Raw genomic sequence first — 127,141 nt, 5'->3', positions numbered from 1 at the left:
ACCCTAACCCTAACCCTAACCCTAACCCTAACCCTAACCCTAACCTAACCTAACCTAACCCTAACCCTAACCCTAACCTAACCTAACCCTAACCCTAACCCTAACCTAACTCTCTAATCCTCTTCTAACCCCAATACACACCTCCACTCCCAATTTCGCTTCTAATCATTCATTCAATCAATTCCTCACCCTCCTTCTCCTCCTCCTCCACCTCCTGCCACACATCTACTACTCCTCCATTATACTGCCTACTTCGATTTCTATCTCTATACTCACTATATTCACCCTACATCGTATTCTCTCTATATTAATTTTCGTCTAATACTGCTACGATCCTCTGCCCACCTCCTTATCCTCACTCTCTTAATCAATGCACCTTCCTCCTGCTTTCTTTACTTTTGCACACTCTCCTACTCTTCACCATTACGCTCTACCTCTGCTTCTCTATCGCTGTTACTTACCTATTGCTCAACTTACTTCGCTGCTGTGATACCCAACTTCCTTCTGCTGACGCTTACTCCTCTAACAATTCTCCCCTACACTATGCTATTCTTGCTGATTATCTTCTTACATTACGCTGCTGGTTATTTTCCTCTCATTCATACTGCCGCACAATGCCTTAATGCGGGGTTATCCACTCAACTGATACGCTTTACTCCTTGTACAAAAACTGGGTTGAGCTTTGTCCTCACATGACTACTTGCTACTAACTGGTTTGTTTCACCAGTTGACTTCACAAGCGATACCAACGATACTCATTTAGCCTGCTTTATAGTCTTGGTTGACTTGGTTTCTTTCAGTTGACACTGACTACTAAACCGGTTAAGTGGATTTCGGCTGGAGAGTGGGTACTCAGTGACAGTCAGATCCGGATGTAGTTATGAACTTGACTTGGCTTTCGCTTAGTGGAGTCTGCTGAACACTTGAATAATAGTTGATTGTGAGTTAATCTAGTTTAAACTTGGTTGAGAGCGCATTTCTACTACTGAATTCATGTCCGAGATTTTGCAGCTGAGTACCCAGGATTGCATTTATGTACGTATGTTGCCTGACCTGTGTTGTTCAGCAATAGAGCTTCACCTCTGCGCTACTTCACACCTGTTGCTGGTTCTTCTTTCACTGGACTCTGACGTCCGAAGGTGTGGAGTTAGTTTACAATGATACTTGGTCTGAAATTCAGTTCATAATTAGAGTTCTCTATAGCTATAACTCCTTGGTCTGCCAAGTATAACCGATACTGAAATGCAGTTAGAACACAATCTAAGACTGAATCCATGTTACTTACCAGTTTGAGACAGTCAAGTAGGATGTTTAATTATCTGTGACGTTTGAACTGGTTGAGTTGGTCTGCAAGTAATTCGTGTTACCTACATTGAGATAGGACAACTCTGACTTTCAATGCAGTTGAGTTGGCTTAGAGTGAACTGCAAGTTCTTGTTGCTCTGCTTGATTCACTGAATGTTGGTGTAGAAAAATGAATATCAGCGCTGGGCTTGTTGATTTATCTGATGCACTGGAGATGATCAAGGTTATCAAGGAGGATAGTCTGCCGATATTAAGGTTTGCAAGGCCTAACTGAGTTGAAATTTGAGAACATTTATCTTATGATTATATAAAGTTGAGCTAGGTGCTGGGCTCAGGTTCACTTTAGGTGAAAACTGGGTTTTGCAATGTTAAATCTGAAAAGTTGGTTATTGTATCCAGATACACTGGTTTGAAATTTACTAGTTTGGGCTTGAGTTCAGTTGAGTTGATATTGTTCTGCAAAGAGGCATATCGGCACTTGACTTGTTGGTCTACTCCAACTCTTGAAGATGATAAGGTCAGTTACAAGAGGAGATGCTGCTGATATTAAGGTCTGCTAGGCAATAACGGCGTGAAACCTGAGAACATTCTTCTAATCATGAAACGAGCTTGATATTCTGTCAGAGTAGGTATCAATATTGCGCTCAGCGATTCAATATTGGATGACATTAATGCTAATATTCTCCTGGTCAAGGTCAATGTCGGCTACAATGATATCAGTTCCGATTTGGCAGGGACACGTCCATATTCGATGATACAGCCCTTACTATCACTAACTAGTCCAGTGTTGCCATCATGATGCAGCCTTATTCAACCCAATCCCTTCCTAATAAGGAAATTTGTATGGTGATGCAGCCATTTGCACCAGTGATGCGATTGAATGTGGAGCCATATTTGAGATTTACAAAACTATGAAGCAATATAGGACACCTGAGAACATTCTTCTAATGATTTAGTTAACGGCTACAGATGATCAAATTGATGAAAAATTTGGCTGGAGTACTGCATTGCGCACCCTAGTCTTACGCATATTGATAAAGGAGAGGGAAAGAACTTTCCGAATCCACTGGCAGAACAGATTATATACAATCTAGAGCGGATGACGTATATAGGCAGAGATGATGGTAAAGCCTTTGTGAACGCTTTGCCGGTATAGAAGTTTAGCCCTATAGGTATCATGACTAGTATTTGGCGCTACTTGACTTGGAAGCATACTTCGACTTGCGAGATTGGGTGTTGGATTGCTGGAAGCTAAAGGGATAATCCTTGGTTTGAAACCCCCAATCTTTGGTTTGAAGAACAGATGGAGCGGTGTAACCTCGGAGAACATGCCGATATTGAGGTCTGCAAGGCAATAACGGCTTGAAACCTGAGAACATTCTTCTCACAGGTAGACTAGCTGCCGATATTGGGCTGACCAGTTCAATACCGGATGACATTAATGCCGATATTCTCCGGTCAAGGCGAATATTAGCTATAGTGGTTTCAGTTCAGATTTGGCTGGGACGCGTCCATATTTGATGATGCAGCCCTTACCATCACTGATCTAGTGTTGCCATCATGATGCAGCCCTATTCGACCCAGTCCCTTCTTAATAAGGAAATTTGCACTGTGATGCAGCCCTTTGCATCAGTGATGCGATCAAATGTGGAGCCATATTTGAGATTTAGAAAACTAGGCGCCGGCCAGAGACGTGATGGCGGGTCGGAATAGTACTAGGCGGTGCGTGGTCAAATATTGTCCTTGTTTTCTGCTGACACCGTTGCAGTCATCTGCGTTCAGTGTCAAGACGCTCCCGATGGGTGTCTATGGGCATTGAACGCATTCGACGAAGTACCTCTCTCGGCGGCTTGCCATTCGTGCAGGTCCCTCAAGGTCAAATGCGAGCGGCAGCCTGTCGACGAACCCGCACCAAAAGCAAGCTCGCAAACGAGCCCCGAGACCTGCCGCACCACCTGCCTCGAAGCCTGCCTCGAGAGCTGCGTCAAAGAGCTGCGTCAAGACCTCCGGCCAAGGCCCCCAAGGCTCCCAAGGCTCCCAAGGCTCCCAAGGCTCCCAAGGCACCATCGAAAGCTCAGTCGAAAGCTGCTTCGAAAGCTGCTCCAACCCAAGCCGCCAGGCCCACAACCCCGCAACAATCGCCGCTCGTCCCCCGGCAGCGACACGCTTGTGACGGAGCAGCAGATGGAGGAGCGCCTCAAGACCTACACTCACTGGATAAACAAGCGTTTCCGCGAGCGCAACGTGCACGATACCGATTTCTTTGCGTCACTCATGCACCATGTAGCATCTTCGAAAAATGCGCTTGGCCGCTTGGCGGAGAAGAATGCGAAGGGCTTACGGACTGGGCTGGAGGCGTTGGAGAAGGACATTTTCAAGCACCAACAATGGTTGATCGAAGAGGGAAAAGAACTCGAGCGTACGTGACGATATTTGGAATCTTATCCGGAGGCTAACTCGCTCGTAGTGGACGATCCCGATGCGACGCTGACCGTCGAGCGCCCCGATGTCGGCAGCTCTGGGTTGACCCGCAAAAGCAAGCGAGCCCTTTACCACAAGAAGGAGGGAGGATCGGAAGGAGAAGAGACTGAGCCGGACACCTCGAGACCGAGAGAGAAAAAGCGCCCAAGAAAGTAGTATAATAATTTGTACAATAAGCGCCCGGCAAGTGCCGCGTAAGCGCCAAAGAATTCCGCAGCCTGTATGCACAGCATTTTCGCTTTTGTTCCTCCCCTCCATGTCGCAATACATGTCTAGTGCTGCTGCTGCTGCGTACGGAAAACAACAATGGCCTCATCATCCTCAGCGAGTGTTAGTCAAGGTAGGTGGGGTCAGGGCTTCTCTCTGTCCAGTTGAGCGGTGTGGGGTATAGCTCGAAGGCGTCGTCAATGGCGAGGCGTATACGGGAGGGCCAGGCGAGCTCCGCTGGGATGCCTCGTTCTCGGTGGCGTTTAGATGGTTCGCTCGCAAAGTCGACGAAGATATTCGCTTTCTCCGGTAAGCGAGCCGCCATGCTGTTGCTGTGGATTCATCGATCGTTAACCAGATTTATCTACAATGGGCGCGTGTTGGGCGAATATGACACGCCAGAGACTGCTGGGTTCGGACGCCACGGTGAGCCTGCCATGTCCTCGCGGCGGAGAACACTGACCAGTACTAGGCACGATTGAGGTCATTCTTGCAGATATGGTCGAGCTACGGGTACGTATAACTGCCACTGGCAGTCACCGTGGTGCTCACGGGATGTGTAGATAGCGGGCCCCATTCCCGGAGACGAGCTCATTGTTCTCAAGGTTGGCCGCAAAAAGACGTTTGGGGAAATTCGCAACCTGTATACACTCCAGCTGGAAGACCAATGGAGCCTGGAGCCCTTCATGTATGTCGTCTGAGCCCTGGGACTGCCCTGAATTGACCAAATATAGCTTTTATCTGGATAATATCCGCATCCAGGACCACGAGTCCCCAAAGTCGCTGCGCTTGCCGCCTACTCCCGGTCAGTGACCATCGGTTTATGCCTACCTGACTGACAACGCCCTCAGTGGTTATCAAAGTTATGCTCTGAGTGTTGTTTTTGTCGCTAGAAATGTTTCGAATAAAATTTGTTGCCTGACGCGTGATTACTGTGACATCATCATCGGTGGGCCGCCGGGTCCCGTAAGCGCCCTCAAGCGCCCGTTAATGTCGGCATCCACAGCATGCCACGCGGCCTGTCCCTTGTTCTTGACCACCATGAATGTGTTCCACCGCGCACCCGCAGTATCATTGCAGGTATCTAAAAGTATATTGCAAGCCATCCGCTGATGACGCAGTTCCGCAACTCGGATAGCTCCGCCGATATGGAGCTGGTGGCTCTAACAAACGAAAGGCTGGAAAAGGTGCTGTTGTCGTACGCTAGAGAGCAGCTGGAGGAAGACATCCGATATCTTTGGTGTGTGCTTGTGCTAGCATCCAGCAGTAACTGAGCGCCCCTGCAGCTTTGCCGTCGGCAACCAGCCTTTGACGATTCATGACACCCCCCAAGAGCTCGGTCTACAGAGCGGAGGTGAGTCGCGTGTCTGGCAATGGACTGTGGCTGAATCCAGCCAGATATTGTTCGTGTAGTTTGTGTGGCCAAAACCCAAATCTATGTGGGTGTCGTTGCTGCACGCTTCTACCTTCCTCACGCTACAGGTTATGTCGGGCGACACGGGCAAAAGAGTCATCCATCTGGGTGCCACCAGGAAGTTACGGTTTCGGCATATCAAGAACATCCTGGCCCAGATAAAACGCAGGAACCCAGACGAGATCCGGTGAGCAACCTGCCAGACGTCAACTCGGCATGACCGTCTCTTCTAGCCTTTACCACAACAACATTCAAATCGGCGACCAAGAGACCAGTCGAACGCTCCGGCTACCCCCGGAGGTCGAGATCCAAATGTTTGACCAGGAGGAGGAGGCTTTTTTCCCGGAATCATCTACATAGACTGTATTTTTTGTATTCAACTCGTAAGCGCCGGTAAGACCGTAAGCGCCTGTTATCGCCGTCATCAACACGTGTCGTTCACTCATTGCTCTTGACTCTCATGTCGCTGCCCCGACGGTGGAACGAGCTGCCAAGCGTTTGCTTGAAGGTATGTTGGCAGCCTATCGGTGTCCATCCACGATGTTGATTACATAGTTCCGCAACCCAATCGACAACAGTGAATCTACGCTGGTGGCGATTGAAGCAAAAAGACACTGGCCGAGGAGCTGCGTCGGTATGCAAGAAAACCTCTCAAGGAGGATATCCGATACCTCTCGTGCGTGTTTACTGGGGTCGGTGAACGTTGACCGAGCCCGCAGCAGCTTTTCTGCCCGTGGTGTGCCGCTAACGGAGAATCATACGCCAAAAGAGCTTGGCCTGAAGGATAAAGGTGCGTAGTGTGCCCAACTATTGGCTCTAGCTGACTGGCCTAGACGTTGTCAACGTCTTCATCCAGGCTACAACCATACTGCATGTACGTGTCCTGCCTACGCCGAGGCACCTTGTAATGTCCGGCATAGCTTTTCTGGACCGAGACCGATATCCTTATTACGAAGATAGAAATCATGCGTGATGCCGGGTTTTTGCCAGTCAGAAAGGCCGTTGCGAAGGACCTCGAGATAGAGTGGCACGACATTGAGTGAGTTTTAACCTTCCCCGGGCTGCCGCTGGTAACCACCCATGCTGTAGGCTTTACTATGACAACACCCTAATCGAAGACGAGGAGACTAGCCGAAAGCTTGGTCTGCCCCCAGTAGCGACGATACGAGTGTTCCCCGTGTAGCTAGACGCATAATTTTTTTTTAGCTTGTACGTCACGCCTGTCAAGCTGAGTCAGCCGATCACCCTTCGTTTCTCCGCCCATGGAGGGTAGCCCGGCGTTGAGCGCTGACGAGTCTGCCGGGCGCAGACGACGCGCAAAACGTCTCAACAAGCAGTGTTCTGCCTGAAGACCTCATGGAACTCGACGCTGATCCCCCCAAACGGCGCAAACTCATCGTGTACGAGGTGCGTGGCTGACCACTGCCCATTACATGCCTCTTAACCTTTCCTCTCTAGTTCAAACGGGGAGAGTGCTACCCAAAGTGGGACTGTGAAATGTCACATCCTTACAACGGAAGCTTCCGGTCCGCTCTCAAACGGTATGCCAAAGGAATCGACGAGGACCCCAAGCAGCTGCAGTACGTCTTGTCCCCAATGCCGTGGAGCCCTGGCTGATGTGTGTAGCCTCTGGTTCTGTGGACGGCCAGTAAAGCGAACCGACACCCCGGCCAGTCTTAATATGCACGATGGCGGTACGTTACTCGCTTTTGGCTCGGACGCGCTAAAAGCTAGCCAGACATTATCTGGGTGACAGCTGAGCCGACTCTCCAAATCTCTGCAAGTTTGCCCTCGGTATCGACTGTGCTTTGGCTTATTTCCTGCAGATGGTGGACGACAAAGGGAAAGCTCTCGGGCTTTGGATGGTTATGCCCTCGGCTCGCCTGCGTGTCCTCAAACGAGCTTTGGCTCGAAAAAAGCGCATTCATCCTCGGGACATCTCGTGCGTGCTACGCTTGCTGATATACCACTTTGTTCACCAGTCATTCAGGTTTCGTTGTGAAGATGAAGTGGTCGATGATGCCGTGACATTGGCTGAGCTTTGCTTTCCGGTAGAAGGTGTGTCCGTCGTCTCGCTAATTACGCTGTGGCTCATGACGGGGATAGTACGATTGACTGTGATACTTTCCTCCTAACTGTGCTCTTGTTGCTGCTGTGCCCTGCCTATAATTTTGTAGAATCCCGCTGTGTAATCGCAATGTGTAGCCAAATGCCAATCAAACCAGTCGAAACAAAAAAAAAGAAGCCGTGTATTTTATCTCACCAAAGTCTTAACCGGGATTGAACTGGCTGCAAGACTCGTGTACCGAGAGCTCAATAGATTGCTGCCTTACGGTGTACATGATATATCTATGCCATGCCGTCGTTGACAGGTAAAAGAGGTCATGCCGAATCTCCCAAGACAACTGCCCGGCATGCCGAAATTGCTTGCCGAGTTGGGGCCAGAGCGGGTGGCAATTGGCGGCAGGAGAAGCCGACACTGGGTGGCGGCGGCCGAGAGGGCACGCTTGGCGGTCCGGTGCTGCTGCGGTGTGTGGGGGGTCCAAACGTGAGCCCAATTCCCCAGTTTGGAGGGGAACGGACCAGAACTGGCGGTGGGAGAAGCCGGGAGGGTGGAGAAGGGGGAGACCGGAGAAGCCGTGCCGGAGAACAACGCCGGGCTCAATCGGGCTGTAAACACGTCAGTGGCTGACGTCACCTTACTCGAATCCAGCGCCTGCTTGCCGAGGCCGACGCGTAACATGTCGTCACGCGTCGGCCGACGGCGCTGGGCGGGAGGGGCGGGTGGCAGTGGGCGGGAAGGCGCGAATGTCGGGGCGGTGATGCGGCGGCGTGTAGGGATGCTATAAACGAGCTCAGTTCCCCAGTTTGGCGGGGAACGGGCTGGAACTGGTCGCGGGGGGGGGCCGGGAGGTGGAGGAAGGGGGAAACGAGGGAAGGCGCGATGAGGAGCGCCAACGCGCCCGATCGGGTCGAGCGCGCGTCAGCGGGGTGACGTCACCCTGCCCGAATGACGCGCCCGTGTCCCAAGCCTGACGCGTAACGCCGCGTCACAGGGGCGGCTGGCGCGCTGAGCGGGAGGGCGGGTGGCAGCGGGCGGGAGGGGCGCGCTTGGCGGTACGGGAAGGCAGCGGCGTGTAGGGATGTCATAGGTGAGCTCAAATCCCCAACTTCAAGGGGAACGGGCGGGAATTGGCGGCGGGAGAAGGCGGGAGGTGGGGGAGAGGTGAGACCGGGGAAGCTGCGCCGGAGAAGAACGCCGCGCTCGATCGCGCGGCGAACGCGTCACCAGGTGACGTCACAGTGCTCGAGTCCTGTGCCAGCTTCCCGAGGCCGACGCGTAACGCTGCGTCACACGTCGGCCGACGCGATGGGCGGGAGGGCGGGGCACGAGGAGCGGCAACGCGGGCGGAGTTGGGGCGCCGGAGCTGGCGGGGATGTGGAGGGGGGATAAACGAGCTCGGCTGCCGAAGATGGAGCCGAACGGGCCGGGATTGGCCGTGAACGATCGAGGCCGGGCTGGAGGGGGGCAAGCTGGGGCGGGCGGGGCGCCGGGAGCCAACGGCTGCTCCGTTCGGGCTGATTTTTTTAGGCATTGCGTAGGCACCCTAGACGTGCCGAACGCTGCGTTTTGGCGCGAAACGGCGGGCTGGTTGGGGCGGGGTAAACGGAGGATGGCGGGGGAAGTAAGGCGCGACGGGCGGGAACGCGGGCGGTCGTTGCCCGCGGTTTTCGCGTGGTTGGGAACGTAAGGGAGGGCGAGTACGTTGCCAAGGTTTGGTGGGATTCGGTGTAGAAACGAGCGCGGGGTGGGCAAGACAAAATTCTGCCTTTTTTGGGAATTGGGGGCGGGCGACGAGCGGGAACGGAGGCGGCGGCGGGCTCGGTGATGCACGCGATTTGGGGGCAGGATGTGTCCCTCGCGCTGCTCCGAAGATGGGGCGGAACGGCGAAGAATTGGGCCCGGGAGGTCCCGGACAAGTTTGGGTGAGTTGGCACCCACTTGCCGGATTTGGGCACTCACCTTCCTTTTCCGGCCCTCCTCCCGCCCTCTACACTTCCCCCATACCCCTCCCCTGCCCTCTGAGCCTCGCTCCCCGTCCCTGTACGCGCGCGCGGTCGTCGGTGGTGGTGGTGAAGAAGAGAGAAGGCGGCGTGAGAAGCCGGAGTCGAGGCCGGGCTAGACCGGCGCCAGAAATGTTCGCGGGGGGAGCACCTGCCCGCGGGAGATGTGGCTGCGCAGCCGGTGATCTCGGGCACCACTTGGCGTACATCGCGGTGCGGGGGGAGCTCCTGCCCGCAGAAGATTCGGCGCAGGGGGAGGCCGCAGGACTTGGACGGGGCCGGGGCTCGGTGATCTCGGGCACCACTTGCAGAAGAAGTGGCTGCGCAGCCGGCACCACCTGGCGTGCATCGCGGTGCGGGGGGAGCTCCTGCCCGCGGGAGATGTGGCTGCGCAGCCGGTGATCTCGGGCACCACTTGCAGAAGAAGTGGCTGCGCAGCCGGCACCACCTGGCGTGCATCGCGGTGCGGGGGGAGCTCCTGCCCGCGAACATGTGAATATATTGCATATGATATATAAATAATCGATCACTTCCGCTTCGGCGATCGGTGCCTGCGCGCAGACAATTGTCCGGTGACAGGTGCTCTGCCCGCAGACAATTGTCTGGTGGTGGAGCCCGGCCAGAGACGTGATGGCGGGGCGGAATAGTACTAGGAGCCATATTTGAGATTTAGAAAACTAGGTTAACGTTAATGGTGGAGCCAATTCAAGCCTTGACTGATTAAAATTATCGGTTTGGTGTAATCTCACCCACGTCATGTGGGGATGACATCAGTATTGTCAAAAATAAAATTGGTTGGAAGTAGAGGAGAAAGACCCCTGCTGGAGTTGATGCACGCCACGAGGTCATTAGTGGGATACTAGAATCGACTCCCCAGTTGCCATTTCTGCACTTGCTCTACACCGAATTCATCACCGAAATATTATTCTGTTGTGGTACAGAAAAAGCGAGGTAACAAACATGCATCACCTTGCTAGGTTTGAACCTGGTTGATCCACACATCTTGAGACGATGCTTGCATCACTGGTAGGGCTTGACTACTCACCTATATCATGTCGGTATTGTCAAAAATAAAATTATGTTGCCTTGCCTGACAATGTATACAATGATATACTTGGACGAAGACTGACCTTGTTCATGTAAAATATTTTGATCCCGGTCATGCTAATGGAGAGCACCTTGCTGGGTTCGAACCCAGTTAACCCATACATCTTGCCTTACAACCACTGCACCAATGGGGCCATTTCAAGGCTTAGTGGTATGCATGTTGCGGGTGAGATGACGTCATCTTCGCTTGTCAAAAGATCTATGCGACAATTGTCGCTTGTGCGTATAGTAGTTATATCAGCATTGTATAATAGGAATGTTCGCTGCTGTCATCGCCGCCTCCACCTTCTGCTGAATCTCCACATCCGTCCCACATATCATTCCATCAAAGAACTCCGTGTGATTTCGACCGCAGCCGCGGCATCGTACGCGTCGGAGCCACGCGCCATGGACGTGGTCGAACGCGTCATGCTCGACACGTTCTTCCCACCCCGTCAGTAGATAGAAGAAAAAAGAAAAAGACGTACCGAGATGGATACGTTTCGCGGCCCAGTAGACAAATAATAACTTGTAGTCGACACCGACGCAGGTTTGACAATGTTGTTTGAAGCGTCGTTCGGCGTCGACGGAGTGCCCGATCTTAATCGCGCGCGGCTGGCCAGGCGCGGTCCCCGGGACCTCGATGACGTAGATGTTCCCGCTGCCCTCTCGCTTGTCGGGGCGGCGGTTGATGCGGAGAGGGTCGGCGCGTGGCATGATGCGCAGGAGGGCGGTGGTAGATAAGGGAGCGAGGGGTGGTTGGTGAGCGGGAGACCGGCGGCGAGATACGGTTTCGTTGCCGTTGACGTTTGTGACCAGCGACTGGTGGCTCGACTGGCTGCAACTGCCCGGCTTGTGCTCGTTTGGCCTCTGAACATGCACAGAACCTTTCCCGAGACCCACAAACGAAGCCGAGAGCGGGCCGAATGCTGCAGCCATCGTCGGCAACGGCCCGACGCATTCGCTTTGATAGGAGCACAACGCTAGTACTGTGGTAAAAAAGCTACCATGCTCGCGCTCAAATATATCCCGGCCGAGTTTGATCTGACTGCTAGCTGTATGTTCACGCATACAATAAAAAGTCCGTCGTTGACCTACACACACCTTCATCAGGTTCGAACCAATGAATGCTGCAATTTAGTTCAACAAGCACTATAGCGTTTGATTGAAGCCGTAGTACTACATTAATATGACATAGGTATCCTACTAACTTCTCTGAACCATCATCAGGAAGCGGGGTTTACGGGAGGCAACGAGCGGGAGGCTTGGGGCTGAGCGAGAACTCGGGTTCCAACTGCGCGCTCCGACCCTCACGTTGGCCGACATGACTGGTGGGAGGGCAGGCCCCGAGAGGTGGGAACGATAAGCGGCGGGGGTGGCGCGAGGGGGCCAGACTGTGGTGGAGGATCGCCCGAGCTCGCTTGCCCAGCTTGGTGTGGAACGGGCTGGGTTTGGGCTCGGGAGAGGGCGGGAGGGGGAGGGCATGGCCAAACAGAGGCGGGAGCGGGTGGGGCTGAGCTGCGAGCGCGGCGGGCCGATAACGTGGGCGCGTGTAGCCCCACCTTGTCCGAATCTCCCCGCACGACCGCAAGTCGAACGAGTAAGAACTCGCTCGGCATCGGCCCACGCGACTGGCGCGAGGGCGGGCGGCGGTGGGCGGGAGGGGCCCGAGTGGCGGACCGGTGCTGCGGCGGGGCGTGGGGATCATGTCGGCGAGCCCAGATTCCCGTTCTGGCGGGGAACGGGCCGGAAATGGTCACGGCAGGGGCCGGGAGGTGGGGGAAGGGGAAAATGGGGGATGGTGCGCCGAGGAGCGCCAACGTGCCCGATCGGGTCGAGCGCGCGTCAGCAGGTGACGTCACCCTGCCCAGGTCCCGCGCCCGCGTCCCGAGCCCGACGCGTAACACCCCGTCACACGTCGGCCGACGCGCTGGGCGGGAGGGGCGGGTGGCAGTGGGCGGGAGGGCGCGATGGGCGGCGCGGTCGTGCGGCGGGGTGTGGGGACACGCTAGGCGAGCCCGAATTCCCAGTTTGAAGGGAAACGGGCGGGAATTGGGGGCGGGAGGGACTGGGAGGCGGGGGAAGGGTGAGACCGGGGAAGTTGCGCCGGAGAACGACGCCGCGCTCGATCGAGGTGTAAACGCGTCACCAGCTGACGTCACCAGGCCCAAATCCAGCGCCCGCTTCCCGAGGCCGACGCGTAACGCCCCGTCACACATCGGCTGATGCGCTGGGCGGGAGGGCGCGGCACGAGGGGCGGGAACGCGGCGGAGTTGGGACGCCGGAGCTGGCGGGAATGTGGAGGGGGGCTAGGCAAGCTCGCTTGTCGAATCTGGGGCCGAGCGGGCCAGAATTGGCCGAGAACGACCGAGGCCTGGCCGGGAGGTAGGTGGAAGTGGCGGGCGGGGCGCCGGGGAGCCAACGGGCTGCCCCGTTCGGGCTGAGATTTTCAGGGGCTGGGCGGGTACCCCAGGCGTGCCGAACGCTGAGTTTTGGCGCGAAACGGCGAGCTGGCTGGGGCGGGGTAAACGAGGGAGGGCGGGGAGTAGCAAGGCGCGGGCGGGCGGGAACGCGGCGGTCGTTGCCCGCGGTTTTCACGTCGTTGGGAACGTAGGGGGAGGCGAGAATGTTGGTAGAGTTTGGTGGGATTTGGTGTAGAAACAAGCGCGGGGTGCGCAAGACAAAATATTGCCTTTTGAGGGAATTGGGGCGGGCGAGGCGCGAGAACGGCGGCAGCGGCGGGCTCGGTGATGCACGCGAATTGGGGGCGGGATGTGTCCCTTGCGCTGCTCCGAATATGGGGCGGAACGGTGAAGAATTGGGGCCTGGAGGTCCCGGACAAGTTTGGGTGAGTTGGCACCCACTCCCCGGATTTGGCCACTCACCTGCCTTTTTCCGGCACCCCAGCCCGCCCTCTACCTTCTCCTCCCGCCTTCCCGACATCCTCCCCTCGCTATCCCGCCCTTCTACGCGCCGCTACGCGCTCGTCGTCGCCCGTGGTGGTGGTTGAGAAGCAAGAAGGGTGGCGTGAGAAGCCGGAGTGGAGGCCGGGCTAGACCGGCGCCAGAAATGTTCGCGGGGGGAGCACCTGCCCGCGGGAGATGTGGCTGCGCAGCCGGTGATCTCGGGCACCACTTGCAGAAGAAGTGGCTGCGCAGCCGGCACCACCTGGCGTGCATCGCGGTGCGGGGGGAGCTCCTGCCCGCGGGAGATGTGAATATATTGCATATGATATATAAATAATCGATCACTTCCGCTTCGGCGATCGGCGCCTGCGCGCAGACAATTGTCCGGTGACAGGTGCTCTGCCCGCAGACAATTGTCTGGTGGTGGAGCCCGGCCAGAGACGTGATGGCGGGGCGGAATAGTACTAGAATCCTACTGCAAACCGACTATCCCGCGCGTTACATGCGACAAGAGTGCAAGACAAACTCCGCCGCCCATCATTGCCTCTATTTTTGACTATATCACTGTGTCCTTCCCAAGCATGATGCGCGCGCTAGAAGCTGTGAAGAAGCCGCGCGCTGGAATGCTGTGGTTACCATGGGGCTAGGCTTGTCTCTTCCTCCCACCACAGTGACTCACCACCATGTCTGTCGGAGCCATCGACCCCGCCCATGGAGCGCAGCTCGCCTCCGTGTCCCCTGCACTGGCATCCGACCAGCCCGGTGTCGCAGGAGCCAACGGCCCTCCAACCGGAGGACAGTCCATGAACGGCTCGGACGTCAACAGAGCAGCACGGTACTTCATCTTCACGACATGGACTACAGTAAGTTTTCACTCACCATTGACACCGACCTACAACGACACGCATGGCTGCAGGAAAGCCTCCACGCGAGCCGTCTCACCGGCAAATGGCGCTTCCCGGCCGCTGACGGCCCCGAGCCCGCCGTCCCGGACGGAATGCTGCAAGCCGCGGACGCTCTCCGCGCTGCCCGGCTGCGGAACAGGCTGGCGCGGGCGCTCGACGTCGGGACCGAAGTATTTGCGCTATTCCTCGACCGAAATTCGCGACAGCTCCATGGGTGTGCCCGGTACGCTGCCTTCCCTCTCCCGATGCACCATAAATTCTGACGCAACTCGTGCAGGATCACAGGTGTGCATCCGCGGTCCTCTCTGGCTAGCGGGGCCGTGGCAGAGCCATGCAGCCACGCCTCGGGATTGCGCAGCACCATTCAGGCAGCGACGCGGCGGATAGAAGGCGCATCCGCCGCCGGCCCTTCTCACGCTCCGGAGCTATACTGTTCTCTGGATTCCGAGCAAAAGCCAAAGATGGTACGGTACGTACCCACGAGCATCCTCGCTTTATCCAACGACTTGACTATACGCAGAAAGCTGATGGAATTCGACTCCGAGACGCCAACGGTGCCCGGGCCGCGCTCCACAAGCCCCACGGACCGCGTCGAAGAGCCCGTATGGTCACGAATAACCATGATTCTGGACCTGCAGTGGATCACCACCCACGGGCAACGACTGCCCCTGCGCGAAGTCGCCTCCCTCCACGACCTCTGGCCCGGGGACCCCGAGCTGCCACTGCGCAAGGCGTACGACGGGCAGCAGCTCCCGCCCGCTGTCGGCGCAGCGTTTCTCGATGCATGGGCTCGCCATCACCCTGCTCCGAAGATAGACGAGGCTGGCGACCAGTCTGTCCAGGTACAACGGTTTCCGAATGCGGCCGCTGGCCCCAATCCCAGCCCATGGGTCCTCCGGGCCTCGAACCTCCCGGGCGACACAACGCTGGCTGAGATGCACAGTTCTTTCATGCCGCAGCCCGGGCCGGCGGCGCTCTCAATGACCCTCCTGCCCATGTCTCCGCATTCTGCACTGGTCTACTACAACTCCGAAGCCGAGATGCACGCAGCCCTCGCGCAGCATAATCGTGCTCAGCCTCGTTTGCGCCCAGAAGACCCTTCCCCGCAGTCGCTGACCGATCCAGAGGGGAATATTCGTTAGAAATGGTTCTTGTGGGGCCGCCTACGAGTAGCTTTCGATACAGCAGATGTCATGTCGGCAACCCCTTCCCGCTTTGCTCAAGTACTTGCGCTACAATCTTTCTTTACAGTAGCAAAGATCTCAGAAAATGCAAGCAATGCTATTGACAATATGAAATGAAATGAGATATGAGATGAGATGAGTGGGATAAAGAACAAGAACAAACAGCCCGGCTATACATATGTACGGAGGCGGATAAGAACCAAGAAGGAAGAAACATGAGTGGTATCGACATTGATATACGCAGAAAGAAACGGAAAAGATGTGGTACTTGCAAATATGTAGCGAAAGAAAAGAAACAAAGTCACAGAAAGAAAGAGAAGAAGGAAATACCGAGGAACGAGGGACACCGCTCAATCCTCCGTCAACACGCCCCTCACGCCCCCGCTCTGCGTCCTCCCCCCGTCCCTCGCGCGGCGCTGGCCATGGTGCTGCTGCTGCGGGACCTTCACCTTCGGCGCGACGACGGTCACGTTCCGATCGCGCTCCCGCTCATGCGCAACAACAACGTCCTCGCCCGAGCCAGGGAACGGGTAATGCACGCTCGGGACCGGCACGGGCACCGCCTTCTTCCCCTTGCTGCTCTTCAGCCGGCGCGCGCTGCTTGATGCGCTTTTATGTTTGCTGTCGGTCGCGGTAGACGCAGTAGACGCGGACGACTTGGATTTCGTGCTTGGCGGCGGCGCCCCGGAAGAGGCCGTTGACGACGGGGGTGAAGAAACCGGGTCCACCCAATCATCCTCGATATCATCCTCCCGGTCGTCCACAATCTCGCTCGCCGCGTCAACAAAGTCGTCCCCATCCGCATCCCCATCTGCATCTTCGTCTTCATCATCCTCCTCTTCCCGCGCCACGAACCCGCCGCCCTTGCCCGTCCCCGCCCGGCGCAAATCAAAACCAGCCCCAGGCAGCGGCGTCATCGGCCCGACCGGCCCCTCCGAGTCCTCTGTATCGCCCTGACTCGCGCTGCTCCCCGTGCCCGTGCCTGTTGTTGAGCGCGAGTGCGTAGTCGACGCAGAATCCGAGTGGAAATGCTGCTTGCCAAATGCGGGCGCCGGCCGGCTCCAACTCGACACGTCCCCGTCGTCGGCCTCGTCGTTATCGTTCTCAAGGTCGTTATCATTATCGCCCTCGACATCGAGCTCCGCAACCGGCTCCTCCTCTGGATCGGATATCCCTTCGAGCTCGTCGTCGTCATCGGCGCCCCAACTTGGCGGCTCGTCTTGGATCGCGAAGATCGTGCGTGGTAACTGAGAAAGTGTTAGCGACCGCAGCATGAGTAAAGAACGAGAGGAATGAAAAGAAAGAGCAAGGAGAGCGACGGAGAAGCAGAAATGTGGGCGAAAAAGAAGAGATAAGGCATGATAATGAATAGCCAAACGAGAAGGACAGGTAAATGTGGACGGGTAGCTCGTAAGGCGAGAGAAGAGGAGCAGCCGGAGGAAAGAAAATAAAGCGGATGAGATGCGAGAGGATCAAACGAAAAGACTCACCTCCCCAACCCGCCTCCTCAAATCCGCCCACTCCCGCTCATCCCGCACCACGAACCCAATCAGCATACTCGGGTCCAGCCCCGCGAGCGGCATCTTCCTCACGCGCTCGCAATGGTACGTGCGCATGTCCGCGAGCGCATACGCGCGCGCCCAGTGCGCCTCCTCCGCCGGCGACATCGCACCTGGCCCGTTCCCATATCCAGCCCCGGCCCCGGCGGTGCCCGGCCCGGCCGCAGGAGACGCCGGCGGGCGGGGCGACCGGCGCGCGCGGGGGTTGAACACGAGCTCGTCCTCCGTCATCGGGCGGAACGGGTCCGGGCTCATGCTCCCCGCGCGATGCACCAGCTCGGGGCTCATGCTCCCGCCCCGATTGCCCCGCTCCGGACTCATACTCCCGCCCCGGCCGTAGCCGTAGCCCGGGCCCGCCCCCGAGGTAGAAGACGTGAACTCATCGTCGACATAAGCGCGGAGCGGCACAGTCGGGCGCGTATGGTGGGGGTCGAGGTAGAACAGCCCATCGCCTTGGACGCCGACGAAGTAATACGACGAGGACGGCCGCCCGCCGGCGATGCCGACCGATTGCGGGAACGTGAATAGAGCCTTGTAATATTCTAAGTCTCAAGATATCAAGCAAAACGAAGGAAAAAACACACCTTTATCGTCTCATGATAGACCGGATTCACCCCATCCAGCCCAAGCCTGAGCCCAAGCAGAACCAACACCGGCCGGTCCCACTTCCCCTTCCCACTGCCTCCCCTCGACGAGCCCGACGCAGAAGACCTTAACACCGGCCCGCCCGCCGGCGGGGCACGCGCAGCCGCGAGCACATCGCTCGCGTAAATCGTGCCGTCCTGGCCGACAGCGACCCCGAGCCCGCAGCCAGGGAACGCGTCCACCAGAGTCCTCAGCGCGACGCCGGCGGCGCTCGGCCCGAACCACATCCCCACATCTTTCCCCGCCTTCTTCCCCGCGAGCGCCATCCGGTGAACGCTGAACGGCGCCATTGGCGAATCGGCGAACCAACTCAGCAGCCGCGCGTGGGCGGCGTGGGCAGCAGGTGAATTCGGGGGGAAGGGAGTAGGTGGGCATGGAAGAAGTGGAGGCGCTGAAGAAAAACGAACATTTATCAGTATCTTGAAAAACAAGAAAGAATGTAAAAGACACACCTCCAACTCGCCCAATCGCAGTAGCCAACAAGCTCTGTGTCGTCCTTAACATACACCCCCATCCCGTATCCGACGACCACCCCTTTGAGCTCCCCAGCGAGATCGGCAGCGCCCACCAGCGCTTCTTCCCCGAACTACTTGCGGTACTCGACGCAGTTGAATGCGACGAGGCAGACGGCGGCCCGTGTCCATGACCATGATGGTGCCCATGGGCAGAAGACGAAGGTGAAGACGAAGCATATGAAGAGGCCGATGCATCGCTCTGTGTCGGCGAATGCATCGGCGGCGCGCGGACCCCAGGCGGCAAGTGATGATGCGCTGGATTAGGAGGAGCACAGAATGGCGCTCCCAGCACCTCCACGCCCGCAAGGTCCCGAATCGGCTCCGGAAAGCCCGCCCGATATGTACACCACACTTGCGCATAAAACGCAGCGTGAAACGCCGCCGGCCACGGCCCGGGGTCCGGCAGGCCGAGCTCGTCGTTAGTGGTGCTGTTGCTCACAGTCGACTGCGAGGCCGATAAGTTTGGCGATTGAGAAGAATGGTGGTGTTGCGAAAGCGCAAAACGCGCCTCGTCTTCTCTGCTCCAGCCCTCCATCCGCACGCCCATCAGCCAAATCTCCGCAGTACTTCTGTCCGGGTTAGCGTCCCCGTCGAGCAAGTACCGCACCGCCTTGTCAAGCAGCCCGCCGCCTCCTCCAACGCCTGTGCCGGTCTTCGCGCTCGCCTGGCCCTCGTTTTTGCGCGGCTTTTTTGCTGAAGAGGAAAGTGTGCGAGAAGTCGATGTCGCAAGCGACGCCGCCGCCCCGATTGTGCCCGTTAACGACAAGTCGGACGTGCTGCCCGCCAAATGGGAGAACCATCCACTAAGCCTCGTTGTAAGACCGCCATCGCCGCTTGCAGATAAGCGCGAGGGGCTGCGGACGATATGCATCGTGGCGGGGCTGTGTGGATGGGAGGAATGGGAGTGTGAAGAGTGTGAAGACGACGAGCCGGGAGGGGTGGAGGCGCTGAATTGCCTGTCTGCCCTGGTTCGGGCGCGGGCCGTGGCATAGGCGCTGGGCGGGCTGCTCGCCATGCCGGGGTCGTATTGAGGTGAATCCATCTCGTCCTCCTCCATCGCCAGCAGCTCTGCGGCGCTCGGGTCTCCTCTTTCCGCCTCTCTTATCCGCTCCCTCTCGCGCTCCTTGTCCTTGTCCCGGCCCATCCCGAGGAACTTGCGTCTGGCGCCGGTCGACGATGACGTGGATGCCGATGACGACGGGCGTGGCGGGTCTATAGAGAGACTGCGCGAGCGATCGCGCTGGGCGGGGGACTGGAGGAAGCGCGGTAGCTTGGATGCGCTGGTAGGTGACATTGGCGAGGTCGGTGGGGAGGAAGGAGATGGGGTCGTAGCGGATACGGGGGTAGAGGTGGATGTGGATGTGGTCGTCGTGGTCGTCGTAGAAATGGGATTCGTCATCGTCGTCTTTGCTGGCCTCGCCTGCTTCACCGTCGTCCCTCCCGCTCCTCCAGCCTGGGCCCGCTTCCCCACCGTCCGTCCATTATCCTTCTCCATCCTCTTCTTTCCCTCTCTCTCGTCGCGGTCCTCGCCCGCCCTCGTGTTTCTAGCCGGCCTTGGCCTTGGAGACGGTGCCGTCGACAGAGACAGCGACGTCGCAATCTGATCGATGTCAGCGAGCCAGCTCCACACGCGCGCAAAGAGGGGGCCCAGCATGGCATGCGCGCACGCATGCTGGGCCGGGGACAGGTTAAGCAACACGGGCACGCACCGCAGGGGGGCCTAATCCGTTCCGGCCGCGGGGCTGGGGTGGGTGGTGGGCTGACGGAAGAGGGTCGTCACGCGTGTCACACTGACGCCACCCACGTTCCTCGCCGCATATGGGCGTCGCCGACGCGATCGCGCGCGGCTCGGCGGGGCTGCGTTCATCCCCGGGCCCTGGGGCGGTTTCACGATCGCCACGAAGCGCGCGATTGGCGTAGGCAGGTGGCAGGAAGCGTGGCGGAAACGTGTAGCAAATGCCCCCGCTGTTGGGTTACCGCCGGCAGTTGGGGCCTGCAGGCGTCTCAGCCAGGCTCCCGGGCTTCTGAATGCCTCGCAAGATCGACATTAACCGCTATTGTTGCCTGTTTCGGACAGTTTTGGGCCCGGACCGGCCTTGTGGCTTACTCGTGCTTGGTGTCTCGCGCTATTGAGTGCAGCCACTCGGCGTTCTATACAGCCTATCGCGCTTAACTGCATGAATGAACCCCTTGATGTAAACTACAACGAATGAATCCATATCGCGCTGCGAAGTATTACTTACTATAGCAAGTGCTGCAAGTCTGCTAAGTAACTCGTTGGCAGGCCGCAGAACCAGTCGCTGATCCTAATGAATGCGGAATACACCTCATCGAGCTGTTGCGGCTCCGAAGCCCTTGCAGCTTCACCTCGTATCGCTCCGAGACGACGCGCTCATGATCTCGGGCCTGTAATTTCTTTCACGCGGCGTCACGGTCCGTGTCACATCTCGGCAACCTTCTCTTCTTGACTCCCATGTCGCCACTCTTTACTTCTCGCCACTACCCGCTCCGACTGTCGACGCCCTTCACGACCACAGAAGCGTATCTCTTGCCCTCGAGCTCCACAACGCGTTACTCGTGAAGACTCGGCGGCTTTGTTGAAACTTTCCACTTACTATCGTTCCACTACAGTTGGTTCCCCTCTGAAATGGGTCGGCACGCGCCAGGGACGCGATCAGGGAGGGCCGCTGATGATAATATTTGAAGAGAACTTGGTCTTCTCGGGCCCAGATGTGCGCTTTTCCTCTCTTTTCATTCGTGGCGTTAATAGTTATGTTGATTGAAGTTCTTCGAAGACCTTGCCGCCTGTCGTTCGCGAGTCCCTACTATGAAGGAAATGAACCAGAATTCGCGGCCAGAGGAAGCTTTCCAAACAATAGTGGATAATGTGGGTCGCGTTGGCCTTGGTTTGGGCTGCTTCTCATATCGCGGGCCATACTTCAAGTTAGCAATTCGGTTTGGACTCGCTCTAGCGAGCGGAGATATGAACGCGATATTGTAGGCCTCTGCCCGGGTCTTCGCTCTAGGCGCTTTCAAGTGGAGCGTGGGCGCCATAATGAATACTTAGCTTCGATGGTGCGCAAATACTGCCCCGTCTCTATCTCTTGCCATCTACTAACAACGGCCAACCAGGCTTTTTCTCCGCTCCTCTCTCGCCGTCTCTTTTGAATATCCGCATGGTCCTATCGCCATCTCATTCGGATCTAACGCAACATCTCTCCGCCAACACGACCCTTCCGCGCCATCCCTCGACTCACTTCAATTTCGCATTCCCGGCCCAACACCCTCGCTTGTCCCCTTACAGCCACTCGCCTTTCGGCTTCGAAGCTCCGCGGCCTCACCTGCCGCGCCGTCCCTCTCGTCTACGCCGCGTCGAGCTGTCAGCGACCCATCTCGAGAAAAGGATGTCGCAACTTGGGAAAGTTATCGTCCCTGGCTTACTAGTAACGAAGAGTGCCTGTGTCTCCCCTGGCATCCTTGCTTTCGCTCAGATCTCGGCGGCCATTATGTCGTTGTCTTGATCGTCATTCGTACGCCACTATGATTGAAGACTCGGACGGGTCCGGAGGCAAGCTTCATCGTCTTTTCTTTCCAATTCTTCTCTTTTCGCTCTCTTATTTCGGTTATCCTTTTCATATACATCAACCTACGACTTTCCCGTTTGACGACAAATACATCTGCTATGATTTTCGCGACTAGTACTATAAATTCCCTTTACTTCGATGCCATCCACGTTTATCTCTTATAACTCATCTCGCTCGTCGTTTCTACATCTTTGACGGTACCATCCCTTGTCTTCTCGCCACACCCTTTCATTACAACTCCAGATTGCGTTCTCTTTATTACCGTTGTTTATATTTTCTCTGTGGCGCTATCGGCTCAAGAAGGCTAACAATGATGCAGGCGACGATTGCGGATGAGCCGCCCAGCGGGGCTGCCGACGACGACAAATATTTGGAAGGGACGTTTCGGGCCAGCGTCTCCGCTCGTGACGAAAGCGACGCGACCCAGGCAGGTATTTTGGCCTTTGGTTCTGAAATACCATGGTATAGCGCGCAACTCATTCTGGGCAACACTCACCCGCTGGCAAGTGAATACCACGGCGCAAGATATCAGCCCCCCCCCGGGAGATTTGACTTTCACATGGGCGACGTTGTCAAAGAACATCGCTTCATGGTGCCCGAACTTATCTTTTCTCTGTACTGCCTGCTAACGAGCTAGACGACTCACCGTCTTTCGCAGGGATTGTTGCGCTTCCGGTCTCAGGTTTGGGTGCCGTTGAGGCCGTTCCCTTTTCCGGTCGCGGCCTACTGCCCCGGCCCGATCTAAGTAAGCACAATGTTTCTCTAATTAATAACTACACTCTCTTACCTTGAATGCAGTCATGACTACTCGGTGAGCGCTGCTCGTCAATCGTACTAACCTGCTCCTGAGATGTTTTAGTAACGCGCGCAAACATGGAGGACACGGACCTCACGGCCATGGTCGTGTCGGCACGCACAGCAGGCCAGCGATGGTTTCGCTCGTTGCCTGTTCGTCGCGCGCATGTAGGTGTCGTGTTAACGAGTCCTTCGACTTGCCATCCGCGCTGGTGTTCTGCGTGGGGCCGTTGAGGCTGCTCATCCAGGATGCCTTGAAAGACTGCAAAAGGTAAGGACCATATCTTTCTTGATCATAGCCACGTTATCTTACCTTGCTTCAAGTTGTGCTTGCCTTCTTTCTGCCACCGCCAACGCGCTCGTTTCCCGAGCTAGTCGTCGACGCTCCGCCCAATGAGCAAGCGTGGGTGCAGTTATATTCATTGCAAGGCCATGGTTTGAGCCACTGACTGTCGTTCAGTGTCTTCCGGCCCAACGTTTGGACTGCCGTTGAGGCCGCTGTCTCTAGGCTCTCAATCTCGTTCAAGAGCTGCCTTGAATGCAATCTTGACTACCTGGTAAGCGTTGTGTTTCGATGCTCAAGGCTGGGCTTACTTCTTCTTCAGCAAACGCGTGCAAACGCAGAGGACACGGAGCTGCCGACCACGGTCGTGTCGGCGAGCACGCTGGCAGCAGGATCAGCGATGGTCTTGCTCGTCGCTTGTCGCTTGTGTGTTTCTCCTTGTTCATAGTACCTTTGCTTACTGACTGTATTCTAGGCCAAGTGTCGAATACCATCCACGATGTGGTAAGTCCAGCGCAGTTTTTTTCGCAGATGCATGCTGACTTGTTTGCAGGCACTTGACAGAGCGCGTCCTGTTGCGCTCCCCGTAACTTGCGTCCATTTCGGGAATGTTGCGCGCAACGAGGAGGTACGCTATCAGCGCTGTTGAAATCTCAATACTCATGGTTGTTTACGAAGGTCTTCAGCTGTCGACGCAGAGGTCAGAGATCGGAGGAAGACGAGGGCAGAATGTAGGTAAAAGCTTCGAGTCGTCAACAATGTTCTTGTCCTCGAGGTCTTTCAGGCGAGTACTCTTTCTCATCATTGTCCGAGTGTCTTCTTTTTTTGCCCATTCGTCCTCCCAACTTGATACTCCCTTCGCCTCAGGCTGCGCCGTCCCATTTTCATCGTTACTCTTCATCGGCACTCTTTCCGTTTGTATTCACGCCCTTCTTGACTTCAGCGACGCTCTTCTCATCTGTTTTACCCACGCCATTTTCCTCGTTTTCGGAATTCTCTTAGAATTCATACTCCATTCCTTGCTTACGGCTTATCTCATTCTTCGGCTTTCTGCTTCAATGTAATACTCCTACATAGATTTACGTACTTGACGACAACTCCGACACGTTTTACTTCCTTTACTTCCTCTATTGCCTTCCATCCTATTACCTCTCCTGAGTCCTGGCCCTTGATGTTAAAGACTAATGATTTATATAGTAATCAAGAGGTTCGCAATCCACCATGGTGACAACGACGAGAAGAATTAGGCGGTAGCTCTGCAACATGATCGTCTCCATTTAGGCGAAGCGTCTGTGTTTCTCAGGACTGCGATGAAATGATCTCGGAGTCGCTTCAAGCTTGTGTGTTTCTTGTCTTTTCACACCGGGCACAATGGCAACGGCGGTTGACAGATGGGAGTACATGCGGCGGACCCAACGGCGGTTTGCAAGGCAGTGGAACAGGCAGTCCCAACCTCTTTGTACTTTCTTTGTGTACTTTGCCTTTGAAACATCGTACCTCATGAAAGAGAAAAAAACATTGTTGAATTTCACACAAGCTGTCATCTTTGACTAATTATGTTGTATTGGACTGTCATTAATTTCAGTGCCGATTCCCAATGGTCGCTCAACGTTGCGCTCAACGGCAGTGCACCGGCCCGACATGATCTGTGCCCCGGGAAAGACACCGGACAGAAATCGTGCGACCTCAATAGAGTCATTGAGGACCTAGTTTCGGACGTGGAGCTCGGCCAGCTGGAGGGCCCACTTAGTTTGCCCTGAGTCCGTTGAGATGATGCTCACATCAACCGAGGGAACAGTTTTGGGCAGTGCTCTCCCTGCATTACGAAGTCGGAGGCCCGCGAGGGTGGTAACGGTGAGCGGTGTTGGCCGCTAGCCGTCTCCGTCGAGCTCGTCGCTGTCGGGGATGAGGTCCGCAAGGACAAGCTCTTCTTGCTGGGCAAAGGCATGCGCAACTTGAATGTCAGTCATCCGCGCGTCATTAAACACAGCAGGTTGGCGCCAAATGGCCGCGGGGGATGTCGGAAATCATGGGGACAAAGGCAGGCCAATAATGGCCGTTTGCGCAGGAATAGGAGCGTCTGGGGGGCCGCGGCAGCGGGGGTGCCGGGGAAAGAGCATCCACAACGTAATTCCCAAAGTTATTGTTTTCCATTCTGGCGATCCACTGTTTGCGTCACGCAGGACCAGTGGCTCGCGATCGACCCCGCAAACCCGGCGACGGGCCGTCTGTGGTGCGTGAGCCCTACTGGGCCAGCCCCGCTCTCCTGCGCGCGAGTACCGCCTGGTGCGTCTGCACGTCGAAACCACGTGCCCGGAGCTGATAATAGAGCGACGGCGCGCGCACGACGCCGCAGAGCATCGGGCAGCCTCTGTGCGCCGGGACTACAGCGGTTCTCGGCCCGGGGCCTGCGGCGTGCAACTACCTCTGTCGGCCGAAGAGCGAGGGCGGCGCCCGCTGCCCGAGGTCACGCTCCTCCACGGCGGGCTGCTCACGTGTGCCTACGGGACGCCGCACACGCCCAGCGGCGGGTCGTGCATCTACTGGGTGCGTAGCCGGTCTTCTCTTTTCCCGGCTGATATGTGTTCCGGTAGACAACGACGGGTATGGTGACGAGCGGACCCAGCGGTGTACGTCGCGAACTGCCCGGCGACGGCGATGCCCATGGCATGTGCCGCAGCGAACCGCCAGAGGTACAAGTCGGAGAGCAACTTCACGGCGCTGCTGCGCAAAAGGGGGGAGGCAGTGAAACAGCGGGATGCCGCTGAGTTCAAGCACACCGTGGACACAACGTGGACATGATACCATAGTAATGAATTAATGATACCGGAGTTATAACCGGCAGAGGCATAAGCCCCTCCGCTGCAAGTTACTTCACCCTCTCAACCATGCGCCGCCACGCTCGTCACTGGTCCTCCGTACGGTTGGTGACGGCGGCAGAGCCAGAAGTAATTCGCGAGATGTCCGTGGGCACATGTGTTGCTGACCGCAGACGGTATCGCTCGCTTCTGTGTGAATGGAGGGTGGGACGGGACATCGACTGCACATAGAGGACACTTGATTCGAATGTAGAGCGTCGTTCGTCGTCAAAGTGTGGTGGAGCAAGGCGGAGGCGTGGAGGGGATGTCTGTGCCCAACGATAGTAGGCCGCAGGGGAGACAGCGCCCACTGAACCGGTGCTCCTTGATCCCCGCCACTACCCTTTGAGAGGTTGGAATAAAACGGCACAAGGCACAACAACGTCTAATGCGCGTTGCTCTTGTGGTGCTCTAGCAAGGATAAGCGGGGGGAAGCAGGAAATAGCAGCACATGCACTGAGATTGACTGTGGAACAGTGATAAAGCGATGGGTGGAGAAAGAGAGACAGAGTAGGTCAGCATCGCAGTCGTTGAGGAGGGACTATCGCACTCACGTTGGTAGTCCAGTGTATAGGCTGGTATGCCGATGAGCACCGGCTTCGGCGCTGGCATTCTTCCCACTGAACTAGTGCCCCTTGACTCCCGCTACTGCCGGCGCCAGCGCGCGGCCTGTCAAGAGCTTGGAGTAGAACGACACGAGGGGACCGAGCGGGCCAGCGGAGGCGCCCGACGGTGACGTGTCAGTCAACAGAGCGGAGGGGGTGGGTACAATGAATGTGGGGGTGGTGATTTTGGGCGGGACTAGCCCCACCGAGGGAGCGCCGGACGAGGGAGGCATGCATGGGCGGTGCGGTGATGACCGAAGGAGGAAAGTGATGGAAGAAACACGTGGTGATGGATTTTTTTTTTCCTTCGCACGTCATCCTTTCGATTCCGCGTTTCTGGTAGTACTCATAGCGTAACATGAGTCAGCTCTTCAGAGCGGATTAGCAGCATTGTGTCAATACAGTCCACAAATAGTGTTGAGACTAAAAATTCAAATGTCATTCTTTCAGCTTTTTCCAGACAAAGAGATACACAAAGAAAACTTGGCTGCTGTTGGAACCGCCGTTGGGTCCGCCATACGGTCTGTCACACAGGCTGTCATTTGGACTGCCATCTACAGGCCGCCGTTGACATTGTGCCCGGTGTCACTGTCGTCGTCATGCTCACCGGTACCCTGCAGATTGTCAAGTTGCTGCCGTTCTGCTTCCTCGTACAGACGTCGACGAGGACCGAGATTATTCGCGGGAGGTTGGTCCCATTTTGATTAGCCCGGGCCTGAGTTTGTCGCATCTAACATGTGCGGCCCAGATCCATCGGTCTGGCCTTCATCCATGGTCGACGAGCGGACGCACGGATACTAGTACGACGCTATAGGTGTGCTGCTCCGGAGGGTCTTCGTTCCTTCAATTCCCGAGGAGGGCAATCGTTCCAACGGCGAAGGACTTCGATTGTGTACGCAATCGTCCATGCCGCCTTGTTTCTACCTGCTGACGCCCTCCAGTCTTGTATCGTTATTCTATCGTCCATCGATTATCATCCCTCTTTGCACTGTCATCCGTTCTATCGCTTTTATTCCTCGTTCTACTGCTTCTCTTTCTCTGGGTTATGCTGTATGCAGGGATATTCATACATTCGCAATATCGATACCGCAGCTAATTATAACCTCGGGCTAACAGCATCTCTACTGCCGTTAGGGTTGCGATTGCAGGAGGCCACGATAATTCGTAGATTAGAGCCTGTCTCGCTTCAGATGACGGAAGCGGACACTTCCCTGTACCAGGTTATGTGCGCTCAGAGAAAAATAAACTCTCCAAGCATGTGGCTTCGACCGCGCGCGAATTGAGCTGTGTGGCGAAAAAAGCTAGCGCTGCCGTTGAAAGAGGATAATCATACTATCATAGTGGTTGGTGTCGACTGAAGTTTGCGCGGCAGCTTGAGAGGGGCCTTCAAAGTGTGGAGATGGCTCCGAGGGAGTGAATGGGAAGCGGGACAGCGTTGGATCGGCAGAAGCTGAAGAACGCGAAGGAAGGGGGAAAGACGACATATTCATTCATAGTGGCATGGACATGAAGGACGTAAAGCACGACATCTGAATCTGAGTCAGTACGGGCAGTCCGAAATGTTGGTAAGGTTCTCACCATACTTAACTCAGCAGCCCAAACCAGAAAGATCTCCACTTCCTTCTCGGCCTCTCCTCGAAACGAAAAACGCGGAACCGCAAAGGGAAGGCAATATCCTCGAACTCTGTGAAGCGGAAAGAGGTTCAGTCAGCGAGATGGCCCACCAACGCATCGGAAGGGGACGCTATACCACCGTATGGCCATTGGCCAACGCAGGCGCAAACCTTCCTCCACCTTCGCTTCAAACAACGCAAATAGGATGACTTCGTTGAGCGTGTAGTCGAGCGTATCAAGCGGAAGGAGAGAACGAATGGGATTTGAAGGCCGTGGAGCTATTACGGCTGTGAACACAGTTATCGTCAACGCAAGGGACAAGTGTAGACTGGACAACGCACCTTGTTGGGCTGTCGCGCTCTCGTCACCTCTGCGTATGTGCCCCTTCATCCTGCGTTAGCTGCAAGTCACCGAGGGCCTTCTGTAGTTCAACGGGGAGGACAGCTGCTGCACGGCTGACGGAAGCTTGCAAAAGAGGTCAGCACCATACGAATAGGCAAGCAAGGTGGCTTACCTATTAGCTCTCCTTCGCTAGCGCTTCCTGCCAACGCAGACCATGCCTCCTCCATAGAGCCTGGTCCGGCCTCCACGTCGTGATGCTCGTTAAGGACGGCGGGATGGTGGGGGTCGACGTGGCAGGTGGGAACGACATGTGGCTCGTCCCAAAGCCGATGAAAGAGCACATATGATATGAATGGGAGCGGTTGACAAGGCCAGGGAGGGAGCAGTAGGAAATGAAGAGCATGTGGAAGGTCGTGATGAGCGGAAGAGGCAAGAACGGCGATGCGTGACGATCATCGTGGGCATTGACAAAAACTCTATTCATTCTCTCATGGACAACGTATCCAACTACGGCCACCTTCAGACTCTCTCGTCTCTTCGCAGCACTGGGCAACTGCCAAGCTCTCCGAACGCCGCCACCATACATCTCCTCCGGAAAGAGGCAGAACATCTCGAGAAAGCCATCGACGAGCTCGAAGACCAGCTTGCGCGCTTCCAAGACCGTCTCGCCATGATCCAACACGCGCTGTCTACCACCGTCTACCCCGTCCATACCCTCCCCGCCGAAATCCTCCTCCAGATATTTGCGGCTGCGGTGTCTTCTTCAGTAGGGCACGAAATCACCCGCACGCAATTGCTGATAACCGGCGTTTGCCAGCGCTGGCGTCAGCTGGCGATCGCCAATCCACACTTGTGGACGAAGGCATGTTGCTTTCTCCAGGCCCCGGATGTGCCCGATCCGCTCTTCGAGCACTTTCTGGAGCGGACCCAAGGGCAGCCCATCAGCATCCAGCTGTCGGTCTCGGATAGATTCAACGCCGGAGATGAGTTCCGTGAGTTGGTATTTTCTTCCGCCAGCCAATGGGTCGGCGCACACCTTTCTCAAGGTGCCGCGGCATCCTCCAGGAGCAGTGCCTCATTGACACTCGATCTCTTGGCCTACCATAACAGAGGTCGGACTAGCCTGTTCGCTATGGGGACAGCGAACACAGGGCCACTTAACTTGCCAAATCTAGAAACGCTGACTTTCGAGGTGTGGACTGCAGACTCATTTTTCTTGCCCCGATTGCCCTTGTTCAGGGATGCACCTCGTCTCCGAGAGCTCGCTATCTGTTCCCCAAGCCATCTTGCGCTTTTCTCTTTCCCGGCGCATCAGTTGCGGAAACTCACGATTATGGGCGGCCGCAGAAAACCACGGAGCAGCGAGGTTTTTGCGATCTTGCGTCACCTGGTCGTGGTGGAGGACCTCGCGCTTCCTTCGCTTGATGACGACATGGGCCTCGATCGTATCTACCCAGTGAGTACTGCTGATCGCGAGAACAGGATAACGATTACCCGCCTGTCGACCCTTACACTTGTCGACTACAGCAGCCTCCTCTTGCCCCGTGTCTTCCTGCCATCTCTCACAACCCTCCACCTCACAGAGCCCCACACCGCGCTCAAGAACCACATCATCCAAGTCAAGGATGCGATTCCTACCATCGTCTCCTTGTGTCTCCAATGCAGCAGCATCGACTCCTTCTGCGACATCCTTGCCTCGCCGTTCCCGCTTCGGCAGCTGACAGTGAGTGCATTGGACATGGACCCACCTGCCGCTCGGCGGTGTTTCACCGCCTTGGGCGATCCTGGAAACATCCCGGACCTGAAAACGCTCACGCTCCGTATTCTGTCCGCGCCGAGCTCCACTACATCCCTCCGTCCTTTCATCGAGGGTATTGCCATGCGTGCCAACAACGCGCGCGCTGCTGGAGTTGCAGACATCGGACTCACGCAGTTCGTCGTCGACTTCCCACCGCCGGTGTTGTCCTCTCAAGATGTGCGCGACTTGAAGTTGCTCCAGCGGACGACGAACGTGCAGGTCGTGATGCCGAATGGATATCTGGCGCGGAAGGCCTGGTATAAACCGGACTCGGACTCGGAGTTGGCAGGGCCTGGTACCGTTGTCTATGAGCATACAGTGTGACGAATCCGGAGGAGCTCGCTGATGGATAAGTAGCCGAATACTTATGGTGTACTTATTGCATCGATGTAGAATAAGGAGGAGCATTGATTCTTAAAGTGCACGACTAGTTGTTAAAACTTAAACAAGATAATCGATTAAATTCACAAATTGAGAGTCAATGACCGCCAACAACTTGAATTATGAAGCAACTACAGCATCAGTCGAGAACAACAACTTAAAGCAGGTAAAATGAAGAGAAAAGACCGCTGTATGACTCCGCACGATTCGCCGTTGTTGGTATTCTCGCCCAGAGGCAAGTGGCCATTTACATCATCTGCGGCTAAAAAAGGAAATCACTTCTTCTTCTTGTCCGTCATGTCGCAAGCTGGTCTGCCACCCGCTTTTCCCTCTAGGACTTCTCTTAAGCCGGCAAACGACACCCAGCTACACCATAGGGCTCAAGATGAAGGGAGAACGTCAATGACGTGGCGCATGGGCGGATCGGGAAGTGGGGAGGTGGACTGCATAGTTGAGCGGGGCAGAAGGACGTAGCGCAGCACGATGCGCTGGGGCTCGGGAGGCTTTCAACGGCTGGCCAGACCCTTTAGACGGTGCGCTTCTGACTGGCTAGCTTTGCTTGATACTGACTTCATGTCGTCGTTTTTTCAGACACCACCACGCACCCGTCGTCGTTATATCTCCAGAAACTGCGCCTATCTACGTCTTCCCAACACCCACGGCATGCAGAGGACGTACGGGTACACTCTGGGACCGCGCCATGTCGAAACGTCGTCACTTTGGCTGGGAGAACCACAAAGCAGCAGCTACGCGTACAAAGAAAGCGGTCGGTAGACCATCCGAATGGATCTTCGACTTAGGAAAACCTCGAAAAGAGATTTGGGGCGTCAACGGTGCGTTTTCTCCCCAGTATTTCCGTCGCCATGCTCATGCTTAGGAAGGGAGCCCAAAATTCGACCAGTTCTGCGTTTCGCCTTGGATCTGTCGGTCCCTAACCTTCCACCGACTTCGCGCAAACTATACTATTTGTTCTCCACAGCATACAAAACCGCAGAAAAGCAATGTCATGGCTTATCGTCGAATATGGCGCCAACATCCCCGGCACGGATTCCTCCCCTCGTCCGCCTTTTCTTCCTTCAAAAGCGTCTTTCCGCACATGCGCTAGTGCTACTGCATCACCCGCTGTCGCACAAGAGCGATTTTATAGTCTTGTTTTTGAGATCGCGATACCCTTCCTCCTCACACATATGTACACCAAACCGGTCTATCGCCATCTTGTCGCCCTCAGACCGTAACTGGAGCTTATACAAGCCTCTCAGATACGGATACGACGACGAAGCGCTTAGCAAGTGGCCGAGCGACCGCTTTTTCACCGACAATGTCGTCCATATGGCCTCAATCGTTTTCCCGTCATCCTGTGGCCTTCAATCCTCAAGTAATGTCTTTTTTCAAGTATATCTTGCATAGCGCTATCATGCGCTTTGTCTCAGGAACGTCGACCCCGTTGCTCAAGTCACCATCCTCTTCTTCGCACATGTACTTGGTACATGTTCCCCTCGTCTCCATTGTCGCGGCGCGTTCTACTGGAATATCTGGTCTAGCGTCATTATAAACCAGCAATACTTACCTCCTCGCGCACCATTATCCGCGGTTTCTTCCCCCAACGACGCCAACACCACCAAGACCATTCCCTCCCTGTTGACAAGTCCTTGCGACGCCAACACCATTTCCCCGACATCCACTATGGTCGTTTTATCGTGCGCGACAGTCCCAGCGCAATTATCCGGACCTGTCGTGGAGCCCATCTATCCTCTCCCCCTCACCCCGACCATATGCCCGCTTTCGGCGTTTCTCCGGCCTTTATACTTCGCGTTACACATAATGCAAGTCACCAGTGCACCATTAGCGAAGAGCAGGGCAAGAAATCGGCCTGGTGGTCTCGTATCATGCGAGACATTGCTAAAATAGCGTATATGGCTTCCTGCGGGTCTCCGCTCTATGTGGCGCCCACCAGAGTTTTTCCCGACACCACATCATATTCAGCAATCACCTGCCTGCGTCGATATGTGATCTTATGGGCCCATTCGCAAAGTCACCGATGCCCTCCTCATCCCCCCCCATACTTATCACAATTCGCCCTCGTTTCTACGTTGACAACTCTCTCTTCCGTCGCCGCTTTCATTCCCCACCAAAACCGCGCTTTTTCAAGCACCCTGCGCGCTGGCTTTGAAAAAGACATCATGCTTACTGTATGCATGGGCCAGGCGACAAGCGCTGTCTCGAATTACTCCTCGTGGGCTTAACCAGCGGTCGCAGATACTCTAAATCGAACTCAGGAACGTATCCTTCCAGTTCGAAGTCGATTGGGTTGCGGGCAGTCCCGTTTTGCCGCGTTTTGCTGCTTCCCCTCCTTGTTTGACGACGGTTTGGGTTTGGAGCATATTCTAGGGCGAAACTCTTCGGCAACAATACTAGTCGACCCCTGCCATCCTCCTGCCATACTTCTGCTACGCGTTGGAGCCCATACCGTCTCAAGACTGGGAATGCCTTGCTTCCTTGATGGCGGCAGCACAGCCACCGACATGACCAGCCGATTTGGAGCTCGTCGAGGTTGGCGCGTATGCTCTTGACGCTGCAGGTGCTGTTGCAGCATACGAAACTCCTTCTACTGTTTTGGTGTTGCTCGTGCTTCATCGTCGTCAACGTCTGTGGTGGTTGCCCATTCTTGGAGGAGGAATCGACAAGATTGGCCTGGAATTGGAAGAACGTCGGGCGGGAGGTGGAGTTGCGCTGGAAGATAGTGATTGGATGTGGCGAGAAGGATGTTTTCAGGGATGCTTTCGCCAGCGGGGCTCGGAGTCGCTCATGTTGTCGAATTGGATTTAGGTATGGTTCTCGTTACATTGGGACGAGTACTACTACTACATATTGTTTCTTCATGGTGTCGACCAAGTTTTTTTCTCGCACTTTCCTCCCTGATTAAACCCTACGACATACCCCTACATATCTTCACTTTCTTCCTTGCTTGAGATACATATAACTCGCTTCAATATTGGCCAGTACTTCCTGGTGGTACTAGTCCGAACGGTCTACTGTAAAATACCAATACCCAATAGCCCTACATATACATGATAAGCTGTTGGAGAGGTTGTGCCCAGCGAGATTGGTTCTATGGCTCCTGAGTTATCGTCCTCGTAGCCGATGACGACATGTGTATGATAATGCATAGCGAGAACGCCCCACGCCCGCCGCAACTCGACGAAGATTAGGCCACCATATGCATCGTTGACCATCTCTGCTTCGACAACGGTGGCTTCCTCTGCCCTGGTTGGGAACTTTGGCGCGGTGATAGGGTCGTCATTGATGTGTGGACAATACAGTATTGTGCTGCCCTGATATTGGTTTTCGAGGCAAGTGTTTTCCTCGTCGTTTTCGTATGCTTACTGCTTTCTTGTCGCTTCTAGGTATGTTCTGATCATCGCTGCCCTACATTCTTCTCCTTACAATCGCCAACGACTTGACTGCCCGTTTCCTTGCTTGGGTTGCGACGCAGGAGGCCACGATAATTCGCAGACAGGGATGTAGATTCTGTATCGGAGACGGTGCTAAGCGGACAATGTGCGCTCAGAGAAAAAGAAACTCGGTTGTCGACCGCGCGCGAATTGAGCTCTGTGTGGCGAAAAAGTTCAGACTGCCGTTGAGACAGAGATAAACATAGCAGATGGGGTCGACTGCGGTTTGCGCAGCTGCTTGAGAAAGTGCAGAGATGGCCCAAAGGAAGTGAATGGGAACAGCGTTGGAACGGTGAAGACGAGCAGCAGCAAGATAGATGGGTAAAAGACGACATATTGATTGATAGGAGTATGGACATTGAGGACGTAAAGCGCGACATCTGAAGCCGCGTCGGTACGGGCTGTCCGAAATGTTGGCAAGGCTCTCACCATAACTCATTAGCCCAGAGTCGGCCCCAGACCAGAAATATCTCCACCTCCTGCTCGGCCTCCCCTCGAAACGAAAAACGCAGACCGGTAAAGTGAAGGCGATGTCCTGGAGCCCTGTGAAGCGGAAAGAGGTCCAGTCCGCGAGATGGCCCACCAACGCATCGGAAGGGGACGCTAGACTACCGTATGGCCGACACAGGCTCAGGAACCTTCCTCCACCTTCGTGTCAAACGACAACGCAAATAGGATGACTTCGATGAGCTTGTCGATGAGCGTGGCAAGCGGAAGGGAAAAGCGAATGGGATTTGAAGGCCGTGGAACTAATATAGCTGCAAACACAGGTATCACCAGCGCGAGGGACAAGCGTATAACGCACCTTGTTGGCTGTCGCGCTCTCGTCACCCTCTGTACGTGCCCGCTTCCTCCTGTGTCAGCTCCAAGTCGCCAACGTCCTGTTATAGTTCGACGGGAAGGACTGCTGCTGCGCGGTTGAGGGAAGCTGCAAAGCAGGTCAGCACAATACGAATCAGTCAGCGAGCGGGCTTACCTGTTGGCTCTCCCTTGCTAGCGCTTCCTAACGATGCAGCCATGCATCCTCCATACACCCTGGTCCTGCTTCCGCGTCGTGATGCTCGTTAAAGACGGCGGGATGGTGGGTGTCGACGTGGCAGGTGATAACGACGTGTGGCTCATCCAATAGACGATGAGGAGCTCATATGATAGTGCTGGGAGGGGCTGACAAGGCCCTGAGGGACCCGGGGAGGGCGCAGTGGGAAATGGAAGAGCATGTGGAAGGTCATGATGAGTGGAAGAGGCAAGAACGGCGATGCGTGACGATCATCGTGGGCATTGACACAAACTCTACTCATTCTCACATGGACAACGTCTCCGACTACGGCCACATCCAGGCTCTCGCGTCTCTTCGCAGCACTGGGCAACTGCCAAGCGCTCCGAACGCCGCCACCACTCATCTGCTCCGGAAAGAGGCAGACCATCTCGAGAAAGCCATCGACGAGGTTGAAGACCGGCTTGCGCGCTTCCAAGACCGTCTCGCCATGATCCAACACGCGCTTTCTACCACAATATACCCTGTACAGACTCTCCCCGCCGAAATCCTCTGCAAGATATTTGCGGCTGCGGTGTCTTCTTCAGTCGGGCACGAAATCACCCTCACGCAATTGCTGATAACCGCCGTTTGCCACCGCTGGCGTCAGCTGGCGATCGCCGATCCGCGCTTGTGGACGAAGGCATGCCGCTTTCTCGAGGCCCCGGATGTGCCCGATCCACTCTTCGAGCACTTTCTGGAGCGCACCCAAGGGCACCCCATCAGCTTCGAGCTGTGTGTCTCGGACAAATACAGCGTGGATGAGTTCCCTTACTCGGTGTTTTCTTCCGCAAGCCAATGGGCTGAAGCAAGCTTTTCTGAAGCTGCCGCGGCATCCTCTCGGTACACTGCCCCATTGGCATTCGATCCCTGGGTCTACCAGGACAGAAATGGCGGGCCATCCGCGACTGGGACGGCACTCAACTTGCCCCATCTAAAAACCCTCACTTTCGATGTGTGGACTCCGCAGGGGTATGAGCTGCCCCGCCTGCCCTTGTTCCAAGACGCACCTCGTCTTCGCGAGTTGGCTATCCGTTCCCCACCTCATCTTCAGCTGTTCTCCTTCCCGGCGCATCAGTTGCGGAAACTCACGATTATTGGCGGCCGCGACAAACCACTGATCACCGAGGTCATTGCGATCTTGCCTTACCTGGTTGCGTTGGAGGAACTCACGCTTCCCGCACTTGTGGACGACATGGAGCTCGATTATACCAACCCTGTCACGGTCGGCGTCAATAACAGGATAAAGATTCCTCGCCTGTCAACCCTGACACTGGTCGACAACAGCAGCCTCCTCTTACCCCACGTCTTTTTCCTGCCATCTCTCACAAAACTCTACCTCACAGATCCCCACGCAGCGCTCAAGAACTACGCCCACGTCAAGGATGCGGTTCCTGCGATCGCCTCCTTGTGTCTCGAATGCAGCAGCATCGACTCCTTCTGCGACATCCTCGCCGCGCCGCTCCCGCTCCGGCAGCTGACCGTAACTGCATTCTCCATGGACCCGCCTGCCGCCCGGCGGTGTTTCACCGCCTTGGGCGATTTACACAACATCCGGGAGCTCAAAACATTCACGCTCCGTATTCTGCCGTCCGCGCCGGGCTCCACTGCATCCCTCCGTCCCTTCATCGAGGGCATAGCCATGCGGGCCACCAACGCGCACGCTACCGGAGTCCCTGCCGCAGACATGGGACCCACGCAGCTCGTCGTCGACTTCCCACTGCCTGTGCTGTCCGCCCACGATGTGCGCGCTTTGCAGTCGCTGCAGCGGACGGCGAACGTGCAGGTCTCGATGCCGAACGGACATCCAGCACAGAAGGCCTGGTATAAACCGATGTTGGCAGGGCCCGGAAGCGTTGTCGATGGCCAGACGCTGTGACGATTGAATCCGGAGGAGCTAGCTGAGGGACATGTAGCACGGACAGAACAAGTATGGTGTACTCAGTCAATAACTTGAATTCAAGTAGTATCAATGTAGACGGATACATTCAGGCGGAGCAAGTGTAATACACAAAACCAGCGCAGTGACGGCCATACTCAGGCTTATATCGTATTACTGTTACTATAACTGAGGACGGCCTCACGGCCCAGGTCCGTCCCTCAACCCAGATTACGCGTTCAATGTTCATATTATCTCCTTGCTCTTTGGCCTGCCTCGAATCGGACCATAATAGCAACTAGTGAGACGGCTATCTTCTGTGGAGAAGAATCCAATTCACAGTCCTCTCCGAAGCACTGCATATCATACTCAAAGTTTCTCCCGCGCAGACTGTCTTGCCTGCCAGTGATGGCTCCCACTTCCCTAACATACACACTCAAAGTACTCTCCATTTTCATACCCTTCCCACTATGTCCTCTCTTACAATCGCCACTCGCTTATATACGATATGTAGTAGCAATATTAATAACGTAGGTACAGCACAGCGCTACATACATACTACATCGCAAGATACCACATCTACCCGTCCTCATATCCGAAGCATTGTCCCCCTCCTCCCCAAAGCCACCTTCCCACCCCCCCTCAAGCCAACACCGCCTCCTCGCCATGCTGCCCGACCAAACCAAACCAAGTCAGCTCCCACCCTCACAAACAAAAGAAAAAAACAGGCAAAGCCGACTCACCGCAAGCACGCGCAGGCCGCAGTCCAGACAATACATCTTCCCGCGGTAGTCGATCCAGTCGAACGTGCTCGTCGCCGCGCACGCAACGCAGCACTGTTCCGGCGGCGGGGCCTCGGGCGGCGGCGACGGCGGGGGAGACGGCAGCGACGACATCGGCTCGATAAACGCGGGCGGCGGCTCATCCACAGCCTATACAAAAGACGTCAACAATCTCACCGAAGGATAAAAAAAAAAACTGACCATTTCCACGTCGCTGCTACCCGCCTTCGCTTCCCGCTCCGCCATCCCGCTTTTCGGGGGCAAAGCCTCCATTTCTTCTTCTTCCTCGGGTAAAGCCGGCTTGCTCTCCTCCTCCTCCTCTTCGACCTCCATCTCCCCCGTCACCATAGCCTTCATCCTCCCGGTAGAGTCGACCAGCTTACCCGCCATAACCGCCGCCTCGAACGGCATCACATCCTCCAGCCGCTCGCGCGGGTAGTCCGGCCCCAGCACCGGATGCCCTACCCCAAACGCCGTAAGCAAACTCCCCAAAAACAGACGAAGTCACTACTTACGCCACGCGTACACCGCCTTCCCGTCGAGCCGCACCGGCGTCATCTCAAAGCCGTGCCGCTCGAACTGCGGGTACCACCCCTGCGCGGTCCCCAGCTTGCGGCTCAGCAGCTCCGGCAGCCGGTCGGCGTCCCGCACGACGATGTGGCCCGCGGGGGACCACAGCAGGGTAGCGGCGTTCTCTGGGTCGTCCGCCATGCTGCGGATGTGTGAGCTGGTGACGAAGAATGGGTGAAGGAGGGCAGTATGGACAGAGAATGCATGTGAGCATGGAAGAAGGCTGAAAACCAAGGTAATGCCCCACAGAGAAAGAGGCGTTACGGACAGAGGAAGAATGCGAGTATACGCCGAAAGGACAAGTGTTAAGATGAGAAGGTAATCAAGCACGGGGAAAAGATCGGTATTGGCAGGGGGAGAATGCGATACAAAAGCGCGAGAGAAAAATAAGAAGTCGATAACGCACGCGTAGAGGTTCACCAAGAAATTATCGCTCTTAATAAGCGCATGTTTCGGGAGGGAACGCGGCACCACCGCCGTATCTGGCGGCTTATTGCTACATCGCACAACGTCAGCCACAACCAGCGAACACAGCATCCACGCACGGATTATTCCGCTGCCGCCTCTTTTTCACGGGCTCTCTGCCCTTCAGCGCGCCCCACTCCTTCAGCACGCCCGCCGCCTTCGTGTCCCGCCTCCGCAGCTTCAGAAAGTCCGCCAGCGTCGACTTGCTATTGATGTCAGCATGGCCTGGCTCGCTCTCGTCAGGCACCGCACTCGCAGAGAAGAACCCACGCACTCCAGACGACGACACTGCTCCCCGGCCGCGCCCTGCGGTGGAAGTTGTACGCCTAGCGCCCTTATCAGCAAGCACGCGGGGGGCGATAAAGCGGGGAGGCCACAGCCACGCACATGCATCTGGCGGTACCACGACTTGGCCGTCCCCCCAAAAAACACCGGGAGGATGTTCTCCACATCGAGCAGGAAGAGCTCCTTGCCGTTCTTGGACCACCCCACCGCCGCGTCCTGCGACGTCAGCATCCTAGGTCTTCTCGTCAGCCCCCGCCCCGGACTCAGACACCAAACCGACAACGCACTCGTGCAGACAGCGCAGGAACTTCTGCGCCTCGGGCGGGAGGCGCTTGTCGGGGGTAACCAGCGGGTTGGTGCGCGCAAATGCGTGGGCCGGAAGTCGGATCGTGAGGCGCTTGCTGCCGCTCGTGCTCGTGCTAGGGCGGGCATTCGTGCCGGGGACCGACTTCGTCAGGGCGGCAGCAGAGAGCGCAGAGACAGCCGGCTTCGCGGGGCGGGCACCCGCCGCCAGCGTCCTACGTGGCAGTCAGCTATCAGACAAGTCGCCCCCCAGAACGAGCGACGCACGACTTGGGCGCCCCTGCTCCTGCCCCTCCCACGCTTCCCTTCCCCTTCTGCTGCACATCGCGCGCGGACATCGCCGGGTAAGCGGAGAAGGACGATCGGCAAGCGGGTACGTGGTGTGAATGCGGATGCGGATGGTGGCAGGACGGAAGGGAGGAGCGACAGCCCGCTGCTGTCACACGCGACTCCACTCCACAGCAGCGGACACCGGCGGGCGGGCGGGTGCCGTTGCCGCCGGACACCGCCTGGCTAAGCGCCTCGCGCACGCTGTCAGGCGCGCCCGCGGACGATACCGATAAGTACCGACTCGCGACGACGATCATTATCATATGCATGTCGTCATCGGCTACGAGGACGGTGAAGACGACTCAGAATCGACAACCGATCTCCTTCACCGCGACACTGCTCGGGCTGCGCTATCCGACAGCTATGTATGGCTATGCGGCACTCTATGTATAGTAGAGCGCGAGTACTAGTACTACCAAGAAGTACTGACCAATTGAAGCGAGTTGTTATGTCAAGCAAGGAAGAAAGTGAAGATACAGTCGAAGTCTAGATAACCCATGGCCATCGGTGGACCCAGAAACCTATGGGTTACAGGGAATTATGGGTTATGTGGATGGGATTACAACCGAAAAGACCATTCGGTTCCCAACCAAACCTATGGGTTATCGGGCATTATGGGTTATCTGGGCTATGGGTTATGTAGACTTCGACTGTATGTAGTGGCATGTAGTGTGGTTTGATAGAAGTAAGAATGTAGAGGAAAAAACGTGGTAGACCCATGAAGAAGCAATAGTAGTACTGGTCCCAATGCAACAAGAAATTCATCCGAATCTAATACACCACCCTCTCGCGCGGTTTTAACCGCCGCACCGGTAGAATCATCCCTCTACCAACAACCCCATCCATATCTTCCAGCGCAACCCCACCTCCCGCCCGGCGTTCTCCCAATTCCAGGCCCATCTTGTCGATTCCTCCCCAAGATTCGGCGACCACCACCAGACGTCGACAACGACGAGAAAGCATGAGCGACACCAAAACAGTAGAAGGAGTTTCGTATGCTTCAACAGCACCTGCGGCTTCAAGAGCATACGCGCCAGCCTCGACGAGCTCCAAATCGACTGGTCGTCTCGGTGGCTGTGCCGCTGCCATAACGGAGCAAGGCGTTCGCAGTCCTGAGACAGTATGGGCTTCAACGCGTAGCGGAGGTATGGCAGGAGGATGGCATGAGTCGACTAGTATTGCTGTTGAAGAGTTTCGCCCCAGAATATGCTCCAAACCCAAACCGTCGCCAGACAAGGAGGGGAAGCAGAAAACGCGGCAAAACGGGACCATCCGCAATCCAATCGACTTTGAACTTGAAGGATACGTTCCGGAGCCCGATTTGTAGTATCTGTGTCTGCCAGTTAAGTCCGCGAGGAGGAATTCGCGGCAGCGCTCGTTGCTCGGCCCATGCATACAGTAAGCATGATGTCGTTTTCAAAGCGCGCGCGCATGGTGCTTGAAAAAGCGCGGTTTTGGTAGGGAATGGAAGCGTCGCCGGAAGAGAGGAGTTCTCGACGTAGAAACGAGGGCGAAAGGTGATGAGTATGCGGGGATGGGGGAAGGCATGGGTGGCTTTGCGAATGGGCCGATAAAAACACTCGTAAACGCAGGCGGGTCATTATTGAGCATAGTATGAGAACGGGGAAGGCACTGGTGAGCGACACATATAGCGAAGATCCCCAGGAAGCCGTATATGCGATTTTAGCAATATCGCGCCAGACAAGATGCGACTACGCCAATTTATGGCCCTGCTTTTGTTGTTGAATGATGCACTGGCGACTCGCATTGAGTGTAGATGAAGGTATGGAAGCCAGATGAAGCTCGAAAGCGGGGATATGGTCGGCGGGAGGGGAAGAGGATAAATTGGTTCCGCGGCAGGTCCGTATAGTGGCGCTGGGAGCGTTGCGCATGATGAAACGAGCATACTGGATGTCGGGGAAGTTGTGTTGGCGTCGCAAGGAGTTGTCGAAAGCCAAGAAATGGTCTTGATAGTGTTAGCGTCATTGCGGAAAGAAAGCGAGGATGATGACACGTAAAAGGCAGGTGGTGCTCGTTGACGATGACGAGAAACCAATCGGCAATGGCAATAGAAGGCCAAAATACATGTGCGGAGAAGAGGATAGTGGTGTTGGCAACGGGGGTGACGATTCGTCCCTGAGGCAAGGCGCATGATAGCGTTATACAAAAGTATTCTCGGGAAAGACGTTGCTTTAGAATCGGAGGGCCTAGAGGAACGGGAAACGAATCAAGGCCAGATAGACGATATTGTTGGGGCAAAGCAGTTGCGAGGATGTTTCATGGGCGTTCCATTGGGGCAGCCATCCACGAGAACCTTAGATGAGCTCTAGTTGCAATATAATCACGACGATATGGCGATAGACCGTAATGGGTATGCGGGAGGAGGAGGGCTAGGGCGACCTTGGAAACCAAGCTATGGAGTCGCTCTGGTGTGGCGGCGGGTAATAGACCAACATGAGGGAGGTGTGGGGGAAGCCGCTTTGGAGGAATTTAATGGTGGATGAGCGGAGGAATTCGTCCTGGGGATGTTGGCGCCATATTCGACAGCATGTCATGAGAATGCCGCTATGTTGGCCGCATATTATGTGGATACTATGGACCAGACGGTGCGCGCAGAGTCGGCGGGAATTTCGGGCCCGACATATACAAGGTGGGACGCAGCGCTTCCCATTTTCGCCTCCCTTCCTAAGAATGAGCGTGGCCATAGAACTCCCAGGGGAGAAAGCGTACCATCGACAGCCCAAATCTCTTTCAGAGGTATTAACAACTCACAGATCCCCTTTAATCGTCTACTGACTGCTCTCGTTGTGCGCATAGGTGCTGCGCAGGGGTTCGGCTCGCCAAAGTGACGAAGTTTCAACTTGGCGCAGTCCCAGCGTAAACCCGTGCCTTATTTGCTGCCTGTGGGCGTTGGGAAGACGAAGAAAGGGGTGGTTCTTGGACGAGTGGCGACACCGAATGCTTGGTGGTCTCTGAGAAGAGCGATATGCAGTCAGCACCGAGTAAGGCCAGCCAGTCAGAAACGCACCGTGTAGCGAGTCTGGCAGGTTATGAGAGGCCCGCGAAGCTCCAGCGCATGGTGCTCCGCCACACCCTTCTGCCCCATTCGACCCTGCAGTTCACCTCCCAGTTTCCAAATCCACCCATGCGCCACGTCATCGACGTTTCTTGAGCTCCATCAAGTAGTTGTGTGTCTTCTGCCGACTGAAGAGAAGTGCCGGGGTGCAAAGCGGGTGGCAGACCGTGTTGCGACATGACGGAAAAGTGGAAGAAGGGATTTCCTTTTTTGGTCGAGGACGATCCGACCGTCCTTTCCGATGCCCGCTTTCCTCCTCTGCGCGAGCGCACCAACAATGGTGCGGAGCGATACATCTATCTCCTTTTCTCGCGGAGCACATAGGGACACTGACTAGCCTTCCGCCTGGTAGCCAAGTTTCGAATTAATCTAGACTGGTTTACGCTGCAGCCAAGCTCTGTACTTGGTATGTTCCCAGCACAGAAGATTGATATTCAAGCGTTCTGCAATAACAGTCCGAAATATAATACTGTAAGATAGAAAGAAATATGTTCCAGGAACAGCCAGAGTAGATGGTACCGCCAGCAGCAGAGATATGTACGGCGAGAAGAGGAAGAACGGAAAGGTGTTCCACTGCAAGCAAATGAAGGTCAAGTCGTACAGCCAGCATGCCAACCCGCCCACCAAACGAGATTATTCCTCGGATTGCCCGTTCCGATTTAGATGAGATAGGGGCAACGATATTGTTGTCTTGTGCTCCGCCATGAGCAACATTTCACCGGTACGAGGGATTTCATATGCTCCAACAGCACCGGCAGTTCGAAAGCCAAACGCGCCGCCCTTGACGAGCTATGAATCGGCTGGTCGTCTCGGTGGCTGTGCCTCTCGGACGCGCGGAAAGGAAGAAAGGGTTTCTTGAGGCGGCATGGGCCCGAAGGGGTGGCAGAGGTAGTGGAGAAGGATGGCGGGAGTCGACTAGTATTGCTGTTGAAGAGCTTGGGCACAGAATATATATATATATATGCTCCAGACCCAAACCGTTGCAAGACAGCGAGTAGGAGCAGCAAACGCAGCAAAACGGTAGCGTCCATAATCCAATCGATATCGAACTTGAAGGATATGTTCCATAGCTTGATTTGGAGGACCCGCAACGCCCACTCAAGCTCGGGAGGACGAATTCGAGAAAGCGCTTGTCGCTTGGCCCATACAGCAAAATATGCTGTCTTTTGCGAAGCCAGCAAGCAGGGTTCTTGAGACCTAGTCCTTGCGGGTAGAAAAGAAAGCGTTAACGCGAGGGAGGATTTCTCGATGTGGAAACGGGGCTGAATGATGACAAGTATGCAGGGAGGGGATCGATGACCTTTCGAAGGGGCCTATAATACGACTCTAAAACGCAGGCGGGCGGTTACAGAGCATCATAGGGTGTCGGGAAAGCCGTTGGTGGGTTCCATATCAGGAGGAGAGCAGCGGGAAGTCGCATATACTATTTCCGCGACTTTATGCGCAATCAGAGGCCATGACGCCAATTTCTGACTCCATTTTCGTCGATTGAGGAACTGGCGACTGAGATTGGGCGCAAAGGAGAGTATGAAAGCCAGAGGAGCCGCAGATGTGGTGATATGGTCGAGGGGAGAGGGAAGAGATGAATGAGGTTTGTAACGGGTCCGCACAATTGCGCCGCGACTGTGGCGCATGATGACGCGACCATATATTATATCGGGGAAATTGTGTTAGCGTCGCAAGGAGCTGTCGAAGCGTATATAGTCGTGTTGGTGCAGTTGGCGTCATTGCGAAGAGGAAGCGAGAGTGGTGGTGTCCGAGGAAGCAGGGGGCGGTCAGATTTGTTATGTATACTCCAATGGATGCTCGCATTAAGAGCCTGCTGCGATAATAGAGGCGGGGGAAGATGCACTAAGTACACGTGCAAAGAAAAGGATGGGGGCGCCAGCAACGGGGGGCTACGAATGGTTCCGAAGCCGAAGCGCATAGTAGAATCATAGAAGATATACTCGGGAAAAACGCTTGTTCCGAACTGAAGGCCCCAGAGTGACGGGGAAAGCGATCGAGGCCAGCTGGACGGTATTGTCGATGAAAAGTAGTCGCGAGGATATGTTTTGAGCATTTCATCGTCGAATTCATATGCGAGAGCTTCGGATAGGCTTCGTTTATAGTCCGATGGCCACAGGGTGGCAACAGACCGGGTTGGTGTATGTGTGAGGAGGAGGGCTATGGCGACCTTGAAAACAAGGTTTCGAAATCTCTCTGATGCAGCGGCGGGAGATGGAGTAGCGCTAGAACATGCGCGAAAAGCTGTTCTTGAAGGATTTGAAGGCGGACGAGAGACGAAATCCGCGCTGAGCATGTTAGCGCCATATTCGACGATAAGCCATGACATTGCCGTTCTGCGGGCTCGGATGTCTTAGGAAACGAGCAAGATGGCTTGCGCAGCGTTGGTGGAAAGCTTGTGCCCGAGAGATACAAGATGGAACGCAGGTGCCGTTTTCGTCTCCCTTCCTAGAAATGAGCATCGGGACGGGAAGACTAGAGAGAAACCACACCGCTGACGCCCTAAATCTCTTTTCGAGGTTTTCCCAGTTCACAGATCCATTCGAATGGTCGGTAGACTGTTCTCGTTCTCCCCGCGCTGATGCTTCTCTGGGGTTCTCTCAGCCAACGTGACGACGTTTCGACCTGGCGCGGGCCAGCCATTCGGAAACGTACCGTGTAGCGAGTAGGGCGAGTTATGAGAGGCGAAGCCCCACAATGCATCGTGCTCCGCCGCATCCTTCTGCTCCGCTCGACCCTGCAGTTCACCTCCCAGTTTCCAAATCCACCCATGCGCCACGCCATCGGCGTCTCCCCTTTGTCTTAAGCTCCATCGAGTCGTTGTGCGTCTTCTGTCGACTGAGTAGAAGTGCTCGAGTGACAGTCTACATGACGGAAAAGAAGAAGAAGAGATTTCCTTTTTGGGCCCAGGGCCGTCGTTTTTAATGGGCGCTTTCCTCAGCAACGCCGACAACGGTTCATTATGCTCATTTACACATTCACCTTCTTTCTTCGCCGAGAACATAGGTTCGACACTTGGAGCGCAGACACAACAAATGGTACTGTACTGTATGTGTCAAGTACTGGGAAATAAAGTGCTCTATCTTTAGAGAACTAATCCGAAATATCTGTGTACTGCAAGATGGAAATCAGTGTAGGTATCGCGCAAAGGAAAGAGCAGAAGTAAATATATATATGGGGTAGAAGCCCTGCTACGCAAGAAAATTTATGTCCGCCAGCGTTCGTCATCGGAGATAGGGACAAAACATTGCGCTGCCATGGCGTTGTTGGCAATATGGCTCTCTGGCTAAGCTTCGCTCCATCATCCGGCAAAATGGTGCTTTTGGGTTTTCTTCCCGACCGATTGAACAACCTCGGATCGTGCGGAAGAGTCAAGACAGTGCTCGTGGCCGGGCCCAGGAAGTAAATTCGCAATGGGGCCATGATCTCGTTCGTGGGCTCTGGCGGGGAACACGGCAGAGTATTGCCGTTAAAGGAGTCGATAGTGATAATGAATAAAGAGGAGGGGACGCCAAATTGCTTGTTTCGGCGCAGTTGTCGACGAAGGGGGGTAACGACGATGATTTTCCCTGGACATGCAGTCATCTCACGCGTGGATGACACGAAAGATGCGCGAGAGAAGGTTTGGAGGTAGATCTTGAAAGAGCGCGAGATATAGCGATATATCGAGAGAAAGATGAGGAAAAGCATCTTGAGATTCGAATTTGGCCAACAAACTCATCTTAAGACGAGCGCGTGTGAGATAAGAGTGCAATTTGTTATCGGGGAAGTCCTTCGCTCGCGCTCGAAAGTTTGGGCGGGAGAATTTGTACTGGGTCGACCTGTGCCCGTCGAAAGCAAAGATAGAACGGATTCGTGCCCATTTCAGCACATAGCTGGAGTATCCGAGCCTTCTGTGTCGGAGTGGTGGTATCTTGTGAGAGAGGCGTAGGGGAGGAAGGTGGACGGGAGCCGTATGTCGAAGAAAGGAGCAAGAATATCGGGAACAAGGTCATAGAACAGCGGCAGGACAAAAGCACCTGCTAGAGTAATGTGAATGGTCATCGGGGAAGACGTTCGTGACGAAGCGAGAGGTCAAGACCGCTGGGGAAAGCAATGTGTGGTGGTTCTCTGGGACATCTGGTAGTCCGAATGAGAATCGTGGCGTGGAGTTGAGATTGTATCTCGGGAATGCTGGGCAAGACTGCGCTTCCTCTTGATAACAGAAACAATGCGGGGAAACGTTGTCAATGAAGGTACCGAAGAAGGGGATCTCGAGCTCGATAAGGGAGCCGTGAAATGGGCCCAGAGCAAATTGCCGTGGTGGATGGATATGAATGAATGTTGGGGAGGTCGTGGTTTACGTGAAAAATGGCGGTGGGCGATGAGGAAATTATACCGCTGCCTCACCACCCTATGGACGAAAAAGTGGCGGAGACCGTGTTTCGCAGACCCTTTATCGTTCTCGTGAAAGAGAAACACGTCCAGTATGCAAGGGACATGTTTTGGCGGCCAGAAAATGGTCACGGAGCGCGTTACGGGATGCAGGAGGAGAAGGGCATTAGCGAAGTCGAGAATGAGGTCGTGGAGTCGCTTTACAGCGGCGGCGGGTGATGAAGCAGCGTTAGGGGACGAGCGGGAAGCCCTTTCTTCGGGTCTAAAAGGCGACCGAGGAGAGTTATGCTATGTGTGGTTGATTGGCATCATATTTGGTAACAAGCAGCGACAACAGCGTCCTGGTTATATCGAATAGTCGAATGTGCATGAATGTCGATGTCGGAAAGGGGAGATGACGATTCTGGGAAGAAAAGAACGAAGGATATGGCCCTAGGGTGCCTGTCGCCAATTCTGCAGGAAATGAGCTCGAGAATTCAAAAAACCTAGCCCAAGAACGCACCTTGGATCATCTATAACGTTGCATATAGTCGCCCGAAGTTGTCCATCCACTTCGAGGGCGCATATGCGTCCTTAGCCAAACGTGCTATGCTTTCTCAATCGTTCGTGGTCGTCCCAGCACAAGAGATAAAGTCAAGATCTTGCAGGGGCCCACCATCGATATAGGGGCATGCTTGAAGACGCAATTCAAGGCGTATATGTACACCAGGATAACCCGGTGGAAGTCCAAGAACAAGCTTTGCCTGCGAAAATAATGTGGGTGAGTACGAGTCAAGACCAGCTAGTTCCTAACTCACCGTGAATCCCACTCAAGTGACCCAATGCCATCCAGAGGGCCACAGCACAACTCCCTCGACGATATATCTCTGCCCCACTCCGCCCAGTCGACCCGCGTGTCGTCGCTGTCTTTCCAGACCCAGTCAAACGTGCCATGTAGTCGGCCTTCAAGCTCTGTACACGCCCAGTCGTATGGCATACCCCCAAGGGATGCGATGAAGAACGGCGGCCTGCGCGCCGCAAATGGGTGTATCAAACGACATGGAGGAAAAGGACAAGATGGTATTTCCTTTTTCGGCCAGGCGATGGTTGTTCCCGATTGCCTAGATATTTCATCTTCACTGGACGACTGCACACCTCCAGTGCCGACGACCTCCTCACGCTGTTACTCCAAGCAATAGTGGTAGCCCATCTTGCCCGGCCTTCTCACTGGGAGCTCATGAATTGGTGCTCGCATACTCTGGCTTTCAAATGCGCCCTCGGATTGCTTCGCCATATTCTAGAAATCGGCGTAAATTATAGCTGGACATGCATACTTTTAGCCTGAAATTTGCAAGACACTAGAGATTCTGAGTCTGACAATCTTGGCTTGGTACACCCTAGAGAAACAACCACCTGAAGTCGCTTACTAGGGATACGCAAGTTTTCGAAGAAAATATATATATTATCAACGCAATTGCGCTCTTAGTGATACTTAGGAGGCTAACCCTAGCAATAAATATCTGGTCCAAGTCTATGCCCGGCGCTCCGGATCCTTTGCACCCGGTATCTCCACGAGAAGTACCGCCTGCCCATACATATGGTCCAACACCGGCTCATTCCCCATCGCGATATACGCCGACTCTGCCCTATTCCTCTCGTCTTCAGGTTGGGGCTCCGTCACCCAATATACTGACACCAGGTGCTCGTCCGCATGCAGCTGCGCACTTGCCTGTCTGCCTGCCGCGTTTGAGCGCACGAGCGGCTGGCCCGTGTGCGTCTAAGCTCGTCTTCGACCTCCCTTGAGTCCTCCTCCGCCCCCCAAATCTTTCGTAGGTCGAGCACGCCGTCCAGCGCCATGCGTACGCCCTCACCCCCCATCGTAGTCCATGTCGCTAGGTGTGGTGTACACTAACTTGAGCGTCGTCTTTAGCCCGGCCCGGGAAGCCGCACGCTGGATCCGCGCATCCGCCCCCTTGAGCATAGACAGCACGTGGCCGATGGTGTTTGCCAGTGGGTCGGAAATTGTGCGTGGGACGGGGTACTCGTGCTCGAGGTTAAAGCCAAGCATACCGCCTTCGGGCAGGAAAGCGGTGTCGGCAAGCAGCGCAGCCAAGGCCGTCTGGCAGGCGACTTCAGCCTCAGACGATGGCTGTCTTTTCACGGTATTCAGATCATGCGAGGACGATTTGAGTGAAAGGAGAAGATTGTAGGTGAGTGTGACCCGATGACCAGCGATAACGGGCTCGACAGCATGGGTGACATCGCTGAAGAAGGCGATGTATGCGATTGAGCCGTTTTTACCCGCAAGTTGGATTGCAGAGTCAAACGTGAACGAGTTCTGGCCGTGTGATAAGTTTAATTGTCCGCCTTGATGCTCTGTGGGGAGAACAATGACGAGCGAGCCGACCATGCTTTTTCCACGGGGCGTGTCCTTATGAGACTTGAAGAAAGAGCCAGGGCCTGGAGAACGTTCAATAGAAGGCAGAAGATTCAAGTATCAAACTCACCATACACATTCAGCTTATACAGCTCCGCCCTGATAACCGCGTCATCGCGTCCTTCGAGCAAATCCGGCATGATTTCATCGAGAATATTAAGCGTCCCAATATCCAGCGACGCAGCGAAGTTGCCGCAGTCGAGTTTCCCCGCCTTGCGGTAGCCCTCGTCAAGCACGTCTTCTGTCCCCAGCCCAAATGTCGCGGGCTCACACGCGGCAGCGAGGTCTTGCAGCTGCGCCTCAGTTGCCTCTGCAAAGTTGAGCATCGTCGCGGCCAGTCTTCAGAAATCGTCAACGTCGGAGCAGCTGCAACGCACAAGCCCACCGTTCATTGCTGGCAGTCTGCTTGTAGAACAGCGCCAAGTCCTCGGGCCGGACATCAAGCACACCGCACGTCCACGGCGTAGACTGCTTCATAGATTCGCGCAGCGCAGAGAGGTGCGCTTCAGCCATTGTTGTAGTCGAGGTAAAGAAGGACTGCCCCTTTTCGTGTCGAGTCATAAGTGGCACGTGCCGTGACCCGTCACTGAGTGTCGGACACCTTCTATGATTCACAAATGATTCGTATTCACCCAGTCCTGGCGCCTTCCATCGTTTCCTGTCTTTCTTCCAAGTTTCAACGGATGTGTGCAGACCTGACTCTTCAACTCACCTGGTCCGGATCGATATTTTCTGCCAGGTTATGAAAAATCCGAAGGTCTTCAGGTTGTTCTTAGCCGTCAACTTCAAGGACAAGCCGTCCCACAACCTCAACGCAACGACAACGCAGTATCAGCGGGTTTAGCCGTGTCGTGAATGAATGTGCAGATTCTCTTCCAGTGCCCACGGACACGTCCCACATCGAGACTATAAGGAGGACTGTTCTGTATTTTGCACGTGTCAAGGATAGGAGAATGACATGTGGACGCCAGATATTGGAGCAGAAGCAGAAACGGATATAAGTATGGGGTAGAGGCATGGGTATAAGGAAGAACCGTAAGGTATATATGTTCCGCATTCGTCACCACCGCCATATTGTTGGAACCGTCGCAACACGGCCTTGTCAAGCTGGCAAAACGCTACACCAAGCCCGCATCCGTTCTAATATTGGTCGCAGACGATGTATCTGGTTTTTTCACCACATAGAGCACAGGTCGCGAAAACGATCCAAGACAACTCTCGTCGCCTGGTCCGAGAGGCAAATTGCTATCGCTCGTGGACTCTAGCGGGGGATATAGCGGGGTATTGCGGTTGGAGAAGTTGATGGTAATGGTGGATGAAGAGCGAAGATGGGCAGGGAGGCCAGTTTGCTTCTACCGGCGGAGTGATTAACGAAGCGACGTAACAACAATGAGTCTTGTTAATCCACGCGTCAATGACACGAAAAATGAGCGAGAAAATGTTTGAAAACAGAAAGAGCGCAGGATATGGCGAGATATCAAGGGGAAGGAGGAAGGGAATCTGGAGATTCGAAATTTGCCAACAGAACCGTCCCAAGACAGGCACGTAGGATAAGAGGGCGCTGTTCGATGTCGGGGAGGTCGTTTGTTTGTGCTCGAAAGGTTTCCTAAGAAAATTTGTATTCGGTCGACGTGGCGGTCAAAAGGATGAATGAAATGGATTGGTGCGCGCTTTCATGTCCATCTTGAGCATATGAGCTTCCAATATCGTGTTGTGATGCCCTCTCACAGACGCAGAGGTGCGAAAAGTGGACCGGACCATTATGTCGAGGAAGGGAGGAACAATATCGAGAACGAGGTCGTGAAATCGTGGCGGGACAAAATCGCGCGATTTAGTGAGTTAAAAGGTTTTCGGGAAAGTCGTTGGTGAAGACGCGAGAGGTAAAGACCGCGCAGGAGATAATACGCATTATATGGTAGTTTTCCGCGAGATCTACGGTCCAAATTGGCGGCGTTAAGATCCGATATTGGTGCTCCAAAGAGCCAATGTCTTCCTCCATCCTGCTTTGTCATCCAAGAGGAGAAACAAGGCGCGAAACGTTTGACCGAATGAAGAGGCCGACGAAGGGGATGACGAGCTCGAGCAGGGAGTAGCGAAATGGGCCCAGAGCAAATTGGCATGGTGGATACAGCTGAATAACTGTTGGGGAGGTCATGGTTTGCGTGGAAAATGGCGATGGGCGATGAGCAAAGTATACCCGCTGTCCCACCACACTATGGACGACAAAGTGGCGGAGGCAGTTTTTCGTGGACCGTATATCGTTCCCTTGGAAGGGAAATACGTGCAGGATACGAGGGACACGCTTTGGCGGCCAGAAAATGGTTCCGGAGCGCATGACGGGACGGGGGAGGGGGGAGCGCATTAGCGAAATTGGGAATGAGGTCATCGAGGCGCTCGCGAGCGGCTGCGGGTGAGAAATAGATGTGAAGGGATGTGCGGGAATCCATTATTCTGGTTTTAAAACGCGACTGAGTGGGATTTTGCCAAGTGTGGTGTCTGCCACCATATTCGGCGACAAGGCAACGGCAACGGTGTCCTATCTGCATTTGCCCGTCGAACAAGGCACGTATCCAAGTCGGAGAGGGGAGAGGACCGGTTTGGGGAAAAATCACGAAGAGGATGGAACGAGGCGCTGGTGCCGCATTTAGGACGGTCTGCAAGAAATGAGTTGGGTAATTCGGTAAAGATGGCCCAGGAACGCACCTTGGATCCTAAACAATTATTGTGTAGGGTCGTCCGCGGCCTACGTCTGTTTAAAAGACAGATACGTATACACCTCCTCGACCAAACGCGCTGCACTTTTTGGGGCGGTCGTGGTCGTCCAAGTGCAAACGACAGAGTTTCGGTCCTGCAGGAATACCGCCGTCGATATGGGGTATGGTTGAGTATGTATTTGAGGTGGGAGACACAGAGAGCAGCTTTCCGGAGGTCGAAGTCTGAGAAACGCTTGCCTGCGAAAAGCAATCCAAGTAAGTATGGCCCAGGACCAGCCAGCTCATTACTCACCGTGAGGCCCATCGCAATCTTTGGATATAAGCCAGAGGTCCCAGCACGATACCCTCAGCAGTATCTCTCTATCCCGCCCAGCCCAATCGACCTGCTCTTTTTGTCGTCGTCCTAGCCGGCAGCGGTGCCACGTCATTGAGTTTGAGGCCCTGTACAGGCGCGTTCATAGCGGTTGTGTGCGAAGGATGCAGCGGAAAAGAGCTGCCAGCGAGCCGCATGTGGGTGCATTGGGCGGACGATAAGTATTGAGGAAAAGGTCAAGATGCCGATTTCCTTTTTCGGCTACGCGATGGTTGTTCCCGATTGCCACTATTCCTCGTGCGCGGGCACTAACAACGGCGCATCCATAGATCTGAACTGGCTCCCCGCATAGCATACCTTATCTTTGCCCTTCGCTGGGTCAGTGTCGTCCTGCTTCACCAACGACCGCCGCAAGCTGTTGCTTCAAGCTGCAGTGGCGGCCCATCTTGCTCAACTGTTGCTGGACCTTCTCGCTGGGGCTCATTAGTGCTCGCGTACTCTGGCTTTCAAATACAATCTCGAGTGTTTCGCCATGCTCTCTGACAAATCGGCGTCACTGGTCAGAGTCACATCCCGCCTCCTTTCTGCTTCCCCTCATAATCTCACTCGTCATGTCCTCTCATGATCAAGAGCCAAAAAGAAAGAATATCAATGTATGTGTCTTGTACATGGTGTTGTTTTCTGTGCCTTATTGCCTGCAGATCATCCTCGTGGGCGACGATGGTACCGGAAAAGTGTAGGTCCTCCTCCTGCAGCCCGACAACCGGGATTAACGACAGCCCTCACTATACAGGTCCCGTACGTCGCATACTCGTCTCCGCGCAGTTCATCAGCGTTAACTATTCGGGCTGCAGTTATGCGCCGCTTCGCAGAAAACACATTCGACCGTGACCCCGTGCATCGGATTCAACACTCCGCATTCCGGCACCTGGACATCGACGGGAAGCGCATAAATGCCCAGATATTCATTCGTCCCGTGTGCGTGGTGCTTTCCATCTCGCCTCATTCACCCATCTCTCCTTAGTTTGGCAAGATTTATCGTGGCCAAGTGCGCTGTCCAGCTTGGCGCAAGCATACACACTGGCATGTACTCATCGTCAACAGCTTCTATCGCCAAGCCTCAGGCTTCTGCTTCACCTACGACGTCTCCCAGCGCCGCACCTTCTCCCAAGTCGACAGATGGGTTCGAGAGGTATCGCACGTCCTGACAGAAGAACTGCCCCCGTCCCCGATACCAGTGCGCCTCTACCTCGTCGGGACTAAGACCGACCGCAAAGCCGAGCGGGAAGTCTCCACCGAAGAAGGCGCCGAGCTGGCCGCGCGCTGTAATATAGCGTTTGCCGAAACGAGTGCACTGGACGGGAGTGGGGTCGAGGACCTGTTTATGACTGTGTTCACTCGTTCGTTGTCGCCTTTACTATCCCCGGCTGCCCTAACTGGATGCTAGAAATCTGTCATGACGCCGATCCAACTCCTGCTAGTAGCTGGGGCTCAGGCTGTCAGATTCAGTAATATACACACGATGTTTTCCACCATGCCAAATCACAGAATTTGCCCGAAGCGAAAGGCCGTAGAAAAATCGTGCTAATGTACCGTCACGGTCAGGATGCAACCCAACAGCCAGTCAACTCGCAAAAGTGTTTTTGCGCAAGTAGCCCTGGTTGGGCGAGCTCATTAGACTACCCAATATCTCTGAATATTAGACACCAGCATCAAGAATGCCCAATCTTCACGTTGACAGAGAGAGAGAGAGCTCGGGGCACACGCGTACAGCTGGTTGCATGGACTGGAGTCGCGCACCTGCGGGACAATGTTGGGCTCGCCGTCGCATTCGCCATCGAAGGGATATCGATTGCGGTAATCTATTCATCTTCGACTGTCTTGAAAAGCGAGCAGTGTCTCAAATTGCCCATGGACACGGTCCGCATCTAAACTACAAGGAGGAGGGCCGTATAGTAGTACTTTGTACGTGTCCAGGACAAGGGAATGATATGTAAAGCGTTCTGGCAAAACCAGCCGAAATAAGTCGTGTAAGCCTGAGACCGGAATGAATATGTAGATAGTCGCCATCTAGTATCGTTAGAGATATGTATGGGGTAGAGGCATGGGTATAAGGAGACTCGGTACCGTAAGGTATATATGTTCGACTAGAGGCCAATTCGCTTCAAGTAACAGTCAGCCCCAAAGGAGACATCCAAAACCCACTCTCCCCCTCAAATCCATGTCAATCCAGAGAACCTTCATCGTCTGAGATAGCATCGCGCCCCGATATCGTTGGAAGCGTCGGACCACGGCTTCTTCAAGCTGGCAAAACGCTACCAAGACCGTATCCGCTATCGGTCCTGGACAACATATTTGACTTTTTCCCCACATGTAAGCACACTAATTGCTGCTCCAGACATAATTACTCTGCGTGTCGGTGACACAGAGCATGCGCGACCCAGAGTTTGGAGGTAAAAATCGCGCAGAATGATGTGATATGGCGGTGGGGAGGAGGCAGGGAATCCAGAGACTCGAATGGGGCCAACACAGGACAAGTGCGCGCGATAGAAGAGCACCGTTTGATGTCGGGGAGGTCGTTTGTTTGCGCTCGAAAGGCTTCCTGGGCGAATTCGTATTCGGTCGCCATATGGCCGTCGAAAGACGGAAAGGAACAGGTTTGTGCGCATTTGAGTGTTTATCTTGAGTATAAGAGCGCCCTGTATCGCGTGATGGTGTCCTAACGAGGAGGCGGACGAGAGGAAGGTGGACAGGAGCCATATGTCGAGGAAGGGAGGAAAGATGTCGAGAACAAGCCCATCGAATGGTGCCGGGGTAAAAGCGCCTGGTCCAGTAATGTGAATCGTCATTGGGAAAGTTGTTGTGTGAGAGGCAAAAAGTCAAGAAGGCGGGGAAAAAGCGATATGTGTCTATGGTGGTTCTCTGCGACATCTGGGGTCCACATTGGCGGCGTTAAGATCTAGCATCAGTGCTGCAGAGTGCTAATGTCTTCCTCCAACCCGATTTAACGTGCAAGAGCAGAAACATGGCGAAAAGGTTTGACAGAACGCAGGAGCTGAGGAGGGGAAGACGAGCTTGAGAAGGGAGCCGCGAAATGAGCCCAGAGTAAAATGTCGTGTTGGAGGGATAAGGAGGGTCGGGAAAGTTGTGGTTTGCTAAAAGGCTGTGGGCGACGACGAAAGCGTATCAGGGCCCCGGCGCCTCGTGGACAACAAAGTGGCGGAGGCGGTTTTTCGGGGACCAAATGCTGTTCTAGCAGGAGACGAGGACCTTTAATGCACGAGGAGCATGTTTTCGCGGCCAGAAAATAGCCACGAATGACGTTATGAGATGCGGGAGGAGGACCGCATTGGCGAAGTCGAGAATGATGCGGTGGATTCCCTTCAGAGCAGCGGAGGGTGATATAGGGATATGAGAGGATGCGCGGTAAGCCTTTCTTTGTGGTGTAGAACGCGGAGTGGAGTTATGCAACATGTGGTGTTTGGCCACCATATTCGCCGAAAAGCAACGACAACAGTGTCGTGCCTGCATATAACTATCGAAGACGACGCGTATCGGAGTCCAAGAAGGGAGAGGACGGTTTGGGGAAGAAAGAGGATGGAGAATCGGGCGATAATGCCGGCTTTTGCGAATTCTGCAGGAAATTAGCCTAACAATTCCAAAAAGTTGGCCGAAGAACGCGCCTTGAATCCTACACCATTGCATAGAGTCGCCCCAAGGTCGACATCCACGTCGAAGGCGCATAAGTATGCGTCTTTAGCCAAACGCGCTGCACTGTCTGAGGCGGTCGTGGGCGTCCAAGCGACAACGATAGTCCCGGCCTTGCGGGCTGCCACCGTCTGTATGAGGCAATGCTTGAAGATACAATTGAGGGGGGTATACGGAAAGATAACCCGCGCGTCGAGGTGGAATCCGAGCGAGGCTTAAACTGCAAAGGGCAATGAAGGTGAGTATGGATCAACACTAGCCAGTGTATAACTCACCGTGAAGCCCGCCAAAGTCTCCCAACATCTTCTAAAAGGCCCTAGCATAACTCCCCTCAATGATATAACTCTTCCCCACGTTGCCTGCTTGTCGTCGTCGTCTTCCCAGTCAAACGCGCCACGTCATCGGCCTCCGAGCTCTGTACACGCCCGTTCATACGGAGTGTCTACGAGGGATGTGACGAAGAACAGCGGCCTGTGTGCCGCACGCTGGTAAACCAGACGGCGGACATGGCGGTCGCATGGAGGAAAAGAACAAGATGACGTTTTCCTTTTTCGGCCAGGCGATGGTTGTTCCCGATTGTCACCATCCCTCGTGCGCGGCCACCCACCAGCGGCGCATTCGTAGATCTGAACTACTCCCAACATAAGATCCCTCATCTTCGCTGGGTTACTGTCTACCTGCTGCACCAACGACCGCCTCAAGCTCTTCCGAGTCAAGCTGCACTGGTAGCCTATCTTGGTCGAATGTTGCTAAATCTTCTTGCTGAGTTTCCCATAAATCGGTACTCGTAGACTTAGGCTTTCAAATGCAATCTTGCGTATGCGCTCTGACAAATCGGCGTCACTGGTCAGTCACATCCCCGCCTCCTTTCTGCTTCCCCTCATCTCACTCTCCGTCATGTCCTCCCAAGAGCAAACGAGACTCAATATCAAGGTATGTGTTTCGTGCATGGAACTATCTCTTATGCCTTATCGGCTTCAGATCCTTCTCGTCGGCGACGCCCGGACTGGAAAGGAGTGGGTCCAGCCGCAGCCCCGGCAATAGTTATTAACAAGAGCACCCGCTCTACAGATCCCGTGAGTCGCGTACATTCTTTCCATTGAGTTCACCCACTCAACCGTTCGGGATGCAGTCATGCGGCGCTTCACCGAAAACGTTTTTGACCCCGCCCATCGGGATGTCGGCTGCACAATGCGGCCCCTGGACATTGAGGGGAAGCACATAAATGCTCAGATATTCACCCGCCCCACATGGTTGGTGCATCCAACACCCGCTATTGCTCTCATTAAACCATCCTTCCTTAGCGTGGGGAGATTTCACGTGCCCAGGTGCGCTGCCCAGCTTCAATGTACGGACACATTCGTCTACTATACTCATCCGCTTGTTCACAGCTTGTACTATTACACGTCGAGCGTCTGCATCGTTTACGACGTCTGTCAGCGCCACACCTTCTCCCAAATCGAAGATAGATGGCTTGGAGAGATATCCCGTGTCCAGGCGGAATATCTGCCCCCGTCCCCGATACCAATGCGCCTCTACCTCGTCGGGAACAAGACCGACCGCGAAGCCGAGCGGGAAGTCTCCACCGAGGAAGGCGCTGCACTGGCTGCACGCTGTAATATGGTGTTTGCCGAAACAAGTGCGCTGGACGGGAGTGGGGTCGAGGACCTGTTTATGACTGTGTTCACTCGTGCGTGATCGTCTTTGATATCCCCTCGTTGCACTCATTCAATGCCAGAAATCTGTCATGATGTGGATTCAACTACTCGTAGCGAGGGCTGGGGCTGTCACATACAGTAATACATACGCTATGTTTTTTCCAGCACGAAGAATCACTCCCGAATGAACAGCAACGAGACATATCCAAACTGTGCTATCGCACCTTAGCCTTCATGATCACGGTCAGAATATAACCCAAAAATTACTTGACTTGAATCGAACACGAACAACGATTGTCTTGCTTTCGAATTGCCCTTAGTTCGCCCAGCTCATTGAAAATAGATCAGATTACTATATTCCAAAAAGAAATCAATATCCCAAAATATTAGAATAACACGCCAGCGACGCCCAATCCCGCCGCAAGGACGCCCGACACCGCCAGCATCATGGCCGGCACCTGCGCGCCCTGTGGTGCCCCGTTCTTCTTCGACCCCTTCACAGTGAAGTTTTTCACGGGTAGCTTCGCGAGGTTGCACGCCGCGACGAATTCTGGCATAAAGACACAATAATCAGAGTGGTGCCGCGAGTGCGGGCCGGGCGTAGACGCACCGTTGACCTGTGACTGGAGGCTGTCCGCCGTGGCCGCGCCCCGCGCCGACCTCGCAGTCGAAGCACGTCTCAAACATGCTCATCACCGATTGCGAGCAGAGAGCGGCGGGCGACGTGGTGTTCTGGACGCATTATTACTCGACGAGAGCTTGACTTTTGAAAGGGATAACTCACGAGCAGTGTGTCCTGCAGCTGGTTGCATGTCGTCGCACACTGCGGGACGATGTCGGGCTCGCCGTCGGTCTTGCTCCGCAAGTGGAGTGTGAGGCTGTCCAGCGGGAGAGGCTGGGGCGTGGCGAGCGCTGGGAGGAGATGTTAGTCGACTGTGCGGGAGGAAAAACAGAGGCATACCTGTTTGAGCAGCAGCTAGAAGGACAAGGGCGGCAGAAGAGAGAGTAGAGAAGCAGCGCATAACGTGAAGAGAATGTCACTCGAACGAGGGTAAGCAGACGACAAGGGATGGGGAAAAGTTAAGCGAGAGTCCGCCATAACGGTGCTAACGACCTATATACCTATTGTTTAGGCGCGCACACAGGAATTGCGCGCTGATAAAGCGAATCGCTGTGGGCGTATCATCTGCCAGTGTCCGCTTGTCTGCCTGTTGCCACAAGGTAAGCATCAGTTTTTCCTTTTTGCTGGTCGAGGACTCGAGAGTTGTCGCCGATACCCATCGCCAAGCCAGAGAAAATCAGCGCCAGGAGATAGATTGAGATATTGGTGAGAACGCGGGTATGTATTTCCTGTAATTGGTGCGGCGGTGCTCCAAATTAAGGCAAAGGGTCACGGTGCGAGCGCCGGGTTGCGACAGTATGTCCGGAGCGGAGAAGACCAGAATCGGGTGGCACCATTAACCGCGCGCCTCCAGTTAGCACGGACCGAAATTGGTGGTGGTGGTCAAAAGTCAAGAGGCTTCGGCCGAAACCCGATCAGCGCGTTCGGCGTGATGTTGACGTCAATAGCCAGAGCTCAGTGGAGGTGATTCCCAACAACACACATGTTAGCACGGATAGCAGCTCGCAGATTTCCTTCTCTACCTGGACGCGCCTGTTATTGGAGCCACAAGTAGATCGAGAAGTAAGTAACAAGTCAGTGAGTACGGCAAGGGCCGGGCCGGAGGCAGTGCATCACACACGTAAGCGCAGTGACCCATGCGTCTTGCTTCTTCCTCTTCCTCACTCCCTCGACAATGAGCACCGCCGCAAGGACTATGTTGCAGCCAAGCGGGTGAGATTTAACAAGTCATGGCCACAGCTGCAGGTGAGAGTCTTCACCCCTCGTTTCCGTACATTCTACTTATCCGATTTGTCCGCTTCAAAGGAAATCGCAGGAGTGCTGACAGTGGCGCAAGACTACTTAGCCTTCCCACTCTCCCGGATGCTCAAGTTCACCGCTGCTCACACCTTACTTCCTTCTCTCACTGACCTGCCAGCCGCTCTCTGCCGGCTTCGAAACGATCACCGCAATACCCGCGATATCTGCGCCCGCGGTCAACGTTGAGCTTGATATGACTCGTAGCTGCCTGTAACAGCCTCGCTTCTTGCCCACCCACCACCTCGCTAATCCATCATCATTATCCATGATACCAAAGTCGCCTCCGAGTCCGCCACCGGGTCCGTATCCGACTGGAGGATTCATCCAGATGTGGACCTACGACGGAGTCGACAAAACGAAGGCAGTGCAGTGGCTGGAAGATATAACGGCGCATCTGGAGACCCACGGTGCCCCCCGCGCGCAATGGGCGCTCATCGCCCTCTCCTTCCTCTCGCAAGACTTCAAGGCAGAGATCTCACAAATCTCTGGATGTCAGATTGAGGTGCTGCATGTATTGGACTGGGAGACCTTGGTGGAGACGGTCCGTAGTTTTGTGACTCAGACGACGCATGGTGCGGTTTCTAATTTGCCAAACGAGACTGCGTGTTGCGTTTACTCGTCAGCGACAGATGCTGCCCCGCCTAATGACCAAAAGTCAGATGGAGATGGAGAAAGTTCCGCCAACTTGAATCAGAATGCAGGTTCATCCCATCCAGCTGCCGAAAACGAAAAGCCAGTAGGCAAACCCCGTCGCTTCTTCGACGAACACCCTATTGCCGCTACTGCCGCTACTGCCGCTACTGCCGCTGCTACCGCTACCGCTGCTGCTGTCGCTACCGCTGCTGCTGCTGCTGCTACTGCAGGGCTCATTGTGGCCGCCCCAATCCTGGTTCCCGTAGCTCTCGTTAGCACGCTCAACGTGATTGGGTTCGGCGCCGGCGGTGTCGTTGCAGGTATGTTTTTTCCTCGAATACTCAATCTTTGCCTGACGAGATCAAGGTTCGCTTGCAGCTGCCATCCAGTCCGTTTTCTATGGCGGGGCAGTCACAAGTGGGTCCGCCTTCGCGATTGCCCAATCAATCGGCGCAGGTGGGGCGGCATTCAGTGGTGCAATGCCGATGCTTACTGCGGCTGGCGCCGCTATCGGTGCTGCAGTCGCGTAGAAACTACTGCCGCAAGACGCCGAAAAGAACGGGACTACTGGTGAGGAGAGTAAGAGCCCCGAGAAAGCATGAATGTTATGAATGTCGGCCGTTGTGTGTAAATTTGTTGATTACAGATTACTTGGAATCGAAATTGCTTTTTGCATCATGTCGATATCGCGGAGGGTATCTGATTTCTTGCCCTTAGATTTTTACTTCCTTTATGTTGTCCGTGCTTCGTGCTACTGGAAGCAAAAGACAATCCATGTTTTGGCCTTGAATTCGAATCACTCACTTGTATTTGCAAAAAGGGTACTTGGTACAAGAAATGTCGGTACACAAGTCGACGTAAAGCAACAATCAAGTAGTCGGGAGGGGGAAATACATATCGGTACGATATAACGAAGATATGGAGGAGAAAGCAATGCAAATATGCCCAGGCATGAGGTATGTCAGGAGGTAGGGTCCGTAAAGAGAAGATGCAAAAACAGAAACCAAATGGCAAGAAGGATGAAGCGCGAGACAAACGTCGAGGTTCAACTCGGGTTACGAATGGCGAAAATATCTTAGTATCTTGAACACAATACAAGGGCCCTCGAAAGCCCGCCAGAGTTGTATCGGAGTTGGTCGTCAAGATGACAATGTGAATCCTCGCTTTAAGGACGGCGATGGGTTCGCAAAGCACAATGTAGGCCCAAATATGGTCGGGGACATCATAAAGCCCATCGTACACGCATTATGGTCCAGTCCTCAAAGTTTAAAACCCATCGGCGACGAGACACAAAAGTTTTCCAAGGCACAAATTCGGTATGGCACGTGACCGGAAAGCCGGCGAAGGAGGGGAGCAGAGTGGCGAAATGCGCAAAGTAGTGGAAGGGAATTGCGGGAGATGTTCTGACTAAAGGTTCTGTCTGCACCGAAATACCGAGGGATCCATGTTGTACTGCGAAAACGCGTTTGGCTGAGGCGACCGGGAGGACGAAGGGCAAATTGGTATCAAGGTCGAGAAGGACGAAGCGAGGTGGCGGCGGTGATGATATGATGTTGAATCAAGGCGGGGAAATGGTGTGCGGGGATGGAGAAGAGCCGACACGAGTGGAATGCACATATGTGTAGAAAACGGACAAATTGCGATATCGGAGGGGCATCCAAGGAGTTGTCGTAGCACAGTATAAGAGGTTAAACGGTAACAATCCCGCATGCTCGGGAGATTGTTGCTGGCCAAGGATGACTTCCCAACAACAACTTCTAACGAGGAACCAACGGGATTGCTTTGCAAAAGAACCTCCTGCGTTGAATTCAGACCTCGTACTGGTAGCAATAGCATGCCTGATGCGACTTTGAGCACCTCCGGGACCAATTTGCCCCACTGCTGACGGGGAGATTGATTGGTATTCTCGATACGTGCAACGACACGAAACGCCGGAGGAACCCCCAACCCGGCGCCGCTATCAGGCGGAAACGAAATGAATGAGATGGCATAAGCGTTGGTATTCGGCAGCCGAGCGCTGGAGACCGTCCAGAGCCTTGGGAGGGTTTCGCAAAACAGGCGTAATGGGAGAGGAGGACAGGCAAAGTCGTTGCAGCAATGCAGCCGCAGAGTCCTTCGGCAACGGCGGGGGACAATGAAGGGAGTTAAATGGGTGTCGGGGAAGTCGTTAGCGGAAGGTGAAAAGCTTCCGAAGCGAGAAGACATGCAGGATGGCGTTGATGATATTGACTGCGACGAAACAACCACAGTCCATATTGTACGCTGCTGGTGGGTGACAGAAGTAGTGTCCGTTTGCGGGGGGTTACGATGGCGTTTGTGGCCGAAAGAAGTAAGACAATGTCACAATCATTCGCCACGTCTGAAGAGTAATCAGGATGAAGATCAGCAAAACGCGATACGAACACACCTCGCACTTCACAAAATGCCTCTCCAACATCGCTACGGATCGAATATCCACCAAGTAACTTCCCACCAAATGTGTTGACCTGCTTCAGGGACAATCCACCGAATCTCGTCCATCCATCATCCCAGCCAACTTATACCGGTCCTCCTCCTGATGCAGCCTAAATCGCGCCACAAGTAGCTCCATATAGGGTCGCAAGACCAATAACGGCGAAGGTTATCTTCCTGGTAACGATGTTTCGACATGGAACAATTTTGACTCGACGGGGCACTTCTCGTGGCGCATTTAGACGACATGATGGCCGCAATAGCAGCAAAATGAGGGGGTTGGAGCTCCAGAAGAGCAAGTTGCGAGATGGCTGACAAGCTGATCGATAGTAGGTGAAACGTCGAAACGCCCAAACGGTCGTCGACGGCATATCCAGTCTCGCGGTTGGGCGGAAGTAGCATGAATAGGGCCAAATATGTGTCTTGGTTTGGCTTACAGACTCTCCGGGCCATTGACAGGCTTGAGAAGGAGTTGTAAAACGGGGGTGATGGGGGAGGAGGAAGGGAAAAGTCGGTGTAGGAAGGGAGCCGTAGAATCGCTTGGAATTGGCGGGTGACAATGAAGGGGTGTGAATGGATGTCGGGGAGGTTGTTTCTCGAAGGCGAAAGGCTTCTGCGGGGGGCAGACTTGCAGGGTGGTGTTATCGATATCGTTAGCAGAAAACACACAGCCCACGGGCCTGCGGTGCTCTCCGTGCAGCCCGCATGGAAAAAGGACACTGTTCGAGGAGTTCCTATGTGATTTGGGCTCGAAACGAGTTTCAAACCAGGCAGAATCAGCGCTGGTCTGAAGAGTGTTACAAGAAATGAGAACCAGGAGCAACAGGACGCCATGAAAACGCACCTGACTAGATAGGATCCTCTCATTCAACGTCTTAGAGCACCGTAGATCCACTTGAGGAACGTGGGGCACATTGCACCAAATGCACTGACCCTGTCGCGGTCGTCCGCGAATAACCCAAGCAAACTCGCCCAAGCATACGCCCGGCGGGGCTATACACGTCCCTCTACTGCCGTAGTGGAGGCTGTATACACAAGGAGGAGCCTTTGGCGAGCAGTGTTAAGGGCGATGGAGGCATTCGATATCAAGAAGAGGCCCTACTAGGATGAGGGAGATTAGTATTAGATAGGAAAGAGACGCCCACACGCACCATTCAGATGGTCCAAAAGCACACAAGTAGCTTTTGCCACAGCTTTGTCCTCTTGTGTCCACCTTTCGCAGTCCAACTGATTGCGATTCTGGACCAGCCGGCCACGTCATCGCATTTAGACGCCCGAATCAACCTGCTGCATGCCGTGTGGTCTTGTCGTTGAGGTATAGAAGGGCTTGGTGCTCGAGGATAGTGTTGGGTAGCAAGACGACATGGAGGATGAAGAAAAGAAGGTGATTTCCTTTTTTCGGCCACACTGTCTTCTGATTCTCATCTTCGACCAGTGACGATGCCTTCTCCGTTATTGACTATGCCTATTGTCTAGTTCGGGCGATGTCTTTGTTTACCCTACTCTCAAATACTTGTTATTATTGGTTCTTCCTTAGCCGCCACACTATCAGCCCATTTCAAAACTCGCGCATTCTCCCACTTGCCTGTTGCTCTGCGGAACTCGGCATCCAATGGCGACTGATACCCAGTGAGCCACACCATAGTCATCTCAAACGGTTCTTCCTCCCTCGAAAGCCTCCCCTGCAAAAATGCCAGAAGCGCGCGAGAGCTGAAATCCCCCTTCGATGAGACGACGAGCGTCTTTAAATCCGGCACGACGAGGGCTGAGTTCAGCTCAACGAGGAGCTCGTCGTTGAACAGCGTAGGCACTTCGTGACGCTCGCGGCGCGTCGCATAGGTCGGAGCCACCCAGTCGTTGATCTTCAGGCGCGATAATGTCGGCAGAACGAGCAGAACTTCGAGCAACTGTCGCGAGGTGATATGAACTCCCGTGAGATCCAGACTTTGCACCGAGCCCCATGTCGTCCGCTGCAGGAATGCAAGTCCCGCGGCATGCGGCCAGAAGAACGGGGCATCGGAACTCGTGAGGCTGGATCTGGAAATGGCGAACTCGGTGAGCTTTGGCAGCGCGAAGAATTCTAGGAGCGCTTCCAATACGCGCATGTCTGCGGGCTTGCCGTACCTGTCCGAGCCGGTGAGGCACACCGAAAAGGTCTCGATGCCAATTTTGACGCTCTCAGTCGGCAGCCTGTGATTTATCAGTGTATGATAAGGGTTTGTGTGTAATAGGATGCCCAGTGTCGCGCCATCCGCAAGCCGTGCGGACTGTGCGATAAACCCGTCCGCGTCAGCCCAATGAGCAAGACAATAAGACGCAGCCTCAGTGTGCAGTTTGGCGAGTTGCTTAATGGGGAGATGAGGGAGAAACGGTGAGCTGACCGCGTAGCAGTGAACGGTCCGGAGACGCGGTGCGTCGAAGAAGAATGAGAAGGGCTCGTGCTCCTCGGGCAGGTCGTCATCCCAGGGGTGAAGCACCAGCTCCTCCAAGAGGGGGATGTTGCCCATGATCGGCGACAGCTGTGACAACATTGCACCGGCGATGGAAAATTGCGCATACTGCCAGCGATGTGAGTGCTTCATCAAGGGCACCAGGATCTCTGACGGGAATGTCATGAAATGACTGCCCCAGAGTTCGATATGGAGTGGTAGATGTCGACTCCGGAGCAGAGCACGTTCCAGGTGGCGCGCCGCACTCAACGCCAAGACATATTCGTCAAACGCATAGATCCATGACGTCTCAGGATCGTCAGAATCATCGGAATCCGTATCGTGGAAGGGATGGTCCTCCGCCCAAAGATACACGAAACAGCGGAGATCTAGTTTGAACGTTGTCCAAAAGCTCGGGGTGCGATATACAATGCGCGCGAATCTTCTGCAAACTTGGCCCAGATTCCGCAGGTCATACCCTGTGACACTTTCTATGAGTTTGGTGTCTGACGACATGGTGTGGATAACATGAGGCTGATAGTCCGCCCCGCTGAACTTGAAGATGTGCCCAACGACTTCTGCTGGAAGGGTGTCGAAAGGGGCGACCATGGTCGGTGAAGTACTAAGAAAGAGAATTAGCTTCCATTGAGACGGCGGTAATACTTTATACTGCCAATAGTCTTTGTTCCCAAAGATATCACTTGCGATTCCCGGAACAAAGGCAAAGGTGGAACTTCTTTCAAAGAAGCCACTGACAAAGAATAAGCCGCGTGGATAGGCTTGGCATGAATTGCAACGGCGTTCAAGTTCCCCGTGTAACGTGTTGGTCCATCTCTTTGTACTACGACGCCAAGCGAGAAGTTTCTGTAAGGATGTCAACGCAAATTAGATATGAAAAAGACAAGAGCGATACAAGAAAGACTCGGACTCGCACAGCACGAGGTAAATAGATTGTTCTGATTCTTCTATTCAATGTTCATGAGATGGCGAAATGACCGCTGCAGCGAAAATTGAAGGGCAGGGAGAGGTGCGAACACACCGTGACCGTGCTGCGGGCCACAGTTGAACGTCAGAATACGCGCCACTCAGTGCGGGCATTGGAATGTCTTGCAGAGTGGCGGTCCGGGAGAAGAAGGGGTTGATGTGGCACGTGCGGCACCCCTTGATTCGTGCGTGCCACGCCAATCCCACGCAGAATCAGTCGGAGATCGCCGTTTTCTTCCCACCTCCGAGCCAAGATTGGCCAATAAAATCGACTTCTTCAGGGCTGTTCCTTACTGCCGGTCGCGCTGCTATCGGCGGTCTAACCCTGACCACGGCGAAACTTTGCAGCTTTTGGCCGCGAGGGAGGATGTGATGAAAGCATGAATGAATGCCCGCCGTCGTGTGTGAATTTGTCGATTCCTTATATCAGTGTCGCAGTAATCGAGGATGTTGAGAATTCAAGTTATTAGAGGGATAAATAAGTATTGCATGGAAGAACCTCGGAAGAGGAAAGGTGTCGTGCCAAATAACGAATACTTTGGAAGAACGGGACGTAGGGGTAACTGTGGTATCTAAGGGAAGGTGCAAACCCAAAGAGAGAAGAACAAAACGGCACGACAAACATCGAGATATGAATGACGGGAACTCGATCGGGATCCCGGATAGGAGAAACGACGAAAGCCCTTGCCAACCTCCAGTCCCGCAGTCCCGCAAGGCAGCGGTAACAGCATGAAGGAGGTCGAAGATGTGTCTTCGTTTGGCTTCGTAACTCTCCAGCCCCTCGACAGGCGGGGAGAAGAAGTTGTGAAACATCGGAGAGGAGGAAGGGGGAAATCGCGATGACAATGGGGCCATGCAATTGCTCAGAAACAGCGGAGGACGATGCCGGGGAGTATGTGCATGTCGGGGAAGATGTGTGTCAAGGGCGAAAGGCTTCTGCGGGGAGGAGACGTGTAGACGTGTAGGGCCCCAAATCTGGCGTCACGCTTCGGCGGAAATGGTATGAGCGAGATGGAATATACGTTGGTATTTGGCAGCCGAGCGCTGGAGATCGTCGATAGCCTTGGGAAGGTTTCGCAAAACGGGCGTGACGGGAGAGGAGGCTGGGCCAAGTCATTGCGGCAATGCAGCCAGAGAATCTCTCGGCAACGGCGGGGGACAATGAAGGAAGTCGAATGGGTATTGGGGAAGTCGTTAGCTCAAGGTGAAACGCTTCCTAAGGAAGAAGACATGCAAGTTGCCGTTGGTGATATCGACTGCAACAAAACACTGGAAGTCCGTATTGTGGGCTGCGTGTGCGGAATGGGAATAGAAGCCGTTTGTGCAGGAGTTCCTGCCGAAAGAAGTAAAACAATGCCACAATCGTTCGCCACGTCTGAAGCGTAATCAGGATGAAGATCAGCAAAACGCGATACGAACACACCTTGAAGCTCGCAAAACGTCGATGAACCATAGTTACGCGCCGAAAATCCACCCAAAGAACGTGTAGCATCGCCCACCAAATGTGTTGACCCGCTTGGGGGACATAGACAACCACCTGGTGTCGTACATCCATCATCCCAGCCAACTTATACCGGTCCTCCTCCTCATGCGGGCTAAATCGCGCCACAAAGAGTGCCATATCGGATTGCAAGACCATCGACAGCGAAGGTCATCTTCCTTACTATGACAATGTTTCGACATAGAGCGGTATTTGGGCTTTGCAGAAGACTCCCCATGGCGGATGAAGATGATAGAGTAGAGGCAATGGCATCATATAAGCGCATTCGAAGCCACATAGGAGAAAATTGCGATATCGCTGACGAGAAGATCGATAATGGGGGAACTGACGGAAAGCCCTTGACGACCTCCGATTTAGCCTCCCAGTTTGCGGAGATGGCAGTAATGAGGCGGCATATACGTATGCGTTGAGCTTCCAAACTCTCTGGGCCATGGACAGGCTTGAGAAGAAGTTGTAAAATGGGGGTGATGGGGGAGGAGGAAGGGCAAAGTCGTTGTAGGAACGGAGCCGTAGAATCGCTCGGAACTGGCGGGGGACAATGAAGGGGTGTGAATGAAGGTCGGGAAAGTTGTTTGCATAGGGCGAAAAGCTTTTGCGGGGAGAAGACGCGCAGGGGGGTGTTGACGATTACAAGGGACAAAAAACTCGGGCCACCGCCTGCCGTGGTCTTCGTGCGACCAGAACGGATGGAGGACGTTATTCTGGGATTCCATATGTGATTTGGGCGTGAAAGGAGGGTCAGACAAGGCAGAATTGGGCCGGTCTGAGGACAAGAAATGAGGACAAAGGCAGAAAATGCGCAAAAAAGAACGCACCCAGCTGACATATCCCCGTCATATAACATCTTGGAGTACCTTATATTCGCTCGAAGAACATGGCATGTTAAACCAAATGCGCTGACCCCTTCGCGGTTCTCCCGGAATAACCCAAGCAAACTCGCCCATGCATACCCCCAGCGGCCCTATACACGTGTCTTGACTGCTGTAGTGAGGCTTTATACAAAAGGGTTATGTAGTCTTGACGACCCGTGTTAAGGGCGATGGAGGCTTTGGTCATCAAGAAGGGAAATGGGCCACGACTGCTAGTATGAGGGAGATTAGTATTAGATAGTAAGAAGACGCCCACACGCACCCTTCAGATGGTCCAAAAGCACACCGAAGTGTCCAGAGTAGCTTTCGCCACAGCTTTGTCCTCCTCTGTCCACCTTTCGCTTCCCACCACCGATTGAGATTGTTGGCCAGCAAGCCACGTCATCCCATTTGGACCCCCCGAATCAGCCTGTTGCATGCCGTGTGGTCTTGTCGTCGAGGGTAGAGAAGGGCTTGGTGCTCGAGGATAGTGTTGGGTAGCAAGACGACATGGAGGTTCCGGAAAAGAAGGTCATTTCCTTTTTCGGCCAACGTCTGTCTTTCAATTCTCATCTTCGACCTTCTGCGTTGTTTCGTTGACTCGGAGTATGTCTTTTTGTTTACCTCGGGCACCATCTCTATACGCTTACCCTACTCTGAAGTACTTGATACTATTGTTGCTTCCTCCATACCAGCCGCCGAACTATCAGACCATTTCAAAACCCGCGCATTCTCCCACTTCCCAGTTGCTCTGCGGAACTCGGCATCTAAAGGCGACTGATACCCAGCGAGCCACACCATCGTCATCTCAAACGTTTCTGCTTTCATCGAAACCCTCCCTTGCAAGAATGCCAAAAGCGCACGAGAGCTGAAAGCCCCCTTCGACGAGACGATGAGCGTCTTCAAATCGGGAACAACGAGGGCTGAGCTCATTTCAACCAGGAGCTCGTCGTCGAACAACGCAGGCACTTGATGACACTCGCGGCACGTTGCATAGGCCGGGGCCACCCAGTCGTCGATCGCAAGGCGCCGCAGTCCCGGGAGCACGGCCAGTACTTCGAGAAATTGTTGCGAGGTAACATGAACGCCCGTGAGATCCATGCTGTGCACTGACCCTCGCGTCGTCCGCTGCAGGAACGCAAGTCCCTCGACATGGGGCCAGAAGAACGGCGCATCAGAACGGGCGTAGCTGGACTTGGCGATGGCGAATACGGCGAGCTTTGGCAGCGTGAAGAAATCAAGGAGCGATTGCAACACGCGCATGTCTGCGAGTTCGCTCTTCATTGTAGCAATGTACACTAAGAAGGCGTCGATGCCGCTTTGGACGGTTCGAGTTGGCAGATGCCCGAGTGTGTGATATGGGTATGTGTTTAATATGATGCCCAAGGTAGCGCCATCATGGAGCCGGGTGGACTGTGCGATCAACCCGTCCGAATCAGCCCAATGAGCAAGACAATAAGACCCAGCCGCCATGTACAGTTTGGCGAGTTGTGGGATGGGGAGATGTGGGAGAAACAGTGAGCTGGCCGCGTGGCAGTGAACGGTCCGGAGGCGTGGTGCGTCGGAGAAGAATGAGAAGGGCTCGTGCTCCTCGGGCAGCTCGTCATCCCAGGGATGTAGCACCAGCTGCTCCAAGAGGGGAATATTGCCCGTGATCGGCGACAGCTGTGACAACATTGCACCGGCGATGGCAAATTCCGCATACTGCCAGCGATGGGAGTGCTTCATCAAGGGCACCAGGATCTCCGACGGGAATGTCATGAACTCACTTCCCCAGAGTTCGATGTGGAGGGGTACATGTCCACCGCGGAGCAGAGCACGTTCCAGGTGGCGCGCCACAATCAACGCCAAGTCGTATTCGTGCAATACAGTGATCCATGACGTGCCATTGGGATCGTCAGAATCATCTGCCAGTGAATCTGCGCTGTCAACGGGATTTTCCTGCGTCCAAACATGCACGAAACAGCGGAGATCTAGGTTGAACGTCGTCCAAAGGCTCGGGGTGTGATGTACGATGTGCGCGAATCTTCTGCAAACTTGGCCAAGATTCCGCAGGTCATACCCTGTGACGCTTTCTATGAGTTTGGTGTATGACGACATGGTTTGGAGAACATGAGGCTGATATTCCGCCCCGCTGAACTTGAAGATGTGCCCAACGACTTCTGTCGGAAGGGTGTCGAAAGGGGCGAGCATAGTCGGTGCAGTATGAGAGACTAAGAAAGAGAATTAGCTTCCATTGAGACGGTGGTAATACTTTATACTGCCACCAGTCTTTGTCCCCTCAGAATTGTATGTAAAAATATCACTTGCCATACCCGGAACAAAGGCAAGGGTGGAATTTCAAAGGAACCTACCCACGGACAAAGAATAAGCAGCGTGGATAGGCTTGGCATGAATGACTAGCCTAACAACGGCGTTCAAGCACCCGGTGTGGTTCATCTCCGAGTCTTTGTACTTCGGTGCTAAGCAAGACAGTTTCAGGTTCTGTAGGAATGTCACATTGGGTACGATAGTCTCCTTGTATTTCTCTTGTGGTCATCGCACAACGTTTGATGGCACGAGCAAGAGTTTTCGTGCCACAAATCATTATCATAGATGGCGAAATAACCGCTACAACGGTCCGTTACGGTCGAAAATGAAGGGCAGGGAGAGGTGCTGACACACCGTGCAAGTCCTGCGTAACGGCTACCGTCGAACACCAGAATGCGCACCGCTCTGCGGGCACAGGATATCCGGAATCTCTTGCAGATGGCGGTCCGGGAGAAGAAGAGCTTGACGTGGCACGTGCGGCACCGCTTGGTCCGTGCGCGCCACGCCAATCACACCCAGATCGCCGCTTTCTCCCCTTCCCACCCACCCATCCACGCGTTGTCAAGACATGTCGGCCCATCCTCAGGCTCCGAGCCCATTGCCCAACGTTCGGCCAATACAAAGCGGAACACCGGCGCAACTACCCCGGCGACTTGAACACGTTGCTGTACTTCTTCCTCTCACCGTCCGAGCCGCAGTATCCGCGCTATAAGCGCCCGCAGGCCTATATGACTCGAGCCTGCCTGGCAAGTGGCGGCCCAACCTGCTTCTTGCCCACCTACCACCCTTCCCATCCATCACTCCACCACCACCATACTCGGCTGGCCAATCGATCATGCCGCTCGACAGAGCCCTAACATTCGCGAAGACGGTCTCCGAGCTTGGCGGTCGGATCGGACGCGGTGCGTCGTCTAAACTGCCAAGAGCTCAAGATCGCGCATTGATTTCGGTTCTAAGCAGCCAGCGCGGCCCCGCCGAAGGACAAAAAGACAGATTTAGAGAGCGAGCCGACTCCAAATGCGGATGGCCAAACAGGTTTGATTCATTCGGCTTAATTCATTTTGTTTGACTCTCCTAACGTAGAAGCAACGAACTCTCCCCCAGCCAGCATGCTCAGTCGCTTCCGCAATGACCACCCCATCGCCGCTACTGCCACTGCCGCAGGGCTCGTCGTTGCGGCGCCGCTCCTCGCTCCCGTAGCCCTCGTTGGCGGGCTGAACGTAATCGGGTTCGGCGCCAGCGGCGTCGTCGGAGGTGCGTGCAGATTCAAGTTTTACTCCCTCTTCCTCGGCTGACAAGATTAAGGTTCGCTCGCGGCCGGGATCCAGTCCGTCTTCTACGGCGGCGCTGTCACGAGCGGGTCCGCCTTCGCGATCGCCCAGTCGATCGGCGCGGGTGGGGCGGCGTTGACGGCCGCAGCGCCGTTCATCAGTGCGGGTGGGGCTGCTGTGGGTGTTGTAGGCGCGTCGAGACTGTTGCCACAGGGCGGAGCAGCGAACGACACCGTCGACACCGCCAGTACTCGTGCCAGTCAGAGCCCCGAGGCGGCATGAAACCAGGGCCGTTGTCAACTTGAACTTGAACTTGTGTACTTTGTCGATTTTACTTCACGCATGAAATTGATGTTTCTTGGACATCTTGAAGAAACGGTGGGACAACGGAGAGCGCTGGTTTACGACTGGGATTAGGATGTTGGACTCGCTCGCGTGTGCCGTGTTTGACGACAGGTCTGGCCCCACAACACACACCGCCGGCATTCTGTAGGCTCCCGGTTTCTCGGGAGGCTACGGGCACCCCCAGGTAGTTACACAGGCTACTGGGTGGCTCCCCAACACACGAATGAGGGCGGCCAAGCATTCCTCTCATATCCGCATTGCTTCGTTACTTCATATTATGAATCATGTACTTACATGTACTTACTCTTCGTCCTAGTCGGATATCAGTGCTCATGGGTCTCCGTCGTTCTTCCTCGCTTCTGTATTAAGTATTATGCATATTGATTCCAGCTGCGGTCCTCGTGGCAAAAAACAACCAATCGCTGGGCTTGTAGCAGTTGGTGAAATCGGTACACAAATGTCGGTATATCGAGTCGTAAGGAGGTCGAAGATAAGTACAGACGAAGAGGAACTTGAAATGCGGGCCGTATAAAGTGATACAACGAAGATTTACTAGTACTTGCAAAAGAAAGCGATAGAGATATACAATGAGACATGTCGGTAGGTAGGATTCACGGAGAACCCGATACAGTAATCAGAACCAAAGAGTCTGGATGACCAGTTGCTGCCAGTATGGAGAGAAGAGTATGGCGGCGCTGCAAACGTCGAGGTAGAAGATAAAGGTGAATGCCGCAAATAGGAATATATGTGGCTCTATATCTTGCACACGACAGTAGGTCCCTCAAGCACCCGCCGGAGTCGCATTGGATTTGGTGGTCACGATGACAAGCCGAATCTTGCTCGCCATTGCTTCAAAGTCGACGATGGGCTCTGAAAGCACTATGTCGGCCCAAAATGTGGATGAGGGTTAAACAAGGCCCATCGTGCATGCATCAGGGTCCAATGGCAGTGCCCGAAGTTTAAAGCCCATCGGCGATGAGACGCAAAAGTTATGCAAGACACAAATTCAGCGCGTGACACGTGACCGGGAGGCGGGGGGAAGCGAAAGCGGCGCGGCGAAAGGTGGCAAGCAAATGGAGCGGCCGTAGGGCATGTTTCCACTGGGGAGTTACGTCGACACTGGAATGCTGAGCGATGGATGTTGCACTGCGAAAATGCGTTTGGCGGAGGCGACCGGGAGGACGAAGGGCAAATCGGTGCCCAGGTCCAAAAGGAGGAAACGAGTGGCGGCGGTGATGATATAAGGGTCGATGAAGGGGGGAAAATAGTTTGCGGCGATGAGGAACGACCGATACGAGTAGAATGGCCATATGTGTGGAAACGGACAAATTGCGATGTCGGAGGGGGCATCCAAGGAGTTGTCGTCGAACAGGATAAGAGATTGGACGGTGATGTCAAAGAATTATCGTGGCCGGGCGCTGGAGACTTCTGACCAACAACTCCCAACCAGGAGTCGACAAGACCGCTTCACGAAGGACCTCCCGTGGCAAATTCGGTCCTAGTAGCAAAGGCGGTAGCACATCATACTTGGCTCCGAGTGCCCGCAGGACCAATTGGCAATATGGCAGACGGGAAGATCGAATAGAATCCTAAGCGAAACGACGAAAAGTCCCCGAGGACCCCCAAATCCGGTGTCGCAATTCGGCGGAAATGGGATGAGGGAGATAATCTAGACGCTCCTGTGCGCACATCGAGTGCTTGAGGCCGACGGCAGGCTTGGGAAAGGTTTCGTAAAACGGGTGTGATGGGAGAGGAGGACGGGCAAAGTCGTTGCAGCAACGCGGCCGCAGAATCCTTCAGCAACAGCGGGGGACAATGAGAGGAGTTGAATACATATCGGGGAAGTCATTGGTCGAGGGTAAAAGCCTTCTGGTGGGAGAAGACGTGCAGGGGTGGCGTAGGCAATATTGAGTGTGAAAAAAGACGGGATTAGCGGCCTGGTCGTCCTGTACGTGTGGCCAAGAACAAGTAGAAACCGTCCTTTTGGGAGTTCGCGTGTACTTTTGGCTGGACGGAAGTGATAGACATGGCCATGGTCGCCCACATCTGAGAAATGCGAAAAGACATGAGGATAAAGGGGAGTGAAACGGGATACAAACACACCTAGAAGGTCCCCAGACGCCTCTTCAATGGCACTACACGCAGAATGTCCATCCAAAGAACATATGCCATGTCCCACCACATCGCTTCAGGACAACCCGCCTAGCCTCCTTCATCCTCCATCCATCGTCCTGGTCCAGTTATAGCAGGACCAGTCCCGCTGGAGTAAGGAAGAGTGAACAAAGAGTAGCCTTGGGAGGGAGTGTTAAGGGCGAGGGAGGCTTGGGGACAATGGGAAAAAGCCACGGCTCTGGCAGAGATGAGTATGAGGCGGAACCGAGAGGCCCAAAACGCACCGTACAAGTATCGAATGGTTCAAGAGCCAACAGCGGCGTCCAGAGTTGCGTTCCCTCAGGGCTCCGTCCTCTTGTGACCGTCTTTTGCAAACCACCGCCCGTCGTCAAGTAGCAAGCCATGTCATCGTGTTTGGAGCCCCAAGTCGACTTGTTGCGTGCCATTGGGTCTTGTCGTTGCGTGTAGAAGAGGTCTTAATCGTCAAGAATAGTGTGCGGCGGCTGGACGACATGGAGGAAGAGGTCAAAAAAAGTGATTTCCTATTTCGGCTTGGTTCCTAACTCTCATTTTCCACCTAATTCTCATTTTCCACATCTTCTTACCACCTCTCAAGTACGCTACCTGCGCTTTCCCTCGACAGCGGTGCGAGCGCCGAGTTGCGATAGTATGCCGGCGAAGACCACTGACCAAAATCGAGTAGCACCATCAAGCGGAGAAGTCGATGCCGTCGACATGTGTCTGGCTTCTTCCCTCTTCCTCACTTCCTTATGGGCACGCCCAAGCAATGTCCGCATTGTGCCCACGATTGTGTTCTGGAGCACTGACACGCTCGCTCAGCCTCCGACATGCACTGCACCCCAAAACACGGCTAGCCTGGTTCCTGTAACTGCTTCTCAATTTCTGGAAGGTTCACAGCCCTTCACATTACTTCTTCCTCTCACCGTCTTTCCCACCGCTCTCTGCCGGCTTTTATATGATGCGTGCCTGAAGGAGCCTCGCTTGTGCCTCGCTTCTTCTCACTCACCCACCACCCCTCTAATCACCAAGTAACCAACAGCATGCACCAGTGTCTCGAGAATCTCGATGTTCTGTCCCAAATCCTTGACCATATTCCCGTACAAAATCGCCCTCTGCTCTCCGCCCTCGCACGGACATGTCGTGTATTCGAAGCCCCGGCGCTGGACCGCCTCTGGCGCACGGTCGACCTCCACGTTCTGCGAGGTTTGTTTGCCTGCTTTCCGGAGGGCGCCGTGGAGACTACCAATGAAGGGAACCGGATGACAGTGTCAGTGGTCAGTGCCTACCATTCTTAGTAGAGGAACAGCTGAAATAGATGTAGCCTCTTCCCCGCCCACTTGTCCTGAGCGACTGGGAACGATTCCGGAGCTACAGCGGGAGGATTCGCGGACTGTACGTCAGGAGCGATGCTCTCGAGACATACGAAGCCGCGTTGGTATGGCTGTCTGTGCGACTGCCGTGGGACAGTCTCCTCCCCCGCCTTCACGCCCTCGATTGGATCATATCCCTGACCTTTACACCCCACACACACAATGCCAGGTCTTTTTCTGCTATGATGCGTCATCTCCGGCTCTTCCTCTCCCCTAGCATTCACCGACTTGGTTTGGACTGCATGCTCGCTAACGAAGAGACACTGTCCCTTTTGCCAATTATTGCAATCAAAGTGCCAGCTCTGGGTGATCTCCGAATCACCGAAGTGACCATAAACCCGCCAGCGCCGCTGGCTGACCAACGAACGATCAGTGCGCTCGTGAAAAGTCTGCCAGGGCTACGGAGGCTACACGTTCCCGTTCTTGATCATAACGCGTTGGACTATCTTGGTAGCTTGTCCGGCTTTTCATCGTTGTCTCTATCGACTTTCTCCGCCGATCTGCTACCTGGTATACAGGCATGCAGATTTGCTACACTCACCTCGGTCAAGCTCTCGTCCGCTGACCTAGCCACCGTCACACACTTTCTCCATTTGCTTCCAGTGGTGCAAGAGATCTTCGTCCAACTGTCGAGGGGAAATCACACCCCGGAGGATATCACGGCCCTGTTCACGGCGCTGACCGCCTCCCACTCTACCCTCTCCTCGCTATGGCTTTCCCTGAACGCAGCTCTACGACGGGAGGATTTTGTCACACTCTCCCGTGCTCGTTTCCCCATGCTGCATAAGCTCTTGCTCACTTGTAACAAAATCGTGGGTCTTGATGACGCGGCGCTGACGCAACTTGTTATCCAATGCCCCCATCTGCGCGGGCTGCACCTGGACGAGATGACGAAGCCTACGACCACAGCGCTGACCTTGAACGTGCTCGTCTCTGTCGCCCGCTGGTGCCCTGCCCTCAAATCCATCACCCTCACACTCAACGCGCGCAGTCCACCGGCACTTCAGCGGCGACCAGAGGACTCCAACGCTGTGCGGCCGCTTCAGCATGAACTGCATGACATAGACTTCTGCTACTCCGAACTCGACAACGCGTTCACAGTCGCACGGTTCCTCTCCGGGCTGTTTCCTTCGCTGGTCCAGCTGCAAAACGACTGGGACGCTGACGTGCAGCAGCCGGAAATGCTGCGCCGTTGGGGCGAGGTGCAAGCGCTACTTCCAGATCTCCAGTCCATCCGGCGAGAAGAGTGGGACTGGGCACAGCCACGAGGATGAACAGGCTTGCGCTTGCGGCCTCTCCCCGTTCATCTGGATAAGCCCCAAACACTAGATACCGAGTATAAACCTGAACACCTATTGCTGTAGTCGCTTATGCACCCTAAACTTCCAAGGTAGAAACAACGACCAACTTCAATGCTGTCATTCATGTTCAAAAACTTGAAGCCGGTTGCCGCCGAGGTACAATCGCCTCCAACCAGTTCGGTACCACAGTAAGCCGACCGGTTAAGTTCATTTATGTAGTGTTTCATTTGCTTGCGTGCGGATCTCTGCGTGACCCCATCCGCGTCTCTGATTACATGAACGACGACAGGCCTAGCTAAAAAGTGAGTCAACTCAGAAGAAGGAAACGATAAGAAAGAAAGAAGGAGAAAAGGCCAACCGAAACAGTAAACAGTAACTTATAAGTAAAGTAAGGTATGTACATACAATAGGTAACACGCGAAGAAAGAAAAGTATATATATCGCCATGGTATTCAAGTACAGTCTTTGCCAGTGGGTAGCAGAAACGCGATGTCGTCGTTCTAAATGATAGATCATGCGAGAAAGAGGCCCCCAGATCTTTCAACATCCATGACAATCCAAAGGGAAAACGACCCACGAGAACGCAGACTCGGCCAGCTGATCGGAGATGATGTGGTCCCTGACCATAAAGACGACGGAAAAGTCGTCCGAAAGGAAGCGAAGAGGGAAACCATCATGGAGCCATGACTAGACGAGGAGCTTCAGCATGGTGTAATGAATCTCCACATATAGAGTCGAGCCGCTCCGACGCTGGGGATGAATCGGGTTGCCTGCTGGTATGGGAATGTGAAATAGAGTATAAACGATGTGATTCAATATGGTAACCGGTGTAGACGCATAGTATATATGTTCTTGAGCACCAGCGCAAGTCGTATCGCATTCGGTGGTCAGGATAAGGGGTTGACGTCGCATATTCGGCAAAGACGGCGATGAGCTCGAGGACAAGGACGGGAGCGGAAAACGTCGGTGAAGCTCATTTAGGGACGATCTTCCATGGTACAAGGTCAAGCACCCAGAGTTTGAGGTCAATCGGTAATGGTATGCAAAAGTTATTGACCGACGAATGCCGGGGTATGTGGCACGTGACCAACGGGGAAACAGAATCGCGGAATGTCGGCCCAAGCGAAATGAAATGGTGAGGGGAGGTTGGAAATGGGGGGCAAAAATGTGATTCCACAGCCAGAGACTGAAATAAGTGTCGCGGAACAGGAGAAATCGGGTGTCGACCAGGAGCAGCAAGGCCCATACGCGATTGGGAGACAGAGCGGGTCTACGAGGTGGCGGTGAGGATGCTATAGCCATGAAGGAAGACGGGATGGAGCCCAGAAAGCCGGGGAAGAAGCCAGGAGAGTAGGAGCGACATTTGTGCGCAGAATGGACAAAATGCGATGTCGAACGCAAAGCCCATGAGGCGCGCGGCCAAGACTTGTGGAAGATGCATGGAATGGCGGTACAATGTCGCAGAATTAGTGGTGGCCAATGTTATCTTTCTCGAAACACCCGCTCGACAGCAAGTAAAGACATCCCTCTCCGAAGTACATTCCGCGGCACATGGCGGCCTTGCAGCACGGGGAATAAAACCAGAGCGTTCTTCATAAGCCCAGCATGCGGTATATCCAAAATCACCGCCCATAAGATCGAGTTGTGTCCCCATTAGGTGAGAACACATAATGTGGCGGACGACCTCACGTCCAGCGTTGGGGTTGAGAGAAATGGGATAAATGAGGTCATATATATGTCGGCCTTCAGCCGCCGAACTCTCGAGACCGTCGCAAGGCTTGGGCACAAATTATAAAATGGCGGTGATGGGGGGAGGAAGGGGACAATCGTCACGATAACGATACCACAAAGTTCCTTCATAGCTGCGGGGGGTGATTATAGGGTGTGAATGGAGGTCGGGGACGTTATTCGTTGGGCGACAACAGCCTCCTCCTGGGGGCAGAAGGGTTTGGTGGAATTTGCGACATTGGTGGCGAAAACTTTGGGCTGCTGCCCCTGTGTATTGTTATTGTGGCCACGGTTGACGGTGGATGGTTTATACGAGGTACGAGTGCGGTTTTTAGTTAGGGGAAAGTGCAGAGGAAGGGAAAATGTTGCCACGTTTGAGAAGTGCTATAACAAATCAGGCCAAACAGCGGCATGACGCGCTAAGAACGCACCGGGCGCGCCCTCAGCCGTCTATTGGGTGTCTTCTTATGCGGTGTTTCTTGCCGAAGAACGTGTGGGACGTTGGAGCAAGCGAGCAGAGCTCGTCAGAGTCATCGACGAATGACATCCGCATTCTTATCCCTCCACCATTCCAGCAACATTATCCCCGTTTGGCGTCGACTGTTATGGAGCAGTAAGGATAAGGATAAGCCTTGGCGGAAATTTTTAAGGCGACCTTGCAAATGTCGAGTAAGAAACTAAACGATATCAGGATGAGCCACAACGGAGAGGACGAAAACGCACCATAAAGAGGGCCAATAGCTCTATGGGCAAGACAATGTCAAGCATCAAGTTTTTCATCGGCTTCAGCCACCCACTCCGTCTTTTCTACTCCACCACCCGTCGTCGTCTTCAGCAGGCACGCCACGTCATCGTGTCGCTAGCTCTGAATCAGCATTCTGCGAGTGTGGTGATCTTGTGCTTGAGCGCGACGGAGGATTTCACGGTCGGAAACGACGTTTGGCATCCAGACGACATGGAGGAACGGAAGAAAAAGGTGATTTCCCTTTTCGGCCAACCCCGGTTGTTCCTGATCCTCACCACCGACAAGCGCACGTAGCGGCAGCATCCTTCCGGCTCGACAAGCTCTCTTCAAGCGTACGAGACATCCCTCAAGACTCATACTGACATCAGACTCCGAGCAACAAGAATCTGGCTGGTCGTCACGGTGCTAGTACCCTTCCACGGCTTGCAAAGCCTTTCATTCGCACGTCGCAAAGATACTGTCGACAAATAACCTCTCCCGCAAGTATACAGCGCAACTTCTACTACTGGCGCCGCCCTAATTTCCAGTCCGCGTCAACATTTTGTCGCAGATGATGCCGCATGCGCGACTCTGACTCGTGGTTGGATCGCCTTTTCCTCCAAGCCCGACCCTTTTCTGCAATTTATGTCGCCGAGCCTCGAGACATTGTCTATGATGGGATGCGCTGCATTCATTTGGCATGGAGCCCTTTATGTAACCGGGTGCATACGAGCCTGAAACCTCTGTGAACGCGGTGTCGGACTCTGTACTCCTCAAACTTGAAGTTGCAGTTCCAAGTGACACACGCACTGGAGAACTAGATGGGAGTCTCCTTTAACTTCGCAGGAGACTACGGTGTACTCATATCTCGGCTCAGAGGACATCAAGTTTGCTGCGCCACGTATGCCGCGCATACCTTGGATTCTCTCCGCGACTTCTGAGTCTTGAATCAAGACACATCCCTGCATTGTCCAGCTCCCGCAACCCGGATGTCATTCACATTGCATACTACATTCCTTCGCCGGCGGCAATAAGGACTGCAATAGCCAGGGGTCTTGACTGAACTGCCTCATCTGCTCCAAGGTCTGAAACCCTCTCCTGTCTGGGTGGCCGGGTATATAGGCGCGTGCTCCGCCGAGCCTTTCTCCGCTCAAAAACAACTTCCGCTCTCGTTGCCCCCCTATCACACTCGCTCCTTCCACCATGACCAACGCGACACAGACCTCGCCAATGACCATCTCGTACCCCATCCTCGTACAGAGGCCCCCACTCGTCTCTTCTCCCTCGCCCTCTCCCCGGCCCCGCTTTGCGCGCCTCTCCACGCGTGAGCGTGCCCGGCTCGTTCGCTCCTCGCGCAAAGTTCAGGCGGTCCTCGGCGAGACGCCGCAGCTCCAGCTCAACCCTTCCACCTCCCGACGCTATTCATATCCATCACCTGCCTCGCGAGCCCGTTCAGCTTCCGTCGCCCAGCGCGTCAACCGCCGGCCCATCCTTCTCGCCCGCATTCCAGACTCATCCCAGACCCGCCCCAGCCCGGCGCTGGACACCATCAGCTGCAGCCCCGTCTCGCCCGCCAGCGGCGCCGACTCCGACCCATCCACACCCGTCCTCTCCCCGCAGCCGCTCGATACACACCTCTCGCACACGCGCACCCTCGCCAAGCTGACCCGCACCCTCGGCGAGCGCGTCCCCGCCGACCTCGTCCTCCCCCGCACACCCACCGGCACGTCCGGTCCCGGGCCGGCCCGCCGCGCACGTGCCTCGCGCCGCACATCGTCGATCTCCGTGTACGACATCGCGCAGCGCCCGGCCTCGACCCGCCGCCCGTCGAACCTGCACGCCGCCTCGGAGCACCGCGCCGACGCGTCGTTCCTGCTTCTGCGCACCTCGGCCGACGAGCGCCGCGCGTCCGAGTCCCCCGTGCCACGTGTGCTGCCCGTCGCCCCGCGCGCCGTGGGTTCGGCGGCGCAGCGCACGCGCCGTGTGCAGATGCAGCGCGTCATTCGGCGGTTGCGGGGCTTGGGTTTCTGATGCTCTAGGACGATGACGGCGCCTTATTTATGAGTATTCTACAGTATTCTACACCTCTTCCGATAATATCATCCGCCGCTTAGAAAACGGACGAATGCCGGACAGTCTTGGCGTTTAATTTCAGTGGAATAGATCGTGCAGTAGCGCAGGCTCCATAATTGGGATATCACACCAGTCGAGTTTGCGTTCGACGCGTGCGGAAACGTGCCAGTGGGATTTCAATTAATATTGATTGAGGGCGTTGTCTTTTTGTCTGGCGTAGATCAGCAGATTTGAGCGTCATAGAGACTGGCGGTACCACAACTCCAATCGAACTGCAAAGTGAAGAGGCGGCCACGGTGTGGAGTGCAATGTGCAGTGCGCGGCGCCGTTCGACGCGGTCCATGGACATAAAAAGCGTGTTTTGTTACTTTTGTAGCATCTGTTATTTTTTTTCAAGGGGCCCGCGGATCAGCAAGCCGAGACATCGGGTCACATATGAAATGTTCACTTTTTGGACTTATGTCTGGGGAAGGTTCAGGAGGACCATGAATGCACTACTGTACATCACGCCGACTCGATGGGACTCGCGCTTGAGGGGAAGTGTTGGGTTTCATTAATATTCATTACCGGCTGAAGCTTACTCAGCTCCGGACCTCGGCATTCCTCGAGTTCCTCTCTCGTTCTCTTACTCATTATTCTTCATCTCTGTAGAATATCCTAGAACTATTCACTCATACTATATAAAGCAATGTACAGTAGTATTTTACTCAATTCGAATGCCAAAAATGGCATGACATTTGATACGAAAATTTGAATTCGAGTTATTGCCTAATCAGGAAGTTCTTGGCGCTGCAGGCGCCGGGAAACGTCATAAATTGCCTTTTTGGGACACAACTTTGAGCAAAACGGTGTGACATGCGAAAAAAAATTCGAATTTTATGGCAAGTGTGACGTGTGACATGCGAACTGAGTAAAATACTACAGTAGTACATCAGGAAAAACCTCCCTCAGAAATCTCATGAGATTTCCGAAAATTTCAGAGGCCTTGCGAAATTAGGAAAAATTTCACCAGATTCCACAAAATGTTCCGGAATTTCCCACAATTTCTACAGCATGTCTAATAGATTGGTTAAATGAGCATAAAGGACTGTATAATAAGTGTATACATAGTTATTTGGAAGGTTCTCTCCTTGACAGTTGTTTCCATTATAATTTTCCATCAGAAACTAGCCCTAAATTCATCATTTCATTGGCAGATCTTTGATAGATGTGTCACAAGTGTGTGACATGGAAAAAAAAACTCATACCATTCTTTCCTCTCCCTCTCATCTTTCCCCTCCATTTTTTTGTGTTCTAAAAACTTACAAAAATCATGTTTAGACAAGGGGTTCAAGATTCTTATCAGGCACATGGGGTAGGGCGGTCCCAAGGGGGTAAAAAAAAATTTGTATATAAAGATTTGAACTTTATATGGGTGTAAAGACACTGAAATGTAGTGTATACACTCTAATTTGTATGGTTGAGAACCCCCCATACTTATATCCATATACTTTCAGGCCCATAAGTGGTGAGCTTAGATAGCACACCATGTCACAGGCCCATCATCAGGTATATGATAGGAGGTGAACATATTGAACAGTGATATGGCCTGCCATGTGTGTTTGAGAGTTCCAGGTACATAGATACCTACACAAAAACATATACAAATACATAAATTCTTTTGAAAACAAAAAAAGTTTCATAAAGACTAAATTTTTATACCACTTTTTAATCACATCAGTGGTCACACGATGCTGATTGTGGGAACATATTACCCTATATGGCAGCAGGGGGGGGGGGAGGCCACGCTCTACCCTAGCACCTAGCACTGTTGTAGTATATGGTATGCTATGTGTGTTGATCAGTTATTTGTAAATTCGATTTGTTTCATTTATTGCATTCTGAACACTGCTAAGGCATCTTTCATGGTCTTCTCTCAAGTCTTTATGGTACTGTACTATTTAGATCAACTGTCCGTGGCATGGAACACGTAACGCACACTGTCCGCCGGACAAGGTGTACAGACTACCATAAAAAGTCCGGCGTCAGTCGGAACAGAAAATTGCCTTTTTAAGGTGATTTTGATAGGAATCCGGGCCTGAACACGTAACAGAGGCTAATCAGCAAAACAATCTTAGAGAGACTAATCCTCAAAAGGATCTACCCAGTGTTGTCTTTGTAGAATTCCTGAACTATACAGGTAAGATTACTATTGATTCAGATATACATATAAACTGAGGAAATTTGTATAGTCCCAGACAATCCAGGCTGGGAAGGAATTGAACCTAGATGGGTTCCTATAGTCCCAGTGACAGCTAATTGGGAGAATAATGGACTTGCTTTATCTAGAACACAGCTGCCCCTCACTTTAGCTTGGGCTATCACAATTCACAAAAGTCAAGGACTGACTCTTGAACGGGCTACAATAGATCTAGGGCGCAGTGACTTTGCTCCAGGACTCTCTTTTGTAGCCATATCTAGAGTTAAAACTCTCAAGGGCATTGCATTTAGGTCTGCCTTTCCTGTGACACGTTTGCAAAATCAAGCACTGGCAGACCCTCCCTACCCTATATACATAAGCATGACTAAGCCACAGGACTTCCAAAAAAGGAAAGTATTTGTCATCATAAATCACAGAGTCAGTCACAATGAGCCAGAAAACAAAATAAGTACCTGTATACCATATGCTGGACCATTATTAGAAGTGCTAGTCTCCTGGCAAGCAGGATCAGAGCACTTAACCCCACTATTCTCCACCAGGTCCCACCATGTCCACTTCAGAACCTGGCTGCATGATAATTTTTTGTAGTTTGATTGGGAAATTGGCCATCAAATGTGTTGAGGATTAGTCTGTCAGGGGAACCTCCCTTTCGGCCCCTCGGAGACGATTCCGATTCCGATTCCGGCCCGACTCCGGCTCCGACTCCGGTGATCGCATCACCGCCTCCGTCAGGCGCATCGCCGCCCCCGCCTGGCAATCCCCCTGGGACCTGGCCTGCGACATGGCGCAGGCATACTGCACGGAGCAATCATCAACCTTGGCGCGTCAAGAGCGCAGTATATAGTTCCGCTACCTAGCAGGCGGACCCTTAGAGTTTCTTCTCTTTGGATCCTCCCCTGCTAGGTCAGCCTCACTTGTATTTGCTTACTTCTATTCACTCTTTGGATCCTCCCCTGCTAGGACCTTGATCTCAGGCCTCCGGGGTTGCCCTTACAACAGAAGAAACTCTCTACGGGATCAACCGGACAAGATTGCTAGGTTCGGCGCTGACTCAGGCTCGGAATACGAGTCCGTTCCGCCCTCGTCACCCCCCCTACCACTTGTCCCCTCCTCCTCTGTCACTCCTGTCATCCCCGCACCTGTCATGCCTTCCGGAGCTACTCCTGACGCTGACACTCGGCTGGATGCACTCGAGGCGAAAATCGACCGCCTAACTGAGTGTAAGGGCAACCCCGGAGGCCTGAGATCAAGGTCCTAGCAGGGGAGGATCCAAAGCGTGAACATTGGTAAGCGAATATAAATGAAGCTGACCTAGCAGGGGAGGATCCAAAGAGAAGAAACTCTAAGGGTCCGCCTGCTAGGTAGCTGACTATATACTGCTTGTCCGTAGCTGCCGCTGTCGGGCACAGAAGGCTTGGGCGGCGTCGCAGGCGAGGTCCCAGGGCGACCGTCGGGAGGGCGTTGACGGATCGGTGATTGTGCGGGCGAGATGGAGGGCCGGACCGGAGTCGGAACCGGAGTCGGACCGGAATCGGAGACGTCTCCGAGGGGCCGAAAGGGAGGTTCCCCTGACACTGAGGCCCTTACTCTTCTCACCACCCAGGCTTCCGCTGCCGCTGCCGCCGCTAATACTGCTGGCGGACCCCAAACAACACCACCCCCGGAGACGTCGATTCCGACTCCGACTCCGGTTCAGGGCGACTCCGAAGCCCTTTTTGGCGACATCAACCTCGCCTCAAAATTGGTCTTGCGACCAAACCCCCCGTTCACCTTCAACGGCGATCGGAAACGCGGCCGCGCGTTTCTCTATGCGGTCCGCACCTACGCCCGCCTTGCCCCTGAGGCCTTCGTGGTCAACGGAGAGGCAAGCGAGGAAAAGGCCGTCCGCTATGCCATGTCGTTTATGGCAGAAGGACCCGCTCAGCAATGGGCGGAGCGCCACGGAAGCAAAGCCCCGTTTCCGTTTCCGTCCTGGGGCTCGTTCGTTTCCGAGTTTCGACTCCGGTTCGTCGAGGAGAATGAGCAAGATCACGCTCTCCAAGCTGGAGACTTCCGCCTATCACATGGGTACAAAGGATGTCTACCAGTACACCGACGACTTCGAGGACCTGATGGACCTCGCCGGATTCGAAGACGCGCTGGTCAAGGTGACCAAGTTCCGCCACGGACTTGACCCCCTGATCAACAACGGAATCACGTCCTCGAACGACCCCCGGACCTCCGGGACTACCTTAGCTGGCGCACCCGGCCTTCCGTCAATACGAGGCCCTGGTCCGGGCCAAGCTGATCAAGTCAGCCGCCCCCAAGACGCCTGGCGGTTTGATTCGGACTCCGTTTCCGGTCAACCGCATCCCGGCTCCGGCCCCTTTCCGCCCGGTGGCTCCGGTCGTGCCACCCGTGGCCCGCGCCCCCCTCCGGCCTCCAGCTCCCGTCCCCATGGAGTTGGATCGCACTAGGGCTCGGGGTGCCCCTCGTCGCGCCTGCTTCAGGTGCGGCGACCCAAACCATCTCGCCCGGGATTGCCCCTCCCCGGGACGTCCGCTCAATGGACATCCTCGACGAGGTGATCCAACAACTCGGTGACGAGATGTTAGCGGAGTTGATCGCCCGCTACTCGGACACAGCTGCGCTGCCGGAAACAGTCGCGAGTCGATGGCCGGAGAGGATTTTGTCCCCGCGACGAGTGACTGGTGTGCCCTCGTTCGGCGTCCGTAAATCGTTTCGCTTGTTTGTATGACGAATCAATTCCTTTGCCCTACAACGAGCCTGGAACGAAAGACATACCCTTCCCCCCCCTTTCGACTCCGTCTCCGACTTCGCCCGCGACTCCGGTCATCGTCCTTCGCCGCCTCACTGCCTGGGAAAAGAAACTGCCCAAGCAGTACACTGTCGCTGCTTCCCCTGGAGTGAACTCCCTCCACCTCCCGTTGGAGCTAGAGTCTACTACCAGCGCGCTTAAGCTCTCGCTCTCTGGCCTGGTTGACTGTGGTGCCACCTCCGACTTTATCGACACGAACTATGTCGCTCGGAATGGCATTCCGGTCCGCACCCTGGCACAACCGATTCCGGTCTATAACGTTGATGGCACTCCGAACGACGCCGGCTCCATCAACCAGATCGCGGACTTGGTCTTACGCTACAAAGGCCATTCCGAGCGTGTTCAACTCGCCGTCACTCATCTTGGTAAACAAGACCTTATTCTGGGGTACTCCTGGCTGCGGAAGCATAACCCGGAAATCAATTGGGAAACCAAGGAGGTCAAGATGAGACACGGTGCCCCCGCGGTTGCTCCACTTGCCGCGAGGAAGAACGGTTGAACGGACTGAGCTACGGCGACTCCGGCTGCTCCAGAAGCGACTCCGCTCCGGCCCGTTCCCCTCGGTCTGCACCATGGACCTCTCTGGGCCTGACGACGGAGACGATTCCGTCTCCGGTGACGACTCCGCCCTGCCTGATCTGACGCCGGACTCCGACGACGACGATGACGATGGTCAGCTTGAAGATGGTGACCGCATCTTCTACACCTTGTTCCGCCCCTCGGAGGAGATACGCGCTGGCAGTACTGTCTCGCAACGCCTGGCCGAAGCCTTCGCCAGGAACTCCGCCCCTGCGCCCTCCGAGATCCCGGACTGGGCTAAGGAGTTTCAGGACGTCTTCAACAAGGAGTCCTTCGACACGCTACCGGAGCGGAGAGCCTGGGACCACGCCATTGAACTCGTCCCCGACGCTAAGCCCACCAACTGCAAGGTGTACCCCATCTCGCCCCTCGAGCAACGCGAGCTCGACGCGTTCATCGAGGAAGGGCTTTCGACGGGCCGGATTCGCCCTCCAAGTCTCCGATGGCGTCTCCGGTCTTCTTCGTCAAGAAGAAGGACGGCGGACTCCGCTTCGTCCAGGACTACCGTGCTCTCAACGCGATGACTGTCAAAAACCGGTACCCCCTTCCGCTGATCAACGACCTCATCAACCGGCTCAAAGGCGCTCGTTACTTCACCAAACTCGACGTCCGTTGGGGCTTCAACAACGTCCGGATCAAGGAAGGTGACGAGTGGAAAGCGGCTTTCCCGGACTAACCGAGGCCTGTTCGAGCCCTTGGTGATGTATTTCGGCCTGACAAACTCTCCCGCGACGTTCCAAACGATGATGAATGACATTTTTCAGGACCTCATCCTTTCCGGAGACATCATGATCTACCTTGACGACATCTTGATCGCCCATTCCGACCTCCGGAAACACCGGCAGATTGTCCAGGAGGTCTTACGGCGACTCCGGGAGCACAAGTTGTACCTTCGAGCGGAGAAGTGCGACTTTGAAAAATCGTCAATCGAGTACCTCGGAGTCATCATCTCCCACAACCACGTCGAAATGGACCCCGTCAAAGTCGCAGGCGTCTCCGCTTGGCCAACTCCGGAAAACAAGAAGGACATTCAGCAGTTCCTTGGGTTCGCTAATTTCTACCGCAGGTTCATTCGGGACTTCTCGACCCTCGCGCGCCCTCTCTTCGTGCTCACCAAGAAGGACCAGCAGTGGACTTGGGGCGACGCGGAGGCCTCCGCGTTCCAAGCGATCAAGGACGCAGTCACCTCGGAACCGGTCCTGGCGATTCCGGACGACGCACGGCCTTTCCGACTTGAGGCGGACAGCTCTGATTATCGCGACGGGGCGGTTCTTTCACAATCCGCCCGGACGGGAAGTGGCACCCTGTAGCATTCTATTCCAAAAGCTTAAATGATGTCCAGCGCAACTACGAAATCCACGACAAGGAGATGCTCGCGATCATCCGCGCACTCGAGGAGTATAGACACTTCCTCGAGGGCGCCGCGCATCCCGTCGAGATTTGGACTGACCATAAGAATCTGGAGTACTTCAGGAAGACGCAGCACCTCAACCGGAGACAGGCCCGCTGGTCCCTCTACCTCTCCCGGTTCGACTTCACGCTGCACCACAAGCCCGGCCGCGACATGGGCCGACCTGACGCCCTCTCTCGGAGACCAGACCACGGAATCGATTCCGACAACTCCGACGTCGTCCTTCTGCGGCCCGAACTCTTCCATGTCCGCGCTCTCGAAGGCGTTTCCGTTTCCGGCCCTGGTTCTGAACTCCTGACATCCGCGATGCCCTCTCCGGTGAGCCTGACCTGGAGGAGCCCGTCGCACTAGCGGCCCGGCAACTCCTAAAGGTCCAAGGTCAAGCTCGAGGCCCCCGCTCCTCGCTCCGACGAGTGGGCTGTCTCCGGTGGCCTTCTTCACTTTCGTGGGAAGATTGTCGTACCTAAGGATAAGGACCTCCGGAGACGCATCATCGAGCTCTGCCACGACACTCGAAGTTGCCGGACACGCTGGTCGCTTCAAGACCTTGGAGTTGGTCTCCCGGAACTACTGGTGGCCTCAGATGTCTCGCCATATTGGCCGGTACGTCGCGACCTGTGACTTGTGCTGTCGCACCAAAGCACTCCGGAGACTGCCCCACGGAGAGCTGCACCCGACGGAAACGCCCCCAGAGCGTTGGCATACCGTCTCCGTCGACTTCATCGTCGAGCTTCCGGAGGCCCATGGGTACGACACGATCATGGTCGTCGTCGACACCCTTGGGAAGCGTGCCCACTTCTCGGAGTGTCACACCACGGTCGACGCAGTAGGGGCGGCTCGCCTCTACTACCGGAATGTCTGGCGCCATCACGGGACTCCGGAGAAGTACGTCTCCGACCGCGGCTCGCAGTTCATCGCGGACTTCACCCGAGAACTCTGGCGTCTAATCGGCATCAAGCCTGCCACGTCCACCGCGTACCACCCGCAGACAGACGGTCAAACAGAGCGCGTCAACCAGGAGCTGGAGCAGTACCTGCGGATCTTTACCAACTATCAGCAGGACGACTGGGATGAGCTGATTCCGGCCGCGGAGTTCGCCTACAACAACCACGTTCACTCCTCCACGCAACAAGTCCCCTTCATGACGGACACGGGACGACTCCCTGCGCATGGGCTTCAACCCGGAGTCCGTTCCGCCATGGAGTCAGTGAACGAGTTCCGACCGGATCGCCACTGGTGTCGCTGAAGCCAAGGCCGCGCTCACTAAGGCCAAAGAGGAGTACAAGCGCTACTACGACCGGAGACGCACTCCGTCTCCGGAGTTTAAGGTTGGCGACCGTGTTTAGCTGGATGCCTCTGACATCAGGACGACTCGCCCCTCGGAGAAGTTCTCCCACCGCCGCCTCGGACCATTCAAGATAGTCGTGGAGATCAGCAAAGGTGCCTACAAGCTCGACCTCCCTCCGCGCTACTCGAAGCTCCACCCGGTCTTCCCCGTCGTCAAGCTCGAGCTCGCCCAAGACGACCCCTTCGACGGACGCCCCGGCTACGACCAGCCCCCTCCGGACCTCGAGGACGGAGTCCCGGAGTGGGAAGTAGAGCACCCGTAGCTGTAAGATTTAGCCTAGCCTCCAAGGTACACCCAGGATATCCATTGTCTAGCCCACTAACTGCACGCAGCCTGGGTGCACCTAGCTATTTAGCCTAATCCCATGCAGAGAGTCCCTTAATCAATAGCATCAATGATGGGACAAATTGTTATCTAATACATATCATTTAATACTTATGCATATATAATACTTTAAACTCCTTTTCTTCAGGCCGATGATCCGGTATGTAGTTGGGAAAGGCCTATATCAATAACAATCCCAATTTGGACAAAAATGATGTATCATGATATAGCCATCAAAAGCACTGATGGCAATCAAAAATGGTTCCACAATAAAATCATTAATTTAAAGTGTGTGTTACCATCAGTCACAAGGTACCAGATAAAGGATAATAATATATTTTCCATAAAAACAATGCTTTGGCCTAGGGCGGAGCACTAGGCTAAATAACTAGGTATATACAGCCTCCTGGCTGTAGCTAGGGGGCTAGGCAATGCATTTCCTAAGTACACCTACTGGTTTTAGCCTAAATACTACCACTACGGCTCAGTAGAGGAAATCCTGGACGCAAGGGTGAGGTATAAACGGCTGAATTACTTCGTCAGATGGAAAGGCTACGACGCGTCGCATGACCAGTGGGTCCGCTTCGACCGCGTCTTCGCCCCGGAGAAAATCGCGGAGTTCTATCGTAAGTACCCTGGCAAACCACGGCACATCGCCTCTGCAACCTTCGACTCGATTCCATTCCGGTCTATGCGTTGGGACGCCGCATTCAAAGGGGGGTGATGTCAGGGGAACCTCCCTTCGGCCCCTCGGAGACGATTCTGATTCCGGCCCGACTCCGGCTCCGACTCCGGTGATCGCATCACCGCCTCCGTCAGGCGCATCGCCGCCCCGCCTGGCGATCCCCTGGGACCTGGCCTGCGACATGGCGCAGGCATACTGCACGGAGCAACGATCAACCTTGGCGCGTCAAGAGCGCAGTATATAGTTCCGCTACCTAGCAGGCGGACCTCAGAGTTTCTTCTCTTTGGATCCTCCCCTGCTAGGTCAGCCTCACTTGTATTTGCTTACTTCTATTCACTCTTTGGATCCTCCCCTGCTAGGACCTTGATCTCAGGCCTCCGGGGTTGCCCTTACATAGTCTCTCTAAGATTGTTTTGCTGATTAGCCTCTGTTACGTGTTCAGGCCCGGATTCCTATCAACATCACCTTAAAAAGGCAATTTTCTGTTCCGACTGACGCCGGACTTTTTATGGTAGTCCGTACACCTTGTCCGGCGGACAGTGTGCGTTCCGTGTTCCATGCCACGGACAGTTGATCTAAATAGTACAGTACCATAAAGACTTGAGAGAAGACCATGAAAGATGCCTTAGCAGTGTTCAGAATGCAATAAATGAAACAAATCGAATTTACAAATAACTGATCAACACACATAGCATACCATATACTACAACAGTGCTAGGTGCTAGGGTAGAGCGTGGCCTCCCCCCCCCCCTGCTGCCATATAGGGTAATATGTTCCCACAATCAGCATCGTGTGACCACTGATGTGATTAAAAAGTGGTATAAAAATTTAGTCTTTATGAAACTTTTTTTGTTTTCAAAAGAATTTATGTATTTGTATATGTTTTTGTGTAGGTATCTATGTACCTGGAACTCTCAAACACACATGGCAGGCCATATCACTGTTCAATATGTTCACCTCCTATCATATACCTGATGATGGGCCTGTGACATGGTGTGCTATCTAAGCTCACCACTTATGGGCCTGAAAGTATATGGATATAAGTATGGGGGGTTCTCAACCATACAAATTAGAGTGTATACACTACATTTCAGTGTCTTTACACCCATATAAAGTTCAAATCTTTATATACAAATTTTTTTTTACCCCCTGGGGACCGCCCTACCCCATGTGCCTGATGAGAATCTTGAACCCTTGTCTAAACATGATTTTTGTAAGTTTTTAGAACACAAAAAAATGGAGGGGAAAGATGAGAGGGAGAGGAAAGAATGGTATGAGTTTTTTTTTCCATGTCACACACTTGTGACACATCTATCAAAGATCTGCCAATGAAATGATGAATTTAGGGCTAGTTTCTGATGGAAAATTATAATGGAAACAACTGTCAAGGAGAGAACCTTCCAAATAACTATGTATACACTTATTATACAGTCCTTTATGCTCATTTAACCAATCTATTAGACATGCTGTAGAAATTGTGGGAAATTCCGGAACATTTTGTGGAATCTGGTGAAATTTTTCCTAATTTCGCGCAAGGCCTCTGAAATTTTCGGAAATCTCATGAGATTTCCGAGGGAGGTTTTTCCTGATGTACTACTGTAGTATTTTACTCAGTTCGCATGTCACGCGTCACACTTGCCATACAATTCGAATTTTTTTCGCATGTCACACCGTTTTGCTCAAAGTTGTGTCCCAAAAAGGCAATTTATGACGTTTCCGGGGCGCCTGCAGCGCCAAGAACTTCCTGATTAGGCAATAACTCGAATTCAAATTTTCGTATCAAATGTCATGCCATTTTTGGCATTCGAATTGAGTAAAATACTACTGTACATTGCTTTATATAGTATGAGTGAATAGTTCTAGGATATTCTACAGAGATGAAGAATAATGAGTAAGAGAACGAGAGAGGAACTCGAGGAATGCCGAGGTCCGGAGCTGAGTAAGCTTCAGCCGGTAATGAATATTAATGAAACCCAACACTTCCCCTCAAGCGCGAGTCCCATCGAGTCGGCGTGATGTCGAGAAGGGTCGCAATTGAATAGAGATGATGGGTCGAGATTGAATAGAGTTTTAATTGAGGTAATAATGACCCTGAAAAGGGAGACCTTTTTTCCTTAGGAAAAATGGATTTAGAAAGACACAATAAGTAGAACAGCAATCTTATCAGAAAAAAAAAGGAATCAACATTGTCATACAAAAAAAGCCTCTTATGCGATATCTTCCATTTTTTCCCACATATGCACCCTTTTTCGGCTACAATCTGAGAAACATTTTTCTGGTTAGATTTCCTTCCTATCTAGTTAACATTCTTTAAACCTTTTTTTCTAATCAATAAAGGTCACTATTTTTTCTCCTATGATTACCTTTATTAAAATTTAAAAACAAATCCTCCGGTTTTCTTCGGAGTTGTCAGGGTGACTATAAGCACCGCCCGGGGTGGCCGAGGCTGATGCTCGATCATGATATCGATCAGATTCTGCAGGTAACCTACAGACTCTACAGTATGTTGTCAGGTTGCTCATTGACAACATAGAATATGAATCAACAGATGGGATACTAAGGGTACGGGAATTAATACACAACAATATGTGATACAACCAAGATTGCGCGATACAAAATGCATATATGTGTCCGACTCCCAAGACATCTACGCCTTGCCAAAGTCCAGCACGATTCCGCGTTGCTTGAGCAAACTCTGCCCCATCAGCGCGCGCTGCCTCCAAATCGTCACGAGAGTATTAAGCTCATCGACCGTGTCCTGCAGGCCCTTCGTCTGCTCAAGCTTGCGCTTGCGGCTCCGCCGCGCCGCGAGGGTGTTGCTCCGTCGCTTGTTCTCAATCTCATCGAGCACTTCCTTGGTAGGCTCTGCGTAATCCTCATCATCGAAAGCGGCGGAGTGGCGGCGCTTAAGCTTGCGGGAAATGGACGCGGGGACGGCCTTGCGCGACGTTGCGCTGGGCGTCAGGTAGGTCCTCTTCATCGTCGGCGCGTCGTCCGGGAATCAGATCATTGACGGTGATACCCCTTCGAAGTGCCAGTGGCGTAAGGAAGCGACCGCGGCGCGCGAGTGGGGCGCACAGCCTGACTCGGAGGGGGTGGGGGGATGACGGGCGCTGTGGATGGGAACCGCGTCGAATGAGTGCAGCATCGGCGAGCTGGGGCTGAAGACGAGGAGCTTGCCCAAGTTCAAGTTAGGAGGCGCGGACAGCTTTTCGTTGTTGGGACCCGCCTCGGCTGTAGTCATCGGGAAGCGCCAACAGCTGCCCTGCCAGCTCGTTCTCCTCAACGGTGTAAGCAGCCTGAGGGGGTGGGGGCATGATGGGTGCCGTGTTGAACGAGTGCAGCATCGGCGAGCTGGGGCTGAAAACGAGGAGCTTGTCCAAGTTGGGAGGCGCCGACAGCTTTTCGTTGACGGGCCCCGCCTCGCTGGCGTCTGAGTCGTCGGGGAGCGCCGACAGCTGCCCCGCCAGCTCATTCTCCTCGACAGTGTAGGCGGCGCCGAAGTCGGCCTCCATCGCGAGGCGCGGCGTCGTCAGGAACGGCGTGTACGGCGTGTCGTGGGGGCTGGGGGAGTCGTATACGTCGTGCCCGAGCTCTGGCTCAGGGGAGTACTCGTAGTCGTAGTCGTCAAACAGCGGCTGGTCCGCGTACGCGTCGAAGTCGGCGGCGAAATTGTCGCAGACGCTCTGGAACTCGGGCGAGGCTGGTGGGGAGCGATCAGCGGCGGGCGCGCGGGGGCGGGGAGACGGGGTACCTGTGATGTCTGCGATGGCACGGAGCGCTTGGTGCTGCTCTGCCATTGTGGACGACACTGGTGAGTAGTCCGTAAGGGCGCTGAACGAAGGGACACTCCCGTGCGAGGAGTCAGAGGCGGCCCCAATTAGTCCATGCAACGTCTGGGGACTGGTGGTTAGTGACTGCGAGTGCGCGGTGTTGTCCTCGTCCGAGTCGTGGAAGGCAGTGCATGAAGGGCCTTCATGAGCGCGCCATCCGAGCGAGCTTGCTGCTGATGCAGTAGAGACCCGAGAGGACGAAGAGACGGTGGACATCGGCAGGGCGTGGCGGTGTGGCGACTTACAAGCTCGTGGTGAGAGTGTGCCAGTGGGTGTGGGCGAGGAGTGACGCGCGTCACGGTCGCGCGCGGTTTATAAGGCCGGCGGCGTCACGCATCACGGGCGCCTGTCGAGGCCTGTCGCCATCCCGACATCAGTCACAGCGAGGCTTGGCGCGATCCTATTGGACGCGCCTGCCGACCATCATGACGTGTAATGGAAGGCAATGGAACAACGTGGAACCCGCGGAACCGCGCCCGAAGTTTTTGATTTCCTACCTACGGCGCAGCTCTGCGCAACCTGCGGGCGGCGCCAGCGCACGGACTCCGGAGGAAGGACCGAACAGTTGACGACCTGAATGCTTCTCGCAATCGTCAAAATCTGGCGGACATCAATCTCTGACGATGACAGCCTGAGAATTACGCATCGAGACTCAAGGGTGACGATACTAGTAGCTGTTAACTCCAAGACCGAGCTCTGTTCCTTTTCAGTATCGCTCAACAGCAACTACGCGCAAACTATCAGTATAGGTCAGTAACTCCCCGCGGACCATGGTACCACAGCATACCTGATTGGCACTTGATTCTTGTCCAGTTAATCGATCTTATTCGTTATTAGCACGGAGTACAACCAAGGTCAAGGAAACTCGCATCGTCTCGGGGATTAGTGATTCGCCGGAAGCTGAGCGCCTGCGCCATGAAGAAATGAGCAAAAAGGGGTTGCGGGAGACAAGGGTGTGGTTAGACGGACCTGAGGCCTTGCTGTCCTGCTCACTTCTGGATGGATTCCGTCCTTCAGCGTGGCACTCTGTATACGTGCTATATGACCATAGTCAACGTGGCAGCGAGAGCACAAGACGAGGAAAGGATGAGCGCACTTGCCCAGCTCAGGGGGGCATTGAGGCGAACGACGGAGCTCATCTGCTTGTTTGAGATGCCTGGAGAGTATGCAGCATTGTGCGGGAAAGGATTGAAGGCGGCAGATGGGGGAGGAAAACAGAAATGTGGTGCTTACGTTAGCGTGACAGTCACCGTGACACGATTTTTTTTTTCATTCTTGACGGCCATCATCTCCGACTCCGGAGTCAATGCCACGCCCAACACCTGCCGCGTTACTACGGGAGAAGCTCGCCGCCGTGGACGCGGAAATCGATGCGCTCCGCAGCCAGCTCGTCGCCGCCATCGACACTCGTCGCGGAGTCATTGCCCAGCTACGCAAAGTTGCCTACTCCGGAATGACCGCTATACCCGCCGATATTCTGTGCGAAATATTCATTCGCGCGACAGAGACGAGATACATCGGCGACCATCGTACGCGACATTGCTCGCCTTTTCGTTTGGCGGCAGTGTGCCGCAATTGGCGAGAGATCGCCTTGAGGCTCGCTGGTATCTGGTCAACCATCACGCTGAGCGGGCGTTTTGCGGAAAAGCGGCTGAAGTTATGCTTGAAGCGGTCGCGAAACCATTCTCTAGAACTCGACGGTCATCTACGCCACTCGGCGCCCGACTTGCCGCAAAAGCGCTGTTGCCCGACTTGCCAAATACGTTGGGAACTTCGACGCATTGGTGGACGATGACGTCTCCGAAGTGCGGGAGCCCTGGATGCTCGCCAGCTTGAGAAGTCTGGAGCTTCATAGACAACACGGCGACGAGGAAATTGCCACCCCTGTTTCTCTCTTCGCCAATGCCCCGATCCTTCAAGAACTTGAACTGTTTGGTATCCGTCGCCACCAAATCATCCTTCCCTGGACCCAAATTTCAAGCTTTTCCGTCACCGACCTTGATATCGCCCACATCTATGAATTACTCCGCAGTATGCCAATGTTAGAAACCTTGAGGATTCTACTAGGAAACGCTAACGACCCAGAGTACGGTCTCGAAGGGCTGACTCTCCCGCCTCTGCGAACTCTCCACGTGGTATATTGCGATGATACCAGTTACAAATGGACCGACCAGCTTACGGTTCCTGCTTTAACCAACCTCCACATCACCCTTCTCGACTACTTCGTGGATAGACACCTGGCCGCTCTTATCCAGCGCTCAAAATGCACCCTCGAAGCTGTTACCATCAAAGAGCATCCGTTTACTCCCGGTGGCAAACAGACTGGCCATCTGACCCTGCTGAAACACACACCCGCGGTGATACTCTGGGCTTCGAGCCATCCATCGCGAAAGCTATTTTTACCGCCATCAATGCGACCCCATTGCCCGCGCTTTCCACGCTTCGTTTTGACACTTCCCTCGAGGAGCAGCCACTGGCCTCTTTCGCCCATTGGTTGAAGACCCACTGGCGAGGCTCGGCATCGCAGAGTCCGCCCGCCGGCGCACATGCCTTGAAGGAAATAATTCTGACATCCTCGCCGAGTTCTCTGCGCCGTGAGAGCGCAGAACGCACACGCGAGGAGCGCGATGCACGGCGCGTGGAAACTATTGGGGAACTGCGGCGGGTGGCAGCCGACAACCAAGGGGGTACGCGAATCGGCCGCAGCACTGCCGCAGCGGCCGCTGCAGCGGCACTTTGCACAGCCACGGTGAGCGGCAACTCAAGTCTGCTTTTCCTATCCATTACATCCTTGTACTGGGCTACATTTTGAAGAGAATGATTCAATTTACACTTGTATTAACAGTTAGAATAGAGTACAGTTGTGTTAAAGCCTTACAAAAATGCCTCATCAAAATTGGCACAAACAATGGTAAACAGCCGCGACGCGGCCCCAGCCGCACTTTGCAGCGGTAGATGGTGACTGCCACATGCCGCTGCCGCTGCTGACATAAGACTTGCAGCGGCAGTGCAGCGGCAGTTAAGCAGCAGTGCAGCGGCACGGCAGCGGTTGTGCAGCAGCGGTACTGCAGCGGCAGTGTGACATTGCCGCTGGGGTGTCACACTGCCGCTGCAATGTCACAATACTGCTGCTTCTTGACCACACTGCACTTCGGCAACATCTACTAGTGACTTGTACATCGTATGACAGGACACCATGCTGGCAGCCACCGGCACATACACGTCACGACGTGGACTTCGCGCCGGCGTTCGAGAGCGCGGTCAAGAGGAACCGGCCATGAAAGGCCCATGATGGCCCCAGTGTGAGGCGGATATGGGCCTCGAGCTCTCCCTTTCCTTCCCGCTGCTATCTAGCCGGCCCTGTGCCAGCAATTTCCAGCCGCGCATGCGTACCGATGTGTATGGCTGCAGCCTGACTCCTCAGTCTTCTCGCTTGGCGCACTGGCAGGGCAATCATCGCCGGCATGCGCCAGGACTAAGCGGCCTGGGTGCCACGTCGCATGACGTCAGTCTGGTACGCGGTGAGGGGAGTTCACGTTCAGTGATGTCTCAGATTTCTTTTGCGCGGTACCCTTGATTTTTTTGGCGTGCAATGCCACCTCGAGGTAACTTCCAAAAGTATTATTTAATCATCATGAAAGAGACGATCTGGCCCGCGCGGAAGCTCGGCCTAGTCCGAGTGGGCGGCGCACTTCGAAGCGGGCGGTCACATTTCCGGGATTGTTTTGCCTGGGCCACTGGTTGTGATGACTATGAGCCTTGAGTCTTGACATGGGGGGCCTTCAATGCGGAAGCGAGCGGGCAGCCGGAAAGTGCGGCACGGTGCCGTTCGAGACGGGCCGTGAGCGAATTGAAAGCATCGACGGCGGTCGCCACTCTTTTTGATCCCATGAGCTAGGTAAACTTCCACCCGCACAACACACTGTTACACACACCACTGGCATGGGTCTAGTCCAACTGTGTTGTACCGTACTTGCACGCCGAGTCCCCCCAGCTGCCAGCCGCGTGGACACCCAGCGTCAGTGTGAGCGCGCGGCGCCGTTCGATGTAGGTTTTTGATGCGGGGCCCGGTGTAAGGCCCCGGATCGCGGATCACGCGATCCGAGATAAGATAAGATTGTGCATGCCGCCGGAGTTGCGCTTGAGCGTGCCATTACTCCACAATGAACTCATTCTTTTATCATACTCTCCACTATGACATCAGTCCTGTAAATACTTATATAGGTGGAGCTGTTTTTCTGTATTAGTTAGTCTTTTCCGAGGTCAAATCTACAGCGCTTACGCCAGTTCTATCGCATCCCCGACCTCGCCGGCCTTCCGCCCTCGGTCTCCCCGTGTGCCGGGACTCGCTTGGTAAGCGCCCCGTCACATATTTTGAACTGCTCGCTACTGGTTTACAGTCTGTACTGACTCCGAGGGTCTGATCAACCCTTCCTGTCGTCTTGCTGTTGCCCTGACCAACCTCCGACGTCTCATGGCTACCCATCGAACCCCGTCTTGCTGTGGCTACCGGTCGCGCTCCTGCCCCCGACGCCCCCCCTGCTCGTTTGACGTCACGCCTGTCGTCATCCCGCTCCACAAGTGGAGCCGACCATCACTGGTGAGTGATATGGGTCGCGGTGTCCCGGCTATGCTGAATTCTCGCCCCGCCTCACGGCGTGCCTCCGGGCGTGTTCCTGGCTTTTGCCAGTCCTCGGCTTGCCGAGTCTCAGCTTGCTGAGTTCCCTGCGCTTTCGGGCGATGTCGATTGGGGTCGCCGGACGCCAGTCGCGGATCTTGATCCGGTTGACGATGATAGTGCTGGTATGACAACGCGCTTGTCGAGCGCGCGTCGAAGCCCAGTCATTCGTCCTACAAGTGTAGCACATTCGTCAATACATCAGTTTGAATCTGAGTCAACAACTCACCTTGCCATGGATGGCATGAGTGTTGAGGAGCTCAGCCTGTTGGCGCCCGGCACCAGCTGCTGGCTGATGAGGCTCGCTTTGCTGCGAGTCGCAAGTCTGCGAGTGCTGCCCCGCGATTTTCAAGGTCGCCGTCGCCACTGATTGAGTTTGACGAGCAGTCTCGTCAATCCTTTGATGATGGGTATGAGTCCCCATCCGAACATCAGAGTGTCCGGTCACCGACGCACCTTGGCCATATCAGCCCAAAGCCCTGTTAGCCCACCTTCAGCTGGACCTTCCCGCAACAAGGGGAAGGGCCCTGATCCCGGAAACTGGGGAGCAGTTGAGTTTTCAGAGGAGTTCTCTGAAGATGAATTAGCCGCGCAGCGTGATGCATTGGAAAACTTTGCAGAGTTGCATCACCGTGAGCCGCGCGTGAAGATCGAACGTCGAACGACGCCGCCGAGCTTTTTCGCGAAATTCTCGCCGTCCGAAGCATTCCTCTCCGGTGACTGTAGCCCCGGGTGAGACGTTGCATCTCTCGGAACACCCATCGAGGATGGGATCCACTACTGCAGGCTCTCGTGTGAGCGCTGCAGCACGGATCGCTGATCTGGAGCGCCAGATCAGCGAGTTGAGGCTTGCGAACGAGGAACACGTACCGGCAGTGAAGCCACTTGCTAGTCGTGCCGAGCGCTTTGCGGGTGAGCGTATTTTGCGGGGCGTACCCGCGGAACCACGTGTGAAGGGCACTCGCGCACACACCGTGGTGCCAGCGAGGCCATCGCGTGGCCCCCGATTTGCTGCTGGGAGCACTATTGAGCGCGCAATCAACGCCGCAACAGCAGCACCTGGGAACCCGCCCTCGCCAGACCCATCTGACGATCCTTCGAGTTCTGGCTCCGACGCGGAGGCCAACTCACCGGACCTCGATGGACTTCCTAGGCCAGGACGGCGCCAGCCTGCCGTTGCTCCACGCCGCGCCGAATCGTCGCGTCTAGGCTCACGCCGACGTGACATTGCGCTGCCCATGCTGTTGAAGCCGGTTAAGCCGACCGCGTATGACGGTTCGCCCGATCCCGCCAAGTACAAGAAATTTGTGCGGGAGGGTACCGCGTATGTGAATACAGGTCGTGTGCCTGCTGACCAGCAGATTTTCTACCTATCCCACTTTCTTGAGGGCAAGGCTGCAAAATTCTACGATCAGAAGGTCGTTTTGAACGAGCAGAACTACTCACTTCGCGACTTCTTCTGGGGATTGTTCGAGTTTTGCTTCCCCTATGAATTTCCGCATCAAGATGCGCGACAAGTTGAATCGGATGGTGCAGAAAGACGCACCTGTTATCGAATACACTGCTGAGTTCGAAACGACCTGGAATATCATTGGTCTGCCAGATGATCAGGAGAAGGTGGTCAAATATTGGCGCACCTTGAAGCCGGACATCCAGCGCGAGATGTACCGCCAAAGGCTCGACCCCGAGACCGCCCCCTGGGACGACGTTGTCCAAAGCGGCTGAGGACGCCGAGATCCTGCTCAGTATTGAGCCGGAATCGCCCGCGTCCGATGCCCTGGACAATGAGAAGGCGAAGCCTGACGAGAAATCGTCAGACGCCACCCAGAGGGACGGTGAGAGCGCTCACCGCAACCGTAGGCGAGGCCACGGAGGGCGCGTTGAGTCCGACAAGCCGCGGGCTGACTCACAGAATGAGCAGCTTCGCGCTGCGTCGGTCGAGCTTGCGACGAAGCCAGACGCGCTGAAAGAGCGCCGTATGTCTGTAAAGCGTCGGAACGAGCTCCTCGCGAAAGGAGCTTGCTTTACCTGTGGAGAAATCGGGCATCTGGCCCGAGACTGCCCCACAACGTCCACCATGAAGTCCGCCGTGAAGGGAAAGCCGCCGGGCTTTGGCGCTCACGGTGTGGACTTCTCGGAGCGCCAGTCTGCGCTGTATGAGAGCACAGAGGTGCTGGAGACGTTGGCGGTTGGCGCCGTGGGCTTGTCGTGGGCCGATGAAGTCGAATCGGAGTTGTTCAGCGACGGTGTCGTTGTCCAGGAGGGCGAGGGAGAGTCCACTGAAAGTCTGAGTGATGATTTTTCAGCTGGATCTTCAGAGCTTGTGGACAACGCACCTGGTGACGCTGCCTCTGAGCACCCCATTGGCAATTTCCTCCTCCTCAACGCAGAGCTGTCGTTGCAGAATGCCCAGCCATACCCAGGAGATGAAGGAGCCGTCCAGCAAACGAGCCGATTCGCGCTCGCTCGGCTCTCGGAGTCGCAGCTTGTCATGCGCGATGAGAGGTACGGCGTTGAGGTGTTGCTTGAGTCCCGGCAGCTGGCCGACTCTCGCTTCCGCATCGCCGCGTGGTACGCTCGCCACAGAGCCGCTTCATTGGGCTTTGGCACCAAGAATTTGCGCCGCCGCACGCGCTTCTTTGAATCGCTCGATGACGCGCTTGTCCGCACGGTGCAGACGGTCCTAGTAGACCATTTTGGACTCCATTCGGAGGGCGAAACTGTTCTGAGTCGGTTCGCGGTCGTCCCGAGCGCGAATTCACTCACCATAGTAGACTCCGCATCGGATGTCGTGGTGGTTCTGGACAAGAAGCGCTTACGCGATGACGCGTTTGATCTCATCACGTGGTATGAGTCAGCGATCGGCGACGCGTCGTCTGCCGTGTATTCAGTGCTGGATGGTGCTGATAATGTTTCCGAGTGGAAACCACGTGGATATCTTTCCAAGCAAAGATATGGAGGGCGTATGTAAGGCCCCGGATCGCGGATCACGCGATCCGAGATAAGATAAGATTGTGCATGCCGCCGGAGTTGCGCTTGAGCGTGCCATTACTCCACAATGAACTCATTCTTTTATCATACTCTCCACTATGACATCAGTCCTGTAAATACTTATATAGGTGGAGCTGTTTTTCTGTATTAGTTAGTCTTTTCCGAGGTCAAATCTACAGCTTACGCCAGTTCTATCGCATCCCCGACCTCGCCGGCCTTCCGCCCTCGGTCTCCCCGTGTGCCGGGACTCGCTTGGTAAGCGCCCCGTCACACCCGGACGGTCCGTCGGGATAACGAAGCAACGCTGGCACCGCCAGATCCCGGGGCCGGACACTATCGATGGCCCGATGAGCCGCGGGAAGCCCATGCATCATGCGGCAGCACAGGCATCCCCCGCCAAGGATCCGAGAAAAGCCGGATCGCAGCCGCGGCGTTGGTGCGTTTAACAGCCTCTAACCTGAGAACATTTTTTGTAGTGTCGTTCCGTTTAACTTGTAACTTGTACGTTGTGTTGTCCTCACAGGCCCACAGATCGTACAGCCGCGATGACGCAGGGCACGCCGGCGACACGGTGTGCCGGTTCAACTCCGGGTGTGGGCGCTGACTTGGTGTTGACTGTTTTGCGTCGTGCTTATGAATCTTGGACACACGGGCGGGAGGCAGTGCTGACTATCGCAGAGCATCCCAGACAAGCCAGCTCGATCTCCGTTCAGCCATGATCAATACTGGGTAGTTCCAGTCCGACGAGCCTCAAACGTCATTGGCGGCCTGCAAGACAGTGTCACGGAGAGTAATCAAGGCGGCATCTGGTGATACTGCGGAACAGCGATGAACGCATGAGCGCCAGGCGCGACATGAGACGCACCTTTAACGCCCACGGTCTCCGAGTCCCGCTTCAAAACCTTCCCAGCAAAAGCTATTTCGTCGATGTTGAGTCTTGAAAGCGTGTATCTGTACGCTGAGCCCCGTATACCCGTCCTGAAGCCGCGGGGGAGGATGACGGGGGTGCTATAGGAGAACAGCGAGTCTAGACGTCTGGAGTTTCGAGTCATATATGAGTCGGGCTTGAAAGAAGTTTCAGACTAGGCAGAAGTGGCCGTCTGAGCCTTTGAGGAGTGCTAATGAATGAGGACCAAGGGTAAGCCACATTACCAACTGGCCATAATCCAGTTGAAAAACGTCGGCGAGCCCCATACATCCGCTGATTCTGCTCGCAGCCTAAGAATCATGAACCAGTGGCCACAGGCCGCGCCGGCTATGAAGGAAATCAGTATTAAGCGGTCCCAAGAGGCCCACACACACCATGAGGATGGTCCACGAGCACGTATGATTCGCCCACCGGACTCCGCCTCAGGACCGCCTGTGCCGCAAGCCCGCCCAGTTGCCTCCTCCAAAGCGACGTGAGAGAGCGGAAGAAGCCGCGTCACATCGTGACACCGCAGAGCCGAGGCCCGGGCGCCACGTAAGCAGCCTCTCTTGGCGTCTCCCGTCACTGCTGCTATCCCGCTCCCTCGGATCCCCGCACCGGCCTGCCCCATGCGACTGAATCGATGCGGATACCGGGACTGACAAAAAGAATTCCCTCTGTCTCTCCCGATTCGCAACCACTACGCGCGCGACGCCGTCGAACGCGCTGCGCGGGGGACCGCTCGAATCAGCATCGGCACAATACATGCCTGCCAGTGCATGAGCGATGGCTCCTGACTGGTAGCGTAAGTGGCGCCGCTTGTCCTTTCGCTCCATTTAGAGGACATGGAATACGCGCACCGACCTCGTCCTCCCACGCGCCGACGCCAGCTCCGGTGCCGGGCCGGCCCGCCGCGCACGTGCCTCCCGCCGGACGTCCTCGGTCTCCGTGTTACTGTACGACATCGCGAAGCGCGCCCGGCCTCGACCCGGCGCGCTTCGAACCTGCACGCCGCCTCGGAGCACTTCGCCGACGCGTCGTTCCTGCTCCTCCGCACCTCGGCCGACGAGCGCCGCGCATCCGAGTCCCCCGTGCCACGTGCGCTTCCCGTCGCCCCGCGCGCCGTGGGCTCGGCTGCGCAGCGCACGCGCCGCGCACAGATGCAGCTATTCGGCGGTTGCGCGGGTTGGGCTTTTGATGGCGCCTGGATGATGATGGGGCTTTATTTGTGAGTATTCTACACCTCTTCCGATAATATTATCCGCCGCTTAGAAAACGGACGAATGCCGGAGAGTCTTGGGGCTTAATTTCGGTGGAATAGATCGTGCAGTAGCACGAGCGCAGGCTCCATAATTGGGATATCACACAAGTCGAGTTTGTGCTCGACGCGTGCGGAAACGTGCCAGTGGGATTTCAATTAATATTGATAGAGGGCGTTGTCTTTTTGTCTGGCGTAGATCAGCAGATTTGAGCGTCGTAGAGACTGGCGGTACCACAACTCCAATCAACCACTCGGTCTGCAAAGTGAAGAGGCGGCCACGGCACCGTTCGACGCGGTCAATGGCCATCATATAGCATAGTGAAGCCACCATTTTTATGAGGGGTTGTGCCAGGCTGCAAATTGGCGTTCAGCATCAAGTTTCGACATGTCCGGGATCGTTGTGCCCGGGCTGCTGTCTGTGATAACCATGAGCCTTGACCCTGGCGGCCCCCGGCGCGGAAGCGGGCGGGCACGGCACGGCGCCGTCCGAGACGGGCCGTGACCGAAATCGACTTGACCCTAATCGTAACCACTGTTTTTGATCCCATGATCATGAGCGACGCAAACTCTCAGCCTGAGTTGCACAAGAATACACACTGGCGCCACGGTCGAAGCGCAACTGTTTGCACGAACAACCCCAGTAGCGCGGAAATCAAGTTTTTTGATGAGTGGCCTGCCAGCTGCCAGTGCAGGCCCAGCTGGATGACCAAAAATATTAGGATCTGGATAGCCCGACGAGCTCTGCGTCGTGCGAAGCTATTCCATCGTGCTGGAGCACATGCTAAAGGTACAAGTCTCAAATGTCGGTAGAGAAGACTCAGTTGCACATTTGTTGACAGACGAGTTGGGAAAGTGGGATGCGGGACGCGAGATATAGCGGGAAGTAGAACTTCATTTGGAGATACCAAAGAGGAATGTGCAGCTTGCGAAGGCACTACCGTAAAGCGAAGTCTGTGTAAAGCACAAGAAGAAAGCAGAAGAAGGTGTCGAGAGGTGCGGAAAAGAAATAGGTGGTGAAAGTGATAGTGTAAGCGAGAAGGAGCGAATTGCACTCGACAACCCCACATACGGCCGCGGAATAGCGAGGGAGCGACATCAATGTGTGCGTATATATGTTGTTTCGAAGTTACAGAAGTATCAAAGCGGTCGACAGGCTTTAAGCGGAAAACCAGGGTAGCGGGAGAGGAGGAAGGGGAAAGGTCGCAGGCGGAACGGCATGAGGAATCTAACGGTAGCGGCGGGGAACGGTACAGGCGGTATTGGGGTGTTATGACCATATTCGTCGAAAAAAAACGTGTTAGTCGTGGCGCTGGGGGCGCATAGTCTGTCGTAGAGACATAAGTTGTAAGTGGTGTGCAGGAGGTGTGCGCGCCGTGTGGTGCAAAGAAGATACAGAGAAAGTATAGGCGACCGGTGAGCGGAACCTAGGCTACATGAGAAGTATGCAGGAGAAACAAGGGGCCAAACACGCACCATGGAAGCGGCCTATGAGTTTGGATGACACGCCAATGACCAACGGAGCGCCCGCTCACAGACTAGGAGTCCACCACCCAGCTCTTCCTTTTGCCTTTTACCCCTCAACGCCCGTCGTCATCGCCAGCAAGCAGACCACGCCATCACGTTTGGAGCTCGAAATCGGCTTCCGGAACGCCGCGAAGTCTTGTTGTCGAGAATGAAAGAGCCTTCTATGGCTGGTAGAAGTTTTCTCGACATGGAGGAAGAGAAGAAAAAGGCGATTTCCTTTTTAGGCCAAGCTTTGGTGATTCTTATCTTCGACCAGCGGCAAGTATCGACAACGGTCTTCTCCCTCGACATACGCTACGGGGAACACAAGCCACCCTTCAATTTGTGCAAATGCCTTCAAACTATGACAACACATCTCGCTCTCGTTGCCCTACTGTCTCAGCTTCAGAGTCGTGACTATTGCACACCTGTTCTGCAGCCAGCTGCCGTCCGCACCCCTCAATCCCACATCGCGCAAATACCACCAATGCCTCACCTCCTCCTCCACAAGTTTGCAATATGACTTCTACCACTGGATGCAAAGTCTGGGTCGGAACCCCGCCGACAACCTCTTGGCGAGTGCGAAAAGCATTTGTTTGAAGCTGGATTGCCTTCCCCGCCTTGACGGACTGTATCAATGCGCTAAGCACCAAGCTGCGATTCACCATAAAGCCTTCCGGAAGTTTTGCCAATGCGTCCACAACAAAACTCCCATGGACGACGCCACCTTGAAAATTCTTGTCAGCATATAGGTCTCTTCAAGACGCGATGTCTTATTAAACTTGCAGCGACAACACATACCGCATATCATGGCCCAATAGACAAATCGACTGGCCGTCTCGCCGACGACAAGATCCGTCTCCGCAAATATCTGGCCTAGGCTTTCCAAGTTAGTGTCGGTCTTGCAAGTCATATCACGACTAACCATTCATGAGCAACCATGTTACTACCTCCGAAACCGCCCCGACACCACGAAATACCTCAACGGCCATATCTTCTTCCCGTGACGGCAGGTCCCGCAAACCCTCGCTCGAACGGCGTGAAGTCATAGACACCGGGACTCAGAGACTGTCAATGGTGCTGCGATGCGAGTGAGTTAAAAAGCCCACCAAGACCGCTATGGCCACCCTTTTATCAATCGCAGATCTCTCAATCACGTCTTCTTACCTTTGGCCATCGAATTAGAGTCCTTCGATTCGTCATTCAAGCGCTCATTTAGGCGCGCGTCAAAGTTTGTGACCATATCAGGATCGATAACTTCATTTGCCCCGTCAATCATCACATGCCCTAACCTGCTCCAATTCACACCTATCTGCACATGCAAGCAGTAGGGACTCCGTCACCATCCATGTTCAGGAAGAATCAAGATGATGTGGCTCAAGGGGCTTCGCGTCGCCTTTCGGCGTTACATGTGCCTCTCTGGATATGCTTTGTATTTCAACGCGGGCTCTTCGTTGACGCCCATGGCGTCTAATCCCAATCTAACGAGGCTCTGACGCTGATACATCATGTCAAAATCGCCGAACACCGTAGATGGAGCAACCGAATCAAGCAGCAACTGCGCTACATGTAACATTCTTCGTGCGGCGCTGGGCTGATGTGGCGCCGATTGAGCTTCAGCCTCTACGTCAAAGTTATCGCCTGCATTCAGCCTCGCCGATTAGCTTCCTCCGAGGCCTGTAGAATTCCCCGCCCCTCATCTGTCCGCGGCATCATCTGCGACCCCAGCAACAGCTCATATTGGGGACTCGTTCGATATTTGTTCTTCGCCAATCGCCCAAACCGGGCGACAGACATCTCAAAGCCTACAATTCGGTCGGGACAGTGTTCAACTGTGGGAGACCATTGGGAGTTCTCCATGTGTCCGGGGTCATACCCTGTCCTTCCAGTGCTGGAAATTCGTGTTTCCTCTGGCCTGATCGGCTTCCCCTAGTTCTTTCTGAACCCAGCTCCCGCTCGAAGATGTTGCCATCACCTCTTTTCGTCCTCAGAACAACATCCTGCTCGTGCGTTGCTTCGTTCTAGGAGGGCAGCAATCATCTCGCACTTCTCTTGCTTGTTCACTGTGCGGTATATAACATGGACAGGCGTCGACTGAGTCTCCAGACTCTCAACTCGGAGTGCATTTTCCACATGCAGAACATCTACGAACACAACCGGCAGCTCATCCGCCTCACTCTGTCCTTCTACATCACCACGATTGAAGCCGTTGCCGACGGTACTATGCCGGGCCCTGGTCCACTATTGGATGCATTTCCCCAAGCAAATGCTTTCCTTGTTCTCGGTGGGACTTCCCGTCTCATTGGCGCAAACGGCGCACATTTCGCAGACTTCATCGTGGAGTTCCGTGAAGATGCAGATCGGACTCTTACATGGCGAGTGGTCTTGAGTAAGCGTTTTTCTTCGGTCGACAACAAGTTCTTATTGTTATATTTCGAAGGCAACCTGACTATGGCCTCCTTTACCATCCCCGGAGCAACGCGGAATATGCTGCGCGACTTTTCGCCCTCGGCAACGATGGTCCTTCGTGCTCTCCGCGTTTCCCTTTCGCAGAACCCGCCGCAACCTCTCAGTCTCCGCGAGACACAATTCACGACATCCAATCTTGGGCACCAGCCCGCGCAGGAACTCTGCCTCTTCGATCCCGCCAACAACATTGTCGTGCAAGGTTTTCTTTATCGCTGCGTCACTATGCGCTGCCACCGAGTGTTTATTCCGGGATCGAGATGCCCCCGCCACTGAGCGTGGCTGACACAATAGTGACGAGTGAGATAGAACAAAGCTTTCTATCCCTAGCTAGAACAATTGAGAAAACAATTCGTTGACATACTTAGTAGCGTTGACTTAGACATAAGACGGTTCAAGGTAGTTCCAAGGGTACATCGACACAACAGACCGGGGCTAAAATGCCACGTAAGCAGCGTGGCTTGGCCTTTTAAATTTTCCATTTCTCGCCGTCATCTCCAACCTCGATAATGTTAGGCGGGGGCCGCGCCGCCGCGGGGGCATAGCATCCTTAGGGTCCACCGGTACTGCGAAATGTTGTCAATTGACGAATCGAAATTGCAAAGCAAACATACTCGTTGAACGAGTTGCGAGGTAGCTGACGCGCTGACGCGAAGACTGATTGGAGTAGCAAGAGCAAAATGGGCCCGCCAATCCTACTAAAGAAATAGAAAGAACCACGCGGATGTCCTAGCATATACCTCAGCCTTATGCGACAGAGGTGTCAAGACTAGCAACGGGCTGGCGCCGGATGTATGAAATCGGAGAGGAGGAGGGTAAATGTCGTTCAAGAAACGGGGTGACCGAATCCCCCCGGACTTCCGGGCTACGATACAGTATGAGAGGATGTTGGGGACGCGAGAGGCTCTTTAGGGGGGGATATGTGTCGCGCCGCTTTCGTCACTTCAAGGCACAAGCCGTTGACCACGGCGCTTTCGTGCGGCATTTGGGGGCGAGCGCGAAAGGCGCAAGTGGTAGGTGGTCTGCGTGGGTGACGTAGCGTTGGAATGAGGGGCATAGATAGTGTAGTCGTGAACTCGTTTGAGGAGCTGCAGAAGATGAGATTGAAGAGGTGGATAAGTTGCTCAAAACACACCTGACGGGCCCGAAATTAGATGATGTTTGACTCAATTTCCGTTCGAAGGATGTGTGTGTGGCTTCACACCGAGTGGACTTTGTTTTGTGGGAGCTCCGAGCACCTTAGCTTTAACAAAATCAGCATTGTGTCGGAGGAAGACGCCAGAAACGCACTATCGAGACTTTCAAGATCTCTGTGGATGCGCGGCACCAGTGAACCCCACGGTCTCCCACAGTTTCCACCACCCAACTCTGGCTTCCCGCTCCGCTGCCCCCAGCCTGAATGCGCCGATGCGCCACGTATCGCAATGCGAGCTCGGAATCAATGGCCGGTATGGTCCAATGTCTGGCGGTCAAGTGTTCGTGAGCGCTCCATGGCTGGTAACGGGTTTTCGAACACGAATCGACATGGAGGAACAGAAGAGAAAAGTGATTTCCTTTTTGGGACAGACTTTGGTTGTTCCTGATTCTCATCTTCGACCAGCGACAACGGTCTTCCCTCCTCAATGCCCTTCAATCGTGCGCCGCAGAACTTCAATCTCTCACAGTGGCTTCATAACTCAGCGGAATATCTTGCCCTCATTGGTCTACTACTCGTTCAGCTTCAGAATGAGTACCGCACACCTCTTCTGCGGCTAGTTGCCGTCCGCATCCCTCCACCCCACAACGTGCGAATACCGCCAATCTCTCATCGCCTCCGCAAGTATGCAATACCACCTCTACCATCGGGTGCAATGTCTGGGTTGGAACTCCGTCGACATGTTCTTGCCGAGCGCGAAAAGCATTTGTCTGCAGCTGGATTGCCTTGCCGCTCTCTACCGACCGCCGCAGTGCGTTGAGCACCAAGTCACGGTCGACTCTGAAGCCCTCCGGAAGTCTTATCAATGCATCCACGACAAAACTTCCGTGAACGACGCCGCCTTGAAACAATATATCAGTACACGCCCACCTCGTCCAAACAAGCAATACCGCATATCATTGCCCAATAGACTATTCTGCTTGTCGTTTCGCTCACTACCAGGTCTGTGGCAGCAAATATCTGACCTGGGCTTTCTACATCAGCGTCAGAAAGTTGAAGGACTATCTCCACTTACCATTCAAGAGTAGCCATGTCACGACCTCTGCAACTCCGCCAACGCCACGAAAGACTTCAACATCTGTATCTTGCCCTTCTCGTTGTAACTCTGACGCACTCAGCGTCGAATGCGTTCCGTATGGGAGTGGCCAGGAAGCCATCGGATCCGGATGGCGGTGCTGCCAACCGCGAGTGAAGCAAACCTCACCAACGCCGCCATGGCCACCCTTTTATCAAGTTTGGCTCCCTCGATCACGTATTGACTCCTTTGGATGTCGAATAGGAATACACCGACATTGCATTTAAGCGCCCGTTTAGGCGCGCGCCAACGTTTGCGACCATATCAGGCCGCCAACGTGACAGGATTGGCGGTACTTATTCTCGCATTCCGTCAATCACCATTTGGTCTGTCCGGCGAAATCGGCAGCGTCTTCCGCGCAACTGAGCTAGGAGTTCTAAACCTGAAGACTAACCCCGCAGTCAACGCTTTACTTTCGCTGGGGTAGCTCGGGGTGACAGGATCGTCAAGCTACACTATTGCTTTATTTGAAAGTTATTCACCTGCATCCACCACCACCTCCACCTCCACCGCAAGAAGTGAATGCTTGGTATCTGATCCGTGGGCTATCTCGTGGGGAGGAGTTGTGAGTGACGCCTATGGCGCTTAATCGCAATCTAACAAAGCTCTAAACTTTATACAGCCTGTCAGCATCTCCGAACACCGAAGATCAAGCAACCGAATCAAGCAGCAAATATGCAGGCGCTGACTGATGCAGCTCAACCCGAGCCCAAGCCTCTCGATTCACAAGCGGACACGGGACAGGCGGCCTTTCTTTTGAGGCCGCTGACCTGCCGTGCTGTCTCCCATCCCCGGCATCATCCACGACACCCAGCAACAACTCGAATTGGGACTGCTCCGACATCTGTTCCCCACTCCTCGCTCGAACTCATCTACAGACAAGCTGGAACATTCAAGTCGGATCAGCCTTCATACGAGACTTGGGCCCGGACACTATGGGAAGCTCTCCACATCCCCAGTTTCATGACAAGTCCGTCCTGTGCACCAAATTTGTCGTCGCCTCAAGCCTATTGAAGCTTGATCGGCCTCCCCTGGTTCTCTCTGACTCTGGCTCCGCCTCCAAAACATCAGCATCACCCATTTTTGTCGTCGGCACAACGTACTCGCTCGCGCAACGCACCGTTTGAGGCGGGTTGGCAATGCTCTCAAACATCTCTGGCTCATACACTATGCGGTATAAAAGATGAGCTCATAACACTTGTCTCTCCAACCAACCAACTCTTCCAAACTTTCTTCTCCAAGTCCGACATGCAGCAATTCGCATACAACCGTCGAGTTCTACAACACACGTTGTCCTTCTACATTACTACAATCGAAGCTGCTGCCAATATACCCGGCCAGCCCGGTCCGCTCCTGGCGACATTCCCCATGTCGAACGCTCTTCTGGTCGTCGATGCACATTCGCCTCTCATCGGCGCAGGCGGTGCCATCTTCGACTTCACCATTCAGTTCCGCGAAGAGGCCGACGGGTCCTTAAGGTGGCGAATTGTCTTCAGTGAGTTTCCATTTTAAAGATCCTGATAGACGCTTACAATTGGAATCATTCCAATAGACGACACGACCATGGCCTCCTTCACCATCCCCGCCACCACACTGAACATGTTGCGCGACTTTTCGCCCTCCGCAATAATGGTCCTCCGCGCGCTGTGCTTTTCGCTTCAGCAGCACCCAGCGCAGTCCCACCTCAGTCTCCGCGAGACACCATTCACGCGGTCGAACCTGGGGCACAACCCCGCGCAGGAGCTCTGCCTCTTCGATCCAACGAGCAACGTTGTCGTGCAAGGGTTCCTGTACCGCTGCGTCACGATGCGCTGCCACCGCGTGTTTATCCCGGGATCAAGATGCCGACGCCACTGAGCGCGCGTCTGGGACGTAACGACGAGGCCGATGGCGGGGAGTCGATAGATAATCGTTGAATACATCATTCGGAATAGACCGGTACTAGACAATGAGTCAGAGCAGTGTCTGATTTGGTATTCACTGAATACTTACACACGAATAGGCGTTATCGACGGAGACTCGAGGCTCAGGCTGCTGGGAGTTAACATTCGGACCGAAAAACAGGCTGCCGAGTTACTGGAATTACCTTGAAAACGCAGGCAATGCCTTCAACTATGGTCCTCACACACCATTCCCAAGCACAAGATGCCTGAGATAATGTGGCAGAGCCTGAGTACTCCCTATCTGGACCGTCCGCAGGCCCAGACACCATCCACTTAAGGCAGGCGGTGGGTGGATTAGTAACACAAATGATACGTCCTTCTTACTGCAAGGCTCTGAGTCCCGGCCGGAATGTTGCATGAACGTGGATATATAGGGGATAGGGTATTCTTTCTGAGTCGTGAATAGCATCATGATTCATACTGCCTGGCCAACCTCGAATGAGCGAAAACGACGAGGAGAAGAGCGTTTCATACACAGATTGGAGTCTGGACTGCCGCAGATGCCTATAAACTCCGTCGTTCTCCACCTCCGTCTGCGTTTTCCGGGCTGTCGATACTACTCATAGGCCCTCCGCAGCCCGTGTTTAGGACGGTCGACTACACGTGAAAAGTGAGTCAGTGAACGGCGCGATCCGGAGCGGTACCTATTCCCAACACTGGGAGACGCCGAGCTATGGTTTCATGGCCCTGGAGCGCTAAGGCGCACGCCCGGAGAGAGATCAGGATACGCGGCAGCGGTCTGAGACAAGTCTGAGAAGAAGATGACGCGGCGTTACGTCACACCATCGCCTTCTTTTCCCAAACCACCTGCGACCCTTTTGGTGTTTCGTCTGTGGTGCTGCTGCTTCATCATTCTGACACCGAAAGCTCTCCCTGACTTGCAATGGCGCGGGACTCGGGCTTGCCGCCTTTCGCCAGCGCCCGTGGCTCCGAGTCGCTCGACGGTCTGATGAAACTTACCCCTCTCGAGGCAACATGTACAACGATGACGCTATCGCACCTCATTAATCTCTGTGGTCAACGCAAGGTCAACGACTTTTGGGCGCTGCTCCGCCCAGCCAGGCGCCGAGAGCGCATCTTCTCTGCCATTGCGTCGTTGCACGCAGTGGTGCGATGCTATGTTTCATCGTCAAGACAACGTCGAAGGGGTTTCGGAAAGATCAAATTACGGAGATATCCGGCCGACGCCGACGCCGCTCCACGTTCCAAGATACAAACGGCCGCACTTGTACTGTACTATCCCTTCAAGCTACTACCAGTCGGCTCCTGCTCGCGGCTCGTCATGGTCTCACTGGCAATGCCCCGGCGTGTCTCGTTTGACACGAGAACGGTGCTTATGCAGGCTAAAATCGCCTCTGACCTTTTTTCCTCGGCGGTGGTCCCGACTCTGCACCGCTCGTATGCACCTTGTGCCGGGTTATCTGCCCCAGCATCGCCTCCGGCCTTCACTTTGTCGTTTCCCGAACAACGCGCTTCGAGTTCTCGCAATGTGCGTCACTGACAGTCGACCGTTGGCATCTCTTCAAGTTGACCTTCCCAGCCCAGTCAGTCGTTGTCTCCCATCCGCCGCTGAGCCTGAGCTCACGGAGCGCCCCTGGGGCCCCTGCAACGCAATGCTTGAAGGCGCAGCGCGCGTTCGATACGCGCGGAGGGTGTGATGAGGTTGTCGGCCGTTCTGTTCTATTTTGCGGCGTCCGAGGTTAACGTTGAAACCTGACTCAGGCCACGCCGGACGCGGACGCGGAGAGGGTGCATACGGTGCAGCATCGTGACTCACGATCAGTGCGCGGACTCAGGCTGCTTCTGGAATCATGGCCCATCGGCTCGGCGTCGTCGTCATCCGTGCGCCGGCGCTCGTTCGACACGAGCCCGGCCCCTGGTGTGTGAGGCCGGAGCGTTTTGCCGAGCCCGTCACAGTGCACGGTGGACGTATACACTAGACGTGCAGCACCGGCGTTTGCCAGCCTGTGCGCTGGCCTTCCGACGACGGGTATCGTGCTGTGCTATACGCAAACTACTAGTATACGTAGGCGTCCGGCGGCTCGTTCGACCCGAGCGCCGCACGATGTTGGGGCGAGCGATTGATCATCTTTTTTTTTTCGTTGTAGCAGCGCGTTATGCGGGGCCGCCAGCGATCCCGTCGCTGCTGGCCTGGGGCTCAATGCTTCCGCCTGGCGACCGTGACCGACAAAAACGATCTCGTCGGCCCGCGCTGGCGCTGCAGCGTGTGCTCCGAGAGATCGATGATCGGCCGCGCGAAGGACATGCCCGCTCGTTCAACTCGGGAGTTGGGACGGGGGCATGATAACGGACTGGAAATAGGCAAGGGGTCCAAGGCTTTTGCCACCTCTCTGACTGGCTCCAATGTACCAGGCGGCCCAGGCAGGCCCAGAGTAAAAGTCGCGATGGGCACCGGCTCCCCGTCGCGGCGCTGTCCGTGTGCGCTGTGCACTAACAGCGGACCAACATCGATATCCTTAACGCCCACGCGGGGGCCACGTGGGCCCGACTCGGGGGTGCGCGTTCGACGCGTGTGCGCGCCCCGGGGATGCTGTTGGATTGAACTCCTGTTTTGCTGGACGACGACCGCTTCGACGTTTTGATCCCGGCCGCCGCAGCGTTGAATGCGTTCCGCCGACGTGGGACCGTATCCGTGCGACTCCGTGCAGCTCGTCCTAACCGATAAACTCGCCCATTGGCACGCCTAGCGGGATTCTATCTCGGCGCCCGGCGAGCCGCGGGCCGAAGCTCGCGCGCGCTTCTCTTCGCTGCGCGACACGATTTGTCTGCGCGGAGACGGGGCCCGGGCGTGCCCGGCTCGCTGGCGGCGAGAGGGCGCACCGTGCGGCGCAGCCCGCTGGGCCCGGCGACGCACGGGAGGAGGGAAGGGCCGGGGCCGCGGCGTGCGCCCCGCGGTTGAGGCGAGGCGTAGCTTCTCTTCTCTTCGGAGCTTGCTGTTCGCGGCTGACAGAAGAGAACAGCGATCGCACGACAAGTGGGGGTGGGCACCGAGTGTCAGGGGAACCCCCGCTTCGGCCTCCTTCGGACCCTCCGAACGCATCCGAGGCGCATCCGACCGGCGCCCCCTCGGACGCTCCGACCCACCCCGACCATCGTCCACGGCCTCCTTCGCCCGCACAATCACCGATCCGTCAAGACCCTCCCAACGATCACCTTGGGACAGAGCCTGCGACGCCGCTCAGGCCTTCTGCGCTCTACGTCGGCAGTTACGGACGACCAGTATATAGTTGGCGCCCTAGCAGGCGGACCCTTAGAGTTTCTTCTCTTTGGATCCTCCCCTGCTAGGTCGGTCCCTCCGTGTATTTCCGTAGCTTTTATTCACGCTTTGGATCCTCCCCTGCTAGGCTTTCGTCCGGAGTCTCCAGGGTTGCCCTTACAGCAGAAGAAACTCTCTATGGGATTAACCGGTCAAGATTGCCAGGTTTGGTGCTGACTCAGGCTCGGAGTGCGAGTCCGTACCCCCCTCGTCACCGCCCCTGCCACTTGACCCCTCCTCCTCTGCTCTTGTCGTCTTTCGCCCGCTATGTCTACCGGAGCTGCTCCGGACGCTGGCCGCATGGACGCACTTGAGGCGAAACTAGACAACCTCACCAATCTCCTCACCCACCTTGCTTCCCAGGCTTCGCTGCCGCACCACCTCCGGCAGCTCCCGAACCGCCTTCGGCATCTCCGAATGCCCCGGCCGGATGCGTTATTTGGTGACATTACTGTCGCCTCAAAACTGGTCTTACGACCAAACCCCCCCGTTTGCGTTTAACGGAGATCGCAAGCGCGGCCGCGCCTTCCTATCCGCGGTCAAAACCTACGCTCGGCTTGCCCCGGAGGCCTTCGTAGTTAACGGAGAGCCGAGCGAAGAAAAGGCCGTCCGCTACGCCATGTCCTATATGGCGGAGGGACCTGCTCAGCAATGGGCAGAGCGTCATGGGAGCAAAAACCCCTTCCCCTTCCCCTCGGTGGAGCCAGTTCCTCTCTGAGTTTCGCCTTCGGTTCGTCGAGGAGAACGAACAGGACCTCGCGCTCGCTAAGTTGGAAAGCGCGGGTTATCACATGGGAACGCGGGATGTCTACGGATATACCGACGACTTCGAGGACTTGATGGACCTCGCTGGCTTCAAAGACGTTGGTTAAGGTAACCAAGTGCCGCCACGGACTTGACCCCTTGATCAACAACGGCATCACCTCTTGAACGACCCCCAGACCTCCGTGACTATCTAGGGCTGGCGCACTCGGGCTTTCCGACAATATGAAGCCCTAGTGCGAGCGAAGCTCATTAAGGAACGGCTACCCCCTGGACCGCCAGGAGCTCCGCGCGCGCCTTCCCCATCACTCGTTCGGCAACTCCGTTCCCCATCCGCCCGGTGGCCGCACCTGCGCCACCCCCGGCCCGCCCCGTCCCGGTACCTCCGGCTCCCATCCCTATGGGAGTTGGATCGTACTAGGGCTCGGGGCCCCTGTCGAGCCTGCTTCAGATCGGCGACCCCAATCACTTGGCTCGGGACTGTCCGCTCCCCCGCCGATGTTCGCCATATGGACATCCTCGGCGAGGTGATCCAGCAACTTGGCGATGAGATGCTAGGAGAGCTACTTGCGCGGTTGTCCGACACCGCGGCCTTAGCAGAAGCGCATTCGGAGGGCTCCGGCAGAGGATTTTGTCCCCGACGAGTGACTGGTGTGCCCTCGTTCGCGTCCATAAATCGTTTCACTTGTTTGTATGATGAATCAACTCCCTTGCCTTACAACGAGCCTGAAACGAAAAGCGCCCCCCTGCCCCCTCCGAAGCCCCCGTTCGGATCCGCCACTTGCCTGGGAGAAAAAGCTACCTGGCAGTTATACCATCTCTGCCGCTCCTGGCGTTAACTCGCTGCACCTCCCCTTGAACTTGAGTCCACTGCGACGCGCGCTCAAGCTCTCCCTCTGGGTCTGGTCGACTGCGGAGCCACTTGGACTTTATCGACACAGAATACGTCAACCAAAAAACGTGCCAGTCCGAAATCTCTCAGTACCCATACCGGTCTACAATGTCGACGGCACCCCCCAATGATGCTGGGTCTATTCGCCAAATCAGGACCTGGTCCTACGATACAACGGACACTCCAACGCGTTCAGCTGGCTGTAACCCACCTTGGAAACAGGACTTGATACTGGTACTCCTGGCTCAAAAAGCATAACCCCGAGATCAACTGGGAAACAAAGGAGGTGAAAATGAGCCGCTGCCCCGGCTGCTCCACCTGCCGCGACGAGGAACGGACCGAGCGCTGAGGTTCGCCGCCTCCGACTCCTTAAATCGCGCTTACTTGCGGGCGCCTTCCCCACCGTTTGCGCTATCGATATCGCTGGCCCAGGCGATGCCGGCGACGAACTCGGAGCTCCTTCGGACCCTCCGGAGCGCTCACCAGACCTTGACGACGACGAGCATCTTGAAGACGGCGACCGATCTTCTACACCTCCTTTCGCCCAATCGAGGAGATTCGGCTGGGAGCACCGTGTCCCAACGCCTTGCAGAGGCCTTCCCCCGTAGCTCGGCCCCCCGCCGGAGATTCCGGACTGGGCCAAGGAGTTCCAAGACGTCTTTGACAAGGAGTCCTTCGACACGTTACCAGAGCGGAGGGCTTGGGACCACGCTATCGAACTCGTCCCGACGCGAAGCCCGCTAATTGCAAGGTGTATCCGATCTCCCCCTTGAACAGCTGAACTTGACGAGTTCATCGAGGAGGGACTTGCCACAGGCCGTATCCGCCCTTCGAAATCTCCGATGGCTTCCCCCGTCTTCTTCGTTAAGAAAAAGGACGGAGGACTTCGGTTTGTCCAGGACTACCGCGCCCTCAACGCAATGACGATTAAGAACCGGTACCCCCCTCCCGTTGATTAATGACCTTATCAACAGGCTTAAGGGCGCCCGTTACTTCACCAAACTCGGCGTTCGCTGGGGCTTTAATAACGTCCGGATTAAAGAAGGAGACGAGTGGAAGGCGGCCTTTCGGACCAACCGAGGGTTGTTCGAACCTTTGGTGATGTATTTTGGCCTGACGAACTCCCCGCGACTTTCCAAGCGATGATGAATGACATTTTCCAGGATCTCATTCTCTCAGGAGACGTCATGATCTACCTCGACGATATCCTTATCGCGCATTCGGACCTCCGTAAGCACCGCGCGAGATCGTCCTGAAGTCCTTCGGCGACTCCGAATGCACAAGCTGTACCTTCGCAAGGAGAAGTGCGACTTAGAAATCGTCAATCGAGTACCTGGGGGTTATCATCTCTCACAACCACGTCGAAATGGATCCCGTTAAGGTTGCCGGAGTCTCCGCATGGCCTCCGCCCGAGAACAAGAAGGACGTCCAGCAGTTCCTGGGGTTTGCTAATTTCTACCGCAGGTTCATTCGGGATTTCTCGGCCCTAAGCGCAACCCCTCTTCACGCTCACCAAGAAAGACCAGAAATGGACCTGGGGAGACGCCGAAGCCGCCGCCTTTCAAGCTATCAAAGACGCGGTCGTCTCAGAGCCCGTCTTAGCGATCCCGGACGACTCCCGGCCTTTCCGACTTGAAGCAGACAGCTCAGATTATGCGACGGGGCGGTTCTTTCCACAACAATCCGCCCGGACGGGAAGTGGCACCCTGTAGCGTTCTATTCCAAAAGCTTAAATGATGTCCAGCGCAACTACGAGATTCACGACAAGGAGATGCTCGCGATCATCCGCGCACTCGAGGAGTATCGGCATTTCCTCGGGCGCCGCGCATCCGGTCGAGATCTGGACTGACCATAAGAATTTGGAGTATTTCCGAAAGGCACAGCACCTTAACCGTCGGCAAGCCCGATGGTCGTTGTACCTTTCAGGTTTGACTTTACGCTGCACCACGTCCCAGGTCGCCAGATGGGCCGTCCCGATGCTCTCTCGCCCGGCCCGACCACGGTATCTCCGGCGACAACTCGGATGTCACCCTCTTACGCCCGAACTGTTCCACGTTCGCGCGCTTGAGGCCGTCACCGTCTCTGGGCCTGGCTCCGAACTTGTCCGCGACATCAAGGGCGCTATCCGGTGAGCCTGACCTAGAGGAGCCCGTCGCGCTTGCGGCCCGGCAACTCTTGAAGGTCCGAGGCCAAGTTCGGGGCCCCCGCTCATCACGTTCGGACGAGTGGGCCGTCTCCCAGCTCATATAGCTGTATCTTTGCAAAAGATGAGGGCTGAGCTGCAAGGCTGTAATGCAAAAGATGAGGGCAAGTGCCCAAAGAAAAACTTAGAAACAATAAAATAATTACTTATAGGCCCTCTGGTGGGTTTTGATTGATGGGATCAGTGCATTTAGATAATATTACCTAATGTGGAACGATTTTTGATTGCCATCACTAGATCTAATGACCAGGTGATGCCACATCAGTCTTACTCAATCTCTGAATTTATTTCCTTTTTTCTGCCATATAAGTCCAAAGTATTACCATACGAGTATTCGGCCTGAAGAAAAGGTGATTTATATGACTATATCAATTTTTAGCTTAGTCATACCTTTCAATTCCATTGAGAAATTCAATAATTAAACCCTGTTTCACATCTTTTGCATTAGAGCCTTGCAGCTCAGCCCACATCTTTTGCAAAGAATGGGCTATATAGGGTGCGTCTCCGGCGACCTCCTGTACTTCCGCGGCAAGGTTGTAGTCCCTAAAGACAAGGACCTAAGGAGGCGCATCATCGAGCTCTGCCACGATCTACGAGTCGCCGGACACGCCGGGCGGTTCAAGACCTTAGAGTTGGTTTCGGCGCAACTACTGGTGGCCGCAGATGTCTCGCCATATCGGGCCTACGTCGCGACCTGCGACTTATGCTGCCGCACGAAGGCCCTCGAAGGCTTCCGCATGGAGAGCTCCATCCGACCGAAGTCCCGCCCGAGCGTTGGCACACTGTCACTGTAGACTTCATTGTCGAGCTGCCCGAGGCCCATGGGTATGGCGCGGTTATGGTAGTGGTCGACGCCCTCGGAAAGCGCCCCACTTCACTGAGTGCCATACGACAATAGACGCGGTCGGAGCTGCCCGCTTGTACTATCGGGCGTCTGGAGGCACCACGGAACCCCGAGTACATTTCGGACCGTGGCTCGCAGTTCATCGCTGACTTCACGCGCAGCTCTGGCGCTTAGTGGCGTCAAACCGGCTACCTCCACGGCTTACCACCCGCAAACCGACGGACAAACCGAGCGCGTTAACCAAGAGCTCGAGCAGTACATCCGGATCTTCACCAACTACCAACAAGGCGACTGGGACGAGCTTATCCCTGCCGCTGAGTTCGCCTATAACAACCACGTTCACTCCTCCACTCAACAGGTACCCTTTATGACGGACACCGGCCGGCTTCCCGAATGGGTTTCGAGCCAGGCGCCCGCTCAGAGTTGGGAGTCGGTAAGCGAGTTTCGCGATCGGATAGCTAACGGCGTCTCGAGGCAAAGGCCGCACTCGTTAAAGCCAAAGACGTATATAAGCGGTACTACGATCGGAAACGTTCGGACGCTCCGAAGATTCAAGTTGGTGATAAGGTTTGGTTGGACGCCTCTGACATTAGAACGACTCGGCCCTCCGAGAAGTTCTCCCACAAGCGCCTTGGACCGTTCAAGGTGCTCGCAGAGGTTAGCAAAGGTGCCTACAAGCTAGACCTCCAGTACATATAGCTGCATCTATGCAAAAGATGTGGGTACCATCCCAAGGGGGTAATGCAAAAGATGTTGTGACAGATGGATTTCATGAATTTCTCACTGGAATCAAGAGATATGACTAATATAAAAATACATATAGGAAGATAAATCACCTTTTCTTTGGGCCGAATATTCGTAATATTATATTTGGTACTTATAAGCCCAGGGACCAAAAAATTAATAATCGATTAAGTAAGGTTGATGTAGCAAGATGCAGTCATCAAAAGCTCTGATGGCAATCAAAAATCGTTCCACATTGATCAACATACCTATATGCCATTGATCCCATCACCGATACCTTGATATAGCAGCCACAAACAAGAAAACAGTGTTATTTAATTTAATTTCTAAGTAGTTGCCCTCATCTTTTGCATTACCCCCCTAGGATGCTACCCACATCTTTTGCATAGATGCAGCCATATGAGCTGAGACCTCCCCCCGCGTTACTCCAAGCTCCACCCCGTCTTCCCCGTTGTTAAGCTCGAGCCCGCTCAGGACGACCCCTTCGACGGACGACCCGGCTACGACGAACCGCCCCCCGAACTAGAGGACGGAGTTCCCGAATGGGAAGTCGAGGAAATCTTGGATGCCAGGATAAGGTATAAGCGTCTTAACTATTTCGTCAGGTGGAAAGGCTACGATGCTTCACACGACTCGTGGGTTCGGTTCGACCGTGTCTTTGCGCCAGACAAGATTGCGGACTTCTATCGGAGATACCCGGGTAAACCACGGCACATCGCCTCAGCAACCTTCGACTCGCTGCCCTTCCGTATTATGCGTCGGGACGCCGCATTCAAAGGGGGGTGATGTCAGGGAACCCCCGCTTGGCCTCCTTCGGACCCTCCGAGCGCATCCAGGCGCATCCGACCGGCGCCCCCTCGGACGCTCCGACCCACCCGACCATCGTCCACGGCCTCCTTCGCCCGCACAATCACCGATCCGTCAAGACCCTCCCAACGATCACCTTGGGACAGAGCCTGCGACGCCGCTCAGGCCTTCTGCGCTCTCGTCGGCAGTTACGGACGACCAGTATATAGTTGGCGCCCTAGCAGGCGGACCCTTAGAGTTTCTTCTCTTTGGATCCTCCCCTGCTAGGTCGGTCCCTCCGTGTATTTCCCGTAGCTTTTATTCACGCTTTGGATCCTCCCCTGCTAGGCTTTCGTCGGAGTCTCCAGGGTTGCCCTTACACCGAGCGCATCATGATGTGTTGATCATCATCCATCATTCGGCTAATTTGGCGGGCAGCTGGGGGTCGACGATGGTGTGGAGGTTTAGAGCTCATTGAAAGCAGCCATGATGAATATGGATACAGAAGCTATCACTATTTAGGTATACCTACAATTGTTACCTACAGCTATATCTTATAATTTTTTTACATCTCCTAATAGCTTATAACTAGCCTAATGCACACATCTTGTTCCTACTCTGGTATCGCGCCCACAACGGAGGCAAATGCGCAAACCATCGCAAGCCTCACCGGAGGTGATAGCCGAGGCTACGCGAAATTGATTGATGCACATCAAAAAGCCCTCGGTGCCCACCCCCCACGACAAGCGGCGCACGTGGCGATGACGATGACGTGGCGCCAATCACGGAGCTTGCGGGCACCCGACGCTGAGCTCCGCGGGTGTGCGCCGGCTTCTGCGTCTGCGGCGGTGGCACGCTGTATGGGCACCCGGCCAAGGCCGGCGCGTGCCACCGGCGTGTGCGTGTGCGTGTGCGTGCGCGGGGCGGCGGCGGGGATGCGCTGGGCCCGCACCTGTACACGGGGTTTTTTTAAAAACAAAGCCTTCTCATTACTATAGTTAATTTTTTTTTTTTGAAAAATGCCTCTAATCTATTGCCCCAGCCAAAAGGCAGGTTTTATATAGGGAAATGAGAGATCAAAAAAAAGTTTAAAAAATTGAAAGGCCATGTCAGGGTGCGCAGTGTGGTAGCTATAAGGCCCCAGACCTGATGTGTGGAAAAGTCCTTAGGCATGGGGAAATTACCAAGTAGGAGAAAGGCCAAAAAAGACAAAAAAAAATGTTGATGCCAAGGTGCCAAGAAAGATACAGAGTTTAAGAGCGTGGATTTTATTAAAACAAGGGGAATCCTGGTAAATCACTGGTGTTTTTTAAAAATGTTAATGTCAAACCCTGGGTTCAAAAACCCTTTTTCTTCGCCCTTTAAACCTTTTATTTTGGCCCTGGTTGATAAGATAAGACAAGGAGGAGATAAGATGGACAATCAGATGGTCATTAGATCATCAGATGTCGATGCTGATGCTGATTGACAGCGTGGAGTTGGACATGAGGACAGCACATAAAGGCATGGCTAAAGGATGATGTCATTGCCTCTTGTATTAGGCATGGTAAACACATGGTAGTAATGTATATAAGTAGAGTAGATTTCGTCTTGTACCCCAGTCTTCGAATTGCATCATCTTTACGATATCTTTTCATGGTGCTTCTTGCTTGCCTTCACTGGCCAACTGACATCTCTGAATTGGTGTTGTTTGTGACAGTTAATATGCTAATTACGAGGGATCTTTTCTTTTAAAAAAAAACCCCCACGTATATGCCTGGGGCCCGGGCGATGGCGGGTAAGCAGTTCCCCTGGTGCAGTCGGTGTACTGTAGTATTCTAATCAGTTTGTCAGTCACGTGTCACACAGGGCTCAAGCCGACGAAATTTTTTTCGTCAGTCACGCATATCCAGCAGAAATTGGCCCCAAATTGGTCCATATATGGTAATTTTCCGTCCGATCCGGCGCCGAAATTCCCTAATGGGGAAGGCCTGACGAAAGTTTAAGTTCGTCGCACATGTCACGCAGGTTGGCAGGTGACGAATTGATTAAAATAGTACAGTATTGCTCTAAACCGCCCCAAAAATTAAGACTCATGCTTACAGCACGGCTGCCTGTTGGATGCTGGACATGGAGTAGAGTATAGCAGGAGGCATCCGGCGGCTTGTTCGACACCAGTGCCAAACAATATGAGGCAGGGTGCATCAGTGCTTTTTCTGCATCCAAAGCGTTAACATGCGCCGACGCGCTGCTGACTGGTGAGTCGTACACACTGCCATTGAAGCAGTGTTCCAATCTAAGGGGTTAATAATGGTTCCTGCTGATATTAAGGGCTTAACTCATCCTAGATTCCTAAGGGTCAAGTTAAGAGTGGTTTATTAAGGGTAATTCTAAGGATTAATTTCCTAATTAGGCTATGGCTCCCGAGCCCTCCAGTTCACTGTTGTCAGACTCTTCATTGCTATAAGCGGTGTTAAGCAACTCCATCTGCAGTGTCTCCTAAAAATGACACCACTTCTAAGATTATCACAAGCCTCGGACCAGTGATCCTGCGGCGCCCGATCTCCGATTGGCTTTCTCGCAGCTCGCATGTTAAGGGCAAGTTAAGAGTATCTCAGCCCTTAGGCAGCCTAACTGGTGATGTTAAGGGCTTAGCCCTTAGGGGTTAATAACCCCTTAATTAATTGAACCCTTAGACTTAGATTAGAACACTGTATCGGAGAGCCGTGTAGGTATTGTTGAGAAGAATGTCACCGGCCAGCGCTGACTCAGCCCGGCCCCTCCAGCTTCTCCTATTTTGCACCACATTCTACTTACTCATCTTTCCACTCCCCTCCACCTTACTCCTTATATCATCATATCCGACTCCAGTCTCATGGGGCAGCGGCGGAATCGACCAGACCAAGATGCAGGACTTGGCCTGGTCAGCCATAGTCCGCGCTGACGGGGGCAGCGAGCAGCTTGCAACGTCACGTCAGGAGCATTCTGCTTAACCTCTACAGGGCTGGATGAAGAGCATCATCACATGGAAAATCTAGTTTATCTGTCTGTACCCCTTCCGATTGCTGGATACGTCTCAGCACAGATAGGAGAAATATATTCCCTCTCTTACATTCCACCACAACCTCTGAGTTTGAGCAGCGCGAGCGAAAGCGCAAAGTCGAGCCCGCGAGCTCTCCGTTAGATTCCGAAGCTGAGTACATCTTATCTTATCTCACCCACACCTCTACCCCCCTGCCAGTGCATATCTCGATACGACCTTGGTCCCATCGCTGTCCCTGCTTGGACAGCATCGCCCTTCTTCACCGAGCACATGGTCATAGTGGTATTGACATACACATCAAGTGTTTCTTTTGTTTTTTTCCTTTTACCAATGCAAATTGCATCGAGACTAAGTACAGAAGGCCAAGACGCCGTATAGGAGGTGCTCGCGTTCCATCATACAAGCAGCCAGCTCCCGTACCTATCGTTTGACACGAGCACGGTGTGCTTAGTTCGATTTCTGACAGTGAGTCTTTTTCTGAGCCTTTCCCTTCACCGTCCATGACTCGAGATAGCCGCGTTGCTGCGCACATGACACGTCCTCCCGCCACTGACGTAAGCACACTCACGTGTCATTCCCCACTTCTCTCCTACTTGCATCCTCTCTCGGCTGGGGTTCCCCCCACATACCATGGCCGAGGCTCTTCACCATCTTTTGCTTACAGATCACGATCCACTAGAATCAAAAGACAAGGAGGGAAAATACTTCTGAAAATTAGAGATCTGTTATGGAAAACTATACATAGTACATTTAGAGTGGCATTCCCCAACTACAAACATTTGGTGAATGCCCACTATGAAAAGTTCCAGAGACTCTGGAACATATCATGTTAGAATGCATAGCTTTAGAAATATTCCAGAGTTGGAAACTGACTGAAATGCTCTAGAGTATGAAATCTAATCAATGGCCAAAGATTGAATGGGGATGAATAGTGGGATGTAATCTAACCAAGTTCCATACTAGTAAGGGAACTCCTCAACCTCACAAAGATTGACTGTTCAGTATTTTAGTTTCAACTGCATGGTATATGATTTGGAATATGAAAAATGAAAGACATGTGAAAAATCCTGGTGACATTTGCCAAGTTCATGAAGTGCATAATCAATGGCTAACAATGATAGTTTGGATACCCCAATGGGATAGGATTTTAACAAATAAAAATAAATTTGAGAAACTATAACCAGCTATTAATACTTGGAGTGGACTTCTGCTGGATGAAGACTCCTTGCTGGATAGCTGGATACATGAGGAGGGGGGGGTTTAGTGGGTATTCTACCATTGAAGAAAGGTGTTGGATAAACCACACCAAAGTAGGAGTCCCACACTGGTTTTAAAATGTGCATAAAGGCATTTCCCCCCTGAGCTTACTTTCCGGTATTTTACTGGCAAACTCCAGTTCATCGAGCGGATGTTCTTTGAAATGGCTCTGCAGACTGAAGTCCATTACTCCAATGAACGCTCCAAAAAATAATAATA

At 54.5% G+C, this 127,141-nt stretch overlaps 18 protein-coding genes across 18 annotated transcripts; 8 read left to right on the top strand and 10 right to left on the bottom strand.

Annotated features, from left to right (window-relative positions):
• Positions 1-11,868: 11,868 nt before the first annotated feature.
• Positions 11,869-13,501, bottom strand: MIND_00408500 (uncharacterized protein; the record flags this gene model as incomplete). Its single annotated transcript, XM_037360909.1, has 3 exons — positions 11,869-12,867; positions 12,927-12,998; positions 13,043-13,501. The coding sequence occupies 3 exons, from the start codon at positions 13,499-13,501 to the stop codon at positions 11,869-11,871; spliced, it is 1,530 nt and encodes a 509-aa protein (XP_037223794.1).
• Positions 13,502-14,147: 646 nt separating this feature from the next.
• MIND_00408400 (uncharacterized protein) lies at positions 14,148-15,511 on the top strand (the record flags this gene model as incomplete). Its single annotated transcript, XM_037360908.1, has 4 exons — positions 14,148-14,327; positions 14,381-14,592; positions 14,647-14,838; positions 14,890-15,511. 4 exons carry the CDS (start codon positions 14,148-14,150, stop codon positions 15,509-15,511), a joined length of 1,206 nt encoding a protein of 401 aa, XP_037223793.1.
• A 392-nt stretch (positions 15,512-15,903) lies between these two features.
• MIND_00408300 (uncharacterized protein) lies at positions 15,904-19,566 on the bottom strand (the record flags this gene model as incomplete). Its single annotated transcript, XM_037360907.1, has 4 exons — positions 15,904-16,800; positions 17,044-17,643; positions 17,697-18,148; positions 18,210-19,566. 4 exons carry the CDS (start codon positions 19,564-19,566, stop codon positions 15,904-15,906), a joined length of 3,306 nt encoding a protein of 1,101 aa, XP_037223792.1.
• An 8,321-nt stretch (positions 19,567-27,887) lies between these two features.
• Positions 27,888-28,784, bottom strand: MIND_00408200 (uncharacterized protein; the record flags this gene model as incomplete). The annotated part of the gene is made up of 6 exons (XM_037360906.1): positions 28,526-28,784; positions 28,423-28,476; positions 28,353-28,361; positions 28,151-28,298; positions 27,976-28,081; positions 27,888-27,926 (listed from the first exon to the last, which is right to left on the bottom strand). Exons 1-6 carry the CDS (start codon positions 28,578-28,580, stop codon positions 27,888-27,890), a joined length of 411 nt encoding a protein of 136 aa, XP_037223791.1. The 5' UTR covers positions 28,581-28,784.
• A 2,231-nt stretch (positions 28,785-31,015) lies between these two features.
• MIND_00408100 (uncharacterized protein) lies at positions 31,016-32,775 on the top strand (the record flags this gene model as incomplete). Its single annotated transcript, XM_037360905.1, has 4 exons — positions 31,016-31,065; positions 31,124-31,365; positions 31,414-31,455; positions 32,090-32,775. 4 exons carry the CDS (start codon positions 31,016-31,018, stop codon positions 32,773-32,775), a joined length of 1,020 nt encoding a protein of 339 aa, XP_037223790.1.
• A 4,763-nt stretch (positions 32,776-37,538) lies between these two features.
• Positions 37,539-39,639, bottom strand: MIND_00408000 (uncharacterized protein; the record flags this gene model as incomplete). Its single annotated transcript, XM_037360904.1, has 10 exons — positions 37,539-37,592; positions 37,640-37,828; positions 37,880-38,139; positions 38,194-38,390; positions 38,655-38,744; positions 38,794-38,938; positions 38,988-39,039; positions 39,101-39,230; positions 39,286-39,516; positions 39,569-39,639. The coding sequence occupies 10 exons, from the start codon at positions 39,637-39,639 to the stop codon at positions 37,539-37,541; spliced, it is 1,419 nt and encodes a 472-aa protein (XP_037223789.1).
• Positions 39,640-40,402: 763 nt separating this feature from the next.
• MIND_00407900 (uncharacterized protein) lies at positions 40,403-40,819 on the bottom strand (the record flags this gene model as incomplete). The annotated part of the gene is made up of 1 exon (XM_037360903.1): positions 40,403-40,819. The coding sequence occupies exon 1, from the start codon at positions 40,718-40,720 to the stop codon at positions 40,403-40,405; it is 318 nt and encodes a 105-aa protein (XP_037223788.1). The 5' UTR covers positions 40,721-40,819.
• An 8,114-nt stretch (positions 40,820-48,933) lies between these two features.
• MIND_00407800 (Fe2OG dioxygenase domain-containing protein) lies at positions 48,934-50,064 on the bottom strand (the record flags this gene model as incomplete). The annotated part of the gene is made up of 3 exons (XM_037360902.1): positions 48,934-49,526; positions 49,574-49,842; positions 49,889-50,064. 3 exons carry the CDS (start codon positions 50,062-50,064, stop codon positions 48,934-48,936), a joined length of 1,038 nt encoding a protein of 345 aa, XP_037223787.1.
• A 3,077-nt stretch (positions 50,065-53,141) lies between these two features.
• On the top strand, positions 53,142-53,977 carry MIND_00407700 (P-loop containing nucleoside triphosphate hydrolase; the record flags this gene model as incomplete). The annotated part of the gene is made up of 4 exons (XM_037360901.1): positions 53,142-53,183; positions 53,232-53,264; positions 53,324-53,506; positions 53,555-53,977. The coding sequence occupies 4 exons, from the start codon at positions 53,142-53,144 to the stop codon at positions 53,975-53,977; spliced, it is 681 nt and encodes a 226-aa protein (XP_037223786.1).
• A 3,158-nt stretch (positions 53,978-57,135) lies between these two features.
• On the top strand, positions 57,136-58,038 carry MIND_00407600 (Ras-related protein RABA5a; the record flags this gene model as incomplete). The annotated part of the gene is made up of 6 exons (XM_037360900.1): positions 57,136-57,171; positions 57,220-57,254; positions 57,310-57,323; positions 57,371-57,566; positions 57,630-57,928; positions 57,977-58,038. The coding sequence occupies 6 exons, from the start codon at positions 57,136-57,138 to the stop codon at positions 58,036-58,038; spliced, it is 642 nt and encodes a 213-aa protein (XP_037223785.1).
• Positions 58,039-58,282: 244 nt separating this feature from the next.
• MIND_00407500 (uncharacterized protein) lies at positions 58,283-58,918 on the bottom strand (the record flags this gene model as incomplete). Its single annotated transcript, XM_037360899.1, has 4 exons — positions 58,283-58,446; positions 58,514-58,628; positions 58,681-58,808; positions 58,858-58,918. 4 exons carry the CDS (start codon positions 58,916-58,918, stop codon positions 58,283-58,285), a joined length of 468 nt encoding a protein of 155 aa, XP_037223784.1.
• Positions 58,919-60,082: 1,164 nt separating this feature from the next.
• MIND_00407400 (uncharacterized protein) lies at positions 60,083-60,980 on the top strand (the record flags this gene model as incomplete). The annotated part of the gene is made up of 2 exons (XM_037360898.1): positions 60,083-60,770; positions 60,817-60,980. 2 exons carry the CDS (start codon positions 60,083-60,085, stop codon positions 60,978-60,980), a joined length of 852 nt encoding a protein of 283 aa, XP_037223783.1.
• Positions 60,981-71,808: 10,828 nt separating this feature from the next.
• On the top strand, positions 71,809-72,526 carry MIND_00407300 (uncharacterized protein; the record flags this gene model as incomplete). The annotated part of the gene is made up of 4 exons (XM_037360897.1): positions 71,809-71,875; positions 71,931-72,008; positions 72,057-72,227; positions 72,279-72,526. 4 exons carry the CDS (start codon positions 71,809-71,811, stop codon positions 72,524-72,526), a joined length of 564 nt encoding a protein of 187 aa, XP_037223782.1.
• A 3,191-nt stretch (positions 72,527-75,717) lies between these two features.
• MIND_00407200 (uncharacterized protein) lies at positions 75,718-77,366 on the top strand (the record flags this gene model as incomplete). Its single annotated transcript, XM_037360896.1, has 2 exons — positions 75,718-75,996; positions 76,044-77,366. The coding sequence occupies exons 1-2, from the start codon at positions 75,763-75,765 to the stop codon at positions 77,364-77,366; spliced, it is 1,557 nt and encodes a 518-aa protein (XP_037223781.1). The 5' UTR covers positions 75,718-75,762.
• Positions 77,367-81,048: 3,682 nt separating this feature from the next.
• MIND_00407100 (uncharacterized protein) lies at positions 81,049-81,876 on the top strand (the record flags this gene model as incomplete). The annotated part of the gene is made up of 1 exon (XM_037360895.1): positions 81,049-81,876. One exon carries the CDS (start codon positions 81,049-81,051, stop codon positions 81,874-81,876), a length of 828 nt encoding a protein of 275 aa, XP_037223780.1.
• Positions 81,877-93,930: 12,054 nt separating this feature from the next.
• Positions 93,931-94,263, bottom strand: MIND_00407000 (Imprinted and ancient; the record flags this gene model as incomplete). Its single annotated transcript, XM_037360894.1, has 1 exon — positions 93,931-94,263. One exon carries the CDS (start codon positions 94,261-94,263, stop codon positions 93,931-93,933), a length of 333 nt encoding a protein of 110 aa, XP_037223779.1.
• Positions 94,264-94,474: 211 nt separating this feature from the next.
• MIND_00406900 (BZIP domain-containing protein) lies at positions 94,475-95,332 on the bottom strand (the record flags this gene model as incomplete). The annotated part of the gene is made up of 2 exons (XM_037360893.1): positions 94,475-94,986; positions 95,038-95,332. The coding sequence occupies 2 exons, from the start codon at positions 95,330-95,332 to the stop codon at positions 94,475-94,477; spliced, it is 807 nt and encodes a 268-aa protein (XP_037223778.1).
• An 11,486-nt stretch (positions 95,333-106,818) lies between these two features.
• MIND_00406800 (uncharacterized protein) lies at positions 106,819-107,505 on the bottom strand (the record flags this gene model as incomplete). Its single annotated transcript, XM_037360892.1, has 3 exons — positions 106,819-107,183; positions 107,258-107,332; positions 107,382-107,505. The coding sequence occupies 3 exons, from the start codon at positions 107,503-107,505 to the stop codon at positions 106,819-106,821; spliced, it is 564 nt and encodes a 187-aa protein (XP_037223777.1).
• Between the last annotated feature and the right edge of the window lie 19,636 nt (positions 107,506-127,141).

This window comes from Mycena indigotica (assembly GCF_014461135.1).
Source record: "Mycena indigotica strain 171206Taipei chromosome Unknown Mind.scaff0003, whole genome shotgun sequence".
Lineage (NCBI taxonomy): Eukaryota > Fungi > Basidiomycota > Agaricomycetes > Agaricales > Mycenaceae > Mycena > Mycena indigotica.
The sequence above is the reverse complement of the archived record's forward strand: the minus strand, read 5'-3'. Positions and strand labels throughout refer to the sequence as shown.